At 43.8% G+C, this 144,179-nt stretch overlaps 1 protein-coding gene and 2 long non-coding RNA genes across 3 annotated transcripts; 1 reads left to right on the top strand and 2 right to left on the bottom strand.

Annotated features, from left to right (window-relative positions):
* Positions 1–36,756: 36,756 nt before the first annotated feature.
* Positions 36,757–62,022, bottom strand: LOC125316850. Its single transcript, XR_007199875.1, has 3 exons — positions 61,480–62,022; positions 58,557–58,593; positions 36,757–39,357 (listed from the first exon to the last, which is right to left on the bottom strand). It is a non-coding gene; the product is annotated as an uncharacterized LOC125316850 (long non-coding RNA).
* LOC125316851 lies at positions 46,880–52,003 on the bottom strand. The gene is made up of 2 exons (XR_007199876.1): positions 51,598–52,003; positions 46,880–49,345 (listed from the first exon to the last, which is right to left on the bottom strand). It is a non-coding gene; the product is annotated as an uncharacterized LOC125316851 (long non-coding RNA).
* ST3GAL1 (ST3 beta-galactoside alpha-2,3-sialyltransferase 1) lies at positions 61,294–139,767 on the top strand. The gene is made up of 7 exons (XM_048286176.1): positions 61,294–61,420; positions 113,245–114,041; positions 124,244–124,440; positions 127,637–127,816; positions 132,464–132,509; positions 134,736–134,855; positions 136,312–139,767. Exons 2-7 carry the CDS (start codon positions 113,673–113,675, stop codon positions 136,483–136,485), a joined length of 1,086 nt encoding a protein of 361 aa, XP_048142133.1. The 5' UTR covers positions 61,294–61,420; positions 113,245–113,672; the 3' UTR covers positions 136,486–139,767.
* Positions 139,768–144,179: the final 4,412 nt, after the last annotated feature.

Below are 144,179 nucleotides of genomic sequence, written 5' to 3'. Positions count from 1 at the left end.
AAATACCTGAAACAGCAGGTTCTGCTTTCTGATAATTGGGCAATTTTACCAGAGGTGTTACTTGCTTTCTGGGAAATTTGGAAAACTTGTATCCCAGGGGACACAGTCCAGTAAAAAAAGAGAAAGCAGTGAGTATTTGACTGAAGAGACAATGTAAAAACTCCCATGAGGGGAGGAATTTTTCTTTGTTTTATTTGGTCAGAAGAAGAAAAAAGCAGATGAACTTTGTATTCAGTGCAAATATAATGTCAGTAGCAGTAGCCTATAGATTGGAATCCCTCCATGTGCTGTGTGAATAGTAGTTACTTTCTTTGTGTTACTTGATGTAATCCAGTTTTTGCTAAACAAAAACCACCTGGACAAGCTGGTTCCTGTTCACTTTCTGTAGGCATTTCATGATTTATAGATATTGCCTACATCCCTCTTATGGCCTGTCATAGGATGGGTGTCAGAAAGAGCTACATACATGTGTAGTTTTCTACATAGCCAAGCAAATTTTCTGTTGAAACATTAACAAGGCTAGCTGTGTGCTGCAAGAGAAGCTGACCAGGTGCTATTTTAATGCTTGAAAAATTAATGGTTGGCAAATGAAGCAGTTTTCTGCACACGGTTTGTGTCATATTGTTTAATGAAACAAAGAGAAAAAAACTGGCTCACTTAACAACTCAAAATCCTGAGGAACTCATGCAGAACTAGATAGCAATCTGGATACTATGGACTGGAAAACATAGCCTCTGTAGCTTCAAGAGAAGCAATGACAATCTAGTGTTGGCCTAATTATCTTCACTAATAACTGAATCATTCTCAGCCTATGGCTACAAACATGCTATAAGAGGTTTCTGGTGTGATTTCAAAGTTGGTGTTAACACCATTCAATTAGCAGATTGTTACCTCACCCCATACAGGCCCATATTTCAGTACAAAAGTGTAGCTCTGCAGTGTTCCCCTGGGTTCTCTCCCAGCTTCACCTCTAGAGTTTAAGCCCAAGGTGTATCTACAGACAGGCATATTCAATTAGATATGGTGTTTAGGGGGCTTTTTGGAGTGCCAGCTGCACTGCAGGTCCCTCTCATGTTGGTCCTGTCAGCTCACACAAACCCAGCCAGCAGCATCCTGTTTCAGAGGAAATCCAGTGTGTTTCCTGGGCATAAGTGTCTGAACTAAAAGAGAGAGACTGTGGAGAAGCTAAATGAGCAAGGAACCCCAAGAAAGTGGTGCAGGGGTGACTCTGCAGCTGCCATTCAAGGAGTCCTCGTGGTGAATTCAGTGCCAATGTTGCCATTAACCTCAGCTGTATGTTTGTGGTTGTGCTGCCTGCCTTCTTTCATGCTGACTGTAATGATAGGCTGCTGAGCTGCTCCTGCCTGTCAAAGCACTCCAATCCAGAGCTCAGAAAGCTTTTAGTCCATTACGGAAGCAATGCCCATGCCCAAGCTTCCTTGCCACCACTGTGGTCACTCCTGGGAGCAGGGGTGTCCTTTTACCAGGCTGCAGAGGGTGGAAGGAGAAGTGGCAAGTGGCCACGCTAGCCTAGATGGCATGGCAGCAGGGCTTGGCAGCAAGGAAGGGAAAACTGAAACAGGCAGGAAGCAAAGTCTAGCAGTTTAAAATCCAGTTAAAACATCAGCCTGGAATGATTTCTTACCTCACAAATATTTGAAATGCTTCCCATGAGGGCAGATATGAGATATCTTGTGTTGTTTCTGATGAGAGAGGAACTCTGTTCCTTGTTGAATAAACTGTTTGCTGAGAGAGAAAAGAGACTTTTAAATCCAAAGCTGTAATTAAATGTGCAGCAATTCTGAGAGTATTTATACTGGTAAATGTTATTGACATTTCCTTTCTGCTTCTTCCAGAGGAAACAAATTATTAATACCCTATTATTGCAATAATGAGCTTTGATAGACACAGAATTTATTTTTTCTTGTATTGCTTTAGCCCTGAATCAATTCTCACAAGTAACAGAGATCACTGTATTCTAACATCACTACAGCAATTACAGGCTTGCTTCCTCCTTTGCTTTATGGTTAGTTGCCTTTTTTTTTTTCAATTTTCTACATACAGATACTTTAAACATTTACTGCAGGACTCTAGAAATCTGGATAACTACTAAATATACTGCTCAGCCAGTCTCCAGTTTACCGCTGATTAAATGTCCTTAGGATGCACTGGGACAATTAAAATAATTGATGGGTTTTTAAAAAGAGCTGAGTCAAAAATACTTTTGTGCTGGAACATGCCTCATCATGGAGCTAGAAAATGAAAGGAAATAATGTGATGATATTTTGTCATGCAAGAATATAGAAAATAAAAATGTCTCAGATAAAAGATACAAATTTCAGAAATTGGATCTAAGCAGCACAAATCATACCAGTACTGAAATCGCTTTTTTTTTTGATTCAAAAATTATTTCTTTTTATGGACAAGCATGACTTGTAGAGAGAGGTAATGTCTTTTATTACATGGGATGATGCAGGTGGAAAAAAAATAGTCTCATAGCCATGCAGTCCTTCCTTTTCTCACAAAAATTCTAACATAGTGAATGAAATGTTATGTCAAAATCCAAAGAGATTGATTCAAATTTTTTGGAAACAAGACACTCAAAATCAGCTGAATTCTCCTTTAGCCCCATTACCTTCATTGCTTCTTTGGAATGGAAATATGTTTTACCTGGAAAAAAAGGGTTTTCAATTCAGCCATCCCAGCACATTAGGGATGAAAAAATTCCAGACATCAGATTTGGATCAAAATGGAACCCTCTGCCTGGCCACCAACCTGTCTGCCAGCAGAGCAGCCTCCTCGTGCTTCTATCCATTCATTAGGATGTTGGCAACCATGGTCAAATGACCCAGCTGAAGTACAGCCCAAGAGTGCTATTAGTGCTGTGCCCTCCTGGGGGCTGGTGGACAGTGTGATAAACGTGCCTTGGCACAACACACACCCTGACACCTTCCCAGGTCGGTCACATCACTGCCTCCTTCATCCTGCCCTGGAGCAGGGCTCTCCTCAGCTGCTTGGCAGTGTTTACACTTCCCTGTGAACACAGTCCCTCAATATTTATCTACACAGTCAGAAATAAAGGCAAGCAAATAAAAAAGAGGCTGGGACTGTTTCCATCTGCTCTGCCCCAGAGCACTGAGCATCCTGTATGCAGCACAGCTGAGACCTGCTGCTCCTGCTCCTCTCTGCTGGGAACAGCCTGCCTTGCAAGGGCTTCAAGCTGTTTTAGGAGCTGGTACCCACACCACTCAGAAATACAAAGTCCTTTGTGCCTAATTTACAGCCGTCCCTGGCCTTGAAGAAAAGAGGGATGTGGAGATTTTTGCACAAGGCAATGCACTACTTTCTTTTATTGTTTCTGTATTGTGAGGCTTGTCTGGAACACAGGAATCCCAAGAAGGAACTTATTGCTCATTTGCACTATCTCTAATTAACAACCTCCTTAGAGGGAAAAAAAAAAAAAAACCAGAAAAGAAGCTGGGGAACTTTATTTCTCTGTGCACTGGAGGTTTGTTGGACACATGTAGACATCACTGCTTGGCTACTTCGAAGCTGCATTTGTTGCATTGACTCTTATTTCCTCTCTAGCCCAGGTTCCCTTAGGGCACCTTGGGAAGAGCTGGGGCTCTAGAAGACCAATCAGAGCTTCTTGCAAAGGGACTTGCTGGCCATGCTGCCCTGCATGAACACTCCCCAGACTGATCTTCCTGTCTTTCCAGGTCTTTGTCCCTTGCTCTTCTGATGCCGTGGGAAGCAAGAAATGACAGCACAAATTTGCCCTGCCTTGAAACCCTTTGGGTTGAAGGTAAATTTAAACCATCTTTGTTACATGTCTTGGCTCCTTTGGATGGGCAATCTCTTATTTACTGTTTCTTTCCATGTTCTTTGAAGGTTTTCCCAAGGTATGCCAGAATATATCAGAAATAACCACTACTTTTAAAGTGATGTATATTTTGGATACAAGCAATGCAATGTTCAAACCATATCCCACAGTTCTCCCCCAGAAGCAGATAACAAAATATTGAGTGCAAAATGCAGCATTAAAGCACTGCCAGGATCCTGTTCCCATGGGTCTGGTGGATGTACTAATCAGCAAGGAAAATTGCTGAGAATGAGATTTTGGTAGCTAAGCCTGTCTTAGTGCTGGTGGAGCTATCTGTAGACACAACTGTGTAGAGTACTCTGACATGCAGAGGTGCTATTATATTTGCATGCAGTCTGCAGGTTATTTACATCTAAAAACTCAGCTGCAAGTTATTTCAGGCTGCCCGCTCCGCTTCAGGGGAACACATGGATGCCCTTCCTTACCCAGGATATTTAACCATAGTCAAGGAGTGGGCAGCTACAAATGTGTTTGGCTCTCATTTTGAGGGTTACATGGTCCATGGCACGTTAAGATGAGATCCTCAGCCATAGGGAATGCAGCAGATATTGTTTGACCAACCTAGGGGCTTAGAAAGGGAAGGAAGTAGCACTGATGGGAAGAAGGGAGGAGGAGAGACGCGGGAAACATAGACTATTTCTGTGTAGAAGAGATGGGGACTGTGCTTGAAGAAAAAAACAGGTACATAAAGGAAAGGAAATTACAGCACAATTTTGATGAATTGAAGATAAAATGGTTCATTCAGGGAGGTACAGTTGAGACCCTCCTCTTAATCTGCCATATATGGTGATAATATGAAGGAAGACAGATGTTACAAATTTGGGTGCTAATATTTCTATTGCTGTGTGGAAATATGCAGCTTCTTGTTCTCTGAGACAACTGGTGAGGATAGCAGGCAGCAGGCTTTCCTGGAGCAGACCCACCACACTCATGGGCAGAGCCAGAAAATTTTTCAATTCCCAGTCCAAGCTTCAAATCAGGAGACACTAGAGAGAACACAGGTGCATGATATCCTCTCATCCTTAACACATCAGAAATTTTAATGAGTAATCTAAGGTGCCTGCAATGTGATAGAGAGAAAAACAGTGTAGATTATGCTTTACTGTAAAAAAACCCACACTTTTAATATGTTGGTTCTGTTTACTTAAGAAGAATAAAACCTGAGGGATAATGGGGACTACCTGCCTGTACAGAGTATTTTGTGCCTAATTAATTTTATGTATGGACATGAGCTGCTTTATCTGCTAGATTAAGTATCAGTTCTAATGTAACATTTCTTGCTTGTAGTTTGGGGCACAGGGCACCATTTTATTAGCCTTTTCAGATTGCTTATTTCATTTTTTTATACTTCAATAAAACTTCTGGCATAGCTGCTTTTTCCCTTCTCTCATAGTTGAACAGACAGCAATGTAAAGTTTTCAAACAAAAACCCTGGAGGTTTTACTGAGCTCCCAAATATGAACAAAAGTGATGAGCACAGTCAGACCTGTGAGCAGAAGTTGTTTTGTTTCAATGATCACTCCCCCAGATAGAATTCTTGCTGCATGACAAACTCAAAAGCAGCGTCTCCCAGAGACTGACTCTGACTCTTCTAAGAAGTACCCTAGAAGAGGTGGAACAAGATGAATGGTTTGTACCTTGCCCCTAAAGAGAGACTGATCATTTCCTGGACGGGACCACAGAAGGCACTATCAGCCAAAAAACCATCCTTCCTGCAGCCATCCTATAATCTCTGTGCCAATACCCTTGTGAAGACAGGCAAAACCCTGTCACTCACTGAAAGAACTGAATAGCTCAATAACAGCTTCTACTTAAACTCCAATACATGGAAAAACATGTGCATAAGGAAAACCTGATGTCCAGCATCACACAGAGCAGGAGCAGAAAAGTTCAAAAAGGCTGAAACCAATGGGAGGCCAGGGGAGGCATTCCTTTCATCCAAGCCCAGCAAATCCTCCCAGAGACACACTCAAAACACTCTACAAACTGATCAAGGAATGAGCTTTGACATCAGTAGAGCTTAAGGGCTTGGGCAGAAACTGAGCTTCAAATGCTCATCTCTGAATTGAGGAAAATGGGGTAGTTTAGGAAGCAGTATGAGCTCGAATATGATACACAATATGATATAGACTTAACCTAAGAAAACCAGAAGAGCAGCAGAACTCCCACTGTATACAAATTACTGGCTCTATATATGCCAAAGTATGACCTCCAGCTAGGATATAATAACCAGTTTTCATGAACAGCACTCATTATATTGTGTCCATTATAAAAGTGCAGCTACATGACAGTGCCATAGGCTTTAATGTTCTCACTTAGAAGAATTTCAATTTTCTTCCAAGAGACAATGTCTCCCTTTTGCAGACTTATTTTGCGCATCCTGTTCTCATTTCTATTTTATAGGGTGGGATGTGGGGTATATTTTTGAGGTTTTTTCTCCTAAAGCAAGAAAGGAACTGCACACAAAAAAAATCTGTCTTGATTTGGGAAACACAGCAAAGCAAGGATTCAGCCAATGTAAATCAGCATGATGAACACCAGCTGAGGACTTTTGCCAGACAACTATAAATATGCTGGATCAAAGTGTTTGTCAATGACCAAAAATATCTCACAGAAATGGCCTGGCTGGCCCTCTGTTGACACAACAGAAGATATTGCTAGATCAGCAAGAAAACTTGGATTTGTTGTGTGATGACTTAAAAGAGGTTTTCTCAGTTATTTGCTCAGCTCTTCTTCCTGAGTACTAAGTGTGAAGTAAGTCAAGGAGCACAAGGATCTGGCAAAGGACTGCGAGAAACACCTGTGGGATGGTGGATAAAATACTGAACGGCATAGGCAGACCCAGGCAGTCTGGCAGAATTTATCAGCTGTGAGTTACTGCATTTCATCTGCTCCAACATGGCCAGGAAGCCACAAAGATACCTCCACATGCTGCTAGGCCTGTCTTAAGAGAACCTAAAGATCTCTACCATATAGAAAAGTCCTCCTCAGCATCCTTTACTCAATGGTCTGGAGTCAGAGATAAGGGGGAGCAGGATGCCACTCATCTAATCCTGCAATACTTAAAAACCACTGGGAAGAACAGCATCTCCCCAGCACCTAGTTACATCTTTTTTATCCATAAAGGACATGAAAAGCAACAAATCTCAATAGTTTTGGTGTTTCGACAAAGACCTGAGACCTGACAGTCACTTTCCCTAAAGAGACTCCAGTCTGGGTGAGTTCAGGCCTACTTTTTCACAGAGGTGTGGGGAAATGCATGGGAAAATCACACAGGAATCTGCTCCCAGAGAGACACGAAAAGCAGGTTTCCACTCCAGGTGCAGTAGCTGTTATCTTTCAGCCCATGCACATAAAAATATTCTGTGATATGTCACACACTGAAGGCGAAGAGCACTCCTGAAGACTCTCTATAGGATACTAAAGTTTTCCACACAGCCAGGAAATATTGTCCAAGGCAGCCTTGAGGGCACATTCCTGAGAAAACCAAGGCAGAGTTCACACCAGTCCCTGTCTTTAATGTCACAGTAGGGAACCAGTACTTCTCAAAGCCTTGACAGGGATGGTCACTGGGTTAAATCTGAGGAACAGACTGATTTCCCCAGACCAGCTCAGTGTGGAGGCACCTGCAGCCCCTGCTCAAGCTGGCTTCTCTGTGGGGCTGTACTGGGTCTGTCTGGGCTGGAGTTAACTCTCCCCATAATAGCCCTGCTAGTGCTGTGCTCTGTGTTTGTAGCTGGCACAGAGCTGTTAACACACCAGTGTTTTGGCTGTTGCTGAGCAGTGTTCCCAGAGTATCAAATCTTTCTTTTAATTCCTCCCTCAAAGACTGACAGGCTGGGTGTGAACAAGACCCTGGGAGGGACACAGCAAGGATAGCTGACCAAGATGACCAAAGGGCTGTCCCATACCATAGGATGTCATGTTCAAAAATAAAATCTGATAGAAAGGGGCAGGGCAGGGCATATGTTATTAAGGTATTTGTGTTCCAAAGCAACCATTACACATATTAAGATCTACGTCCCAGAAAGTAGCTGAACATCACCTGCTGATGGGAAACAGTGATTAGTTTTATTTTTTTCTAATGTCTTTTGCTTCCATACATGGCCTTTGTTTTCTTTCATTACACTATCTTTATCTTGACCAATGAGTTTTTTGGCTTGTTTTCTCACCCTGTCCTGCTGAAGAGAGGGACTGAGAGAGGAATTGGGTGGGCACCTGACAGACAGTCAAGAGCAACCCACCACACAGAACATGGTGTCATTCAATGGTGCCAAATCTACAGATGAAAAAAAGGCTGTAAAAAGTGAGATGGTGATAAATGAACCCAGCAAAGAATTTAAAAAATCACTACTTAGGAAGAAGGAAAGACTAGGGAGGGCAGAATCACCTCTAACTCATCAGTAGTAAAGCCATAAATGGAGAGTTTGTGGTTTCCTGGGTCATTGCTGATTGGGGTGTTGCAAACAGCCACATTAATAGAGATATCACAGTGCTGTCTTCTTCTCATCAGGATGAGAGCTCTTCTCTGCCTGCTTGGTGGTCCCACTGGCCTCCCTCTGCCTGGCTAGTAGGACACAGTCCCAGATCAGATTTCTCTGTTCTGTCCCATGTTAGTAGCCCTTGCCAAAGTATCCCAGCAATAGCCATACAAACTTTGGGGAGTGATGGGAAGACCAGAGAAATTATCTCACACTCCCTGAGTAATGCCAGTCCTCCCTTTCAGTCCCAATTTCCATCTAAACACTTTTTTGCTGGTCTCTATCTTTATTTAAAGCCCACTGTCACCAATGCTTTTTTTTTTTCTGATTAGGCTCTCAGTGTGTCTATGTGACTTGTACTAACAAACTCTGAACCTGCTGGCCAAAAATATTGATAGATGTCGGAGCTGTAGAGTTCTAATACTTTATGAAAACCCTATCAATCCTTCCAGTGAGAAAATCTGGCATGAGTCTAGCCTTAATGTGTAAATGCTTCAAAAAGCTTTGCTAGGACACTGCTGGGTTTTTATTTCACTCAAGTCATCTCCTTCTTTGTAGCATGTTTGGGTAGGATTATTTTTTTTTTCCCCACTGAGCTAAGAACTTGCTTGTGCAAGTAACCCTGTGAAAATATTAGGAAACTTTCATGATGGCAACTTTGTGGAGGAAGGATACTCCAAAGATACCCCAAAGACATCCCATGCTCTCTACATGTGATGCCAGAGAGGTAGAGGATTATATTATCATTTTTGGCTGGCCTAACCACTCTCCTTCACGCAGGAGCATTTTATTTACAGAGTAGGTGAGATAGCAGACCTTTATCACATGCCATTAGGACTCATGGCTGATTCATGACACAAGACAAAATTAAAAACCGCTGCCAGAGTTCCTGAGCTCTACCTCCCCTACATTTCCCACGACGGTTGTCACAGCAGTGCCTGCCCTAGTAAAAGAGCAGCAGTAGGGGATTCACTAATAAGTTCAAGTGCCCAGGAAGAGCGTGGGAGGACGTGCTTGTTGCAGGTATCTCCTGTCTCCAGGGAGAAACATACCAAATGTATTTTAGAAAATGTCTTTTCATGCATTAATTAGAGCAACACTGAGTCATCCACCTCATTACACTGCTGATAGTGATCAGCAAATACTTCCTGTACAAGATTTTGACATTTTCCAGGGGCTGCGGGTAACAGTACAAAGACACATATATACAGCCCCTCTTTCTGAGAGCTCATGTGAACTGTTTTCTGATGGATCTAGATTCTTGCCAGCAGCTTCTACAGGATTAAACAGGGAAGCTGGATCCTCTTCCTTGTATCCAGAACAGATGCTTGGCAGTTGTAAGCTTGATACCCTCCCCATCTGGCCTGATGGCACAGGGATCTGAGTGTGGTGGGATGTCCAACTGGTAATGCCCAATTGCTGCAGATTGTTTCAAGCCAGTGGCAGGAGAAAAAAAAAAGGAGAAAAAAAGGCCAGCAACAACAAACCCTCAGCACTCTTTAAGTGATAGTGTTTCTCCACTTTTAAATTCTAGGAGAGGTGAAATGGCAGTTCATTGAGTCTCAGAACTTACTGATTAAATGAACCCCCCAAAACCCTCCAGACCAGGCAGAGGGTGAAAATGCTGCTTCCTCACACCTCCTCTTGCTGCTGGAAGGGGACAAAGGAAGGAGATTCACTGCCCCTTCTTTAATCCTAGTCTGTCTGCACTCCCCTTAGCTGAAATGTTCATGACAGATTTTATGTCCTCTTTGACTGCTGGGAGACTGTAAAACAGTTTTTCCTGGTGAAACATCAAACTGTCTTGAAAAAACTCATGTTTTTCAATGGAAAAAAATTCATTTGACCATGTCCGATAGAAGTTTTTTAAACAACACTACCAAAAAAGAAGCTGGAGTTGGTGATTCATTGCTTATACTTTTCAAAATGAAAAGTCTAGCATCTTAACTTATAGAATGTGTGATATGCTATGCTATATAGGACATACAGGACTATATAGGACCATGTCATGGCTCATTTAAGATTTGGTTTAGTATTTTAGGAATCATGAAGTTGAGTAAAAAAAGAGTATTTTCATAATGAGCACTAATGTGCACTTGATTCTCACAAGGCAGCACTCGTGTGTGTGTCCCCCACCCTTTTTTCCTTATAAGTCAAAACACAAGCTAGACAGCCTAACTTACATTTCAGAGAATCACAAAACTCCCTTTGGCAGACAACTTATTCACACTGGAGAAAAAGCACTTTGCCAGGCTCAAAAGTTAATTAAAAATGCCTACTGTCACTCAAGAAATCACACACTGAACCCCTGTGATACATTTTTTAATGAAAAAATATTCCTGAAATTGATTAAATGTTATGGATTTATACCTTCCAAATAATTCAAAGCAACATCTCCAGAACTACCAATGATCTAATCTCCCAAACTGAAAATGATGTGAAATAAGGCATTTGACATTCAGTAAATACTCCCAGATATTGTTAAAAAATAAAGGGAATAAAAAATACTGGTAATTAGGAAGACTGAAGGGGAATATGCCATTTGATATAAATCAGAAATGACAGTTCACAAATAATTCAGTGCTTCCATTATTACACTTTAAGGGTTTTGTAGGGCGTACAGTGTTGCTTGCTACCAAATAGCTCCACCCCAAATATAGTTATTTGGGATAGCAGGTGTGGAGTTTCTGTAATGATTTGGTACAGGATGACAGCAGCTATTTAGAAGCAATAAAAGATCTGTGAAGTGACTTGTGCTCCAAATTGACTGTATTTTTTGATGGGTGTCTTGAGACACCTTGGAGGGACCTGGGTTTTAAGGATTCACCATGCTCAGTGCTCCCTCAAGTGTGTCTGACACAAGAAGTTGTGTACCCAGAATTACTAATGAAGCTTTGAAGATTTGGAATAAAAATGTGCAGATTAATCCTTAAAAGTGCTCCATTTTTAAGTCTACCATTGCTGCCTCCTTCTAGAAAAACATCCATTTCTCACCCTGAAAATCATGTCATCCTTTTTCATCATTCATGTTCTTTGAAAAAGTAAATTAAGCACTTAGATCCCAGTGTCATTGAGGGGTTAGAAGTGTGTTTTAAGGCATCCTTTAAAAATTTGGATCCTGATTTAGTGTGGGCAAGCAGGGAAGCAACGAACATCTACAGAAATGAATAGCCCCACTGAACTCCAGGGGGATTCCTTCATTGAAACCCTGCTGCCCAGCACATGGAAAGGATGCATAAATGAGACTTTACCACAGGAGATGGCAAATATTTGTGAAATGTGGCCAAGATGCCAATATTTGGGAGCTACATGCTGGCTGTGGATGACTTACTGCCATCACACTCAGTATAGTAATGGTCTCTGGTTAAACAGGGTTTTGCAGCATCTGTCAAGAGTTGCACCTACACATTTCTGGGCAAAGCAGGGCAATAAGAAGGGGCTTGAACATATTGTTTCCTTAGACAGATATAGTGCAACAAACTGCCCTATTTTTGCTGCCCATGCACTTTTATCCATCAGTCTTACACTCCAGTTAAAAACTGACATCTAGTAAAAAACCCAGAATTCTCGGGAATATTTTTCTAATGTGTGGTTTTCCTTTTCCTTTCATGTATATTCTTCTTCTCTTTAAAACATTAATAATATCCAATTGTAGCCATATCTTAAAGATAACTTCATGCTTGTCATTGCTATTGCTAAGGAAGTCCACGGTTTGAAGCGATTTTAAGTTCTCCTGTATAACAGATGACCTTTTTTAGATTAAATTTGGCATTTAATCTGAAATCAAAAATTTTATGAGCCATTATAATTCAGGAGAGTAAGAAAGAGGGAAACAGATACATATACATGCTGGCTTGTAGCATGTGACATAGGTTGTAGTCAGGCTGGTGGAACACCCTGACCTCACTGATGTAAGCATGGCCACAGAATTTAACCCAAAACCGCTAAGCTGAAAATAAAGAAGAAAAGAGAAGAGGAAAAAATAAAAAAGAAAGAAAAAAGAAGAAAATGGAAGAAAAAAAAAAAGGAGAAAGCACTTCCCTTCTCAGAAGTGGGGGGACAGGAAACTGCTGGGTAAAATTTCACCTTCCACTGTAGCAGATGCAGCCTTGCTGAAGATAGTGAAGATAGAGAAACTGTGCACAGTGTGCATGAAGAGCAACATGTGCCACTTAGTTGGTGCAGTGTAAATCAAGGCGTAAGGGAGAGGTAAGTGAAGGGGAGAGAAGAAAATAGAAATACCATTCCCATATCTCTTGATTTTTAAAATTTCTTTTGAATAACAGCATAAAAAAAACCCCACCCTAAATCTTCCAAATTGAGGCAAAAGAGCAAGACTCAGCTGTTTCTGCAAGGAGACTAAAGAACTACCTCCAAGAAGGCAGAGCTGTTGGTTTTGGCCTCCCACAGAGTGTGAAGCAACTTCTCAGCATTGGCAGGGCACAATTGAAGCCCAACCCGCCTGGTCTAAGAATCTGTCCCTGCTCTCACTGAGGATCTGGCCAATCTTCCCTCCAACCTTACAGTAAATCCCAAGCAGAGCTGAGCTTCCCCCATGGCAAGCAGTGGCTGTATTAACTCCAAAGGTCTCAGCTGGCTCTGCTGTGTGTTTATGCCAGCTGGAGATCATTTCTCCATAGCTTCCTAATCCAGTAATATTCAAATTTGTATCTTCTTGAAATCCCCCTCCTCCAGTTGAAATATGGCATTTTAAAAACCATTTCCTTTATCCGGAGACCTCTGTGGGTTTTGAAAACATGCCATGGGTTTAAAATACTTCTTTTAATGGTTCTTAATTTTTTACAGAAACAAAAGTCAGTTTTCACAAAACCACAAATGTCTGTGGTCACTCAGGCTTACTAATACTTTCCACAAATATCTCAGACAGTAGTTAAAAGAAAGGAATTTGTTTTAAATCCTGGCACCTGAAAACAGCTGCTGGGATTTTTTCTATCTTTTTCATGAATCCCTTTGGAAAAAGAAGTTGGATGCATTCTTTTGGAGTATTTCTTAAAGGTTCCATCAGCCTACCAAGTGATAATGGATTAATAATTGTGGAAAATTCAGTGCAAATTGACACTTAGACAAAATTTAATTAGCTCAGAAGGTCACCTCCTAGTGTCAGGTATCAGCCAAATACATTGTTTATGCTACCTGAACAGGACAATGAATGAATGCTTGTTGCTTTGCTGATAAATGTCATTTCTGTGATGAAAAAGCAAAAATCTCCATGTGGAATGGGGTGGGCTGTGCAAAAGAGGATGCTGGCACAGCCTAGCTCCGCTGAGCAGGTGGGAGGACAGCAAGCATCAGTCCAAGCACTGAGGGTGGTGTGGTGGTGGCAGAGGACACTCACACCGAGGTTTCACCTGAGAGCCTATGCTGAAGCCTGCATGGCTTCTCCTTCACCCCAGCTGCCTCAGGGAGCAGGGAAATGCATTTCCCAAGAAAAGCAGGAAGACTCGATGCAAGTGATTGACTCTGGGCTGTAACTCCTGGGAACCCTGCACTGCTCTGCTGCTTCAGCTGGAGCATTAACCTAGAAATTCAAGTGATTTATGGCAGTTTCCTCCACAAGGCAGGGACTGGGGTCTGAGAAGTCCCTCTTGAAGGAAGCTGGGCTGAATGCAAATCTGCTGGACGGGCTGACTTGTCCAGAGCAGATGTTCATATGCTCTCTCACAGCATTACCAATCCACAAGCTTTTCTTCACGCATCATGTGGTCTTCATGACATTTTTAATTTGTGTTATCCCTTCCTGGAAAACTGAGCTCTAAAACCCTCTTTTGTTGTAACCAGCTGCCCTGGGTTACTGCAGAGAGAACCCCTTGAGAAAGAACAGCACATGATCTCCACTCTGGGCGGATGTGAAGGTCCCAAATCTGTGCCTGTTGCCACCACAGCTGTGCTGCATCTGCTGCCACCAGCACCCAGCACCGCTGTTTCCGGCACTCCAAAAGGGACATATCAGGTAGGATAGAGTGAGGCTTGATTTGCCCTTGCAGCAACATCTTGGACAGGCTGCAAGGGTGCTTTGCTTCAGAAATTTGTGATTCCTGTTGAAGGAACTTGCTATTGCCTTCACTACATGTGCAATCAATTTTCGTGCTTCTATTTCCAGCAGGCAGCTCCCCACTGTCAGCCCAGCGTTGCTGAGCAGAGCCAGCTGCTCCACAGAACTGGTGCTGCAAAGTCTGTGACTCACCAGAGGAGCCAAGGCCTGACTGGACATGAAAATTGAATTGCTCCATCATGCCTGAAACCTAGAGGGGTTCCTTGAAGGCAAGGTGTGGAGAAAAAGGTCTCTGCTTCTGGGAATCTCTGGCTGCTACCTATTCATAAATAATCTTTTTTTTATTTTTGCTTTTTTTCTTTAGTAAAAGTACAGAGCAGCATATGCATTTCTACAGCCTAAATCACAGAAACACAGAAGGGCTGAAGTTGCAGGAGGTCATCCAGCCCAAACCCCTTGCTCAAGCAGAGCCATCTAGGGCCAGTTCCTCAGGACCATGTCCAGATGACTTTTGAATATCTCCAGTGAGGGAAAATGCCCAATCTGCCTGGGTAATCTGTGTCAGCATTCAGTCAGTACTCCTTGCAGTAAGGAAATGTTTCCTGGTGTTCAGAGGGAACCTCCTCTGTTCCTCTGTTTCAGTCTTTGCCTATTGTCTCTGGTCCTAGCACTGGGCATCATGGAAAAGAATCTGGCTCCGTCTAATTTGCACCCTCCCTTCAGGTATTTATCTGCATTGATAAGATCCTTTTGAGCCTTCTCTTCTCCAGGCTAAACAGCTCCAGTTCTTTCAGCCTTTCAGCATATCTAAAAGCTGCATTGCCTTAATCATCTTCACTGCTCTTTGTTGGACTCTCTCTCCAATATGCCCATGTCTCTCTTGCATTTGGCAGCCCAGCACTGGATACAACATTGCAGATGTGTCTCAACCAGTGCTGACCAGAAAAGAAGGATCACCTCCCTCATCCTGCTGGCAGCGCTCTGCCTGATGAGGCTCAGGACACCATTTTCCTCTCTGCTGCAAGCACATGTTGCTGGCTCATGTTCAACTTCTTGCCCACCAGGACCCCCGTTGTGCACAACTGATTTCCATCGTGGTTTCCATGGTGTTCTCCAAAATGCATTGGTGCATGAGGTTGTTTCTTCTCAGGTACAGGAATTTTTCCTTCTTTTTGTAGAACTGACCCCATCTTTTAGAAATAAACCCTTTAAGTGATCTTAAAATAAAGAAGAAATTCAACAAGAGGCAGAATTAAAAATGCCAAAATATGGGAATAAATGGAGCATCACCAAGAGCATCCCTGTTGGGGAGCTGCATAATGGGAGAGTGAGGAGCTCAGAGGAAGAGGGGCTATTCCCCTTTTGCTGCCCTGCCTGGGTCCTGTCCAGTGTGCTGGGTTAAGGCTGCAGATGGACCACACACTCACAAGAAATGACATGAGGCTTGCTCCAGGACAAAAGACTTGAACATAGTGAAAGTTGTTGAGCAGCCTCTCACTACTTGCTGGGATTTGCAGGGGGAGAGCTGCCACCAGGCATGGGCAGATGCAAAAATTCAGGGAGAGCCATAAATCCTGTCATGGCTGTTTCTGCTTAGGAAAGTCCTCCTTGGAGCTGGTTCTGGAGGAGTTGTAAGAGTACAACCTCCCTGGCAGAAAAGGCATTGCTTTTCCAATAAAATATTTCACAAGTGGTCATCAGTTTAACATATTACCAATTTTGAAGGCATTTTTAACGTGAGAAAAATTGAAACAAGTTTCAACTTTCCAGTACTTATTCATCCTGTGTTGACAGATTAGATGAGTTTATATCATATTTTATTGTGCTGTGTATGTGTTAGAGCAATATTGGAGTAGTCTGGGCTACCAACCCTTTGCTTTATCTTGTTTAAAGTCCTGCATCTTTGGGGGTAGAGCTGTCATTTTAGTCCAGTCCGAAACATTTCCCATTAGTCTCAGTATATCCTCTGGGAATGTTAAATGGAGTCAAGGGAGAGAGAGGGAAAAGAGCACAGACCCAGTTATAAATAGAGTACATTCTTTTTTCTTTAGCTGCGAATTTTTACACAATAAATTATGTCTTCTGAGTCTGGTGTGGTTTATATTGGGCACATATATTGTCAGTAAGAGGAACTCAGGAGTTTTCTGCAGGGAATTCCTCTACTTTTATTAAGACTAAAAGGAATTCACTTATAACTATGCTTAATTGCCTGCTGTCTTGACACAACCTTTGAGAAGAGCAAGGATTCCTCTTGCTTTCCAATAGCAGAGTGTCCCCAGTGACCCTACTACACGTTTTCTTTCATCTGCAGAGGTGCACTGAAAATTGAGGATAAGAGCTTTCAGGGTCAATCTATGCTATGAAGGAGTTGAAAGCTGAAGACTAATGAGGCTTAGGGAGAACATCCTGTGCCTTGGTCCACAGATCTGAAGGGCTAAAAAGATCTAAATCTCTTTACTAAGGGGGCAAATTGTGCCTGACCAGTCCAGTGACATTGTATGATGGAGTGACTGCAACAGGCAACAAAGGAAAACTGACTGATGTAATTTGCCTGGAGTTCTGTAAGGCCTTTGACACAGCATGACATGCTTATCTCCAAATGGAGAGACATGGATTCAACGTGGATAAGGAATTGTCTGGAGGGAGGCAGCCAGAGGGTTGTGGTGAATGGCTCCTATGTCCAGGTGGAGGCTGGTGATGAGCCGTGTCCCTCAGGCTGTGTCTTGGGACCAGTGCTCTTCAATAACTTCATCAGTGACAGGGAGATGGAGTGCACCTTCAGCAGATTTTCAGATGACACGAAGCTGTGCAGGGCAGTTGACACAACAGAAGGATGGGATGCCATCCAGAGGGACCTGGACAAACGTGAGATGTGGGCCCACAAGAGCCTTATGAAGTCCAGTGAGTCCAAGTTCAAAGTGCTGCACCTTTGTTGGGGCAGTCCCAGACATGAGTACAGACTGGGAGAAGAACTCATTGAGAGCAGTCCTATAGAGAGGTTTTGGGGTTCCTTTTGGATGAAAAGATGGACATGACCTGGCAACGTGTACTGGCAGTCCAGAAAGCCAACCACATCCTGGGCTGCATCCACAGCACTGTGGACAGCAGGCCAAGGGAGGGGATTCTGTCCCTGTGCTCTGCTCCTGTGAGACCTGCCCCTGGACCTGCTCTTACAGGTCCTCAGCACCAGATATAAACCTGCTAGAGCATGTCCAGAGGAGGGCTGCAGCACTTCTCCTGTGAAGATAGGCTGAGAGAGTTGGGGTTATTCAGCCTGGATAAGAAAAGGATCAAGGAAGATTTTTTTGTAGAATTCCAGTACCTAAAGGAACTTATAAAAGAGATTAAGAGAAACCCTTTACATGGGCAGATAGAGATATGACAAGGGAAAACAGTTTTAAAAAGGGGAGATTTAGATTAGATGTTAGGAACAAATTTTTTACTGTGAGTCTGGTGAGACACTGGATCATGTTGCCCAGAGAAGTGGGCATCCCTGAAAGCATTTAAGGCAAGATTGGATGGGGCTCTGAACAACCTGATGTAGTGGACTGTGTCCCTGCCCCTGGCAAAGAGGTTGGAAGGAGCTGATCTTTAAGGTTCCTTCCAACCCAAGCCATTCCATGATTGTAGCTGAGTAGGCAGATGAGGCTCACCTGGAGAGGCAGAGGGACAAGGGATGCCTGGGAGACATGAAGCAGTTGTAATTTCTTCAGTTTTCCTCCAATCTAATAAATGCATTGCCTCAGTGGCTTTCTGTAAATGTTGTTCCACTTGGTCTCCTGCAGAGACTTTTCCCCAGAGCTCCCTGCCTGTGCATGCCCTTCAGATAAGGCCACACTGTGAAAATATCTGTTTTCCAGGACACCTGCTGCTCAGGAAGGCCCTTTTCCATTCCCAGGTCTTCTTCTGCAGTATGCCTCTTTCAGGTGAGTGTCTTCACTGAGAACTAGGCAGACTAAAACTCCCTTTAGATGTCTCCTTTTACACCCTATGATCCAGGTGTAGAAGGAAGTAGGTTGCTCCCACCCACAACTCACAGGGGAAGAGAGAACAGGCTAAAAAATCTGAAGCTATAGATCAGACAAGGAGAACTGCAGTAGTTAAATGGATACCTCTGGTGGCAGCTTAAGTGACCCAGCGAGACAAGTCTCTAGAGGAAATTGAAGTGTCTGCTGTCACAAGTCTTCTAAGTCTTAAGATGTCTCTTGCATCAAACTCAATCTCTGGTTCCTGTGTGGAGAGGTCAGCTGCGTTTCAAGCCACCAGAGAAGCTGCAGCAGCAGACAGTGATCTGCACCAGGGGAGGCTGGGAACAATGAACAAGGAAAGAAGCAGTGATGGGGATTGTGAAGAGGCAAAGTTGATAAAGAGTGATGGAAAATCAAAGTGAGAGGACACAGGGAGGAGGACAGCAAACCAGGGCAAGAGACAAAAGGGAAGATTGAGAGGAGACTGAAAGAAGATAGTAACTGGAGCAGGAGAGAAGTAGGGAAATTAATTGGAAAGAGTATGAAAGAATGCTGTGTAAAAAGGAGATGGAGAAAGGAGCAGAGCACAGTGGATCAGAGAGGAAAACAAAGACTTTCAGAACAGCAAATGTTTCCATAGAAATAAGATGTAATTGGAGAGGGGTATGGACCCTTACATCTCCCCAGATTGAATTAATATAAAGATATGTCCTCCCCAGCAGCAGTCCATCAGCAGTAAACAGATATTTTGTGGACCAAATCATCATATATGCTTCTCTTGTTCTACAGGAGAGGCACTTCCTCTCCTGGGAACAAAGCAGTCTCTGCTTGAGAACACACGTTTCAGCCTCATATTTCTAAGGATCTGGGAAGGAAGGAAAGAATGAAATTAAAGACCCCTTTGCCCTCAGCAGGAACTTACAGACAGTTTTTCCTCTAGGGGCTTAGTTTCCTTCTAGCTCTTACACCCAGCTGGCATCACAGTGGCAGCAGGATGAATACAGTTGATTGAACCCATTGCTATTCTGTGTCAGAGATGGTTTAAGGACTTGCAATCATTTTACTCAGCACAGTTAGGAGGTGAATTACTCCAGGGTGGGATTCCTTGATAGCTTCAGTAGTTTGAGTTTTACTAAGACCCTCTCTTCCCTATGACTGATGTTATTTCTGTTCTTTCTTCTTATGAGCACACCCTTGTCATCTTCTTACCCCTCCCCTTTCTTTGTAGTCCTGGTCAGAAAGTTGAAGTAAAGACCTCCCTCTCTGGCTCTGGTAGCATTTCTCCAATCCTTCCATGCTCCTGTCAAAAGATTTGTCATCCCATAGCTTGTTTCTTCTCTCTGTCTAACAAATCTCACATATTACTCAAGCATGTCAACCTCCCACCTTCATTTCCTATTGGCTTTATGCCCTTTTCCTACTCTTGCCTTGGAACTTTGCTGCCAGGTACAGGAACCATGTCATGACTGGTACCCTACAGTTTGGAGACCAAAGCTTTTCAGGTGTCTCTATCCTCTTCCCTGTGCTGCCCAGCTCTGTGGCTTGGGGCAGAGCACATCACTACAGCAGAAGTGAAGAAACATCCTCCACTGTCAATTATCTGGTTGGTACTACCCAGTACCAAAAAGTAGAGCTGCTTACTGCTTAGTTCAGAGTCTCCCATACCAATTCTTTTTCAGGTGATCTAAAAACCTGGTGTTTTCCATTTTCTGAGTTCACTCCCTTCACCCAAGACTGCAGTAGCAGCTTGAGACACACATGAGCTAAGCACAGAACCAGTGCCACATCATTTCCTCAAAGTAAAAGTAATTCCTCAGCTCTATTATGCTCTTTCACACTGCATCATTGTAGTCCAGAAGTCCACCATGATGACTTTCTCTCCTTAGATATCACCCAACAGAGTAGATCCTATAGAAAAAAGTCAGCTTGTCATTTCAGTCTAGTTGAGGAATCAGTTAAAATTTGGATGACAGCTGCAAGTAGCAAAGAGCACTGCTCAAAACTCCACCTGCAAACAAGGCTGAGCTAGAGTATGACCGGAGTTGTAGGGTTTATCTCAGGCCTGGACTGCAGATGTAGGATGCATAAACATATTGCAGAGCAATATATCCTTTGGGCTCAAATGCTACTATCAAGAAAGATGGCAACATAGTGAAGCCACAAAGAAGGAGGTAATTTCAGGAAGAAGAATGGGACTACAATGAGCTGCTGCTTTCACTGCCCCAAGTCAGTTAAAACAGCCAAGCAGAAATGCCTACCTGCATAAACACCCTGGCAACTAAGTTTAGCTCTTCAACCTTCCTCTCTTGTTTGCTGAATCTACTTGCAGACACTGACAATTTCTCAGCCATTTTTTTCACTCACCATCTGTATAATAATGCAGGCTACCAGGTGCATGTGGTATAGATATATCTAGTTTTGTAATCATTATAATAATTATACATATTCTCTTCAGTATTCCTATCTATTTTTTTTCTGCAAAGGGACTGACATATAGAACTTTTTGAAATTTAAATTTACAATCAGTTTAGATTCAGGTGCTTTAAGATGAAAAGTCCTAAGTACATTGCAGATTCTGTCCTGCCATCTCTCTACAGCTACAGTTATGAGGAGTGTTTACTCATGGAGAGGAGTCTGCATGCATCCTGGAACATGCAATGACAATAGAAATTAAATTAGATACATCTCAAAATAGGTCATTCAGGAAGTGGCACTGTTTTATTTTAAAATATGAAACAGACAGACAAACACCTCTCTGCCCCACCAAAAGCAAATCAACAACAGCCACAGCAAAACTCAAAACAAAATTAATAAAAACCCCCAAACTACTAAAAAGTGTACCAATCCTAAATAGAATTCTTTGTTTTGCTGCCAGTTCAGCACAGTTGGGTGGCAATAACCAGTGCATCCAGCTTGCTGTAGCCCACACCACTAGACCCATTTTCTAGATGAGGACACTGAAGAATACATCAGATTTATAGTGCTTTGAAAGCACACACAGGAGAATTTCATTACCCAGGCCCCAGAGGAGTTATAATTGGTTTCATAATTTATGTGCAATAAATTCTTCTGCTTGGTTATTTGTTAATAAGTTCTGCTGACAAAACTTTGCAGTGCCTTCAGTGCCTCCTCTGTGTGTTGTGTCAATGGAAGCACAGTTTGTGTGTCCAAGCACACCCGTCCCCTCCCAAAGACGTGCTGAACCCCAGGAGAACAAACAGTGATGTTCACCTGTCACTGGGCTCCCCAGGTGGGGTGAAGAGCACACAAGTCATTCTCTGGCTGCTCACTCTGTAAGGGTTAGAGAGAGCCGCTATCACAGAACAAAACCGTAGCAATCACAGGTAATTTCCAGGTGAAGGATGTTATGGCTCACCATCATCATTACACCAGCAGGGAATCCTCCTGGGGATCAGACATGAGCAGAACACAATCAGATGACAAGGAAATCCTTTACCCAAACAAGCATTTAGTTTAGGGTTGGTTAAAAAAAAAAAAAAAGTTCAATGAGGTGTAAGGTTACATTCAAATAATGTTTGCCTGAAAGCTGATTCCACAGAGTTTTTGATTATCATCTGTTGCCAAATCACTTCTTATTTGTAACCTTCTTTTATGTCTAAAGCATGCACTTGCCAAATTTAGACTAGAAAATCACTTATATTTTATAAGAATATATGACAGGGCAGGCAAAAACTGGATCTTTATGGTGAGTTACAGCCTTAAAAGCCATTGGGAAATAAATGCATGATATAATCCCCCAACTGCCCATCAATCACTGTGACCCAGCCTAGGAAAAGGATTTCACTGCCTTGACATCATTCCCTGCAGCCCTCTTTCCCCCAAAAGCCCCATGTGCAACAGGAGCCACACCCACTGATAAAACAGCAAGAATTTGACTTCCCAGAAATCTAATTTATGGCTGCCAGTGGTGCTCTTTCACTAGTGAATCTTTTGTTTCACTTATGTTGGAAAGGGAAAAATAATCATCGGCTTCCTGTGCTGCTGGGTACGTCTGTGAAAGAGGGAAGGGAAGGGAAGGGAAGGGAAGGGAAGGGAAGGGAAGGGAAGGGAAGGGAAGGGAAGGGAAGGGAAGGGAAGGGAAGGGAAGGGAAGGGAAGGGAAGGGAAGGGAAGGGAAGGGAAGGGAAGGGAAGGGAAGGGAAGGGAAGGGAAGGGAAGGGAAGGGAAGGGAAGGGAATCAGCAGAAATTTCATCTTTGCAGAAGGTATATTAAGGAAGTAGTCTCTCCAAATAAGACCTGTGAGACCTTATTGACTTATTAGGAAGGACGTGTCCTCTCTCATTGCTCAGCTGTGTGGGGTCCCTTAGTCTCCTTTGCTGCCCATTCATTTTTAGAAGAGACATATGGCAGCAGTCACATATTCTCCTTTAGTATCAAATGCTACTTTTCCTTTGGTCCTTCACGTATTTTGAATTTCCTTCCCATATATAACTGAAATGACTGAAATGTCATCTGCTGCTTCAGCATGAAGTGGGCTGGAAAGGCAACCTTCAATCACAGCAGTGCCAATGGGAAGGGAAGGAGGAAGTGTACAAGGCTCCCATACAAGACTCTCCTGCCATTCCTCGTAGTGCAGCTTTGCAGTACATTTGGAAGTGAGCTGGAGATGAGACAGAAAGGTCCTGACAGGATCCACCTCCAGCCCAGAAAGGAGACCTCTGAGGAAGATCTCAGAAACCTGTTCCTGAGATGGTAACAAGAGAGCCTTGCTGTCATGAATGAGTGTGAGCACCAGCAATGATAAAGGCTCTCAAGGGCCCAAGCCAGATCCAGTGGTCACATTGTTCAGCTGTATCAACTGTCTTCTTCAAACAAAACCTAAACCACCTCCAATATCTGGTGGAAAGAGGTGACCAGAAGAAGATAAAATGGATCTTGTTTAGGTAAACCCAAATGTTAAAAAAACAAATCCTGAGGGTTTACTCAAGCCCAAAGGAGAGGGGTTTTCTCTGGACAGTTGTCAGATCCTGATCCTCGTTCACATCTACAGCAGCAAAGGAATTTCCAGGTGCTATGACCTGCACCCTGAACCACATCAGTGAGCATTGCTTGCAGCGTGTGCCTCCAGCACCTGGACCAAGCAGATCTGCAGGAAGGTAAAGCTAAAGCCTCTGTCTAATGAGCTGAAACAACAGAGTGCTCCATTTCCTTCAGCCATAATCCAATTTCCACATACAGAATAATCCACTTTGCCTTCAGACAGGGACTTTATCCATCAAGGGTGAGAGAATGAAGCAGATTATCACTTTATTGAATGAAACAACCTATTGCTCCCTAAATAAGCTGTTGTCCACATGTGGCTCTAGCTGTTGGCTGCTGACAGAGAATGACTCTTTGTCACTGTTCCTGTCCTTTAATGCATGTCTGTATTCCTGCTCCACTGTGATGTCACTGTCACCTATTTCCCAGACACCATTTTAATCTTATTATCAAGAAAGAAGCTTGATCACAACCCCTTAAAGTAGATTCTGGCTCCTCACTCAACAGAGCTCAGGATGTTGCTTTATCTAATTTTGCTCAAGACAACTGGCAGAAGTTTGTTTAGGTATTGGCTAAGAAGCTCAGAAATGCCCCTCCCGGATGTCTGAGGTTAATGATGGAGTAAAATAACAAGATTATTTTATCTACCTGCCATTCTCAAGGTGCAGACAATGAGAAGACCAGATTGCTATGTGTCCTAGAGTTTATCTACTGCTGTTGTATTGAATTTGTACTGCGCATCAGAGATTACTTAGAATAAAAGAGAGGCACTCCTACCCTCCTTTTGCAGAACAGGATATGCCACTAGGGTGTGGGGAGCAATCCAGGACCTTCCCTTTCACAGAATGACAGAGGTTTGCAGCTTCAAAGAACTGTCTCCAAGAGGCTTTGCTACAATTGCTATAGCAATTAAGACAAGGGGCTGCACCACAATTTTCTTCTTCAAAATAGATGTGGTCACATGTGAGGGATGTGCTTTAACGTGCTTGGGGAGAACTACATCTAGGCTAGTTCAGGCTTTGTTTCTAGTGATCTGGATGTATACCATGGTTTTAAAATCCATCACAGTATGTCTCTTTGTATATAGCAATACAAGTGCAAGAAACAGATCACTGAACTTTGATTAAAAGAGAGCATAAAACACATTAAACTTGGTTTGGGGAGTTTTGGCATGAAGGTCTGTCAAACAGCTGTTCAGGTTCTTGCACCAAGACTCAGCTGCTGATCAGAAATTCACTGTGTTATTTTAAAACTGTTAATCTATATCCTTTGAAGGAAGACAATGACTCATAAACTTGGTCTGGGCTCTGTTGCTACCTAGCATGAAATCTTTTAATATTGAAACAAGCCATAATTTCTACACATGATGGCTGGAGATAGACTGAATCATGAGGAGATATACAGAGATAGGAGCTGCACTATGTACACGTACTGGTATTTTTCTTCCATAATGCTCATTACTTTAGTATCAAAGCATGCATTTGCTTAGCAGCAATTCAGAGACCTCAAAGGTCTTTGAAGGAAACAGGGAAGAGGAGTGGAGATTTAAGCAACTCCATTGCTGGCAGACATGGAGAGAGTTGGCAACAGTCACCTGCTTCCCATAGGAAGGAGCATGAGGAGCACCATCTTAATCATGAATCCAATATAATTTGCATTTTATATTAGAAAAATTACACTGCCATCAGAGTAACTTAGCCCTGTCCTGATCCAGTGTTGGTATGTATGAACAGTGTGGCACACCAGCTTAAATAATAAGTGAGAAACACCCTCCTCACTCCATGTGCCTTTTCCTTTTCACATAGGAACCTGGTCCACACAGAGTCAGCTGGTCCCAAAGCAGCAGTGGAGGAAACCCTGGCAGAGTTGCAAGCAGAAGATTAGATTTAATTGAACGACATTTTGCTTTGTAAAGATCACACAGATGGAAAAGCCTGACTTAAAGGAAAGCTAAAGGTCATGCACTGCTTAGGCAGGAGCGGAATTTGTCCATCCTGCTAACTCTAAAAATAAACTTTTAAGGATGTAATGAAATTGGATTTAGGACTAGAGGCATTTTGTATATTTTGAAATGCTTATACATGAGCTCTGTGGGACACATGCACCTAATGAAGGAACCAGGGAATTTGCATAGTGATTAAAAACATGGGTGTGAACACTGTAAGTCTGCAAGATGGAAATCACATTGCTATCCCAAGTTCATAAACTAAGAAAATTATTTCACTGCCCCTGATTTGAGACCTCTCAGAACCAGATCAGCAGCAATGCCTGTAACCTTTGAACAGTGGGTGCATATGATCCAATCACTGAGACTGGTAAGGGTTATCATTGACTCATCCATTGACTTCAGAGGGGTTAGGAAAAACCCTTTTCAGCTTCTGTATGATTTTTTTTTTCTAATTAAATTCCATGATAGATAAGATTTGGGATAATGAAGAACTCAGTCTTCCACCCCCAGAGGAAGATACACAACCCCATATGTCCATCAGTTTCAATTAGTCTTACCAGGGAAGGCAAGCCCTTCTGAAAAACTGACTCAGGAGCACTGATTTTTCTATAATGGGTAATGACCATGAAAGAACTCAGAGCTCACAAAATTAAAGCAGCTCTTTTTTCTGAGAGAAATATTTACAAAATTCCTGCAGCTTTTAAGCCATGCATGCATTGAGCAATGGCATGGATATCTCTATTTCCCGTGCCTACTACTGCTTTCCTCCTTCTGAGCCCCAAGGTTATTACCAAAGGCACTGATGACACGAGATTTGGTGGGAGAGTTGCCTGAGCCACCAGTGCAGGTGATATATAAGTGCCACCTACCTCCTTGCATGTCCTATAGGAGATGGAAAAGTAGGAGATAGTAAAACAATTCTCACTGTTGTGATAAAATACGAAGCAGTACAATGCTTCCTTGAAGGTTATCAATCCAATGTGATATTTTGAGAAGTCCAGCTGCTACAGAGAAATATTAGGTATATTATATCATCACAACAGACTTCCACCCTAAGGGAGGCATATTGTTACCAGTTGTTTGAGGAAAGAATAACTTAATGCAAAAATAAATACTCTAAGGCCTTTTCATATACAAGCATGAAATGAGGCTTCATCCCACAATACTCCAAGTAAAGGCCAAACCATTTTCATTCCCTGCACACTCCAGTGAGAGCTGAGGGCCTCAATTGCCTTGAGAAGCTTAGTGTGCATACAGAAGAATCCATCCTTGCCAGTGTGAGGATAGACATGTGCTCATAACTGAATTTTGTTTCTCAGAAGCAGAAGACCTTTTCCTACACAATCATGATTTGAAACCCAGAAAGCAAATGCCAGAGAGATAAACTGAGAAGTGCTGTCTTTCAATGGGACTTGCACACATCACTGTAGGAAGAAGGGTGATATTTTGAGTGGTATAAAACTGCCTACAGACTTCAAATATACTTCTTTTTCATTGCATTATAATTTGTCTGGAACTGTTCAATTCAAGGAGTCACTTCACCATGCATGAGAACAGAGTGGTATAAATCAGGCTGCTCCAAGAGCAGGTCTAATGTGAAACTATGCTTGAGATCTGGGCAACAGAAAAGATGGCTTCTTAAAACAATTGTGAATACTTAGAAACTACCCAGAGAAGGGAATTTACACTGGTGTGCGCGGCTTTGCTGCATAACAACAACCTTATTGCAAGACTTTCTGTGCAGAGCCCAGGCATCTAGTGAAATGCAGATGTACATGAAAACATCTGGCATCTGAGAAGAAACCTGCAGTAATCCAAGGCAAGGTCTCAGCCCAGTGGGTCTTCTCTATGTCCCTGTGACCCTGAACAAACAAAGCTCCCTTTCACTGCATCTGATCTTTGCTGTGAACCTCACAAAGACATCGGTCTGTTGGAAAGCAAGAGATTGGAAGCCTTCCAGGTTCAGAAATCATGGTTTTAGTCCTGGCAGGAGCCAAACACTAAAAGCAAGGCCAAAGAAATTATGGCCAACAGGAAATTCTGATCATCATTTGGCTATACCTCTCAGTTCCTCAGGGTCATAACCTCGAGCCTTGTGTGTATGTAACAACTCTAGTTGTCATCTTCCAAATAATTAGCACAGACCAGATTTATGTGTTTTGCTGGTTTATGGGGACTTGTATTTCATAATAAGCATTTTGTAAGCTCTTAAACTAGCAAATTCAGAACTGAATTTAAGTTTATTCAATATGAATATGATCAAATTGTTTTAGGTTCTGTATCTGTCTGATTTTAATACAAATTATTCCCTTTGGATTTTGCTCTCAATGAGACTTTTAGTGACAGAATCACAATAGAGTCTAAGGAATTCAGAGGGTGAACTCCTCATTCTGTTTTTCTGTTAGCAGTGCCCCTACAAACACACAAAAGGAATGTAGAATGGAAAAGTAAGATGCATTCCTGTCTACACCACTCATTAATGCTGCTTTGTGGTGAGAATAGCACCTCACTTGTGCTGTGCTAGAACAAGGTGTGAAGCAATTACCAAAAGAAAGATCTTCTTGTAAAATAGGGCCATCCCATCTTCTTGCTAACAGCTCCCCAAAAATCTCTTCCCCTGGTCTCATTGATCAGGAGAATGTCCTGCATACCATCACACCGACTGGCAACTTACTTACTTGGGACTGGCCACTCCATCCCCTTTTCCCTACATTTTCCCACCCTCATTCCTCTCTAAACCAATTATATTCTTCCCTTTCCCTGACTTTGGTTTCTCCCCCAGCCTATCCCATATCAGGTCTTGCAGAATCCCCAGCTGCTCTTTCTCCACATCATGTGTCCCATACCCAGGCAGTGATTCTTCTCCCACCTGCGGGCAGCTGCTCCTGTTTCCCCTGGGAAGGGTGTGCCCTCCCACCCATGAAGCTGAGGCTCTTCTGGAACAGCCCCAGCCCAATTCAGGGTCTTGTGTCTCTGACTGACAAATTGTGGTTCCACGGCTTATCCTTCTGCCTCTGTGTGTGTATAGATGAGCCTGTAATCACACAACCTAATACAGTTCTTCCGAAATATTTCACATCAGATGAAAGAAGATCGTGAGGACAACCCTCTGGCTCTGCATCTCTGTGTTGCAGCTTTTCCTTACAGCTTTGAATAAGACACTTTCTTGGTCTGTACTGTGGAACATAACACACTGGGCGGAGGAGGGTGATGATGTTGGGCAGTTTTTTAATGGTTGTGAGATATTGCCAAAGACTTGGTTGAGAAAAGGCTTAAAGAAGGGAACACAGAGGGCTGTGCTTCACCCAGAGTATCTTAGAAACAAAAAGGGAAGAGAGGAACATGACTGTTTTCAGAGAAGGATGCTTCCTGGGCACTTGGGGCATCTGGACTCTTTTAAAGAGCACTTGAAAATCTTGGTTGTACGGAAATTATCTGCGGTCTCTGCATCATGGAATAAGCCTCCATGGGGACGTGGGACAGCAGGAAACCAGAACTCTGGACCTGTGCTACCTTGTTCTACCACACTGCACAACTTCCAATACCAGCCTTGCTCCCCTGGAGGGCTATAGTCTGTCCATCTTCCTCATTTTGGGCATTAAATGCAGGTATTGATGCTCATTTCATCTTCTCCCTTGAGGCCAAGGTAAAACACTACTACACTTGCTGAATTCATCACTTTGTGCAAACTACATTTATATGACAGCAAATCTATATAGCTTCCCTGTGTCCATTTACTCTGTTGTTCAGCCGTCAAGAAAAGGCAGCCCATCAGGTTCTTTGTCAAAGGGCACAGTAGTTGCCTCTTTCTCCTGGCTCAGAAGGATCCTTTGCCCTACATGAAGCCAGACACCAGAGCAGAAGCCTCCCTGGGATTTTTCCTCAAAGAAGCAAAAAACCCAAAAAAAGTCACAGCTGTATTCTAATAAGTGGTTGGTGTTTTTTCCTCTCAGTATTTAACTTTTGACAATCAGCCCGGTTTCCCTTTTTATTTCCTGCTTTCCATAAACTATAAACATGTATAAACCAGGCAAATCAAAGGAATGGAAGAGGAAGATAAAGCCCAAGAACAGGTACCAATGTGAGGGAGGGAAAATTTTGGTCTATCTGTGCCTTGTCATCAGTCATGAGATGATGACAAAACACCACTGTGAAAACAGGCTTCGAGCAGTCTAATGTAGTGTTTATAGGGGGATTGAAATAAAAGTTGCCCCAGAATAGAAATCTAAGGTTGCCTGATAGGTCTAGATTTAAAAGAGGTCTGGTGGATCTCATACTAGACACTGAAGACACTTCAGTTCCTAGGCGATTCACAATACCCTTAGAACATTTTCTAATTTCCCTAGTTGTTGATCACTTTTGTCTTTCCGTACCGTAATAGAGACTTTAAAATGATGTGGCTTAGTGTTTTAAATTGAGTACAACCAGAAGACAATAAAGATGATGGCGTTCATAGGACTGAGTTTTGTTAGAAAATGCTGATTTGAAATATTCATGGGAATGTATCCATTGCAGAAATCTTCCATTAAACTCTAATCTTGCATGGTACCTTTGAGTTTGGAAGCCATAGGAGGTCCCAGGGCTCTCCACTCTAAGGTCTGTAATCAAGCATCAGTTCCCAAGTAGTCCCAAATCCTTGAAACTTCATCTTGAATTGTGGTATTCCCAGTTCTATCATGAACGTTTGGAAATCATGGGCACTCCAGACTGACACGGGATTTTCAGGCCTTTCGTGTTATCTGAGGTGGATCTGGAAACTAAGAGACAATATTCCAATGGGAACGATCAGCAGCAAAACCCAATTAGGCTGATGTTGTTTATCCTGAACATTATCCTAATATTTACATTTATTATGAGGCATAACATTGCTGAACACTTTACTGCATTGCTAAATCCATCCTATGCACAGATTGGAGTTACTTGAAAGAGTTAATTTTCATTAACATTCAGTAAGCATGTCTTCACAATTTTTCTAGTACCACTTTAAGGGAGAAGATGCTGGCAGGACAGTAGATGTTCAGTTGTGGAGTGAAAACCAACAGATGTGACCCGGCAGGCTGCTGATCCCTTTTTCCGCTCCTTGTTATCATGCCCATGTTTCACAGCTCAGCAAAGAAATCCCACATGGATGGAATGAAGCAGAATTTTACTGGTGGCCAAATCTCTTCTTATGAAGTGAAGAAGACTCAGAGACAGCTTTTTAAAGTCATTTTTTTTCAGCTCAAGTTTAATATCTAGATATCCTGAAAATTTGCCCTAAGCTAGTGTGAAAAATGAGCCTTAGTGAACCCAAGTGTTAACTTTGGCTTGCTGCAGCATACAAGGGAATAGCTGTAGGCTCTAATTTTAAATTAAACAATACAGGAGTCCCCAAATCTCAGCTCTGCTCACAGTGTCCTCTTTACTCCTGGGTTTCCTGTTCCGCCCATATTCATGATTAATTTTCTCCCCTCACCTCACAGCAGCAACACTGTCAAGTGTTAGGAGGAAGCACATTTGTGCAACACTGAAGGATGACAGCTGCTGTCATCTGAGACCAAACAGGAGTGTGGAGGCTGAATGGATTGGAGCAGTCAGACCCTTCCCTAAAGCCCTTATGATTCCTGAAAAAATTATAAAAGTGTGAGAGCATGATTTTTGTTGTGTTGTTGTTGTTGTTTTTGTTTGGTTGTTTTTTTTTTCATTTTTGGTTCTTTGTACTTCATCTTGAATTTGCCATTATGGTGACCCATCATGAGCAACGCAGAACAACCATGCTAGGACACTCTATTCTTGCCTTCTTCCATCCCCTCCTTGTTACATCACAAAAAGCTCATCTCCACACACACAGGAGGCCCATGGGAGCCTCAATACCCCAGTCAGAGGCAAGAGCACCTGCCAGGGCTGTCCAAGAGGAGTTTTGGCTCCGTAGAGTGGCACCCCCACTATGGGCAGCAGCTCTCTGGTGTCCCCATGGATCAAAGAGGGTCTCTGCATGGGGATGCATGGGAAGAACAACTTTGGATTGTGCAAGGATTGTTAAGGGGTGGTGAGGGGGATAACCAAAGGCCGGGAAAGGAAAGCATTAACAACGATTAGGGAGGAACAAGCTTTGGAAGATAGAGGGATAAGGGGATAAAGTGACTGGTCAAGTGTAAACAGGTTGCTGGACACTCTGCTTGCCTGGCCATACTCTGTGCCTCATGAGTGCTATCTGTCCTGTCTTCTCAATAAACACCATTTTAAACCTCATTTAAACCCCCTTTCCCTGTGTGAGAGATTCTCTGCTTGTATATGGGGACAGCTCCGAGTGCAGCAACTGGAATGGGACCAGGAGCCATGGGATCCCCATTGTCGGTGGTGCAGCAACGGGAGTGAGTGCAGGTGTGAGAGTGAGACTGTGGTCACCAGTGAAGCTGGAGCTGGACCAGCCAGTGAGTAGGTGACATGGCCTGGGAGCAAGGGGTCAGTGGGCCTCTGAGGTCAAGATCAAAGGAGGCTGGAGAGGCCAGGGGGAGTCTCAGACAGCTTTCTGTGAGTGAGTTGGTCTGTAATAGCAACCGAACTGGGGCTGTGATCTCAGGGACTCGCCCCTCCAAGTGCCAGCCCTGGTGCTTACTGGGTTCATGTGTGCTCTCTGTGTGTCTGTAACCTGTGAGTCCAGGATTTATGTACATATGTAAATATGTGGTGTGTAGGTGTGCCCTTATGTGTGTGTGTGCCTGCAGGGAATGTGTGCTCAGCCAGGATGCCATAGGAACCTGGGGCATGGAGCTGCGCCAGACTCACCTCTCCCTGACTGCTGGGCCCATCTCCCCCAACAGCAACCATTGCCACTGGCATGACACCTCTTGGTACAGGTGGGAAATGGTTTCCATCTCTGTCAGCCTGACATCACTGGCTCAGCAGAAAAGGCCAAGGAAAGAAGGAAAGGGAAAGCAAAACTGTAAACCCCAGGTTGTAGTAACAGCTCCATCCATCAGTCATGAGTCTGTCTGATCTGTGGATCCCATAGTCCCTCTTCCCTTCCTATCTCCTCCATTTGCATCCCACCAATCTCATTTCTTCTGAAGGGAGAATGTGTAGTTACCCCTCAACTCTAGTCAATGCTTGATGCCTCCCCGCTTCCTGCCTTCTCGAACCTGATCTTTGACCAGATCCACCCACCAAAGTCAAATGTCTTTCCAGGGATGAGCTTTCACACAATCTTGGGAGCAGGTTTCTAGTTTTGTGGTTGGTGAGAATGAAAAATTAATGTGTTTTTTTCCATGTAGAAACATCAGTCACACATTGTGTGTACACTAAATTCACAGGGTCACAGAAATTAGAGACTGAAGAGCCCAGGGGAGAGAACTGCTCCAGCTAAGGAGCTGTGCAAAATTGTTCTCTGCATGCATTAAGGTGAGGAAGGTCTTTGAGCATTCCTGAACTGTCATGTCATCCTTGTTTTCTTGTCACCTTCTTCCTGAAACACAGGTATCGGCATCATCTTTCCCAGAGAAAGTAGCTTATTAATTTTAATGAGCAAGGAAGATGTGTGCTGTTGAGGAACAAGCTCAAATTAAAATATTATTATTATGTAATCAACTATGGGCCTTTCACAGTAACATTTAAAGAGCCATGTCCTTATTTTTAGTTAAAACCTGCACTGAGCTGGCTTATGATCTATCAGCATCCCTGTCTGAGGATCTGACCCAGATAAAATTTATTTGGTTCTATTCTCAGGCTATTATATACCCTCCCATTATGGATCGAGTCTTAATGCCAATCAAATGGCATTGGAAAACCTCCAAATGGTTTCAGCTGAGTGGGAATGGCCCTGTTCAGACCATGTGCTTAAGGTCAGTGTCTGCTCTCAGGTATAAATCCAGCAGAATGTCACTGAAATCAATTGAGATATAGCTGATTTATAGAGATGACATTGGCAGCAGCAATCGACTGCCTCCAAGAACCTGTCTGTGGCCTCAGCTCAGCCCTGAGGTCCCGGGATCCTCACACAGGAGCTGAAGTCAATGCATGACAGGACCTGCTGCCTAGATATCTTCTGACTCTCATTTGCGCTCTTTTGGTTTAATTTTCTGACGAAACAGACATTGGGGGCACTGATTCTGAGGTGGAACATGGTGATGTGATTGAAAAATGTCAGGTTTGCTGTACAATCATTGTCATATGTTTGCCTATCCCTGTATAAGTGGGAGCAACTGGAAGAAAGTGTCCTCCTTCCCTCTGCCACCCCAGCTGATGGTCAGCTGAAACACTCCTGTATTTCTGTGTGGAAACCAGGACTTGCCCTGTGCTGCTCCCACCATCCCACATCCTCATTCGGGCCCTGCAGAGATCCTGGAGATGCCCTCAGAAATTCCCTCTTTTGCATGATGCCTCCTCCAGACTTCCCAGCGTGGGGTGTGACTTTGCTGCCCACCTTGCTCATGTCCTGAATTCACACCCCATTTTGTGGGTTTAAAAGTTCAGCAAAAGGGCAGCCTATGCAAAGATTTACAGGGTTCCTAAGATACTGCTGCAACAAATCTTTTACTCCCACTCCAAGCAGTGGAGATCTGGACATGAGAAGAAATGCACAAGGAGGAAGAAAAAACCATTTTCATTAGCAGTGACTTGCTGACAATGTGGTTTCTCTGTCAAAACCTGTGACCTGAATTATCACTGCCTGTGCTGCTGGAGGGTTTATTGGAAAATGGACAGCTTTGCAGGGAAAAGAAATCAAGCTGGTGGACAGAACATTTTTTAAAATAAAAGAAAACAAACTGTACTAGTTTGAAAACAAACTAGTGGGAGACACCAAGTCAGAATAACAATTTAATAGGGAAATAAAAGGAGGGGGGGGAAAAAAAATAAAGGCAGATAACACTGGGTTAAACTGACAGAGTCAAGATACAACCTGGCACCCTGTTAGTCAGGGTGGTGGTAGCAGTCTGGTAGAATGGTGGCTGCAGTCCTCCTGAAGCAGTGATCGTGTAGAAAAAGGGCCTGCTCTTCCTCAGGTCCAGTGGTGGTTATGTAGCTCCTGTCCTCTGGAAATCCAGTGGGAAACGTTGTCTCTGGTGTTCAGAATCTCAGATTATATCCACGATGGGATGCTTGGTTCCTCCCTGTGGGTGGAGCATCTCACAATGGGGTAATGAGTCATGAGGCCAAGTGTTGATGAGGCTCATTAACAGAAGATAGTCCGGAGGGAATTATCTCTGAGTCATGGGGCAGGACAATGATGGGCCATTAACAGAAAGATAGTATGGGGGGGAGGAGGCAGGGAAACACTGCCCCACCTGATTTCAACAGCTCATGAGGATGGTAATAGAATACACTGCAACCCAGGACACAAACACGCTCCCTTATATTGCACATAAGCAAAGAGGACATGATCATTACACCCTTGACGCTGAATCAGGCAGCAGAGTTCATCTGCTCCATGTGAATCACAGGTCAGGGATTTTCCAAACTACCTTTGCGCCGTATGCAACTTGAAGAAGGGACAGTCAATAACTAACTCATGTAAGCACAAGTTAACTATTGGGGGACAGCAAATGTTAGTTCAGACAGAAGATGTTAATTACAAAGCCTGAGAAGCCAAATTCACCCTAATTTTGTCAAGATAGAGGGGACAAGGATCATCTCAGAGACTGCTGAATCATTCCTCAAAGGACTACGCATGCCCAGGGAGAAAGGTGAAAAGTTCACTGGGAGGATGACTACTGGTCTTCACCAGAAAAGACCCCCGAGGAAGAGGAGAGGTCTTCCTCAGCGCAACCACCAGGACACACAGCGCATGTGTGGCCCATATGCTAATGACTTCCAAGAAATAATTTGTATAACCACACCTGTCCCAAGGAATGTGATGAATATTCATAATTTAACCCTTAATACTGTGTTGTAGAGAGCACCAGGTGTGTGTGTGTTTGGAGGAACGATCCCCACACACCCGGTGCGCCGAATGAAGCAAATACCCACTTCTCTGACTCTGTCTCTGAAGTGTCTCCTGGCCCGGTTGTGGCGTGATTCAAACTAAGCCCCCCCAAAATGCATTCTCCAACCTGTAGTTGTTTGGTTGCTGCTCAAATTTCCAGTAAGCTGAAAAAAACTTCCAACCAACACTCAAAGGAATGTCTTGGTTGAGGGCTGTCCTCATACCATCTCCCATTTTTTATGAACATCATCCCAGTGGAGTTCTGCAGTCAGCAGAGACTTAAGGCTGCTGCCAGCCTGGAACCCACACTCAGATGATGTTCCCAAGTCACTACCAAAATATCAGGGTTGGAGGAACTTCTTGAGCAGCTGTGAGCATGATAGCTGTATCCTGCCCCACTTCTGGATGGATGCATTTCCAGGAGGACAGTGAACAGGATCAGACACACAATCCCTTTGGTGGTCTGGAAGAGAGACTTGGGTGTGTTCCTGGACAAACTGAAACACAAAAGGTAAGACAACACAGGGTGGCCAACAAGGTAAAATATGAGGTCCTGCACATGAGTCAGGACAATCCCAAGCACAAACACAGGCTGGGAGAAGCATGGTTTGAGAGCAGCCATGAGGAGAAGGGCTTGGGAGTGTTGATTGTTGCAAAGCTTGATATGACCTAGCAATGTACTCTGGCAGCCCAGGAATCCAACTGCGCCCTGGTCTGCATCCGAAGGAGTGTGGGCAACAGGACAAGGGAGAGGATTTTGCTCCCTCTACTCTGCTCTGGTGAGACCCCACCTGCAGTGCTGCATCCAGCTCTGGGGTCCCCAGCATATGAAGGACATGGACTTCTTGGAGCGAGCCCTGAGCAGGGTGAAGATCAGGGGCTGGTGCGCCTCTGTTATGGATACAGGCTGAGATAGTTGGGGCTGTTCAGCCTGGGTATGAGAAGGCTCTCAGGGGACCTTAAAACACCTACCAGTAACTAAAGGAAGCCTACAAGCGATCTGGAGAGGGACTTTGTCAATGGGTAGATAGAGGTAGGACAAGTAGCAATATCTTTAAACTAAAGGAGAGTAGGTTAAATTAGATACTATGAATAAATTCTTCCCTGTGAGGCTGGTAAGGCACTGAAACAGGTTGCCCAGAGAAGTTGTGGATGTCCCATCCCTGGAACCTCTGCAATCTGCAGAATATTTATTACTGATGCCAATACTTCCATTCATCTTCATTCTTTCTTATGTTGTGGTGGGCTGACCTTGGCTGAACACCAGGTGCCCATCAAGACACTATCACTCTCCTTTCTCAGCTGAGGGAAAATAAGATGGAAAATAACTTATAGCTTGAGATAAGGCAATTTACTACAGCAAAAGCAAAAGTTTACATGCACTGAAGCAAAGAGAAATAAATAATTGTATTCTCCCCACCAGCAAATGATGTTCAGTCACTTCCCAGGAAACCAGACTTCAGCACGTGCAGTAGTTTTTCCAGACAGCAAATATTGTAAATAATGAATGCACCCTGTTTGTCCTCCTTTTCTTAACTTTTATATCATAGCTGATGTCATATGGTGTGGAATATCCCTTTGGTTAATTTCGGTCAGCTGGCCTGGTTGTGTCCCTTCCCGGGATCTTGCCCGCTCCCAGCCCCTTGATGGAGGGATGTTGGGGAGACAGTGCTGGTGCTGTGCCAGCCCTGCTCAGCAGGAGTCAAACACTGCTGTGTTACCAACACCTTTCCAGCTGCCAATGCCCAGCAGAGCACTGTGAGGGCTGCCAGAGGAAAACGAACTCAATCTCAGACAGGCCCAATAAAAATGCTTTTCTTCCTTCTGACTCCAGAGTTCCTGGATTAGTCAGATTCTCCTTTTTAATAACACTTCTGCAAACTTGTGACTAAAGGGGAAGTCAACACCCTGCAGACACAGACGAGTTTAGGCAGTCGGAGTGGCCAGCAAGCTGTAATGCTTGACCACTCCCCTCCCAGCCAGGCTGCCTTTAAGCCAGCTTGGGTGAACCAGAACTTTGTACCCGTGTTTGACCCTGGTGAGTATGTTTTATTTCATTTTGTAAAGAATAGTGGGTGGGCTTTTGGCAACAAAATGAGGATCCCAGCCTGCCTTAAGTAAGTTCTTGTTTTCCTCATAAAGAACAAATCATCCCATCATTATCAGTATGTAAAAGCTCCTAAACAAACATCACCAGTCAGAAGGGGAATACTCAAACCTGCTAAATTTTTCTACAACAACCTCAGTTTTTGAAAATGTGCACATTACTCTAGAAGCTTTTTCACACTTCTGGTTGGTCCTACATGGCTCAGTGTTATGCTGTGTAGGTACACCTAAGCCATGTCTGAAAACATCACATCAAACACTGAAGGCAGGCTAATCATATTAATGGAATCTTCCAATCAGACTATCAGTCATCCTGAAAAGCAGGGTAAAGAAGCCAGGAAAGACTGGCTGCCTCATTCAGGACTGTTGCAGTTTCTTTGTGTACTCTTGCACTGCTCTGTGTAAATACCCCTTGACTTACAAGCTTCATTTATTTGCTGAAATTAATGCAACAGCATGCAGTTACTATGGTGATGTGGGCTCCCTGACTATCTTAGGCTAAATCCATACCCACGTGTGAGCTGTTTCTTGCAGTGCAGTTTGCTGGCTCTGGAGTGCAACCAGACTGGAAGCCAATGTGTAGGAATGGCTGGATGATTGGGGAATGTGGATATCACACAGAGACATTGGCTCTGCAGTAGCTGTGGAGCTTGGTTTTGGGTGTCTCTGTGTCTCTACATGCTCTATGTGTGGAGGGGACAAGCACAGATGACCTTTAATCTTTATGAAGAAAGCAGTGAGACAATTCATGTCTCCGAGGGTTGTTGCTCATGCACTTGGCATGCTGCTTTCCTTTTACTGGGCTCATGCATTTAGAGACAGGAAATAAGGATAGTTCTGTGTTATTCTCTTGACTGCAAAAGGCAAGACTTCAAAAGTAGGTGGAATTCATGCAGTGACAAGGTCCTCAAAGTCTCTGAAATACCTTGAATGCTGTGACATCCTCTGTTTCCAGGGCTTCAGGGCATTTCACAGATGCACAGCTCTTTCATCCATCTTCTGCATAAAGGGCCCAATTTGTAATTACTAGAAGCAACTAGGGAACTTCCAAGAGCTTTAACAGTTTCTCTGTGGCTGGGAAAAGGGTGCACTTAATCAAAGCTGTGTTTCGCTGTGAATTACCCGCTCAGCTGTTGATGGTGAGTGGATTTACCCTGCAGCTTGTTCGTGTTCCCTGAAGCCTCGGATTACCTCTACATTGCCACGATGATTTTATCTTGTTCAACCTTTTCTTCAGGAACAAATCTGTGTGTCCAGTGGTGTCTCAGTCAGCAGGTGTGTCTGCCTGGTGCAGCTCCCCGTGGCACACAAAGTTGTTCTGTAGCATATTCTGGAAAAGAACAAAGTTGCTCATATGTGCTACAACAAGGATGGTTTCCCTGCTAGGGTGGCACAGAAATGTTTGCTCTGTTAAGAGACTAAAGAACATCTGCAGAGTTCTCTGCTGACAGGAATGTGTCATTTCACAGCTGGTTGTTTGCAGAAGCACCCTGTCATTACCCAAGAACCCTGCCTGCAGTTGTGTGGTGCCCAGGGAAAGAGAAGTGGGGCTGATTGCACAGTCTTCCTGGCAGGTGACTTACCTGCTGCTTGGAGCACTAATCAGTGTTAGAACAATATGGGCTACCAGGCTGGAAACATATTTATAGGTAGATTTTGAAAAGTGTCTGTAGATGCAGAAATTTTGGCAAAATTAAGAAAAAAGAAAAAAGAAAAGGCAAAAAAGGGAAGACTTGAGGATAAAGGGAATTTATTTGCCTAAGAAGTTTTGGATCTTAAATCTCCCACTTTCTTAAGTAACTTTAAAAACCACAACTGAGATTTATGGATGTATTTCTGTTCTTCATCTATGGAGGGTTATATCTTTGGATGTTCTTCGAATTCCTACTGAGTCAGCAGCTCTTCAGGTGGTCTCCAACACCTGATGCAGAGAGAGGAGGGGGCTGTGAGCTGCAGAGATAGTTCTTCAAGGAGACCTGTGAGGCTGACAAAATGCTCATCCATGGGTATTGTGAAGAAGAAGAATGAGTGTCTCAAGCTGTTTCAAAGGTCTTTCCTGGAGATGGAAGAGGGATGAGAAAGCTTAAAGACTGCAAAAAGAGGAGGCTTCAACATAGCAAGTTCTCCAGCAACATCAAGGCAACTGCTTTAGAATAAATTTGCAGATTGTTTTAACCAGTCTAAAGCAGAACAGCTATCATGCAACAACAAGCCCACTGGGACAGGCGCTGATGTGTCTGAGCTTTCATTTGAAAGAGAACTGTCTCCCACGAAGCTTCCCTTTGCAGAGGACAGCACAGACCCAGCTGGTTAACATGCTGTGCTCCCTTGCACAGGCTTTCCTCTTATTCTTCCTTGTTGGGGTCCCTCCCCTGCCGTGTAGCCCTGGGAGAGGGGCCCTGAGGGCACAGACACGGGGTTCCCTGTCCCTGCTCAGCCTCGTTCCCATTGGTTGGTTTGTGTTCCCTGCGCGGGAGAAGGACCCTTGGTCCCGTGACTGGGACAGTTCCTGGGCAGAGCCCCGGCCATGCGGCTGGAGAAATAAACATCTCTGAAACAGCTATCAAGAATCTGTCTGTCCGTATATATATATTTCCTTTCCACGGGACTCCTGGTTTGATATATGCGTGTTGCAGGATCCCCACTGCAACAAATGGTGGAGATTTGTGAGCAGAACGATCCCCGATCCCTAAGCGACTGATTTGTGTGAGTAAACCCTGGAAACTTTGGATTCCTCTTCTTGGTTTTGCTTTGCTATTCCATATCTAAACTATGGAGGAACCGTGGGAAGACTCTTGGCTCTCAGAGCCGCATATGGACATTTATCTTAAACTTAAAATGATTCTTGAACAACGATTTGTGAATTTTAGCTTGATTCAAGCTCAAAAAGAACTGAAACACTTCCTGGCATGGTTGTTTAAGAACTTTTTCTATGTTTCTTGGGATTTAATTCTTACCAAGGGCTTTTGGAAAACCGTTTGGACACAGTTAATACTGGAGTCAAAATATATGCCGATGGAAGAATATTTTCGTGAATATTATTTAGTTACCGAGACTGTTGAGCAATGTCAGCTGTGTCCTGGCGAAGGGAAGCGTGGCGCAGGGACCGTGCGGCCCAGGCCACGTGCACCGAGCGCTCTGAGAGCAGCAGCGAGGCAGTTCCCGCGCGCGGGCGGAGCCACGCGAGCCGCAGTGTCGGTGGCGGAGCGGGGAGCGGCGGGAGCAGCAGGACCGGGCGGGACCCGCACGGCGCAGCACAGCGCGTGGTGGAGCGAGCCCCGGGAACGCCCGGCCGAGAGGGGTGGCGCGCGGGCAGCGGCTGGCGGCGATGGCGGTGGAACGGAGCCGCGCCCAGCCGAGACGCGCGCTGGAGCAGGGCGCGGGGGAGTCATCGCTCGGGGGCCCGGCCGAGACGTGGGTGCAGCGCCCGGCAGCGGCAGCGAAGCTGTGACCAGAGGAGGCGACGCACGGAGAACTGAGCGGCGTGGCCCGGCCCGGCCCGCGCAGCCCCGAACGCGACCCCGGGAAGAGCGCGCAGGCACCAGCAGCCCCGACAATTCCAACACGGGAGCGACCGAAAGAGAGAGCAAAGACGCAGCGAGACAGAAAACAGCAGCCACTCGGAAAAAGGAAAAGATCATAGCAACTAAGACCTTAGGGATAGTAAAATGGTATAATGTTAAGCAAAATTATGGTTTTATAACAAGGTGTGACAACCAGCAAGACATATTCGTGCATAGAACTGCTATTAAAAAGAATAACCCTGAAAAATGCATCCCAAGCTTGGGAGATGGAGAGGTGGTGGAATTTAATATTGTACTAGGGAGAAAAGGGTTACAAGCATCGCAGGTCACTGGGCCTGATGGTGTTCCTGTAAAAGGCAGTATATATGCAAAAAATCGTAGTCATGTTAGACAGTATCTCTATTGTAAGCCCCCCCTACAGTTTCCCTTTCCTAATCCCACCTTTCCCTTTTACCCTATGTCCTATTACCCCCAGTGTATTCCCAATCCGTTTTTTCATCCATGGTTTCCCTCACAAAACCATGCTTTTGCCAATTGTTTCCCCAAAAATCCCTTTCCAATGCCGAGTGGGGGATGAAAAGGGGGAGGGAAGAAGTTAAACCCTCTCCTGCCTCAGTTTCCCCACAAAGCATGCTCAGAGTTCTGTCTCCCTTCTGTCAGCCCTAAGATGTTCCAGAGAATCTGTTTGGACATTTAAAGACTCAGGAGGGTGGCTTGTTTTGTTTTGAAACTGTTCTTGTTATGTTTATCCAGTTGTTTTCATTCTCCTTTTATTAAAATAAAACGGGTGAGGTGTTGGGGTCCCTCCCCTGCCGTGTAGCCCTGGGAGAGGGGCCCTGAGGGCACAGACACGGGGTTCCCTGTCCCTGCTCAGCCTCGTTCCCATTGGTTGGTTTGTGTTCCCTGCGCGGGAGAAGGACCCTTGGTCCTGTGACTGGAACAGTTCCTTGGCAGAGCTCCGGCCATGCGGCTGGAGAAATAAACATCTCTGAAACAGCTATCAAGAATCTGTCTGTCCGTATATATATATTTCCTTTCCACGAGACTCCTGGTTTGATATATGCGTGTTGCAGGATCCCCACTGCAACACTTCCTTGTTCTGTTTTTCTTGCAATGAAAGAATTTATTTTAATGCCATTTAAGCTGAAGGAATCTGGCAGAGGTTACTGTGCACTGTAATTCTACTGCCCTTCTGGCACAGCACAGCCCTTCTCTCTCCATGGCAGCTAAAGGAAAAGGAGAGGGGAACGAGATCTGGGCTACACTGAGGTGATTATTTTAAAAAGCTCATTGAGCAGACCAGTTGGCAGTGCAGATGTCACCTGCCATTAAAATGGAAAAGGAATTTGCTCTTTTCTCTAGCACACAGAAGTGGGTTTTGTCTCACTGAAATGTAATCCAGGTAACTGCCCCATTCAGCATATACTTCCAACCCTGCAGTTTGGGAGTTACAGCTCTGTTTGACTCTTTAGGTAAACAAGGAGAATAAAGTGTTTCCCAAAATAAACAGGAACCAGAAGACTGGACCTCAAAGCTGAAAAACATCCTGTGCAACCACACGATACCTCTCCCTTTATCTCTGTATGTCCCCATTGTCTACGTGTGACATGCACAGTCGTCAGCCCCCATCACCAACACAGTGAATTGGGTAGCTGTGGTTTTTTGTGTGCACTGGCCAGTTCAACGCACTCACGTCAGAGAAGAAACAAAGAGAGGATTTGGTTATTCAAAACACTTCATAGCCATGACATCCTGAAATCAAATGGACATGCTCTTTTTTAAAGGTGTAGGAACTAGACTGCAGCTAGCAAGCAAAGTAGTTAAACCCAGATCCAGGCAGTTATAAGGCTTTTTAAAGTCCATGATGCTTGAGAAACTAAGGTCAGAGGAATCCTGAGTCAGTGAAGGCTTTGTTGCTAGAAGGCTTTATGTAGGGCAAAAAGAGGTTAAATAATGGCTGTAAGGCCAGCAGGAGCCTTCGTGGTAATCTCTGCTGAACATCTCCTGCATAATGTACAGCAGTGCTTCACCAGTGCTTCCCACGTCCAGCACGTGGCTCCAGGCTGAGCATGCATCCCTTTAGAAGGGCACAGAGCCAGCCTAAACTCTCAGTCTTGGGTAAAGATATCAAGTGATGGATAACACCCCACTGCCCTCAAGAAGGAGCTGTTAGAGGAGGGGCTTGGATTTGTCCTGGAAAACCTCTCATCCCACTGCTCTCATGTCCTAGCTAGGAATAACACCCTCTTGGCATAAAAATTGGCCTGGTTTCTGCCTCAGAGGGCAGATGTTAGACCTTGAGCTTGTTCAGCAGTTAAGCTGTTTGCTGATGTCTCTCAGGCAAGAGAAAAGCCTTCACATGTGTAACCTAAGGAGTTATTCCTCTTGGAGGAACATGGTCCAGAGGTGGTCTCTATCCCTCACTGCTGCTGAGAGGCAGCAGCCAATGGCCCCCTCTCACAGCTGCAAGGAGCTGAGTGCTCATGTGGGTCATTGTGAGTATCAAAGTTGGAATAAAACCTTCTTGGCATGTACTTCAACCTTCTGGTGAACCTCTGTTGTCCTTTTTCTGAAGAGTATCCAGGTTTCACCAGGGTGAGACGGAGTGCTAAAACCAATGTTCAAAGATGCTTAAGCACTGAGTGAAATATGAATCAGAATCCATCTTCTGTCCCAAAGGCAGGTCTACCTGGCAGCACACCTCCTTTGTTTATGCTGTTTATTCATTAGCCTTGTTTTGATGAACTTTCACCTTATGAATATATTTAGATTCACTTTTCAGACACTGTCTCTCATTGGATACAGTGAAGTTGGAGTTGTACCTAGGAACTATAAGGCAAGTTGTGACTCCAAAATACTCCCATACCTGCATAAGCAGTCATGCAAAAAAGTTGGTTAAAGGTGAGTTCAAGAGCTCCAAGGCACAATCTGTTTGGGCTGCAGGATGTGTGAAGTACTTGGAACCCCGTGCTTTGTCTGGTTTCTGTTTCTTGACTTCTAACTGAGCATCTGAAGCCTCTCCTTAGACCTTCCAGATGCTGCGATCTGCAAGCACAGAACCCTGCCAGCTCCGTGGGAGCTCCCTGCAGGGCTACCAGTCAGCCCACATGGCTCCCAAATGCACTCAAGAGATCCTCATCGATTTCCACAAAGATGGAAAATTCAAAACAGGTGAACTAGATCATCCCCAAATCTCAAAATCAATGTTAAAATAGCATTCAATATTGTAATAAATTTTGGAAAGTTTTGGGTTGCATTCTGCTTTCTGAACCTTCAGGGTACATTCAGCACATGTTCCTAGCAAAATTAGAAATAGTATATATAAATTAAAATACAACTAATATAAATTTACATTATATTTAAGTAGTACTAGATAAACATTGTATTAATATAATTCATAAAAGCTAGAAATATTATTTAGAGATATTATTTTTCTAAATCATTAGATATTCCCATGTATTTTTTTTTTCCTGTGATAGTGTTAATTTTCTTTATAGCAGCTCATATGGGGCTCCTGGGTTTTGGATTTGTGCTGAAAGCCAATGTTTTCATTACTGCTGAGCGGAGCTTAAACAGAGTTGAGGACTTTTCTGCTCCTCACCCCACCCCACCTGTGAGGAGGCTGGGGAGGAACAAGGAGTTGGGAGGGGACACAGCTGAGACAGCTGAGCCCAAGTGACCCAAGGGATATTCCAGACCATTTGGGGTCACACTCAGTGTATAAATCTGGGGGAGAAGACGGAATAAGGTACATTCAGAGTGTTGGTGTTTGTCTTCCCAGGTAGGAAGATGGATCCCTGCTTTCCTGGAGATGGCTGAACACCACCTGCCCATGGGAAGTGGGGAATGAATTCCTTTGCTTGGGCATACAGTTTTTGCTTTACCTGCTAAACTGTTTTTAACTCAACCCACGAATCTTCTCACTTTTACCCTTTCACTTCTCTCCCCTATCCCACACGAGGGGATGAGCTGACTTATCAGGGTTAAACCACAACACCCCCAAAAACGCTATTTCCAGAAATGGGGGATTTCAGTGCAACAGCAACACTTTTATGTGCTGTTTGCTCAAATAGTGGCAGTGTTTTTTCTCCCCTTCAGATTTTGTTAGGGATGAAGCCTTAGCACAGATCAGTTCTAGAATTGCCACACAAATAATGCTTGTTACATCTGTAATTTGAATGCTGTGTATTCAGAAATGACAATTCAGCTGTCTAAAGCCAAGCACTAAAAAGTAAAAGCCATTTCCAAAAGTCCCTTAATAACTTGCTTATGGAATGACATCCACAAATCCAGTGTCAGAGTTAAACTTTGAATTCCACAGACTTTAATTTGCAGAAACACACTCAGTCTCTGCATGTGCTACCTTGAGAGATGAAGATCCACCTGAAAAAGTCTATAAATTTGAAAAATAACTCTCATAAAAACTAATATGATTTATGTAAGCACATTAACGGGGAAATAACCTGAACAGTTGGTTTAAGTGCTTAGACTTCTTTAACTTAATATTTCCATATGGTTACATTGTAATTTTAGATTTTTTTGTTGCTTCATACCCTTCTTTGTTAAATTTGAGAAACAAGGTACAGGCACAAAGAAATTAAGCAACAAAGATGCCGGCAATGAGTGCTTGATTGTTCCCTCATGAAGCAATGATTCTTACCACAAATTCCCCTTATCCTCAAGGAAACATTATTCCAGTTGTCACAGGGTTGTTTGTGTGATGTTGTGAACAGATGATCATAAAAAATTTCTGATATAAAAAGCAGAAAAATAAGTGAAGAAATGAACAAACTACTTTTTTTTTTTAAAGCAGGATTACATTAGCTAAGTAAAGATTAGTTTCAAAATGCCAGACATGGTTTGAATTCTTACTGAATTGTTTCATGTTTTTAACACTTTTATCCCACAAGATTTTCACTTGTGCCTAGACTTTACTACTCCTGCAATGATCCACCACTAAAAATACTCAATTTCTCAAAATGGCTTATGTGCTGGTTTTTAACTACAGCTTCCAAGGATTTTGAAAATGATTATTTAAACCAGCACAACACATTGGGTGAACCTTCTCAAATCAATGCAAGCCCACATTATATTGATTTAACTGAAGTTGATTCTTACCAACTAAAACTAAATGGATACAAATCTCTTCCAGAGCAATGTGGAGCTGCAGGCGAGTGGTGTGATCTCACCTGCCTATCTCAGCTCACTGACTGCAGTAGTGTCAACCAGAAAAATCAAATTTTTGGAGAAATTTCTTCTCTGCTGCAATTCATTCTTCCTGTCCCAAAAGAACATGGTAAGAGCAAGTGAGAAGACAAAGTAATAAATGCCATAATGAATTTGCTTTCATTATCTGCATTGGACCAGTTTATGGGTAAAGAGGAGGTTGATGTCAGATGAATCAGCAAGTGTAGGCTGAAACTTGGTTCTCTGGCATGGCCTGAACATCTGTGGGGGCATAGACAGAGCTAAGTAAAAATGGGAATGCTTGTCCAAAAGTGCTGTTCATTTTCCTGAAAGTATCTGCAATCAGAGCTAGTAAATGAGATGGTGGGAAGGAGACAGGAATGGAGAAAGAATGGGTAAAACAAAGGGGAGAGAGGGACAGATGGGGATAGGACTCCCTTGAGCTGCTCCTGCAGATTGTGGTAGAAGACCCCCCACATGGAACAGCAGGATTCCCTTGGGAAAACTCCTTCTTTCTCCCAGACAGAAAGACTGGATGTTCCTCCTCAACCCTACCTGCCACTAAGCAAGTAGATAATATATAAATATATCAATCATATTTATCACATGAGAACATTCCAACCAGCCATTCTTAACACAGGGATAAGATGCTGGGCAGGAGAAGGGATTTTCATTAAACTTCTTTCCTTCAGACCTAATAAGCCACAATGGATTGGTGGTCAACACCCCAACACTTAGCACACTTAGTATGAATAAAGGGAACATACTGAGATACACAAATCTTTTGGCATTTGTTGCAGAGAGTATGTAATTCTTAGCATGTCTTCTTCAAGTGACAGAGAAAAAAAAAAAGCCATCGAAAATGGATTCATTTGTCTCTGCTTTATAACTTGACAGATGTAAGAATTTATTTAACAATAAAATACCTGGCAGCTGTCTGGCAGGGCTAGTGGCTGAGCCTGGTACAAGTAGATACAGCTGAATGGCTAATGTTGGAAACCAAGCTGGATGGAAGGAGCTGAAACTTGTGATGCAGAAAAATGGAAAAGAGTTATGGAACAAAAGTATTAAGATCAATAGTTACATAATCTGTTCTTTTTCCAGGGGACTATAATTATTAAGGTATTTTCTCATCTGTGCCACATGCAACTTATTAAAAAGGTACAATCAATAGCAAGCACAAACTGTGGACAGCATAAATACTGAAATCCAGCTCTATCTCCCTAACCAGATTTTCAGTGAACTGCCCCTGTGTGCACCCCCAGCACTTGAGAGTGAGTCTCATACATAGGCAATAACACCATGCATCTGCTGGAGATCTGAAAAGCCTCATCAGTGTGATGTGCAGAGGAGGAAGCCAAGGAAATGATTCAAAGCTGGGAAAATGCCTTAGTCCAAAAGTCAGATTCATCTTGCCTAAATGCAGAAGTCTATAATGCAGGCAGTGACATGAGAAGCAGCGAGAAGCAGCCAGCACAGAGTTCCTTGATTATTGCTAGAGAGACATAGGAAAGCTGTGAGAGACATTTATCCATTCTGGTTTAAAGATTCACTTTGGGATGAGATGAACTTCACCGTGAAAGAGCTCATTTGTCTGAGCTGACTCCAGAGGGATGGTGACTAGTGCTGTACAGCCATCTGTTGGGTAGAAGTGCACATCTGGCCAGATATATCCATGTGAGAGAGTGAAAAAGTTCAATCTACTTAATTTGTCAGAAGCAGATCACAGTGCTAACATATCAAGGAGGACCTTCATGTGAAGACAGTTTTGTTTCCAATGGGCATTGTTAACAGCAGAGAGAAAAAAGAATTAACAGGTGTAGGCTGAAGCCAGATACATGCAAAGAAAACACAAAGTGAAGGGTTTTGTACAATGAATGAAAAAAGCCACTGCTCAACAGTAGAAGAGGTGGCTTCTTGATCTCTGGGAGCCTCCAATATCTTTATGAAACATCAATGCTCCAGTTCCACTTAATGTGGATTAAACGAATAAACCTATTAACCTGAATAAAACTGTGCTGCTCCATAAATCAGACCAGATTACTTGTCTGGAACTTCTGGCTGGTCCTGTCTTAAATTTGTTTTAAAACCTGCATATTTTCTATACCTAAAAGCCTTCTCCTCTGTTCTGCAGGGGAAATAAATAAATACATAGAAATACAATAGGTTCTTTTGTCTGTAAAAAAGAGATAATCCTTTTTTAAAATAACTGCATTCTGCACAGTCATGGCAGTGAGCACAGGGATTTCATCTGCACAGACAGGAACAATTTTGCAAGCCAAATAGAACAAGTCATCTGAGCTGCTGCCCCCAGATTCAAACGTTCCTCAGTCTTGTACTTACTTCAAGTGACAAATGGGCGTTACAGGGGTTGAGTTTGTTCAGCCCCTTCCAGGTCATACTGGTGTCCATAACCACCTAGTTTCTGAGATAACGAGAAATATTTCCCCTGAACTCTGCATTGCTGGCTCAGTTTAGATCTTAGAGGATTCAGTCGAACATGTTCTACAGTCTCATGTGAGCTGCTGCCTATTCCTCTGACTCCTTTGTGAAGCAGAATTAGAGCATCACAGGGGCAGCTGGGAGGTGATGCATGCACTTTGCTATGTCCTCGTGTCTTTATATGCATTGTTTCTTGCTTTTCACATTTTCCTTGATGTAAAACAAGAAATAGTTTTATGGAAACATGAAGCTACCTTTCTTTATATAAGGAAGTGTACGTCTAATGTATTAAGGCAGGTTATTTTCTCAAACAGGAAACCATATAATATATTTGTCAGAAATGCATCAAGCCCCGTATGTAAACTTCAGAGAATTTGTTCTTCCTGGAGGCTTTCTTGCATCTTTTTAAATTTTGACATGATGGTTACCAACATTATTATAATTTACAGCTTGAATACATTCACCTGCTCATGATACTCACTTCTTCTTCATCTGCTGTACATTCCCCCTTCCCTGACATTTACTTTCCTATCAATCGACAGCAACAGAATCCCACCTCAGCTTTCATTTTACAAGACTCAGCAAATCTCATTTGTCCATTTCATGTCTTCATCCTGCCAGCAGCCTGAAGTCATCATGAACATCACAACCTTCCCCCTCATACACTTGAAGCAAGTAAAGAGCTCTTATCCCAAGGCAGATTGTTTTATAAATTTCTAAGGGTGAGGTTCACTTCAGTTACCATGCCCTAAAGGACATCTTGACAGCTCCTTCAAATGTGCTGGCTGCTTTCCAGAAGTTAATCTCTCAGTCCAGGTAAGCCCTCCTACGTGCATCTGGAGATAGTTTCCAATCTTAATGATTCCATTATTCTGTGCTTTATTTGGATACCTGTTGCAGTGGGGATACTGCAACACGCATATATCAAACCAGGAGTCCCGTGGAAAGGAAATATATATGGACAGACAGATTCTTGATAGCTGTTTCAGAGATGTTTATTTCTCCAGCCGCATGGCTGGAGCTCTGCCGAGGAACTGTTCCAGTCACGGGACCAAGGGTCCTTCTGCCCGCGCAGGGAACACAAACCAACCAATGGGAACGAGGCTGAGCAGGGGCAGGGAAGCCCCGTGTCTGTGCCCTCAGGGCCCCTCTGCCAGGGCTACACGGCAGGGGAGGGACCCCAACACCTCACCCGTTTTATTTTAATAAAAGGAGAATGAAAACAACTGGATAAACATAACAAGAACAGTTTCAAAACAAAACAAGCCACCCTCCTGAGTCTTTAAATGTCCAAACAGATTCTCTGGAACATCTTAGGGCTGACAGAAGGGAGACAGAACTCTGAGCATGCTTTGTGGGGAAACTGAGGCAGGAGAGGGTTTAACTTCTTCCCTCCCCCTTTTCATCCCCCACTCGGCATTGGAAAGGGATTTTTGGGGAAACAATTGGCAAAAGCATGGTTTTGTGAGGGAAACCATGGATGAAAAAACGGATTGGGAATACACTGGAGGTAATAGGACATAGGGTAAAAGGGAAAGGTGGGATTAGGAAAGGGAAACTGTAGGGGGGGCTTACAATGGAGATACTGTCTAACATGACTACGATTTTTTGCATATATACTGCCTTTTACAGGAACACCATCAGGCCCAGTGACCTGCGATGCTTGTAACCCTTTTCTCCCTAGTACAATATTAAATTCCACCACCTCTCCATCTCCCAAGCTTGGGATGCATTTTTCAGGGTTATTCTTTTTAATAGCAGTTCTATGCACAAATATGTCTTGCTGGTTGTCACACCTTGTTATAAAACCATAATTTTGCTTAACATTATACCATTTTACTATCCCTAAGGTCTTAGTTGCTATGATCTTTTCCTTTTTCCGAGTGGCTGCTGTTTTCTGTCTCGCTGCGTCTTTGCTCTCTCTTTCGGTCGCTCCCGTGTTGGAATTGTCGGGGCTGCTGGTGCCTGCGCGCTCTTCCCGGGGTCGCGTTCGGGGCTGCGCGGGCCGGGCCGGGCCGCGCCGCTCAGTTCTCCGTGCGTCGCCTCCTCTGGTCGCAGCTTCGCTGCCACTGCCGGGCGCTGCACCCACGTCTCGGCCGGGCCCCCGAGCGACGACCCCCCCGCGCCCTGCTCCAGCGCGCGTCTCGGCCGGGCGCGGCTCCGTTCCACCGCCATCGCCGCCAGCCGCTGCCCGCGCGCCGCCCCTCTCGGTCGGGCGTTCCCGGGGCTCGCTCCACCACGCGCTGTGCGGGGCCATTCGGGCACCGCCGGGTCCCGCCGCTCCTCGCTCCGCCACCGACACTGCGGCTCGCGTGGCTCCGCCCGCGCGCGGGAACTGCCTCGCTGCTGCTCTCAGAGCGCTCGGTGCACGTGGCCTGGGCCGCACGGTCCCTGCGCCAGGCTTCCCTTCGCCAGGACACAGCTGACATTGCTCAACAGTCTCGGTAACTAAATAATATTCACGAAAATATTCTTCCATCGGCATATATTTTGACTCCAGTATTAACTGTGTCCAAACGGTTTTCCAAAAGCCCTTGGTAAGAATTAAATCCCAAGAAACATAGAAAAAGTTCTTAAACAACCATGCCAGGAAGTGTTTCAGTTCTTTTTGAGCTTGAATCAAGCTAAAATTTACAAATCGTTGTTCAAGAATCATTTTAAGTTTAAGATAAATGTCCATATGCGGCTCTGAGAGCCAAGAGTCTTCCCACGGTTCCTCCATAGTTTAGATACAGAATAGCAAAGCAAAACCAAGAAGAGGAATCCAAAGTTTCCAGGGTTTACTCACACAAATCAGTCGCTTAGGGATCGGGGATCGTTCTGCTCTCAAATCTCCACCATTTGTTGCAGTGGGGATACTGCAACACGCATATATCAAACCAGGAGTCCCGTGGAAAGGAAATATATATGGACAGACAGATTCTTGATAGCTGTTTCAGAGAGATGTTTATTTCTCCAGCCGCATGGCCGGAGCTCTGCCCAGGAACTGTTCCAGTCACGGGACCAAGGGTCCTTCTGCCCGCGCAGGGAACACAAACCAACCAATGGGAACGAGGCTGAGCAGGGGCAGGGAAGCCCCGTGTCTGTGCCCTCAGGGCCCCTCTGCCAGGGCTACACGGCAGGGGAGGGACCCCAACAGATACCTTCTCTTCCTGAGTGGTGGGCTTACATTTTATCTTGGGTGGCATCACACCCTGCCTCATGGAGGTGTGCTATGCAGCACTTTGAACTACACTGGACATGCTCCTTGCCCCAGGGCCTGTTTCTGCACCCTGGTTGCAGGCACAGCCTTGTTGGTCAGTTGGGCCGCTGCAGTGGTCAAGGTGAGCACCTCAACACCGGGAAAAAACAGTACATCCAGTGAGATCATAGGAGATTGGGAAATGTTCCCATGTATTCTTAGGAAGCTATTTTGAATCCACTTGTGCATAAAGCACAAGAGGCTCTGTCTGTGCCTTTCCTGAGCCACAGTTTGGTTTGAGCTGGTAGGGACCACAAAGATCATCTAATTCCAGCCCACCTGCCATGAGCAGGGACACCTTTCACTAGATCATGTTGCTCAGATCCCCATCCAACCTGGGCGTTGAAGAATGGTTAGAGGATCAGGGACATGGATCATTGATAAAGCTGAAGGGTACAGATCAATAAAAGAGCTGTACAAGCAAAGGCCTGCATGAGAAAGTGCCTGCATGAGAAAATGCCTGCATGAGAAACAAGCCTGAGAACCAAAAAAGGAGTTTTAAGGAGGTACAGTGCTGTGCTGATAAGATGTACTGACCATGAGAAGGGAGGGAGAACTTTGATTTCTCAAGTTAAAACATAAATAGTAGAAGCTTGCCAAATGTAGTCTTTTATCTAACCCAATTATGTAGAAACAAGAATGCGCTTTCATAAGTTTAAACCAATCAAGAACTGATAACCATGTACACTCATACTATATAAGTGCCTCTGTATTGCCAATAAACAAAGCTTGCTTTATCAATCACATTGATTGTCTGCATGTCTTCCCCCGCCGAAGTCAGCAAGTCCTGGGCTTGAACACTTCCAGGAATGGTGTATCCACAACTTCCCTGGACAACCTATTCCAGCACCTCACCACCGTCACAGGAAACAATTCCTTTATAAGACACAATCTAGATCTACCTTGTCTCATTTCAAAGCTGTTGCCCCTTGTCCTATCACTACATGCCTTTGGAAAATGTCCCTCTCCACCTATCTTGTAGCTCCTTTAGGTCCCCAAAGGTGCTATAAGTTCTTCTTGGTGACTTTTCTTATCCGGGCTGAACAACCCCAACTCTCTCAGCCTGTATTCATAGGAGAGGTGCTCCAATCCTCTGATCATCTTCAAGACCTCATTTGGAATTCCAACACGTCCACATCCTTTTCATGCTGGGGACTCCCGGGCTGGATGCAGCACTGCAGGTGGGGTCTCACCAGAGCAGAGAAGAGGGGAAGAATCCCCTCCCTCACCTGCTGCCCACAGGGCTTTGGATGCAGCCCAGGACACGTTTGGTTTCTGGGCTGCCAAAGCACATTGCTGGGTCATGTTCAGCTTCCCATCCACGGGCACTGCCAAGTTCTTCTCCTCAGGGCTTCTCTCGACTTGCTCATCCCCCAGTCTGTGTTTGTGTTTGGGATTGCCTCAACTCAGGTGCAGATTAGACCATGCTTAGCACGCATGGACCCTGCAGTACCAGTCTGGTTCTACCCTTGGCACCCAAGACAACAGTTAATTCTATGAGTAGCTTTTATCTGCTTAACCAAAGTCCAGGTAAACACAATATTAATATTTTCCTGAGAATAATTTCTTGTCTCAACAAACTGACAAGGTAAACACAATATATTATATTATATTATATTATATTATATTATATTAGTCTTTTCCTGAGAATCATTTCTTGTCTCACTAAAATTACAAGGTAATCTTGTTTATTGTCTCTCGGATGAGCACAGATTTGCATTTTATCCCACTTTGTATTTATTTCCAGATGTTAAATAGTTTTTTTTCTTTCTAGATTTACTCTAAGAAATCACACTGGATTAAGCTTAGATTAATCATTCTCTGGTTTTCTAAATCACTTTTTTTTTTCCAATTTCTTAGATGTAGGTTATGCTCTGAATGCAGCACCTGTCTGGTTTACAGTAAGACCATTTTCAAGTCTTTGAAATCTTTTGTCCAAATCTCATTTCTAATCATTAAAGCAATTCTTTAGTTTACACAACTTTGCTCTTCTGCCATCAGGGAAGTGTACTCCAAAGCAATCTTTGCGGACAAGATCTTCTCTAAATGCTGATTTGTTAATATCAGATCTAAAAGAGCATTTCAGCTGACTTAGTGCTGCTTTAGAAGAATTCTGCTAGCTTTTGCACACAGATGTGACATAAGTATTTTCTAGGCAACAATGGGGGAATTGATTTCTAAACTTATTTAGTTTTTTTCTTTAGCAGCATCTCAGCTGGTCTGTCCTGCACTGAAACTCCAAGCTGTGGGTTAACAGCAGATCTTCAGAATTATCCCTGCACAGGCACTCACCATCCCTCCCTACAGGGATTCTGCTCATGCCATTTATCCCTTGCCAGCCTATCTCATAGCTGGAAGGGACTGGAATATAATTTCAACCTATATATCTGGCAAGAAAGCAAAACCACTCAAACTTTTCTATCCTACCTGGGTTATTATATTGCTTTTCTACCATTCAGGATAAATGCCTGTCCATACTAAATTAAGCTGTGTGAGTAACATCTGCCAGGTGTGCTTCAATGCTATATTCACAATTTTCTCAGGGGATGACTTCCACCTGCAATTACCATTTTGTGTTATTCTTGTACTTAAGTTAATACAGAATGTACAGCCCCTGGTATGTGTGTGATGTCCTTTGAGGAAAAGAATTTATCTTGAGAACTGCGTGGTGGCACAGCTCGCGTGCTTCTGTGACATTCAGGAGAGATGAAACTGTTAGCTGGTGCTGATCAGACAAGCACATAAGCCTGACTTTTAAAAAGGTTCTGCTGCGTTACTATATTTATTTTGTTGGAGCCACAGAAAAATGCATTCTTGTCAAAATGTGTTTTTAACAGGCTTTGCTTGCCATTCTTCTTGTGGGCTGGAAACTCAAATAGAAGCCTAATAGACATTTCAACCTAATCAACAACATTTATTTTCTAGGTCTAAGTCTAATTTCACCTTCTGGTTTATTCCTGACTGTCCTGGGGGACAAGTGAAATGAAATAAAATTACATGATGCTAATAACTTCACAGTCACTCTTAATGCACATATTTTCAAGTCTGTGCTCGGGAATAGATGGTACTCAAGGCATTGTGAAGTCCAGATGGCCAAAGGTAAATCAGGTTAATTTTACTTTTGTGATGTTCTGTAGGTGATGTCTGAACTTCCAAGAAGGGTTATTTATGTTGGAGAGATTGAACATGCTACACATGTGAAACACATAGAAAGTACACGACTGTCTCTCTTTGCCAGGTAGTTACTTACCTTTTATCCTCATTTTAGGTGCTTATGCCATTTCTTTCTTCTGCAGTAAAATACTTAAGGCCAACTGTTTTTATATAATTTTAATCTTCTTGTATCCTGACAGAGGTAGAATCATAGAATCCTTAAGGTTGGAAAAGACCCCCAAGATCAAGTCCAACCTTTGACCCTGCCCACTAAGCCATATCACTAAGTGCCATGTTCACTTGTTTCTTGAACACTTTCAGGGATGGTGATTCCACCCCTACCTGTGTTACAGGGTTTTTTTCTATTTTCATATCCCAGCAGTGCTTTTTTTTTTTTCATTAGTGCTTATTATTCCTCTCAGGCTTTATACTGTCATTATAGCAAAACTTGAATTTATCTAAGAGTACAAAAGTGAAGAAGTATTTCATAGCACAGAGGGGTTTTTATGTGAGTTTGCAGGAGCTCCAGATTTGCTGCATATTTCTGTAAATCCAGCTTTTGGTGTTTACTGTGTGTTTTTATGTGTTGCAATACTGAAAGGTTTCTCTGACTTTCACAGACATTTATTGAGAGCAGATTGTACCGTATCACAACCTTCACCCACAGCCAACACTCCCCTATACAGCACTTATGAGTCCTAGCAGGTAAAAACATGTCTCTGTGTAATAGTTTGGCCTCACAAGAAATCCTACTCTGATGTCACAGCTGCATCTGATGTGGTCCTGCAGCCAGGTCCTGCAAAGCAGATGCTGAGAACACTAACTGTGTATCAGTACCACTGAGCTCCTGAAAATCCTCACCATTTGAATTCCAAGAGCAAGCAGGGAAGGGTGTTGTTGCTTTTGTTGTTTCTCTTCTCTTTGCTCTTAGTGCACCTTGGCGCCAGAGCCTGGCTGTGTGAAGTGTGGAGGCTGAGGATGAGATCTAAAAGCCTGCTTTAAACCTGCACTCTTACTACTTGCTTTTAGAAGACTTTGGGTCAGGAAAGGCTATCACAGTCCTGTGACATCTGTCAGAAGTGTGGGTGTTGTTTGCAAAAAAAACCAGAGAGAAGACCAAGCCATATTTGATAAAACAGTATGTCAGTTATGTCAAAGTCCACAGCCCCCAAATGGCCTTATCAAGTGTATTAGCCCCGTGTATAATGTGCTGCCGTTCCAAGTTACACAAAATAAGGGCAGTGGCCCTTACACGTTTGAATACAGAACACAATGTGAAGTGGAAGTCAGGTAGGTATACATATATTGTCTGTCATACGTGCAGATATACATGCACCATCTGTCTCTTCTGCCAGTCAGAATAAATAAATTGTGTAGTGTCCATCTGTGGTCAAACTTCTTAGCTTCATAACTATAAAGTTTGGAAATATTTAATCTCTTTCACATCTAGTCATACCGACCAATAGGTGTGTTCTCTATGGTATAAAATAAACGTGAATTATTAGCTAATACTATAGATTACCAGTAAATAATTTTTAAATTGAACCACTTGTGTGGAGCTTGGTCCTGACCTGAGGACATAACCAGCAAGGTCAGTAATCACTCCATCTCTGTTCATTGAGACAGGAAGTATCCAATGGCATTTTGGCATGTTGAAAGAACACTCCCATTCAACAGAGAAAGCTGGGGATGGAGCACAAGTTGGCCACACTCCTGGATCCTCTTCTCTTTCCTCCCACTGGGAGCACAGTGCAGTGGTAGCACTTAGCACATATTTTAGAGCAAGCCAACCATTTTTGAACAACAATTTATTTACATAGGCGAGGAGAAATAGCTTCTTGGCAACTGCATACATGCCAAATGCTGATTTTCTATTTTAACTTCTAGACACAATGGCAATTGGCTTGTTTGAAAGATGATGGATTATGAACTGAAGGGAGAGCTAATGAGGGGGGCGGCAAACACAAGCCCAAATCTGCACTTTCCCAGTGCACTGCTTCACTTTGTGGCTTGGTGAAACACTTGAAAATGGGTTTGGGTCCAAAGAGCTTTAGAAATAACCAAACCAATTTATTTTTAGCTGCAAATATGGAGTAACTTTAAAACAGAAATGAAAAGCTGGACAATCCAGGAAAAAAAGGAAGAGTGTGGGAACCAGTCAATAAGGTTGAAACCCAGGCTGCCTTTGAGCATCTGCAGGGCTCCCTTTCTTCTTGCAAGGAGTTAGGAAGGGACAAGAAATGAAATCCATAAAAGGTGAATCACTGTTATTCACCAGCAATTAGCTTTGCCTATTAAAATTGTCAAGAATTACTCAGATGGTGTTCCTAGCACCACATGATTTAGGGAGTTAACAGGAGGTTGGCAAAAGAATACTCCAGCCATCCGTAAAAAAATAACCAAAAGACAACATGTTTCATGCCTTCTTCTCCAACACCACCTGGGTCCATCTCTTTTGCAGCCTTGGAGTAAATAAATCACAGCTCCTCTATCTCTGCCTTGGGATGAGGCTTCTTAAAATGGGAGAGCCATAGGTCTGCCCACATCTGGTTAGACAGTGTGTGTAAGAGGAAATAGTGGTGCAATTGCTTCACTTCTCCTCTTTTCTGCTCAGTGCTGGTGAAAATGGTTTCCTTGTTATGGCTTGTAGACTCCAGTATGCTGCTGTGTTGAAGCACAGGAGGGCTCAAATCTGACTCTTAAATAAAAAAGGTTTTGGTTCCAGCACAGCATGTTTGTAAAATATCTACTGACAGGTCAAAAACTGTTCCACATGGCCTGTAAAACATATGTTAAAAATTATGCATCATAGACCAGCTTTAAATTATTCATTTTTAATTCCTTCAGCCTTGAAGGGCCTTTAAACATTGACTACTGAGAAACAATCCTGCCACTGAGGGAACAGCTATAAAATAAAAATCTGGCTGCTTAAAAATATAGAGAAAAATGCTTTACCTAGGCACAGTTTCTGAATTTTAAAACATTAATACAGGGCTGGATCCCCACTTGGTGAAAGCTGATACAGCTCCTTTGAAGTCTGCATAACTATCCCCCATCAGCAGCTGAAAGCCCTGGCCCAGAGTTTAGAATAGATATAGTTTCTCTACATAAGACGACAAGCAAGATTTGCATGGTTAGTTCAAACTATTCCATATTCACTGAGCTGTTGAGGAAATACTGTCTGTGAAACAAATCCTGGATTCTTTCCCAAAACCGTCTAAATGACACTTGTTAGTGAAATGCTCTAGCATAAGGGGGATTGGCTCCAACACGCTGGGTCGGACCCTGCTGTAATTCCAATGGCATTATCAGAGAGCACTTGTTACCTCCACACTCACTGGGGTGCATCAGGGAAGCTGAGAGCATCTGAAGGAATTAAATGAGTGTAACACTGATATAACAAGGAGAAATAGGCTCCATGCTTGCTGCTTCAGGAGGATTTGGTCTAGTTCTCTGCTCTTGGCTCAGCCAGGTGCTGGCAGAGACCTGCAGATCTTCTCCATGCTCTGCGCTTCTCCATGCTACACCCATATCACTGCGTCACACCTCCCTGAGGCATCTCTGAGGCAAACACATTCCTCTTCTGCCTTGCTTTACAGAAAGAAGCCTTTCTGGGCAAACCCAGCCACTGCAGATCTCACCTCCATACCTCATCCTTGCAACTTGTAAGCAAGGTTGGTGTGGCTGGAGGGATGCATCATATCTTACCTCTTGTGTGCTCCAGAGAAATGGTGCAGAGACAGGACTGCAAGCACATGAAAAAAAAAAAAAGCGATTATCTCTCACTCCCTTTCTTCAGTCATAGAATCACAGAATATTTTGGGTTGAAAGGGATTGTGAAGATCATCTCATCTCAACCCTCTGCCATGGGCAGGGACACCTTCCACTAGACCAGTTTGCTCAAGGCCCCATCCAGCCTGGCCTTGAACACTTCCAGGGGTAGGGCATCCACAGCTTCTCTGAGCAACCTGTTCCACTGTCAACTTGATTAAGTATCATTAATTAGGACATTCTTGACTGCTGCGTTGAGCTTTCCTTGATACAACCTAGAGAAACTTTATGTGTTGTATGATGATAAACCAGCCATTTTACTAGACACATTCTTTTTCTCTGTTGAACTCATGGACAGACCAGGTGTGGAACAACAGGTGGTGAAATGCAGAGCTCTCAGACTCTTCTTTCTCATCACTCTCCCACTCCCTCCCTCACCCCAGAAATGCTTGGGAGAAATCTCCAAACCTGATGCACAGCCCTATTACTGGTGAGCTGTTCTCCAGAGATTGTTTTTTGTAAACAGACCCACTTCACTATTACTGTGAAGCAAATGAAGCACCAAATTCAACCAATTTGCCTTAAAGTATGAGAGCATCAAGGCAAAAGGGTGACAGAGACACTAACAGATGATCAAATTGGAGCTTTCCATCCCACCTCCAGCAAGTGTCAAGCAGCTCCTGGGAAAAAGCAGTGAACAACTATTTAACAGACTGTTTCCACCACACAGTAATTCCTTGTACTGATACATTCCTCGTAAAAGAAGACTAATGTGCTTTTTCTTTTTTTTTTTTTTTATGCTCATTACTGTAGATTAAATCCCTTCCGAACCTTGTTTATGAAAGGTATAACACTATGCTGCTCTTCAGTATCCAGAGGGAGGATTTAGCGATGGGGTGAGTCCCTTGAAGGGCTTGTATGGGCTTGTGCTCCCCAAGCAGAAAGCTCAGGCTGTCCCAGGTGCTCTCACCACATGCAAATGCCTGCACAGCGTGGTACACGATGTGACACCAGTCCAAATTCACACTCAAGCTTTTACTAATAGAACTCTATGGAAACAAGCTCAGTGGTGATTGATGAATTACAGCTCCTACATAGCACATTACAGTCTCCAGTGGAAGTACCTCGTGCTGGATTTAATAAACCAACAACGTGGGCAGTTTTGGTAACTAGATTAATCACCTGTAAACTCATCTGCCTCACGAAGGGAGTTATGCACCGGCTGTCCAGTGTTAAGGAACATGTTTTTCAGCCCTCAGGAATGCATTCTCCCCTCTGACATGTGCTGTGCATGTTCACTGTGCATGTTTGCCTGCTTATGGAAGGGTGGAGGAGAGAAGATCAGAGATCATTTGCTTCTTTGGAGGTGCTGTAGCCCCCCCACTTCCAGTCATGGCCCCAGTCTTTACACATCTCATGGCTCCAGTCTTTACACACTGACACTAAAAAAGCCAGCATTATGTTGTCAAATAGTTTTAGCAGACACTTTATCACTTGAATGTATCTGTCTGGGGGATTCTTTAATGATGCTGCATTCTTTTTAATTCTACAGCTTTTTATAGTCACTTTAAAAATGTCTGATGCTGGACAGAAAGAAGAGGGCTGAAGTATCTCTTCTGTAAAAACAGACTGATCGGGGATTGTTCAGCCCAGAGAAGTCACTGGGGAGACCTTATAGCACCTTCCAGTACCTACAGGGGCTGCAAGAAAGCTGGAAACGATTTTGTTTTGGTTTTTTTTTCTGAGGGTATGTAGTGATAGAACAAGGGGGAATGGCTTTAAAACAAAAAAGGGTAGGTTAAATTAGGTATTTGGAAGACATCCTTTCCTGGGCCGGGGGTGAGACACTGGAACAAGCTGCCCAGAGAAGTTGTGGATACACCATTCCTGGAAGTGTTCAAGTCCAGGTTGGATGGGACTCTGAGCAACCTAGTCTAGAGGAAAGTGTCCCTGTCCATGGAGGGGAGTTGGAACTACGTGATATTTAAAGTCCCTTCCAACCTAAACAGATCTGACTCTGTGAACATCGACTATGCGCTATTTTTATTAGCGATGCCACTTTCTGCCCTGAGAAGCGCAGAATTTCTTTCCACTTTCCCTGCTGCGATCACCTTTGGGATCCACGCAGCCCAATTTCAGACACGGCAGCTTGGGGCTTGTGGGGAACACAGACATTCCTGGGAGGTGACCCTCTAGGGAGGACCCGACGAGAGCTGGATTTCACCCCGGCGGCGCTCAGGGGTGAGTCCGGGTTCGCATCGCAGCTCTCCGCTGCGCAGCCCCGCTCGGTGGCCTGGGGAGGCTGATGGGAGGGGAATGGGGGGAGTGATGGGGGGAGTGATGGGGGGAGTGATGGGGGGAGTGATGGGGGGAGTGATGGGGGGAGTGATGGGGGGAGTGATTGAGGAGTTGATGCGGGGGTGAGATGGGGGGAGTGATGGGGGGAGTGATTGAGGAGTTGATGGGAGGGTGAGATGGGGGGAGTGATGGGGGAGTGATGGAGGGGGCTGATGGGGGGTGACAGAAGGAGGGGATGGAGAGGTTGGTGGGGGTCCGCCCCTCCCGGCCCGGCCCCCAGGAGGAGCCGGCGGGGCCCCGCGCCGTCCACGTGGCCGAGGGCGCGCTATATGAGCGGGCAGGAAGCGCCGGGGAGGGAGTGAGGGGAGGGACGGGGCGCCCGGAGCGGCTTGGTGGGCAGCGCCGGCAGACAGACGGACACACAGACAGCGCGGCGGCAGCCACAGCAGCGACCATCCGTCCGTCCGTCGCCCCGGCCATGGGGCTGGGCCGCCCCCGGTGCCGTGAGTACCACGGGACCCCCCTCGCTCTCTCCCTGCCGCCCTCCTTCCTCCCCGCTTACCTGCGAATCCTCCGCTCCCCGCCGCCGCAGAAGGCGCGGTGGGAGCCTCCCAGCCTCCTGACTCCTCGTTCGGCTGTTGAGTTGTTGGGGTTTTTAAAAAATTATTTCTGTTATTTAGAAGCAGGGGTGGCCCCGGCGCTGGTGGAGCTCGCAGCATCCTCCGGTTCGGCGCCCCGGCACTCCGGAGCGGGGAGGCTGCGCCCTATCCAGCCGGGATTTCCCCGCTGGAGGGAGGCAGAGGGGAGACAGCGGGTGCCGGGGTGGGCTCCGGAGCAAGGGGTACCTTCGGGCGATGCTCGGGGGGCGACAGCGCCGGGAACCCCCCTCCGGCTGCCCCACGGAGGACCGGTCCTGCCCAGCGCCGCCGCCGGGTGGGAGCAGCGGGAGGGACCAGCCCGGCGGAGACCCGCCGATTGTTTTATTTTATTTCTTTCTCCCCTGGGTAGGCTCTGTGGCGAAAGAGTAAAGCCAGTGTTACTCCGTTAGAGGGCAAAAAGCAGACTAGCTATTCTCGGTGTCCGCTCGCACATTCCTCCTTGCAGAATTAATTTCTAATGAATCATAACTAACCTTCGAGGTCAGCAGTTTGTTTTGTTGTACTTGGTATATTTATGTCAGTAGCAAACGTACATCCCGGGTCCTTCGTGTGATTGTGTGTAGTCCTGGCACAAACGAAAACAAGACAGCAAAAAATATGCCTTGATGTGTATATTTACTCATTTGAAGCACACAAGATTTTTCAGCTCTTTACAACGGTTGGGCTTGTATGTATCCAGTACATGGAAATAACTCGTTCACGTAATTGTAAGTCTGAATTATATATTTGTCTGCTGGGCACATATGTTGAAGGAAAAACCTCCCTAATTATGGATCTTTCAGAGAGATTGGAAGGGTGACAAAGCCCTTGTAATCTTTTGGGTCAATTTTCATAAGCTCCAAAGGCTCTCTTTGAAAAGGAAATTAAATTTCAGTGTACAAAAGGGACAGGAGATTCAAGGATATAAAAAAAAAAGTCTCTTATTCTACTTTGATCTTGTCCTCAGGAGTTCATTTACTTTGGTTCTCTTCAGTGACACAAGTTGAAATGAAGAGTTGCCTTTAACTGGAGTCTTCCTGCCTCTTGGCATTTCGGAAGGTACTCAATTAGCAGCACAACTCTCCTGTATAGTATTTACACAGCTTCAGCTGGAGAGGTGGCTCTTTGTGAAGTCTCTGCGTGGAAATACTTGGCTTGTTATAAGCACAGCATCCTGCACCGGCCAGCACCTTCCACAAGCCAGTGTGTTCACCCTTCCCCAATTCTTCCATCCCTATCCAGAGCCGGTGGTGCTCTGCCCACTGTTCACAATGCCTCCACAGAGCTGCTCTCATGTTAGAAGAAGTTGTGGCTGGCCCTGGGCTCCCTTTCCTGCTTTCAGCAGAAGCGGGATGGTTATCTGCAGGGCATGGCTGTGCTTAAGGTCCTTTCTGGGCTTAGTTGGGAACCTGATGGTTTTTAATCTGCTTGAACACATGTGCAGACAGTGGCTGGGGGTAAAGGAGGGAATGATTGGGTGTGGATAAAAGGAGTGGATGTGTTTATTAGTTAATTGTATGTGTTTTCTTGATTATCCTCAAAACAACAAACCTCCAATACAGGTCTGTGGTGCACTTGGTGCTCTGTTCCTCTGCCAGTTTCTCACTTAATTTACTCTGTTTTGGTGCTGCTGTAGGGTAACATTTCAGTGTCAGGAGGTTTAAATCCTGTACCACAACAAAGTCCCAGTCTATGGTTTTGCCAAACCAGCTTTAAAGTTACCACTAAGTTTTTAAAGTGCAGTTCTGCTAATACACATTCATTTTACCTTTCTGCTTAGTAGGGTGTAAAATCATTGTCTTTGAAAGTGCAAAAGAAGAGAGATATTGCATGAGTTATTCTTTTGGCTTGCTCACTTGGTGCACAATCTGATTCTGCAGGGGAGACATCGAGTTGCCCTCTTTGTATGAATTTGTCACACATCCCAGCCAGAAATGAACTTGAAACCTTCTTTGCAGTTTTTCTTCCAAACTTGATTATACTGCTAATGGTGATGGCCTCTCAATTGAGGGAGGTCACTTTTCAAACTAAACATAGTTTTATAAAATACTTGGTATGTACTTATCAATTTTCTTTTTTTGTTTGTGTAAAACTGGGTGCAACTTGAGAGGAAATTAAGGTCATGCAGATGGCAGTTCCATCTTCTAGGTTATAAAAACATCATTTATGTCAAGTGCATTGCAAATGCTGCCATTAAATGATAGTAGAAATAAATTTTTATTTGGAACATCTTTTACACCTATTTTCAAAAGTGTAGTGAAGCAGAAACATGCTTTTAAAAAGCAAAAGAGAGAGAGCAAACTCAGCTCCACAGCATATTTCAAGTGCTGTTAATCCCACCACCTGGTGGAGCTTTTCATGGCTCTAGCTGAGGGAACTCTGAAAAAGATGCATTTTTTGTCCTGTTTCAACACAGTCACATGCCACATGTGGAGTTTCTATAACTTTTTTCTTTTTCATACCAGACTTAATTAAATTTCTATATCTTCTGTATCCTCTGTACTTTGCAGAAGGCAGCATAGGACTATTGGTGTCTCATCTGAAGCAGCAGATAGATGAACTGATGAAGTGGGGGATAAAGGTTTTGCCTACAAGTACTTCTTAAGTGGAAGAATTAATTTTAATAACCATCCCCTCTTCCAAGATACTCTGGTGGAACCTTTCAGCGCAAGCCCAGTTAGCTTTGCACTAATAATTTTTATATTTTTATATAAATATTACTATAAAACATTTTTATTTACTATAAAATATTTGCTAAACAGCCTGTGTTCAATCAAGCTTGCAAGGAGAAGAGAGGCAGATGCATTTTGAACTGATCTGAGATTACTGATGTAGGCCATTAAAACATGGGAGTGAATTCCAGGATTTAAAGTGAAGTATGACAGACATACTTTTCCCCTCTCTGCCACAGTCTTGCCTGACTGCATCAAAGCCTGTCTGTTATGTTCATGGTATGCTGCCTAAACTGATAAACCCAAAATCCAACTCAGAGGTATGTAAGCTGAAAGTAAACTCTGGACTTACCTGTCAACTCACAATTCAGAGGAATTGCTTACAACAGAGAAAGCTCTTTGACCCATATAGACATTTCCTGTGCAAGAGGTGGAGCCTTGCAGGCAACATGCTGTTGTAAATATATTGCTCTTTTTGCCATAGTGCCTGTGGCAGCAGCCAACAGACCAGTGGAGGCCATGGCTGGCCTAGGAATGTGACAGCTCCTATCCACTTGCCAGTCCTGGCAGGAATGGTGTGCCTGGTGCCACGGGTGGGATGGACAAATGCCTTTGCAGCCCACCCAGAGCATGTCTGCAACCCTCTCTGGGTTAGCTTGGTGTTTGAGGACTGATTCATCACCTAACAAGTATCTGCTCCAGGAGCTGGGAATCTCCTACCAGGCTTCAGGGAACTTGGCTTCTCAACCACAATCTTTTAGTGTTGTTTGAACTGTCCTGGACAATCTGTCTTTGCCTTCTGGAGCCAGTACAGAAAGATATGACTGTCTGACACCAACAACCTGGTGTTGTATTTGAGTCTTCAGGAGGGTGGGTTTGATGTCCAGGGTATCTTCAATGGCACCTAAAATGTGTTTGGCAACTGGATGGACCCTATGTGAGCTGTGTGTGTTGTCTGGGTACAAACATCTATCTTATGAAATAGATAACCTTATCAACATAAGTGGTCTCTATTTAGGGTGTATGTCTGTTAGTTGTTCACAGTTGTCACTTCTTGTGACCCCTCTTGCCCTGATAAGGGCTCTGGGCTGACCTGGCACTAATTAACAGCAGCCACAGAGGAACTGCTGTCACCCTTTTGTTCACCTTTCCCACTCACCCCAGCTTCCTTTTCCCACTGGTGCCAAGTGTCCCATGCTCTGGTCTGCAAGTAGCAAGCTCAAGTCACTTTGTGTAAAATGTCCTGTAAGACTTTCAAAAGCTCTTTTAAGGCAAGGCTGCACAATCCCTTCAAGCTGTGAAATAGCTGTGGAATGTGGAAAATGGGGGTCTTGACAGACAGGGAGCTCTTTTTGTAGAAGAAACTCCCCATAGTATTGGTGGAAGCTTGCTCTGAAGCATGACTTAAGATTAGGAATGTCATCAATTGTAAAGACTGTAGTAATTGTTAAAATGCAATTCTGGGAGAGAGGAGGGCGGAAAGCAATTCTTTCCTGGCTTTGCTGCACTTGGAACTGCCTGTGATTAAGTTGTTTCATCTGGACTGATGTGCACACCCTTCCTTGGGGGGAGGAAGTTTTGTGCCCTCTGTACAACATGACAAAACCTTTGAGCAGGGAGGAGTTGTACTATTTCAGGAAACCTGTTAACGTCATCAAGCCGCATCTGCTTTTCTAGGCCAATCCCACAGCTATTTCTGCCAGGCAATTGCAAGGTATCCTGGAGTGCAAAAGAGACACAACTTAAGTGGTTGAAACCTGCACCTGGTGACTAACGTTTGAAGTGTAGCTTTCTTGCTCTGAGGACATCATCTCAACAGATTTTTTTGTTTGTTTGTTTTTTGTAGTGACTTTTCCATCTCTTTGGAAGTCCTTTGTCCCAGCACATTTTCAGTGCAGGCTGAAGCACCCTGCAGTGCAGGCTACAGCACAGTGTAGCTTTCCATCCCAAAGGATTTGAGTGGAGGACAAGGAGGAATGGGTGACTGGTTAGAGCCCACAGGGTCCAAGCACAACATTTCCCACCTTGCTGGTGCCTGACACAGGGCTGCTGCTAGCATGGAGGTGACCACACATACTCTTGGTGTCCCCAAAACTCCTACAGGGGATCACTCCTTCTCCACCCCTTTGGAGGACTGTTCTGCAGAGTAAAAACTGGCACAGTGACACTGAGATATTAAGTCTCATGCAATTTTAAAATGTCTCTGGACTAAATAATTGCTACTGACATTTTCCCAGGATCAGTGGAGTTTTAGATTTTTTTATTTTTGTTTTTAGAGCTTTGGTAAACCAGTGCAAAACAAAGGTTGTTCCTTTTAAAGGACACTATATTATTTCTAGAGGCTGGATCTTCCATCAGTGACTTAATCTTACTTATCTAAAATACTTTGTGTGCTGACACATCACAGTGCTGTACCAGCTTGAAAAAGAAATCTAATTCTATCAAATCTGCCAGCTCAGTTAATATGACCCTGCCAGGGAAGCATAAGGCATCACCTCTATTTTTTTTAGGGAGGAATCAGATTCCCACTCCCAGCTCAAATTCAAAGTACAGTACATGTGGCCCGATTTGCATTCTTTTTAAAAAAAATTTAAGATATCTTCTTGCATCCTAGCATGCAAAACCGCAGATCAGATTGGAAGATGTCACCTGAATATTTGGGTTGAAACATAGTAGTTTGATCCTACAGACAGTGTTTTGGGATTAGTCTTGAAGCAGAGACCTGTGTTACTTCACCCTGAGACTTCTACAAACTCATGTGTAAAGAACATTGTGTAGGGCTACCTGCAACTTGATTCAGAGCTGACCTGACAGTTTTTGTCTCTTTTCTGATGCTCTAGAGTGCATCCAAAGCTGCCAGGGTGTGATAACGACACCCATGACTGTACCTTAAATTCTTTTAGCCTGATGAGATATGGTGATGCCTTTTACAGAACTTGCAGCCTGCATTAGTGCAAGACTTCAGCTGTAAATGCTATTGCTTTTTGCATCTAATGCTTTCTCTTACTAGAACTTGACTTAAATCAGTTTGTGCAGATGATCTGACTTTGATTTTTTTTTTTTTTTTTTTTTTTTTTTTTTTTGTGACAATACTGAGAAAAATACACACTTACATTGAATCAAAGCAATCTTTAGTTGAGCAATGGCAGGTCAAAATAATTACAGCTTTGATAAAGTGAGGCATTGTTGCTTTTAGATTTACTTTATTCTATGTCCATTTCAAACTCTCAGGTAGTCAAAATTACTCATTTTGAAAGAATCAAGTTTGCCTTCAGAGATGTCAGAATGATTCCTCTGAATTTGATGTGACCTGCATTGTTGCCGTTTGTCAGCCGATGGCAATCCCAATATTATACCTGAATTTGGGGTTTTGTTTCTGTTCTCTTTGAAACTGTTTTTGTAGTAAAGTTATTATTCTTTGGAAGATTTACCCTGTTTTTCTCTTCAAGTAAAAAAAAGGGATCTCTCCTGCTCCTCGGTCTAGTGCTTATTAGAAGAATTAGAACTCTTCCTTCTTGATCTCTTTTCAGCTCCCATATCCTCTGCTTTTCCCCTTCAGTTAAAATCTGCCTTTATTGAGAAGCAATGACTTTATGATCAGATCTCCTGTGGCTTCACTCTGACTGTTGCAAACAGACCTGCTGCTCTTCTCAAGCAGCTGGCTTAATTGTAGCTTAAAAATTCAACCTTATGAAGTGAAAATGAACTACTGCTTGCCCTCTATCCCGTTAACAAATGTTCAGCTTCAAACTTCACACTCTAATACTGAGGTCTACCTAATATCTCCAGGGACCAAGCAGTGGCACTGGTGGGATCACAAGCACGTAGATACTAAATTTGCGGGCGGGACAGAGAGGCATGTACAGCAGCTGAGAATGCCACAGCCATTGGAACTGTGCAAGTTATCATGGAGTAATAGAATATCCTTTGTTGGAAGGGATGCACAAGGATCATTGGACTGGTCTTGTGCAGGACATCCCAAGAATCCCACCCTGTGCCTGAGAGCATTGTCCCAGTGCTTCTTGAACTCTGTCAGGCTTGGTGCTGTGACCATTTCCCTGAGGAGCCTGTTCCAGTGCCCAGCCACCCCCTGGCTGAAGAACCTTTTCCTGATATCCAACCTAAACCTCCTCTGCCTCAACTTCAGGCCATTCCCTCAGGTCCTGTCATGGTCACCAGAGAGAATAGATCAGTGCCTGCCCCTCCTCTTCTCCTCATGAGGAAGCTGTAACTGCAGTGAGGTCTCCCCTCAGTCTCCTCCAGGCTGAACAGAGCAAGTGACCTCAGCTGCTCCTCATACGCCTTCCCTCAAGGCCCTTCACTGTCTTCATAGCTCTCCTTTGGACACTGTTATATTTCTCTATCTTTCTTGTATTGTGTTGCTGTTGTGATGTTATGGTGAGGTTATCTCTTGTGCTCTGGAGGTTGTGCTGTGATGGCAACACAGAAATGAAAGGGAAAACTGCATTCTCTTTGTAAAATATTAGGTGTTAAACAGACCCTTGCAAACACTTCTCTTGCTTAGGAAGGCAATATTGAAATGTAAACTGGCTCTTACAAAATACAGAAACCAAAGTTGTCTTTTCTGGTGCTAAGAGGAGGAAAACAATTTGGGCGGGTAGTGTGGGGATGCTTTATAAATTTGGTAAAGGGCGGCTCCTTTCCCTTGGGCTACCAAAAATGCCTATGGTTTGGCTTACTGATGTAAGTGGAGACTCTGCAGTGGATTCATGGAGAAAATCTGGGCAGGGGACACAGCTGTGGGGTCAGAGGATATGGCTTTGCTTTAAGATCTCTTCTACAGGCAAAAGGCGTCAGCTTCACCAAGGTAATTCTGATGTCTGCAGTGTGGTGATGTGAGGTGCCCATGGAAATACAAAGTGTGTGTGAGATACTGAGAACTTCTTCAGAGCTTCAGGAGTTTTTTCTAGTTTCATCTCAATTTCTCTCCTTCCTGAGTTGACACTGAAATGTCCTTCAGTCCTGCTCTTCAGGTTTTTTCCCTGTTGTGGTTTAAACCTCCCAGACAGCAACTAAGCCCCACACAGCCACTCTCTCACGTTCCCTACTGTGGGAGAGAACTGGAAGTGTAAAAGTAAAAAAACCTCATGGGTTGAGACATTTAATATATAAAGCACAAGCTGTACATGCCAGCAAAACAAATTAAGGAATTCATTCCTCACTTCCCATGGGCAGACAGGTGTTCAGCCATCCCCAGGAAAGCAGGGCTCCATCCCACATAATGGTAACTTGGGAAGATAAATTCCATCACTCTGAATGTGCTTCCCTTTCTTCTTCTGCTCCCACCATTGTATGCTGATCATGATGCTGTGTGATATGACCTTGGGTCAGTTGGGGTCAGCTGTCCTGGCTGTGTCCTCTTTCAGTTCCTTGTGTACCCCCAGCCTCCTTGCTGGTGGGGTGGGGTGAGGAGCAGAAAAGGCCTTGGCTCTGTGTAAGCTCTGCTCAGCAATAATGAAAACATCCCTATGTTATCAACACTTCCCAGCACAAATCTAAAACACAGCCTCATACCAGCTACTGTGAAGAAAATAAACTATCCCAGCCAAAACCAGCACAGTCCCTCTTTTGCATGTTCTTCTCATCAGTCCTTTTTCCTCAAATTCTCCTTGCTTGAAGAGAATGGCCTCTTCCTGCAGCTCCCACCAACCCCCTTCCTTTCCCATGCTTTGTTCTCTGTGTGCCAGGATGAGTGAACCAAGAGAGCAGGAGAGCTGGGGACACTTAACTTAAACCTTGCATCTGAGGACAGGTGTGTGGTGTTGGGAGGACACATTTGTGGCTGAGAACTTGGAGTGAGCTTGGAGAGACAAGGCCTGCCCCTTCTCATCTCTCTGCTCCAGACTTTCCAGCTGCGAAGAACAGTATTTCAGTTTTCTGGAGGTTTAGTTCAGCCTGTAAAGGGGTTGGAGACTCCAGTAAAGATGTAAATGTTGCCCTTCTGACCAACAGCTTGATTTTTGAACTACGAAAGTAAAAGGAAATCTACCTTATGGAGAAAAGAGCTTTAGAGAAGGGATTCACTCTCTGCCACTCCATTGAGTGGTGCAGTCATCAGAGATGTGTAAAAACACAGCTGATGCAATATAAATCATCTATATTTGTTTTGTTTACTACAATGAGGTCATCATCATAGTGCTACAAGGATTGTGCAATTTGGTGCTTTATCCATGTGGCTGTTCATGCACTGCTTTTGCTTGCCTGGATCCTAAGACCTTACAGAGGAAAATAAAGTGTCATTGACTCACTGTGGCTGTCACAGCAGATTTTCTGTTAAAAAGTATGCAAAAATAGATATGCAAAAGTAAAAACTGGTTCAGACCTGGAGCTGTAGAGAAAAAGCCTGTGCTGTGGTGTCAGGATGTGTGAAATAGCAGCATCTTCACAACTTTGTGATAGAACTATGGGGATGCTGGAGCACAGCTGTCCTTCATCCCGCTGTTAAATCCATGTCTCTCCGGTTCAAAGACAAGGATGTTGTGTGGGACAGTGTGTCAGATGCTGTGAGCAAGTTCAGGTAGGTGATGCCAAGGGCTCTTCCCTCATCCAGTAGTGTTGTAAGACCCTTGTATAAGCCCATTTTAGAAGGCCACCAGATTTGTCAGGAACAATTTGATGTAGCACTCACAATTCAGACAGTTAATTACACTGACAAAAGTTGGGTGTTAATGCCCAGGTAAGACCCTGATTTTTGTTTCTCCAAAAGCTCTGTAACTCGGCTGTGTAAAACACCCAATTCTTCAAGCAGAAATTACCTCAAGCAACTGGTTGTGAGGCCAAAGAGCAAAGGAGCAGGAGATGGATACTGGCTGTTGAAAAATACAAGGTTATTGAAAAATAAAAGGTGATGCAGTAATTGCAGAAGTGGCTAAAACATTTTGCTAGCAGCAATGAAACAAAGGAGTTTAGGATAAGCTGCTTCTCCACAAGGCAAAAGTCTCCTGCTGCTGCTGAGTTAAGTATTGGCAGAGGATGTTGCTACGTAATTGAAATTCATTTTGGAATGTTTTTAATAGAGGAAAAAGATGGAGGTCTGTATGGAAAAGAATCAATATGTCAGAATTACTAATCCAGCTCCTTTGGAGGGGGATGTCTGTTTCACAGAGCACCAGAAGAGGCTGCTTGTTTCTTCCTCTGTTGCCACCTGACCTGCAGCTGCTTTAGGAGAGGGGCTCATTTGCTGAGCTCTGCTTCTGCTGTCTTAGAAGGAGGACACACACTCTTCCTTTGCCTGTAAAAGCTCTGGGTGAAGATTCTATCATAGAATCATTAAAGTTGGAAAAGATCTCTCTGATCATCACGTCCAACCATCAACCTACCACCAGGTTTACCATTAAACCATGTCCTCAAATGCCACATCCACACACTTTTTGAACAATTGCAGGGATGGTGACTCCACTGCTCCCCTGTGCAGCCAGTTCCAATGCTTTACAACCCATTTAATGAAAAATAAGTCCTAATATTCAATCTAAACTTCCCCTGATGCAACCATTTCCTCTCATCCTGTCACTTGTTACTTGAGAGAAGAGACCAACTTCCACCTGGCTACAACCTCCTTTCAGGTAGTTGTAGAGAGAGAAGGTCTCCCCTTAGCCTCCTTTTCTCCAGGTTAAATGCCCCCATCTCCCTCAACTGCTCCTCACAAGACTTGTATTCCAGCCCCTTCACTAGCTATATAAAGCTAAAATTCCACCAGATTAAGGCAGAAGTGCTCAGTGTAGCCACTGTCTCTGCTGTTCCTTGGAGAAAAGCTTCCCACACTCCAGGGATAGTAGCCATTTGTCCCTTTGGCTTAAAATACCCAAGTCATGTCTGTGGTGACTGTTGTCACGCTAACTGAGAAACAATCCTAAGAAATTTGCCCCTTTTTCAAGTTATTACTTTGGGAAAAGGACAGTTGTCTTGTGGGGACAAGACAGACCAAGAGTTATAACTTAGTGCAGCAGGAAGCAGTCCTTTGATCTTCCTCAGGCAAGCTGTCAGACACTCACACACCCAACTTTTCTTATTTTGTGTGTGTGAATTTTTGAAGAAGTGTTGCTCAAAATGTCTTTCCCCTGATTTATCTTACCCCATGCAAACTTAGAGGTTCTCTATAATTTATGAAATGAATCCACCAGGCACAGCTCCATTTTGGAAAATGGCTTTTCATCAATGTGTAACTCTCCCCAGAGGCTGTTCTTAGAGCCGCTAGCCACACTTTTGGCATGTCTCTGAATTTGTAAAATAATAAGTCTGGGTGTTGTCTGCCAGTACAATTTTTACACCTTTACTGCCTTGCTTGGGACTTCAGTGGGTCTGATATGCAGAAGATATCAGGGTGTATCTTCAGTGAGGACCTTCTCGTGGAACAAATGAGCTGGAACAAGACCCCAAGACAACTTGATGCACTTCCTTTAGGAGTTCCAGGCTTGCTTGGCCGAGGGGCACACCCTGAGGGTGGGATTAGCAGGGTGGCATGTAACCCTTCCCACTCTGGGAAGAGACCAGCTGGCTTTACAAGGCAGGTCTTCTGCAGGGAGAAACTTGGTGCCATTGGGACTGGTGCATCCTGCTGCGCTGCTGGCACCCTCCTCTCCTCACTTAAACAGTGAGATGTGGCACACTGCCACTGGTGCCCAAGGTTAAGTTAAGGGCAAAACTGGGAGAGATTCACTTGTTTTGAAAAGTATCTCTTTCAATCTCATCTCTACCAAGGCAACCCATCCAAATTTGCCTTTGTTATTTTTGTATCTGATCAGGCTTCATTTGGCAGCTGTAGTTCTTGGAGCTGGAAATTCTGTTATTAGGGCACTGACACTTTTCTGAATATTAAAAACCTCTTGCATTTATAGCTGTCAGAATCAATCTTTCAGATCTCCCCATCCAGCTGCCATACTCCTTTGTGAGCTGATGGCTACTCCTGGGCAGGTAAGTGGCCACATTGTTTTACCTGGCACCAACAATATTGACTTCCAAGGAAATGAGGGTGTTTCTGCATCTCAGATCAAGTCCTATGTTTTGTTTAGGATACTCTCTTCTGTCAGAAACAGATGCTGCGTAACAGTTTGCCCTTTCTTCAAGAGAGAATAGGGTCATGCACAGTAACCTTGAGTACAGACTTGTCATGTCTAGTGAGCTCATTAGGGCTTGATCTGCTCATTACCTGGAGACTATTGAAGGCAAGACCAAAATATTTCAGAAGTCAGTGAGGGCAGCATGCATCCCTCTGAGTGAGCATGGGAATATTGCTCACCACATGTATTTGAACTGATGGCTGAAGCTGACATCTGCTTACTGAGGTTTACAAAGCTTGCGGCTTCTCATAATCTGTAAAACACATGGCATTTGTATGAACAGGCTTGTCAGTTGTAGTTCCCGTACCCAAAGCCAGCAGGACTCTTCCATCTGTATAGCAGAGCCCTTTCCTTAGAGCCATCAGTCATCACTCTCTAAGAGTCCAGCTAACATGAATAAAAATAAAATTTTCTTTCTTATACTTCCCTTCCCCAAGGAAATTCTTTTTTATGTGGTGGCCATTGCCAGTCCACTTATAGCTCCTATTGAATTTCAACTTCCTGTTCAAAATTATTGGGAAGTGAGATGTTAACAAGATATTCTTCCTCAAAGGCCACAGAACAAAGGATCCTTGTCAGCAGTACATGGTGAAAGATTTCAAACCTGATGAGTGATCTTTAAGGCATGCAGTAGGCCTGCAGAGATTGTCTTGGGTGAGTTAAAATTGGTTTGGATTTTTTTTCAGGAGGTGCTGAACAAAGCCACAGCACTGGCATGTTGCATTAAAGGTGTCCTTCAGCGTGCCCAGTCTGCTATTTTAGGAGGTGTAAGTGACGTAAACATCATGGCAGAGGGACTAAACCACTTGTTGTGGTTTAACCCCAGCCAGCAACCAAGCACCACTTGCTCACTCCCCCACCAGCTGGATCATGGGGAGAATCAGAAGGGTAAAAACTGGAAAACTCATGGGTTGAGATAAAGACAGTTTAATAGGGAAAGCAAAAGCCACGCACACAAACAAAATGAGGAAATAATTTCCTGCTTCCCATGGGCAGGCAGGTGTTCAGCCACCTCCAGGAGCGCAGGGCTCCATCGCACATAACAGTGACTTGAGAAGACAAATGCCATCACCCCAAATGTCCCCCATTCCTCCTTCTTCCCCTCACTTTATGTATTGAGCATGATGTCACCTGGTCTGGAATATCCCTTGGGTCAGTTGGGGTCAGCTGTCCTGGCTGTGTCTCCTCCCAGCTTCTCTTGGACTCTCAGCCTCCTCTCCACCATGCCAGTATGAAAACCACCCAAAACAGCCCCGTACTGCCCCAAATCAGACACCACTGCACACCAAACGGAATGGTGTTTATGCAGGCTCATGCTATCCTTCTCAGTGGGTAACTTCATAGTTCCCCATCACTTGTGGGATTTGTATCTTGATCTAAATAGGATGGAGATTTGTCACTTGGCCTCTTTCACCGGGATTTTCTAGGTGCACATTCAAACCAGTGTGTTAGCAGGAATGCACCCACAGGTATTCTGATGACAAAAGTTAAATCCTTTTGGTTTAGTTGAACAGAGATGCACCTTTCATTAAGGTGGTGACTTGGTTTCTGAGTTTACCTAAAAATAAACCAGGTGCTGACTGGCATGCTTATATTTCCATTGCTTGACCTATCAAAGGACACAGTGGCAGGGAAAGGACACAAGTAACTTTCAGATGACATTTCATTAATTTGTAACAATGATGCAATTTCCGTTGAGATGCTTCCTGAGGATGTTGCAGGCATCTGTCGAAGGCTCTGCTTTTTCTTTCCTTTGATATATGCCCGGAACCAGAGACAGATGCTGTAAAATGGAGTGACTAAATGTGTTGCTTTCTTGTAAAAAATGGTTACTGTAGTTCATTTCATAGTTTGGGGGTAAGGGGGATCTTTAAACATGTATTTGCTCTGCTTGTGTAATTTGAGGGTGGCCTGTTTTCTCTTTTTTTTGGTGTTGGTTTGTGGAGGGTTTTTTGGGTTGGGTTTTTTCTTTCTAAAGCACAAGACTTATTCAAGAACTTTGTAGGCAAAAGTATTTTGCAATGCCAAACATCTTCTGTTGGGTGTTCAGAGTAGCAGTTTCCTTCTCTTTCAGCTCAGGGTACTTTAGACAGAATGGGAGAAGGATATGAAGGAGAATTGCTTTGTACTTAGCAGAATTAGGATAAACCCACAAGCACATGGTTTGTACTTTTTAATTCCAAGAGCCTGAATCTGATCTCACTCCTACTAATCTCTAAAGGGATTATTCCTGTTTACACCATACTGAATGAAATCAGAATCTGGCTCTGAAAGCCTGTTTGTACTTCAGACATTGTCTCAAGGCAGCTGACCTGCAAATATGAAAAGGAGACCTGAGTTCCTGTGGGTTAACTGTTTAAATTTGTCAAGCTGAGTTGACTACAGCTTGCTTTGCAGGGAAGTGATACTGCAAAACCTCAGGCTAGAACCCATTTACCTCTGTTGGACTTATAGGAGGTAATCAGAGGACCCTCTTTGGTACAACACAGTGCTCAGTATTTGCATAGCACCTTTCATCTGAGGATATTAAATAACTACTTCATTGCAATTCTGGAAGCTGTTCAGCCAGACAAATCTCTTTAATGACCTGCAGTGACTCTGGCTGCTAGCAGTGAAGCAAAAATAAGTTAGTACATTGAGTCTCTGGTCATGAGTGGCATCTGTAAGAAGAGGTCTGCAACCTAGAACAGTGTGAAACTGTTAGCTGAAAGTACTGGGCTTTCTGGAGTAAAGGCTATGGCATTAGCTGCTGAGAAGAAAATTGATTTTTATTAGCACAGTTCAGTTGGTGTTCACTGAGACAGCTACCAAAAGCAAATGTACGGTTTCCAGGTGGGAAAGAAGAGGTTGCCTCTAAATCATCATGCCTACTCCTTTACAGCCCCAAATTAATATTCTTTGTTCATATTTTAGTTGTCTATGTGCTCATTTCTAAGGCTGTGTTTATATGAGGATTTAAAGGAAAGTTGAAAACACCTTTTCATGGGGCTGCTCTAAAGGAAACTGGTGTACTATTATATACCTGTGCATATTCTCAAATGAACACATCACACTTGTCATTGCTGCAAAGCACAGTTTTGGTGTAGTGACACATTTGCACAGTGTTTGAACACACTAAATGCAGCCATACAATGGGAGCCAGATGGACAGCCTCATGCAGCGGCCCACCTATTCCCTTTTAGAATTTTGTACTTGAATTCTGTTATCAGCTCTGATTTCCCAATAACAGTCTCTTTGCCATGTCAATTTGAGATGCTTCAAGCTTTAAACTACAGTAATTAGATGACTGTGGAGGGTCCTGTCTTTATGGACTGTAGGATACCCACATCCCATAATTCACCCAGCACAAGGAAAAGACACTGAACTCTGGGACACTTGTCAGAAAGGCTCAGTATAGGAAGATTTTGCTCACACTGGTTCAGTTATGCAAACATCTGCTCCTGCTGTGGAGCTGAGCCACTTTTTCCTTTCCAACCTGAAGGCATGGTTATGACATTAAATATATTGAACCAAATTTGACATGCACAGTCATTGTCTGGAAAATACTCTTAATTTTCCTTACAATGAGTAAGAAAGTCTGCTACTTCCTCAAAGGTGTATTTAGTTTTATTGCTAGTCACCCCAAGTTGTTAGCCATGGCTGATGTAAGCTCTGCCTGTCTATGGGCAGAGACTGGAGGAGCTAATGACTGTATTCCTGGAGATGAGGCTTCATTGGTTCAATCTGATACAGCTGGAGAGCTATGCTCTGAGGAGTTTGCATTGGAATAAAATCCCAGCTGGTTTTTTGTCTAAAGTTTGTATGAGTAACCCAGAAAACTCGGTAGTAGGATTTATGCGTTTTTCTGTTTTTCACAAAATAATCGTCATCATCATCTCATGTCCACATCTCTCTACTTTTTTAAATTCACCTAGTATGTGCCATGTAAGCAAATGTGGGATTTACTGGGAGAATGAGTTCTCCTGGTTAATCCCACACTGCTCAGCAAAGCTTTCCCCTCCTTCGATCTGGCCTCTGCATCAACTTGGGTCCTCTTAATTGAAAAAAAGTGATACTGGGCCTCTCTTTGGAGCTTGTGCCATTTGATTGAATCAAATTGCTCTAAAAATTCTCTCCATCTGTGTCCCCACACAGAGATATTTTTCCCTGTTTGTCTCTGCTCTGAGCTGGTCCCACTGAGTCTGTTGCCACAGCAGATGTAAAGATGGAGAAACTTTTGAATACACCACATACCAGATATAAAATCAACTGCCTTGCTGAACTGGTTAATGTTGCTTAGATGACATTTCTGCAGTGGAGGAAAAGCTGCATATTCCTGGCCAAGCATTTGTAATTTTCTGTTATTTCTAAAATGGATGCCAGCACTTGGAAATATTGAGTAATTTTTAATTGAAGGGATATGATCAGTAGGTGATTAGTTTTTGGAGTGCCCTGGATGTATGCTATGTTGTAGAGACAAGCCATCTGGAGCAGGGCTGTGGTTTAGCTTCTGTAATGAGTACCCATGGACTGCAGTGCCAAAATAACTGGGTTTATTACATCGATGAAGATCCTGAGTAATTCAATTCATTTTCACAAATCTAAATGAACTAAAATGAGAACATAATTTGGCCTGAAGTTTTAGTTTGATGCTCTTAATTATTAAACCAGGATCATCAATGCATTTTCCACTATGCTTAAAATAACCAGCCACAGCAAATCAGGCTATTGAGTTCCTTCCTCTGCCTGCAGCTTTTACCAGATTTGCCATGGCCAGGATTTCACTGCATTTTGCGTGGATGGGCAGTGTGACTTCACTAGGTGTTTCTTGTATTTGCTGCTCCTCTGACCTACAAGTATCACACTCTGCCTCTGACCTTGTGGATAGGCTGGCAGGGAAAAAGAATCATAGAACCACCAAATGATTTGTATTGGAAAGGACCTTTAGAAGTCATCTAGTCCCACCCCCCTGCAACGTGCAGGGACATCTCCCACTAGATCAGGTTGCTTAGAACCCTGTCTATGCTGACCTTGAATATTTCCAGGTGTGGAGCATCCACCACTGCTCTGGGCAGCCAGTTGCAGTAATACTCTCACTAGTGGGGATTACTGGGCAGAAGAGTCCCACCACAAATCTGTGTTAGTTACAAAGCTTGTAGCTTGCATTGCTGTAGGGTACCTGCAGCAGCCCTGTTTGTGTTGCCAGGCTTGTAGCTGCTGGACTTAATTACTCTAAAATGAAGACTAATTTGTGGTATCACACCAAAATTAATCCTCTCTCTTCCTGAAATTTTCATTACACAGTCTTTTTGCTGAAGTCCAATCAGTCATGGTGATGTACAGCCCCGAAACTTGTATCTGAAGTGCTGCCCTGTATCCAATGTATCAGGGGGTGTTTGGAGCAGTGAGGGTTACCGGAGGAAGTCACTGGAACTGGCTGAAAGAAAAAAGCAAAACAACAAAAAAAAAAAGCACCAAAAAACTTGGAAAATACTTTGATCTGAAATCAAATATCTGTGCACCAAGGAGGCAGTGTATTTTTAGGAGGACGGCACAGGCTGCATGTAAGTAGATGCATTCCATTTGATGTGCCAAGATCAAGATGTCGGAGTCTTTAACTGCTCATCTGGCCAGCTTATCTTGTGTTTTCCCTCTTAATTTTTCCCTTGTGTTTTAGAATCTTTTTTCCCACTTGTTCTGTGAAGCATTCTTATGCAAAGCCAAGTCTTCTGCAACTCAAACAAGCTGTTTGTAGCACAACAAGAGCAAAGAGGTGTCAGAGTTTTGGTTTTGCGTAAAAACATATCACTTCCTTTTTTTTTTCTCCCCAAGCTTGTTATAAAATGAGCAGTACTTTAATGAAGCATTTAATGGAGAAAACAAAACAAAACAACTTCTATATTCTCTAGATTATTCCTAATCCCTGAATGAAAAATTATTTAGAGATTAAAGCCCTTACTGTTTCCTGTGTTGTTGCAGAGCAATAATGAGCAGAACTTGAAAAGCTCTGCTCTCTCCTGGTTTGGAGTACCAGCCTCTATCACAGCATCAAACAGCCATGCCAGCACTTTTTCGTGGTACCAGATGACTAAGTTTCATAGCAGATTCTCCTCCAATTTAGTGCTGCTAATGAGTGTGTGAATGAGACTGACAATGACTGACAAGCACAAGTTTGAAATCTCAGTTTCAGTATTGGAGCTTAAACAATCTGTACAGGAAGAGGCTGTTGAGAATGTAAGCATCAGTTTAAAATTGTCAAGTTTTCCAGTTTTTATTGCAATTTCCCCAAAGCTGTGCAATCCACAGCAGAGCCAGGAATAAATTGCAGGAGTCAGGCTCTTGCTGTAAGCAGGGACAAGTGGTGTGCCCTGCACACTGGCACGTGATGACCAAGACAGTGGTGTCTCTCTCAGCAAGAGGTGAGACACTTGGGTAATTCCTATTTTAAGCAGCAGAACTGGATTCGTGCTTCAAACAGCCTCAGACAGCCAAAGAGGAATAAACTTCAGGTTAAACCCCTTGTGTTTTGCGTCATTACCTTCGTCTCCTTCCTTTTTACCCCTGCAGTGACATGTGTCAGAGGGTAACAATGGGAAGGGGAACTTTGCTGCATGTGGGAATAATAAAAATCAACAAGGTCTACACTGTGATGTCCCAGTCTGCAGCAAGAGAAATGGAGCACTTGTCCTGCCTTCTACTGTACAGGAAAGAAAAACAGAGGCAGGTTTAGATGGAATTTTAACTAAATGGTTTAGGTTTTGCAAGCTGCAACCTTCTAGCCTTTATTATACTGGATGAGAAGAATGAGTGGCTCATTTACTGTGAGGGTGGTGAGACACTGGAACAGGATGCCCAGAGAAGCTGTGCATGTCACATCCCTGGAAGAGTTCAAGGCCAGGTTGGATGGGGTTCTGAGTAACCGGGGCTAGTGGAAGGTGTCCCTGCCCATGGCAGCAAGTTGGAACAAGAAGATCTCTAAGGTCCCTTCCACCCCAAGCCATTCTGTGATTAATAGCTCTTGGTAGGTAGCAGACATGGTTACAAATGAAAGTATGTGACTGGCAAGGTGTTGAGAGTAGATGTCCCTCAGCAGGATTTGCCATCAGCGCAGCAAAGATGTGGGACATTGTTGGAGAGGGTATCCAAGCTGGATGCTGCTGCCTGCGTGCCATGAAAGCAGAGGTGAGATCCAGCCACAATGACCCTTGAGCACAGAAGGGTGCATTGGTGCAGGAGTGAATCGGCCCAGGTGCACAGCAGTGCCCCATGGGATGGGAGTTTGGAGAGCTGCCAGGCCCAAAGTGGCTGCAAAGGTGTCAACCTTCTAACCAGAAAACCTTGGTGGCAGGAGGAATTTCTGCTGCCCAGGCAGCTCCATAACCTGAGGTACCGTACAGACTGCGGTGACTCTGGTGACAACTCAGAGATGTTATTCACCTACTGCACATGATATGCAGTGATGGAGAGTGGAGGGAGCCACCACAGAACTCCTCTTTCCTTCTCTGGCAGGATGAAGCCTGTCACTTTTACGCTGTCTCCTCCGGTCCCAGTACAGGGAAGGGTTGGATTGTGGCAATTGCACCCATGCCAGGGCAGGTGGTTTTAGGTTTCCAGGGCTTCCTGAACATTGCAGCTTCAGTACATTTTGTCCTCAGACATGTCTTTATTCTTCATTTCTGTGGCGTTTCAGGCAAGGCAGCTCAGAGCACTGTCCTCCTGGGTGTCCTGGGTCGGCAGTGAGGACAGAAAGGGACAAGAGAAAGCTGTCAACTGGAGCCAGTGGTCAGAGGAGCCAAGAAAACAAACAGCTAGGAAAAACACCTGGCTTCTGGGACTTATTTCCTTAGGAAGCACAGTGGAGAGCAAAAACATGTGAGATGACTAAGACGTGAAGGAAAACCATGCTCATGTTTGGTGACAAGCCCTGCCTTCCGTCGCTGAGGGTAGGGCTTGGTTTCTCCATCTCATTCTAGGGCTAGCACCTGTGTGGCTCTCATGGACAAGACTGCCACTCCATCTGCCCCCTCTCCTTGCTGCTGGCTGACAGAGCCACTGGCAGAATCAATAATGTAAAAACCTTGCAGAAAGGAGTCTCTGAGGGATCTTCATTTTCTTTTAAGAATACTCCAGTTTCTCTCTATCAGGAGAAAACTCCTTTCCTTATGAAATGAAAGGCAGTGAGTGCATGGAGGACAGGCATGGTACAAGGTGAAAGCAGTAGTTCATGTTCCTTCTGGAACAAGGAGAGTTTTCCTGTGCTAAAACTTCCTTAGAGTGCAGGAGATCATTGTGGGGTGCATTTGTCAGAGTGCAAGCATCTGCAAAGCATGTGCTGCTGTCAGAGCTGGTAATCTGTCCTTTCAAGGGTCACAGTGAGAAATAGATACTTTAATATATAATTTGTTTCATTTAGAGGAGGCATTAAAAAAATAGGCTCTGGAGGTGGGACTTCTCCCTGCTGACATTTAAAGATGACTTGATGACTTGCTCAGGCATTGAGGTGTGACGTGAGATCGGATGGGTCCTGCCCCAGCACGACTGTGAGTGAGATCCTATTAATCTCTTAGCTGGGGATGCAAGAGCCAGAGGGCAGAGGCTGGGCTGTCTAACCCAGGGAGCTAATGCTGGGTCTGGTTATCTTCTTCTGTGGAGAACTGAAGCACCAAAGTAGTGTCCATCAAGTAACCTGATGGGGGACTTTCAGAGACCAAGCGGCACTGAGTTGTCTGCACCTTAATGAAAGTCAGTGAGAACTGTGCTGCCTTGTTTCTTTTATGTCATTAAAAACAAACCCAGACCAACGAAATATGTATATATGTATATATGTATGTATATGTATGTTTGTGTATGTTATCTTTATAAAAATATCCAGCACACTGGTGTTGTCCCTTTTAGACGAATGTGGAAGAGATGGAGAAGCTTCCTTATGGCCCAAAATGAACAGGGTTTGCTTCTCTTTCTGTAGGAAGGAAAAAAAAAAATCACTGGCCTGACTGAGGTGTGTCCTGAAGAACCCAGGACCCAGGCTCTTTTCCATAAAACCTTAATACGTAAAACAGAGTCAAAACCCAAATAATCAATCATGCTAAGATCCATAGCTCAGCTGAAAACTGGTTGGTGCCTTCTTGCTGCCTACACCCCCTGCACATTGTCATGGATGAGAGGTCCAGACTGACCTGATCCCAAGTGCCCACAGTGCAGTGAGTGAGCCCTTTTGCAAAATGTTTTCCACATGAGGAAACATCTTCCTCAAGTATTTAATACTTTGCCTTGTTCCCTGATTGAAAGGATGTTGTGAGCCCTCTGCACAGGGAAAATGTTAGGGGTTTTTTTCTCAAAGAATAGCAGCATTCAAGTTCCAGTGGAGCAGTGATGCTTTGTCAAAGTCTAGTTGACCCGGAAACTTTCCACGGCGCTACAGTTTTGAGTAAACCAGGAGAGCAAGGTTTCTGATATGCCAGATGCTGCCTCTTGTGCTTAGGGCTGTATTGGTGCCTCCATGGGCTTTTCCTACCCTAAAGAGCCTTTCATAACTTTCTGGTGGTCTTTTGGAGCACTAACTGCTGGTGATACCTGAGGATGGAATTTCTCCTGTACAACCATCTGAACAGTTGCAATTTCGGTGGCAATTTCCCTTCGTTCACACTGCTCAGATACACTTTTCTGATGATTTGTAGCAGAGGATTCATTAGCTCTTTTTGCAGCAGGATAGCTCTGCTGTGCATGCAAGTCAGTGTTGATATTATAACACATTTGTCTTTAATTTGATAGCCCATTGCTCTTACATGTTCACTATCATTGCAAAAATGTGCTTTTGTTGGCTTTTCTCAAGAAGGGATGAGGGGATGCAGAAGTGAAATTTGTTTAATAGAGAAGTGTCATTTCTGTTCTCTGTTAACAGCTGAATATGTAAAAGGATAAAGCCAAAAATGTTGGTCATTCATAGAGAAATACAAGGAGCACTGCTTTGCAAATGCAGCTGAGAGATGTGAAAACATGATTCATTTTCAGAAGATTTTGTATTGTAATTCTGCATCACACCTCTGGCTCTCAACACTCTGCTCTCTGTTTCTCTGTGTGCTCAGCTCATAATATTCTGATTATTTGTGACTAGCTGGGCAGCTATAGCCTTAGTTATGATGAGATCTAAAATCCCCTGAGACATCAAAATACTTGAAGACAAGGAAAGATGTTGCTAAATAGCACATGATATAGCTGGAAAATCTGACCACAGAAATCCCAGATGTCTGCTAGAGGCACTATTTTTTTAATTACCTAATTTTGGATACTTGAGGAACTGTGTTAAAAAGAAACAAAACTAAGTCGTGGGTAGTTCTTTAGAGGTCTAACATGACTTTTATGGATGTTCCTCAGACTTTCAGATGCTTCCAGAAAATAAAACAAGCAAAGAAACCTCTACTGTATGCCATTTTAGCAGGTTGATTATTTTGATCTATTTATCTATCTACTTGTTTATTTATTTTTAGCTCTAGAAGTTTTTAAATCCAAAGTTGTATTTCAGGTTGGGGAATGCTAAGTCTGCTTTGCAGTGGTGCTTTCCTTATTTGCAAGGTTTCTGCTGAACCATTTATGAAAATTTGACTTTGCATAAACCCCCAAATTGCCATCTGCCCACGCACAGCTTTGCTCCAGGGTGAGTCTCCAGTGCTCTGACTGCCCTTTCTCTGTGCCAGACCTCAGGGAGTCACAACTTCCCAGCACAAAGCACTTACCCTGTAGTTCTGCTTTTGCTTTGTTGTATTCCAATATTTTTGACCTTTTTTCACCCTCTGATGCTGCTGATGACCTTGCTGAACCTCTGTCCTGGTCTGTATCTTATGCTACCCTGAAATATCATGCACAGGAAGCATCTGGCTGTTCCCCTGCTGTATGGGGCATTCTTTCAGAGGATTAACTTTGTTTTATTCTGCTTCATTCTGGCACAAAGCCTGCAAAAGTCATTTGACTAACCTAAGCTCTGCAGATCCAGATCATCCATCCCTCACCACTCCTAAGACACAAGTGATTCCTGCAGTGTCCACCTGCTTGGAGCTGCCTGCCCTGGGGACGTGGGCATTTGTCAGGTTTGCTTTTTTCCCCTTCTCATTGCTTTGTCAGTCATACCCCCTAGAAAAAGAACTGCAGGTTGCTAGGGGAAGTGCTCAACTTAGGGAAATGAAGTGTGTGATGGAGAGGGGATTTTTAAACATCCACTGACAGTATTCATGGTAGCAAGGAGGGCATGTGTTTCTCGCAAGCTTCTGGCTTCTGCTTCTTGCAGTTTTCCCATTAGAAATGAGGCAAGTTAGCTTTGGTCTTACAGATGCAAGAGAAAACAAGTGTCTGTGGCTTCCTTCTGATTTTTCAGTAGCTTTTCCTTTTTTAAATAAATTTGACTCAGCTGCTTTGCACAGCCCTGGCAGGTACCCAGCCCCCTGCATGTTTCTTTGTTGAGTCAACAATAAATCCAGCCAGAGGAGAATGGCTTAATGGTCTGTAGTAATCACCCATCCAAAATCCTGGTTAAAATCTTCATCTCTCCAACCTGTGTAGCTCCTGCATTTACCTCTTTTCCTCCCAAAGGGGAACCATTTGTGTGTGTGGTGGGCTGCCAGAGGGGCCTTTTTGTGCCTTGGTGTGTGTTCCGGTCCAGGCTGGATGAGGCTTAGAACAGCCTGGTCTAGTGGAAAGTGTCCCTGCTCACAGCAGGGGGGCTGGAACTGGGTGATCTTTAAGGTTCCTTCCACCCCAAACCACTCTGTGATTGTTTGTCATGAGTAGTGCAGGGGATGTTGGTGCAGCACAAAGTGGCTGGGGCCCCTGGGGTCCCCTCACCCCTGCTGAAGTATGTGCCTAACATGTCCCCTTTTGGAAAATCAGGAGAACCTTCAATTGGGATGTAATATCTTTTTCCAGGCAAAAATATAATCTGCTCAGTTCCAGATAAATGGGTTTCACTTTGATGCTGCAGGTCTTAGTCTTGTGTGTTATTGCTGTGTTGATAAGACTAATGATGTTGTCATGGTCATCTCAATGGTGTTTCACCAAAACGCCTCCTTTTCAGGTTGGGTAGCAAAGTGGGAATCTCTCCCTTCATGTTTTAGGTTTTTTTTCTAACTTTGCTATTACCAGGATAAGCACTGAGGTGTGATTCCCAGTGCCAAGACCAGAAGGCCTATTCATAGAATTCAAAGCCTCATGGTTCCTGAGGGCTGACTGAAGGGTATTTAATATTTGAGGCTGCACCAAACCCCTCAGAATATGGCTGTAAGGAACAAAAGCCTCTGAGAGATGTACTTATTCATTACTGTGTACAGTCATACATTATAAAGCTTAATGTTTGCTTGCAGACTGGGTGATAGGGACTCCATTTGCTCTGTGTTTGCCTCTTAATCATTATGGTAATTTCTTATACATCATCTCTAAAAGGCAGATTAAGTCCAAGCATGACAAAACTTCCCATGGTATTGGTGCTGAGATCTGGCCGATAAAAGCAATGCTGGGTTTATTTTCATTTTATTTTTTTGAGGCAAAGATCTTATTTACCTATTATGAAACCATGCAATTACTTAAAGACATTATTTTTCTGCTCAGTGATGAAATAAGCGCCAAAGTCATGCCAGTGAGGTCACCCAGATACCTGCAAATGAGGTCCCTGAACTTAGCAGCGGTTTTCTAATTGCAGCTGGTGCAGTGCCGTGGCAGCAGCATTCGTTAGTGAGATGCTGTTTGGCTGTGGCAGTTTCCAGCCAGGATGCACTGGCACACTGATGGCTGTGCTGCTCTCAGCATCACGGAAATCCTGAAGTGATAACTCTGCGGTCAGCACGCGAGCAGAAGCAGGGCAGACATCCTGACTGACAGACCCAGGCAGTGCTGCTTGGTTCACAGCACCGTCCTTGTGAACTGCAAGAATTCATTTTCCCTTTTGGGGCCCCTGAGCTCGAGTTTCAAAATGAGAACCATATTTTGAGCTCTTTGTTCCGGCAGAAAATCAGCTCCTCTATCCTGCTGAAGCTCTCTCAGTGCTGCAAAGGTGTAAAAATAAGCCAGGTTCTGGCTCATGCCTTAAATTTAGTGGTTTGTGTTTGCCTGTTTGGCTCTTTTTGTGGGCCCTGTGCAGGCTGTGGCTGAGCAAGGGAGGTCCCATGGTCCTGTCATGCTCTGCTTAGTGTGGCTGCTCTTGCTGCCTACAACTCTTTCAGCTCATTTCGTGTGAGATGTCTCTCTTCCAAGTGAGTAAACCACAGATGCAACTTTCTGCACAATTACCAACTTTAACGGAACACTTATGGCTCTCTGTGAGGTCTCCTCCTCCACTGCCACTGTGCTGCTTCTTTTCTGAAGGCAAATTAAACAGATCTATTCCAATCTGACTGAAGCCATTGAGTTACTTAAACAGATTGACCTGACTTGGGCTTATCAATTTCTTTAATGAGGTGTCCTCTGCAACTTCTGCTTGGCTTTTCGCCATCCTTCTCATTAAAAAATTTATTTTGGAATCTCTTTGTTCCAGGTGGAGTCATTGCCAGATAGTTGGCTGGGTATATGCCTGACCCTTACCCCCTAATAATGCTTTTATTTTCATTTTTAAATCTAGCAGAGGCACTGAGAAATTACCTTGCTTATAGATGTATGATTTGGAAAGTGTTTTAACTCTAGGTGAGGAGCAGCAGTGAAGAAGGTGATTCTTCCCTCTGGCTCCATAGAAATAACCCTGCATAACAGAAAGAGTTTCAAGATTAAAATGCTGTTTTTTGCAGCCTGGGTGAGATATCATTTTATGACGACCTTTTAAAACAACAGATTCCACCCAGGCTGGAGGGATAACAGCTTCCCACTGCAACTCCTTTATAAAGTTGAACCCTCAGGATCAAGCAGTGGATATCTAAAAGTTACCAAAGTGTAGGAAGAAAAATCATCATTGATGTATAGAAAAACTGGTGTGCTTCTTTGGGATGAGTGTGCATCAAAAATGTTTGGAGTAATCCAGATTTACTCTGATGAAACTCTGCCCTGCAGCGTCTCTCCATGGGCATGTCTTCCTTTCTTGATGCTGATGGTCCTTCCCCTAAAACTGTTGAATTGGCTGATGTTAGGAGGTTGTTTTGGTCTTTTTCCTTGAGCCATTAAGAGTCATTTATGTATTGTACATCGGTCAAGGCCAGATCTTCCTCCTGTGCATGAAGTCACACCTGTTTGAAGGCCTTAGGCTACAGGGAGAATGCCTTTTTTGTACTCCAGATCCTTCAATTCGAACCTTCACCCTAAGTACCTCCCAAGCTCTTCCTTTTCCCCAAAGAAACAACAAGCAGTGCTGGCTGTCTTCTTTCTGGGCACAGATTATTAATCCTTCAGGTGTAAGCCTGAGCAGAGCCCTCAGTGGTGGGAAGGGAGGATGTACTTCAGTCTTCCTTTCGACAAAACTGATGCTTGTGGCTGACTTTTCTGCCCAAGCCCATCTTGTCCATGTGTGTTGGGCACAACACATACAGTGTGGGAACTCCAAGGAAGCACAGGCAGAGAAATGAGTGATTTTTGGGTGCCTGTTTTGTGCAGCCATGAGGTGTAGGGCAAATACTCTGTAATGATGCAGCGTTCAGGGACATCACACCAGGTACCTCTGGGAACATTACTACTACTTTGTTTTCTTTTTAAGACAAAGTCTCTGCTGAGTTTAGGTGCCAGGGTGGGAAGAGGGCTACTGACAAGAAGGGGTTTGATGCAGGAGTTTGCATTCAGGTATCCTCTTGTTGTTGCCTCTCTGACTCTTCCCCAGAGCAGAGTCCATCTGAGCTGACCAGGTTTAGCATGTTCTGTCTATACTTAGTGGGGGCAGGTTCTCAACTCCACTGAAGTGTAGTTTTGTTCTTTCATCCTGGTAGAAATAAATCCAATTTCATGCAAAGTTCCTGCAGAAGAAAAGCCTTCTGCTCTGGCAAATAAACCACCTCTGCTCCTGTTCCTCCTGCTTCAGACATCCAGCCTTGCTGCTGACAGTATTTTCATCTCAAATGCACAGTTAGAAGAGCAGGGCAGGGAAACCCAAGATACATCTTGCAAAATAGATACCTTCTATATAGAAATACATCTCATTCCCAGAGAGAGGAGGAGCGTGCATGGCTGTGGGCCCTGGGGAACAGAGTGGGATGCAGGGAAGTGGAGACATTCCCATGGCTTGAGTGAGGACACCGTGTTTCAGAACCCAGCAATGTGCTCCAGCCTCCTGGATCACAGTCACAGTATTTATCACTGACTGCTATTGGATTTTTATAAAAGTGATTTAGCAGAGCATTTGCATCTGCACTATTTAAGCAAGTGGAAAACGACTGTGTCATTACAAAGTTAGATGTGTGCTTAAGTGTCTTGCTGAGCTGGTATTAATTTAGAGAAAATAAATAGCTGCTTCCTGGCTTGAGTAGGAAGCAGTCTGGGGCCAGTGAGTGCAACCTGATTAGATTTAGGATGTTTCAATTCTGAGTGCCTAACTTAAGATACCTCAGCACACAAGTTAATAAAAAAATATGAGCACCCATGAGAAAAGCAGTGTGTTAAAGGCATTGAACCATGTACAACACTCATTTACAGTGGGTTTTCCAAGGTGTGCGGTCCAAACACTTGGATAATGAATGTAAAGTTGTCCAGAGGACCATGTATATTGGATTTGCAGACATTATTATTGAGCTGTGGTCAGACTGACCACAGATAGACCCATTTTGACTTAAATAACCAGGCAGCAGTCTGCATGGAATCCACAAGAGTTTGGAGAAGGTGTTTTCTGTGTCCTGTGTGTGCCCAGTGGGCCTGATCCTGCATTCCTGTGCTGGTTTTGAGAAACTGACCATTAAAATCAAAGAAGTTTTTGACTGAATAAGGAGTTCAGACTGTATTGCTGTGGATTTTAGTTCCTTCATTCATTTTCCTTTGATTATCAGTAAAATGCTGTATTTTTGCAGAGTGTAATATTTTATTAAAGGCGCATTTATAGCTAATAACATTTGTGAAGAGACAGCTTTGACTGAAACTGCATCTGAATTTCACTTGAATAATGAATGGGAATGCCATATATCCACTAAAATTTGAACAATGATAACTGTATGTCTGTTAGAGTCCCCTTTTTGATGGATATGGCCAGCAGCCATTAAAATACAGTGAGAATTCTTGTTCAGAGTCCCACAATGGCTGATAATAACACTCTTGATAAGAATTTGCAACTCAAGACACCAATTTTACAAAAAGGATTTATTGCAGCTAACAGCGGCTCTGAAGACTAAAATGTAACCATCATTCAGTTCTACTTTTTCTTTATTTTCTTTAAAGTCTCACGTATGTAAAGAAAGGATTTTACTTCCCCATCACTCTCTGGAGTTGGCTTCCTGCTGGCCCTTGTGAGAAGTTACTCACTCTTTGAATTTAAAATGTTAGCCAATATCCCCACTGGCTTAAAAGGAAAAAAAGAAATACACTTTTCATCCTATTTTTAACCCAAAGGGTTTGTAGAATTTAGAAATAAAAGTGGCCTACTGGGTCATCTAGTCAATTTTCTACACCCCTCTATTATTTCTTGCAAGCCTTCATGTTTCTGGGCTTTTTAATGTTTACAGATGCATTGCTGCTGCTGCTGTTCCTCCTGCTCAGTGACGTGTGCACGTCACTAGGCTCTAACAAGGAGGCTCACGTGGCACTTTGAAGTTGGAGGAAAATAGGAAAAAATCTTCTTAATAGAATCTATCCCAGAAAGTGACTTTGCTTAGCTTACAGTAAATATGAGGTGCTTCAAAAAATGTATTAACTGTAGAGTCTTGTAACTGTTTTCTTGGACCTACAAAGCTGATGCAAGAGGCAGTGTAGTACAGTGCCTGCGATGACTGACAGATTTATATTCTTCTTTTTGACCTTCAAAAAGTCACTTAATTGAGCTTTTCCTTTCCCCCCTCATCCCTTCTGCAGAGCAGGGTTTATCTGAGCAGAAAGTGCTTACTAAGCATCAGTTGAATACCTACTGTGCCAGGACCCTGAGCTTTATCTCTCAAGCCTGGTCAAATCCAAAATAATAGGTCAGTCTTCTGAAGAAATAGATTGTTGAAAGAATTGTGTAGGCTCGGGTTTTCGACTGGCACAAAAAACTGGATTTCTTAAGGATTTGGCAAGCTGAGTTTAGCTTTTCTTCTATCATTATGGATATAGTTTGTTGACTTTGCTGATTCTTTACCTCCATTCCTGTGTTCAGTTCCGATCTGGCAGCAGGAGCTGGAAGGCTCACATCCTCGTGCATTAAACAGGATGCAGTGCCTAATTATTATCTTGATTAAATTTGGTGATTGAGTGGTCTGTAATTGTGTGTGAGCTCAGACATCCCAAGATATTACTCAAAGCCATGGTGACTGATCATCTGGTCAGGGTTGGGGTGGCACTGCGTTGATTAAATCTTACTTTAAGGGGAAGTTGGTTCACATCTCTGCGTGCACTTAAAGCTCTATGGAATTTTGCTACATTTCTCTTTGATGAGCAATATGTAAAAGTACATCAAGTGCAAGGCTAGATAAGGAATAAATGTGAAGAAAGTATCTATAGAAGGATGTATTTGTGAAATATATTAGTGGCTCCTTGTTTTATTTAAGAAGACAGAAAAATACCACATTCCTGATAAATTTCCAAAGTAAGTAAAAAAAAAAAAAGAGAAAATAAATATATACCAGCATCATAACTTCCTCTTGATGACTAAAGCTATGGCATTTTTAAAGCTAGGGATGAAGCAATTTTAGGGATGATTAAATTGAAATCTCTGTCTTCTCAGAATAAAACACCCATGCATTTTAAATTTTGCTCCTTTCATATGCTATGGGATATTGATAAAAAATGATAATAATAAAAAAGCAAGGCCCTTTATACGAAAGAAAAGGCAGTCTGGTAGTCAAATGTTTTTCAATCTTGGTGCAACGTGGACTGAAAGACTGGAATATAACCCAGTAATAAGGCTGTGGAGATGAAATCCACTTGGATAAAAAGTACAGAGCTATGCAACTTGACAGGCTGAGTCCTAAAGGGCAGCAGTCTTGGATCCAATAGTCTCTCTCATTTTGAATAATTGCTGTGCAACACAGAATCAAACACTTATTGCTGAGTACAGGTGCATTTGCTCTCCCTGGTGACCCTCTATAAGCAAATGTGCAAGGTGATTTTATTACCAGGAATGCAATTCACACAAACTGTTTGCTTTAGAGAATTAAATAAACCCAGACAAAGGACAGTCAATACTGTTGTTTTACCTTCTTACATTTAAATGCTGTCTCCTGGATGGTTCAATAGCAAGCTGGAAGACAGAAGGGTTCTATGTAATGATTCATGTGGAGAAATTTACCTTTGAGGAAAAGCCACAAGAGCAACAAAATCAAGGGGTTACTTTGCTGTAGACAAATTCAGGGTACCACCTTCATCTGAGCAGGCTGCTGTGATTGATGGCTAGTGGGAATTCCATTGACTGAAGAAATTTTGGCTAAAAAAATTTGTTTCCAAACTGGAATGGCTGAGCAGTGGCAAAGCTTTGATTTTGCTGCCAGTGGAGCATTTGAAGAGTGAAACCATATTTGTGGCTGTGCTTGAAAGAGCTTCTGGGAGACATTTGAACCCATGCCATGAATTTTTGAACTAGAACCATTTTTCAGTACAAGGGAAAATGACACCTTGGAGCAACACTTGCCTGGGAAGGGGGCTGTTCTTAGTCTTGCCTTTGGGCAAGGCCTTCCCTGAGACCAGTATCTCTTCAGTGCAATTAAAAATAAAGGGATCTGGTGCCTGGCTTGCCGTGATGACAGCACAGTTACACTGCTGTGGAGGGACATTAGGAGCCATTTAAAGTGCCAACTAGTGCCTTATTTGTTTTGCTAATGTATTCGTGCAGTGTTGACTTTCCCTTGGTAGGACAGAATTAGACTAAGCAGAGTCAGAAAGGTTAATGCCTTTGGTCTTCTCCTTCCTATCAGCTTTATGAGCACAAGAGGGCTAAGGCATACCAAAGCTTTGTCGTCTTCATAAACCCCTGAGAACTCCATTCAGAGACACAGATACAGATCCAACACAACACCCAGGACTCTCAAACCTGGTAATTGCCTGTATTCAGATACAGGCTGGTGTTCTCTCCCCCAGCATTGTGTTTCCTGCAATGATGAGGTTGAGGAAAAGAGAAGCACTATAAAATATATATTGGATGTGATTGATAGCACCGCATGGAAGCAAGAGTAAATTCTGAAATGCTGATTTATCTTTCTAAGACCAACAGTTGGGCTTTTTATGAGACTTGAATTGAGGAATATAAACACTGGGTGACGGCCACAGTAGGACTGACTATTCAGGCTATACCTCCAGCCTATCCAGTTGTTGAGAGCCAGCACAGAGCAGTGCAGAGAAGCCATCAGAACATTAGCTGTTGCAGATCTGTTTGTGGGGCAGGGATGAGATCTCCTAGGGCTCAACACCAGCCAGGGTATTCTGGAGTGTTCATCCTCTGCAGGATTCAGGATCAGTCCTTCAGCTCCATGGAGCACAAACATCAGGGGCATGGGATGAAAGCCATCATGGACCATTTTCTGAGTGTCTAACCCCAGGTTTGGAGCAACAGGTTTTGTCCTGAGCAAATATAGGTGTGAGGAGATGTGTCTTCTCAGCACTCTTGAGAGTGTGTGATCTGGCAAAGGAGTCTTGTCTACCAGCATTTTCCTTGTAATCATTTGTGGCATCACACATGGCCAAATGAAATGGAAGCTATGGCAAAGCTGGTCAAGGGGACTATAGCAAGGGGACTGCTGACTATCCTTTAAGTCAAGGGAACTTTCTCCTTCAAAAAGTCATGTAATGGGTGGCCCAGTCTTTCAGGATAAAATATTTGGCAAGTGAGTTCAAACTGAAGAAATTCTTTTATTCACTCAAAAGCTTGTGCTTCTTGCCAGCTCAGTAATGTGCTGCTGGGACAGGTAGAAAGGGCTGCTTTCCAAAAATAAGCAGATATTATGCAATAAGCTTAGTTACATTAATAAGTGAAAGACAGATGTACTATTCATTATCTGCTTTCAAATCCAAATAGACAGTCATACTCATGATTACTGATTATTTTTTTATTCTTACAAAGGGAAATGTTTGAGGAAAGGCAGAACTCTGTCTTTAGCATTCTTTTGATTCTACATTGCAGCTTGGTAACTGATAAAAGATGTTCCATTTGTTGAACATGTTACTTGAAGCTTTTCTGTTGGCTTTATGATCTGAACTAGGTCTGACAAGCCACATCCAGAGTCCTTCACGGGACACTCCCTCTAGCAAGAGTAATATCCTTCTTGCAGGACCTGCTTCTGGAGTTCTCATTGAAGTGAATGTGGATAGAAAACATTTGTCTCTATTCTGTTATTTTGGGGCTTTTTTGTCCTGATTCCATTGAATATAGGAGCTGTCCTGCATGTAATGTCCACTGTTATAAATAGAAGCAATACTATAATTCATCCTTAATTGTTTTTAAAAAGGGACTTTGGATAAAACAGCTGGTGGAAATCATTTGAAAGACTCAGCTGGCTTTGCTGGAGTTGGAGCAGGCTCAAAATACACTGACAAGTCCAGCAGTGAAAAAAATCTCTGTCATCAGCTGACGTATCTCCTTCCCCTGTGCTCTGGCTCATTCGCACTCTCTCCTTAGGCGCTGAATTTCAGTGTCTAAACTGGGAGCCCAGTAAAGGAGAGTGCAAGTCTGTTGGGTTTGCATGGCTGGCTTTTGGCAGCGAGGGGACTACAGGGCTGGCTTCTGTGAGAAGCTTCTGGAAGCTTCCCCCCAACCAGCATGAACCAATGCCAACTGGCTCCAAGATCCAACTGGACCAAGTCCATCTGCAGCGCTGGTAGTGCCTCTGGGATAATGTGTTTAACAAGGGGAAAAAGTTGCTTCTCAGCAGCAGCCAGGGGAAAGAGAAGGGAGTGTATGAGAGCAACATCTCTGCACACACTGAGGTCACTGGGTCCTGGAGGATTGCACCTTGTGGAAGGGACCCACTCTGGGGCAGTTCACGCGCTGCAGCCCATGGGAAGGACTCATGTTGGAGAAGTCTGTGGAGAACTGGCTCCCTGAGGAGGAAGGAGCAGCAGAGGCAAAGTGTGATGAACTGACCACAGCCCACATTCCCCATCTCCCTGCACTGCTGAGGGGGTAGTAGGGGAAGAAATCAGGAGTGAAGTTGAGCCTCAGAAGAAGGGAGGAGTGAGGGGAATGGTTTTAAGATTTGGTTTAATTTCTCATTGTCCTACTCTGATTCCCAAGGTGAGCCTGTTTTGCCTGTGATGGTAACTGGTGAGTGATCTCTCATTGTTCTTATCTCAACCCACAAGTTTTTCTTGTAGTTTTTCTTATAGTTTTTTCTTCCCTGTCCAGCTTAGGAGGGGAGTGGCAGAGTGGCTTTGGTGGGCACCTGGGATCCAACCAGGGTCAACCCAGCACAGTGAGGCTCCCCACATTCCCAGTGGCGGGAGTGAGTCCCTGCTCTTTGCTCACTCAGGGGAAGAACTTAACTCCAAAATTATAAGTGTGAGTTGAAGGGTGAGACCGAGGCATGTGTCTCAGAGATGGCCTGGAACTGCACATCCTGGCTCTTATCCTGGTTGCTTGTGGGGGAGTGACCCAAGAGCTTAAACACCTTCATTCACCTGCTCCATCATCACAAAGATACTTACATTACCCTCTGCAGGAGTACTTCTCTCTGCAACCTGCTGCTAATATCACACTAAGCACCAGATTCATGTCTTTGCAACCTCAGTGACCTGAAAGGGGTTGTGCAAATGTGAATAGCTGCATGTGGCTTCTCTGACCCAGAGAAAGGCAGTATGTGAAATTTGGGCATGTATGCCTACAGGGACATACAAAGCTAGAAAAAAACTAACTAAGGAGTTGATAATATGTACCTGTGGCACACTCAAAAATGCTCTTGAATAGGGTGGGTGACACAGCATGGTGTCTTCTAGATGCAGGTGGAGGCAGCAGATAACTGTGGTGACTGGTGCCAGGCAAACCAGCTCCTCCTTCCAGGCCCAGCATGGAGCCCTGCAGCTCCTTTGCAGGCATCGCCACAGGTCATGGAATCACAGCCAGGGAGCCAGCTGGTAGCTCTCTGTCTACAGCTTGCTTTATCCCATAAAGTGTTTCAAATGCTTCCCCCTGCTCCTTGGTTTTTAACAGATGACATTGAAGGACTTCTGCTTTTTTTCCCCCAGTTTTTTTTTAAGGCTCTTCCTGCCTCTCATCATGTCATGGGTATGCCCCTAACACCTGACCACTGACTTCTGCACCAGCAAGATTTTCATGGAATCGCAGAGGCATTATGGTTGGAAAAGACTTCTAAGATTATCAAGGCCAGATGTCTTTTTTCTTGTCCAGAAACCAGTCTGTGGCAGGGCTGCCTCAAACCCCCTCCTTCCACCGTAGGCACTAAGCCCTCACCCCTCCCTAAGTGTCTGCTCTGCTCTTCTGCCGCAGGCATCAGGGATGGGGCACATCCAGGCCCTGGGAACAGCCACGCTGCCTCCCTGCTCAGCTGCCTGTGCCAAGCAGCGCTGCAATCTGGGCTCAATTCCTGAAGCAAAACGCAGCTGAAGCAGCTCAGTGTTACCCTCTCCAGAGACCAGCTGCTCTCACCTGGCACCTCGCAGCTAATCACAGTGACAGGAGCCATTGTTTATTTTCCTCCATCCTTGTCTTCCTTGTTTTATGGAAAATTAGAGCAGGCAGGCAAGCCATCCATCAGCCTATAAATGCTGCAGAGTCTTTTGGCTTTGTGCTAAATAATTGTGCATTTTATTGCTATTTACACATTTATTTTCCAAGGCAATAAAATACAAACTGCAGTCCTCAAGACTTTATATTTTGCATCTGTATCATGGCAGCTGCACAGGCTTCAGCAGCAGCATGCAGCCTGCTGCCATAAATTCACTTTCTTATTTTAGTAGTTCTAACTTTTATTTATAATTAATGTCAGAGACCTTACACAGGAATGCCAATTATTGATTTTTTAATTTTTTTAAGAGAAAGAAATTACTTTTTTCTCATTACTGCCATAGCAGCACAATCAAATTGCAGAGGCTAATCTTGTCCACAACAGTGGAAGAAAAAGCTCTTGAAAACTGATTTGGTGGTAAAGTTATAAAAAGCGTCCTGCGACCCCTTAACTCTGGAGTTTGTATAGATGGAGATTATTGTGGGGGGGGCAGGGGACAGTAATTCAAATTAGCAGCTCTGCTGGTGTCAGTGGAGGCATGTGGGAATGGGAAAGATCTACAGCAGGAGCCATTGCAACCACTGCAAAATAAGAGCCTTTGGAAGTGGCAAGAGGGCTCAGTGTCCCAGTGCAGCTGGGGCTGGGGGCACTCAGGGTCTTGGGTGGATCCCCAAAGTCCCACTGCTGTGATTGAAGAGTGACTGCTGTGCCTGCAGGTTTGCACTGCCAGCAGTGCCCACTTCTCACACGATGATCGTACATGAAACTCCGCTCCAGCTGCCACAGTCACGTGCACAAGGCTGTGAACTGGACCAAAGAAGCCTTGAAACATATTTTTATGGCTTGAATCTCCCATTACCTGCTTAGTGCTAATATAGCTATCCATGCATTTGCAAACTCAATGGTCCTTACCAGTAGCCCTTGCACAGCTTGTGCTTCTCCTTCAGTCCAACTATGCCAGGAAATCTGCTGAGGGAGGCATCAGACTTGGCAAAGAGTGATGGGAACACCAGCCAACTCCATCTTAGACTAATTTTTACCCCTGCCAGGGATGGTTGCCTAACAAGTGTTTGGAGGCTGCAACATAGCCCTGAAAAAGCTGCAGGTTGGAGGTGTGAAGGGGTGTGAAGAGGGCAAAGTAATGTGTCTGCTACTGCACCAGCTTCCCGTTCCTGATGATTTACTGTCAAAATGCTGAGCAGCTGCGGGAAAGGGAAGAGGTGGAGTCAGGAGCAGAGTTGGGAGCCAGGGATGGCTCTCTAATGGTGAGAATGAAATGGTTGCATGAAGGCTCACTCACCCCTTGCACATCTGTGAAGCAGTGCTGGCAATAGCATGTCTTGTGCATGGTGGTATTTGGACAAGTGTCATGTACACTTGTCATGGGAGGGTGAATAACCCACTTATTTTGTGCCACCTTCCCCTCCAAGGGGCTCTCCTTCCACAGCAAACAAGCCTCAGTGGGTCAGGAAATGCAAACAGAGGCGATCAGTCCATTTCTGTGACACCTTCCCAAAGAGCTTCAAAAACAGTAACAAAGTCCTGTGTCAGCTGGGAGGGGTGTGGTGTGTGTGCATGGATGTGGCGAGAGATGCTGTCAGAGCAAAGCTGTATGTTGCTGAAAACAAGGGTGAACTGTGTGATTCAGTTTGAGGAACAGCAAACCAATCCTGAAGGATTCTGCTCTGCCTTCCTGGGAGCACTGAGTGGCAAAAGTTGTGGAAAACAGTGAGGGGTGGATGCTCAGCCTCTCTGGAAACTCATACCTCAAACATCTCATGTGCAGTACCACAAATGGAAGCAGTAAGTGCTTTGGCTGTTACTTGTTTGTCATTGCACAGCCACAAATGACACCTGGATTTTGTCACTTAAAGTCTGGCTTCTTTTTTTTCCTTTTTTTTTTTTGTCTAGGACTATTAGGGATTTTCTTTCTTTGCTTGCTCATCAGGAAGACAGCTCTATTTTAATTTCTCAATTAGCTTTGTATTTCTACACTCATTCAAAGATGTCTGGCCAACTTGAATTAACGTGCAACACCTGGCAAGCCAAAGGCTTTACACATCAGGACTAGATAGCCTGGAGACAAGAGAACGTGTGCTCTCACAGAGCTGTATTGTCTGGGCTTGGGGCAGATATCACCCACAGGAACCTCACCTGCACGGGAGGGATGTTGCTGACAGGCATCTGGGCATAAAGGTGCTTTATTCCTGCCCAGTAGCACTGGTAGGGCTGCAAAAACTTCATTTGCTCTCTCTGCTACGACAGTGCTGGGGAGCCTGGCCACCAAATGTGCAGCTCACCTCCATGGGTTTTGTAAAGTTGTTTCTGAAAGCAAATCCTGTTTCTATTCTGCCTGTGCTGAACAAGTTGAGCTGTAAATCATGTTTCACCCCATGGATGCTATTGCAGACCCTGCCCTACTTTTTTGAGTTGGAGATGGCACCAAAAACACCCAAAGACCTGTAGGAATGGGACAAGGGGTAATGGTTTTAAATTAATAGTGTTTAGATTCAGACTAGACATAAGGAAGAAATTTTTATGAGGAGGGTGGTGAAACACTGGCACAGGTTGTCAAGAGAGGTTGTAGGTGCCCCATCCCTGGAAACTTTCAAGGTCAGGTTGGATGGGGCTCTGAGGAAGGTGATCTTGTTGAAGATGTCCCTGCTCATTGCAGGGGGGTAGGACTAGATGACCTTTAAAGGTCCTTTTGAACCCAAACCATTCCGTGATTCTAATAAAAGCTATGGGGAGGAAGAGGGGCACTGTCTCTCTTATTTTTTGTCCTTTGCTCTAGAAGAGGTGTTTTATCTCAGTGGCAGCTTGGTTTGGTTCAGACCAGCAGAAGTTTGGACATCCCTGTGTGCCTCCCACCCTCCTTGCACGCAGCAGCATGACCCATATAAGGGTTAATTCCAACAGTAAGCCCTGTCAGCAGGTCAGTAAACCTGCTCCCAGGCCCTTCCTGCTCCTTGCTAATCCAGGCAAATCCTCTTTCCTTGTACCTTCTCCTGTTTCTTCCATTACCTTGGAGTAAAAAGGTGAGGCTGAAGGAACGGAAGGGAAGCTATGGAAACACACTTTAACCATTTTGGTAGGTGCTTGAGAGGAAAATCAGTGTCCTTGACGTGCAGTGTGGCCCCTGCTGTCCCTGTGGGCTCTGTGCAGATGTCTTTGTGCAGTCTGCCCACTCTACCTGCTTCTCCCCCTGTGACTGCCTGGACAATGGCATCCCAGGACTTTCCCTATCTTTCCCAGCATAAAGTCATGTCCTGTAAATAACAGATGGGATCACAGGCTGGGCCTACTTCCCAGGCTGCCTGTATCTAAAATCAGGGGGACTTTTCCTTTTGGGTTCATTTAGTGTGGAGAAAAGGAGGCTGAGGGGAGACTTTCTCTACAACTCCCTGAAAGGAGGTGGTAACCTGGTGGGGGTCAGTCTCTTTGCCCAAGTAATATGGGATAGAATGAGAAGGAGCAGCCTCAAATTGTGCCAGGGCATGTTTAGAGACATGTTTGGACTGGATATTAAGAAAAATTTCTTCACCACAAAGGCGGTCAAGCATTGCAACAGGCTGCCCAGAGAAGTAATGAAATCACCATCCCTGAAAGGGTTCAAACATGTGGATGTGGCACTTGGGGACATGATTTAGTGACAGCTTGGAAGTGCTGGGTTAACAGTTGGGCTTGGTGATTTCAGAGGTGTTTTCCAACGTGAGTGATTCTGTGATTCTTGCCCCTGCACTGCTGTGCAAGCCAGGGTGCAGCTTCAGCTCGTAGGCTTTGCAGGGGAATGCTCTGAGGTGACCCCAAAGAGTTTGGTGTTTATTCAGGACTGAGGGGATTGCAGCACAGTGTTTCGTCTGAAGGCTGGGCTTGTTTCAGTTTCTTCCTTCAGTCCTTTAAGACTCTTAATCAAATAGGAGTTTGGGGAAGCACATTTTTTGCTGCTGTTTTATGATCTTGTACTGATAACAAATTGCTCAAGAGAGGCAAGAAAACTTCCTTGACTGGTTGTTTGCAGAGGAGTTAAAAAGTCATCTATTAGTTATGTGGGACTGGTTGGTACTGCCTCTGCATGGGAGGAAACTTCTCAGCACCTCACCCAGCTGAGCCTCCCACGAGTCTATGAACAAATGTGCAGGATTGAAGCCAAACTGTCTCAGTTTTGGGTGTCAGTCAGGAACTGCACCTCGCTGAGTGGCTCTGAGGGGTGAGCAGTCTCCTCCTTGGCCACTTTCCGACTGGTAGCTCCATGAACAGAAATGACTCCAGATATTTGTAAAACTCAGGAAAGATCACATTACCTCTGTCTGCTGTGTGCTGTCACTCTGAGCCTCATTGCTGTGCACCTCTCACACTTTCCTCACTGAGGAAATGAGAGATGCACCAAATCTGCCATGCACATAAACCAGAGCAGGGGCAATGAAATTCAGAAGCAAGAAATACAGGAGGCTGCAAAATGAGAACAATTTCCATCAGCTGCAAGTTTGGAAACATCTTGGCAGCAGTGATTCTGGGAACTGGAAACTTGGAAACTTCATCTTTCAAACAAAGATCTAGCAATCCACTGAGGGACAGGAACCTCTGGTATCCATTCTCTTTTCTTAAGGATGGAAACTCCCCAGCAGCAGCAATTACCAAGTACTGGATCATCCCCCTGTAGCTGAGTGTGACACTTCTGGGGCTGGAAACTCACATCTCATTTTAGAGGAAATTAAAAACAGTGGTGCCCTTCAGCCAATGTATCTCCTCCATAAGAAGTCATAGGTCAGTTCTCCTCTGGGAATGTCTGAGTTCTGTTTATAATGACTTCCCTTTGGATGCAGTCATTATTTTTCAGTATTCACTTTTTATTTTTGAGCAAGAGACGCATAGTATAAAAAGATTAAAAACTCATATTATCCTGTTTAAAACCAAGCCAAGCAGAACAGCCCATTTCCCAGGCTCTTGGTATACATTTCCCTGCAAATCTTTGAGAGATTTTAATTAAAGGTTTCTTTTTTCTTTCCTTAATAAAGGCAAAACACAAATAAAAATCTTGTAGCTGCCACTTTTAATGCAAACTTTTGGACACAAATTGGTGGCTCATTTAAGAGAAAGCACAAAACCCCGGGGCTCTGCTGTCTGTGGTCTCTGGGGACTGTTAGTTTTTAACAGTGTGCCCATTACAGCTTGCCAGGAGCTTTATTTCTAGAGCAAGTGGTGACATTTTCATAAACTCCATTTTAAAAGTTACCATGAAATTTTTCATGGGAGTGAGAGCAGGATCCCACATTCATTGCAATAGTCATATGCACAAAACCTTGTAATCCCAAAGGAAAGCTTCCCTGTCCCACTGAAAATGGAGGGATGTCTTAGGTGGGAAAAGGATATTGCAGTGAGTCTGGGATCCTGTTCTCAGTGCTTGAATGGGAGGTGCTATCTTGAACCCAGGGACAGAATTCAGCTTTAGATGTTGCCCTGCTGTGGGTTTTGTGCTGACAAAGTGCTCTTACACTTACAGTTATGGTCACTTCAGGACAGTAACACCAAGGCTGAAGCTGAGGATTCTGACCAGCACCAAATCAGCCTGTGTAGGACTGGTGTTTATCTATTGTTGATGTGCAAGAAAAAGTTCTTGATTTTCTAAAGTGTCACTAGCTGGGAAAACGCTGGGAATTTTTATTGGGGAAAAGTAAGCAGCTGGGGCTTCCCCATTCTAATTCAATAATCAGGAGCCCAAAGGACAGAGATCTCCCTCTGCCACTCGTCATAGGCAAAAGGGTAAATTCAGGCTGATGTTTCTGGCGTCTGGCCTGCTACAGCTTGATTTCTAGGTAGGATGCTGGCAGCACTGCAGAGGTCGAGACCAAAACAGTATTGAATTGATCACCACTTTCTTGTGCTAAAATTTCTGCTTTTACAACATCAATGATACCATTTTAAAATTGAAAATTTAAGTACTAAATTAATTGAATCTTCCTCTGCTAATTACTTCTGTATGGCTAAGTGATACTTTGAATTTCTCTTTGAATCAGGAAGTCCTTAAACATTCAGGGATTGCTGGCTACCTTAGCAGCCTCCCTGTTCAGGTTTTAGCCATCTAAGTAAGACAAGTGGAGAAGATGCCATAGTTGTATGCATGTCTGTGTGTGTTTCTCCAGCATTCTATTATCAGCATCCACAAAACTCAATATTACCATTTTTAATGCATTTCAGGATGCCCAGCTGAGTGCTTTATGTGCAGCTCTGATGTATGCAAATCCATTTTGCATGCAGCTTTTGACATATTTTCATATTCAGGATTATGGGAAGATTTTTGTGTGCCACTTTGATGTATGCAAATCTTTGTTTCTCTAAAAACACTTCTAAAGTCCAGACAAGTAGACAGCATTTCTTCATCACTGAAACCCTGTGTTTTTTCTGTACCCAGGCTCCCATGTAGTCCAGAGCAAAGCTTCCACCAGTGGTGCACTGAAGGGCTGTATTCATGTGCCCCGCTCTGGGCAGCTGCTTGTATCCATCAGGTATCAGAGACAACCTGAGAGCTATCAGTCCTCTGGATAAAAGGAAGCCCGAATCACTCATTTCCTTCTTGACTGTCACCTCTGTTGTCAATGTAGGACAAAAGCTGGAATGGGAATGTCACCATCCACACAGAAGCTGGGTGGTGCCTAGGCTGATAGCAAGAGCACACAGTGCAGTTGGATCCAAATAGGCCAAGTACACCTATTAGGGACATAAATGATCAATCAATTAAAGTGGTTGCCTAATGGCTTTTTAATTCTGACTTGCAACACAGTATATTAATTTTTCAAATGTGTTACTTATATCTCTAATATATTTTATTGTATTATTTATAGACTTCTTGTAAACTTTCTATGGCTGCCAAACAGAGTAGTGTGCACAGTAGATGGAAAACTTGGAAGTACTGTTTTGTACTTGCAAGGTTTGCAGTGGCTACCAGGTCCAGACTATGCACAGATGCTAAAACACCTCTGAATTTAACTGTGGGTAGTTTTACACCTTTGTAGCACCATAAAGACTAAATGTAAATCCCAAGTTAATGAATGAGAAAATCCCTGTGGTGTCATTAAATCTTCCTCAGAGTGAATTCAGTCTGCCTGATGAATAAATGTTTAATGCAGTGCTGTGTCAGGTGGTGCCATCGATTGTGAGAGAAACGCTGTTGGTTTAATGAGGATCCCATCAGCTGAGCTCCGTTAACAGCCTCACAGTGCCAGAAACTGCTTGGTATTGCTTCAGGGCAGGAACCCCAGCAAAGAGAGTCAGAGATGCTCACATGGGCATGGAAACATTTTTCCTAGGTTTTCCTAGAGTTTCAGGATTATGGACAATACCATCAATATTATCATCACTGCCATATAATCTTCCTTGGCATTAAGAATTGTAATGCCATGAGATCCCCTGCAGTGCATTAATCACTTTCTTAATATCAGAAATTAATGTTCCTCACAACACATTCTTTGAAATCATGAACAACTGCATTTATGGCCACATATAAATACAAGTTCCAGCTTTAACCAAGGAATAGGTGAATATTGTTGAGCTGGATATTCACAGAGAGTACAGCAAAACACGTGTGGTTGGGTTCCACCTTGTTCTGGGTTTGTGTGGCCAGGTTTTGGTAGTGGGGACAGGGTTGGGGTGACAGGATTGGCTTTTGTGAGAAGCTGCCAGAAGCTGCCCCCATGCCCAGCATGAGCATCTGGTATCCAGCCAAGGTCAACCCACTACACACCTTTAGTTCAGAGTATTCTACAGTCTGAAATAATCCTGTATCCTCACCTGTTATCCTATAAAATTAAAACAAATGCAGGTACAGGAATTTGCTTTTCAGTAGTTTTAATTTGCATCTGTTTCTACTACTGCTGCTGCCATCGTTAATTTGTCACTGTGTATTTGAATTACATGAAAGTAGCTTTCTTACTGTCTCTGGTGAATTAGCAAGACTTTAAAAACAATCCATAGTCGTCCCAACATGAAGCTAAAACCAAAAAGAAGAGGTGATAGTATTTTTCCTTTCTCTTACAGGGATGCTTTTTATTTTAGGGGAAGCGGGAGGTGTTGGGTTTTTTTTTATTTTGAATTTCTACATGTTTTGCTTTTCTTTAATTACCAAAAGTTACACCTCTTCTAGAAAAAGCTTTTTCAAAATGAAACTAGATTTCTTCATTCAAAATGTCAAAGATACTTTTTGAAAATGTCTTAATACAAAAAATCAAGATGAAAAATTGATTCATTTTTGACAAACTGATCTGAAACAAGACAGAAATAAAAATAAATTGTGCTTGAGTTACCAGCTCCAATTCTACACTTGTCCTATCATGAACCACTTAAAAATTCTTCTAGGTGCAAACGCATATAGGTGTCCTGGAAATCCCTTTGATAACTCTTCTTTTCCAAGCAAAGAGTAGCAGAGCTTTGATCACAGCTTACAAATCTCATAATGTCATGGGAAGGATGTGAAAGTACAGGGGCAGTCTGTCCACCAAGTACATTGCCATCAAAGTTTGTCAACAGGAACCAAACAGCAATTTTTATGTGTCCAGTTGTCTGCTTTGATAGTTTTAAAGAACTCTTTGAAGTAGAGCAATTCACAGAGACAGAGTGAAGAAATTTTAGTGAGTGAGTGAATTTTAGTTTAGGATTTTCACCACAAAAAATCCTAAATTATTATTTTCATTGTCCCAGCTTTGGACTCTGGGCGTGCAGCCCAAAAAAGTCCCATCCCAACCCATGGTGGATATTGGCCCATGACAGAAAAGCTCTCATCCAACAGGTTAAACCTATGTGTCTGTATAGCATTGCAAACTACAGGATAAGGAAGGAAAAGAGTATTTTTTAAGAACTTGTAACAATATATCTGCTATTTAAAACATCAATGTATATGTGGGAAAGGGGATTTGGAATATATAAAAGAAAATGAAGCACCACCAGGGAGGCAGAGGTGCCATTGTCTGCTTAATGGAGTGTGTGCAAAGAGGTAGGATTCCTCCAAAATCACTTTCTAGCAAGACAGGGGCTGTGGAAGACATTCTGACCAGGAGCTTATTTTTCCACTGTTGTTTTTCAGCACACCCCTGGTTGACCTGCCAGACTCCAGCCTCTTGGCCATAAATGCTACTGTTCACGACTTGGCTGGACAGTTCTGCCATTCCAGTGCTCCTATTTTGTCCTGAAAATATTTGAGCTGAGGGTTGAGCCAAAGGAATGGACCATAAACAGGTCAGCAGTGGAGCTGCTCGTTGAGTTTGAATTCATCACCCTTTTCTCTGGCCTCTCCCAGTTTATCTCATGGTTGTTTCCTGGTATAAAGATGATGCTGAGTGCTCCCTTGGCACCATAATGGCCTGGAAAACTTAAGACCAAGCTCTCACTGGCAAGCTGAGGAGCATTACCAGTGTGGTTTTTTTCACTGAGCCTGGCATGATACCAAGCCTGGCTGCAGTAACAAAGGGCCATTATATAAACAGTGACTTACTCACATTATAGTTCCCAGTGGAAATAAATTGATCATGAGTTTATCTCCCCAGTCCCAGACACTCATGTGTTTCCGAATGAAACGTGATACCCAGGTGAATGTCATCCTTGCACAGCTGGTGCCACCAGTGGAGAGAGCTGGGCTCCCCCCACCCTTTCTATTCACCCCAAACGCAGTTTCACGCCTCTCTCAAGGCTGGAAGTCAGGTGCTGTGTAAAGAGATGGTGGTAGGGAACACGACATTTATCAAATAAGAAATTTTATTGGGACAATAGAATGGATCATCAGCATTTTTTATTCTTAGAATGATAGAATCACAGAATTACAGAATCATAGAATCATAGAATTGGAGTTTGGGTTGGAAAGGACCCTTATGGGGTCCCTCTGCCATAGGCAGGAACATCTTCAGCTAGATCATTTTGCTTAGAGTCCCATCCAACCTGGCCTCCAACACTTTCAGGGGTAGGCATCTACCACCTCTCTGGGGAACCTGTCCTAGCGTTCCACCACTCTCGCTGTAAAAAATTTCTACCTTGTATCTGGTATAAATCTACCATCTTTTGGTTTAAAACCATTTTGCCTTGTCTTGTCACTACAGGCTCTGCTAAAGAATCTCACCCTACCTTTCTTAAAAGCCCCCTTTAAGCACTGGGAAACTGCTCTGAGGTCTCCCCACAACCTTCTCTTTTCCAGGCTGAACAAACCCAGCTCTCTCAGACTGTTCTTCATAGGACAGGTCCTTCTCCTCAGACCTGTTCTTCATCCTCTTGCCTGTATTGATACCTGGGGTTGCCCTTGTTGAAGCTCATGAAGGAGATTTTGGAGCCAATCTTTCATGGCATTTGCAGTCCCATTCAAATTTCCCACTTGGCCCGAAGACACAAGTACAGACTGTAGCCCATGGAGGGCAGCACAATTAATCCTGGGTATTAACACTGCGATTCCTCCAGCCTTTGCAGGAGTGAACACTTGGTATGCAAGGGAGGAGGATGTGGTGGAGGAAAAAATGTCTTCACCATGGTGGGAGGTGGCAGGGATGGCAGTTCTCAGCACCCAAAGATAAGGGCAGACTCGTGACCTTTTCCAAGCCAGATCCTCCAGCCTTTTCTTCAAACATCGCAAGGGAATTTTCATTTCCAGACTGCTCAGCAACAAGCCTGATAAAGTCTGCCAAGATAAATTTTTATTCTGAAGCAACAGAATGAAAATTCCCCACCCAAATTTCTATTGATCTCATACACATCTTGCACAAAAAGGTGCTTCCTTATCCTGACCATGCAGCCCTGTTACGCATGTTGGCAGGGCAGGCTGTGTCGGAGTACTAGGGAGATTCCCTATCGACCTGGCCAGCCCCAGCCTGCTGCCAAACTGCTCACTGATAAAGGCACAAGTGGGTAAAGACTTTTTTTCAGATTGCTGGCACCTAAAATGCTGTGCAGGTTACGCTCCATAAACCATCTCCAGTTTTTCTTCTGTTCACTGTGATGGATGAAACACTGCCCAATAGCTGACTTCACATTCAAGAAACACAGAGGAGCTGCTACATTCAAATGTTTTTTGAAGCTACTTTTTCTCATGGCTTAAATGTTCCTCAAATGTTCCTGCTTTTGTTTTCCAGGCAGTGTTGATATGATTAGTTTGAGTTGCTTGGAGTGAACATTTTAATAAATCTGAGAGCACGATACCAACTACCTTGCCTGATTTCAATGCTGTGACCCCAGTTGACAGTGGCAATCAAACAGACTTCTGCCTCTCAGCATGGTCAGGGATGGGGCAGAAGAGTTACAGATCATTTTCTCCCTGATTAAATGGCAGGTGAGACTTGGGTCTGCCTTTCTGTGGCTGTGTGCATGCAGGACCCATGCCATCTCTGTGAGGATGTAACAACGGACAGGAGAGAGGAGCCAGTGAGCTCTGAGAGACAAAACACAATCTGATTTTAATTAATCAGAGAATTGTTTGGGTTGAGAGGGACCTTAGATATCCTCTAGTTTCAACACCTCTCTTCTGTGGGCAGGGACACCTTCCACTAGACCAGGCTGCTCAGGACCCCAGTCAAACTGGACTGGAACACTTCCAGGGATGAGGAATTATATGGAATCCATAATGTAATTAAGGGATGAATGGCTGGATGGATGGGAAAATGGAAAGGGACGTGGCAGCTTGTGCTTTTCCAAAATTGTGTCCTGTGGTGATTTTTGGTGCCCAAGAAGGGCAGGGCTCACCTTTACCTGCCAGAGCATTGAACAGGCTGAAGTGGCAGAGGCTGTGCTGGGGCACAGACAACACCCCCTCGTGTCTCCATGCGGCCTTCAGTGCTTGGTGAGACTGATCTGCTGGAGCTGAAGGCCACGGACCAGAGGTCTCGCAGGGGGTCCCAGCATCATCTGGTTAAGATTCATGCTCATGCCCTGTGCTCAGCTCTGGCTGCCTGCCAGGCTGTCCTGTAATTCACACTGTCTCACGTAGCAAAAGCTCAGAGGTCTCTGGTGAGGTGTCAGAACAATGAATTATTTCTTTCTAAATGTCAGCCAGCTCCAGTCAGTGGGAGGCAGCCGGTGATGAGCCAGGGTAGGGCAGACAAGCCTGTGGTTTGGAGTGAAACAATTCCCTCCATTGTTCCTCTCCAGGCCTAGCACAGACCTGGGGCATGAATTTATGTGTGTTTTTCCAGGGACATGCTTTTTGTTGCCTTAGAACGACGTCTTTCAAGACTGCTCTGGGCTCTTGTGGGTACAGTAAGGCAAGATTTAACCTCCTGCCTTGTCCCAGGCCAGGGCTTTGAGACCAAGGGTTGCTTGAGTAGTTACTCACAAGAAGTGTGGACAGGAAAAAAGTCCTCAAATGGCAGAAATGATGCTTAGGGACATACTGTTGGTGCTGCCAAATTTATAACAATGTAGCTGTCAGTGGCTAAGCTGAGAAACTACTTCATCTCTGTAGGTTTTGCAGGGCAGGAATCTGAGCTGTGCTTCTGAAAATGGGCACTTGCAGTTCTGCTGATGAGGCCTTTCTAGCACAGCACAGTCTCTTGAATTCAAAATTGCAGCAAATCTTGAACTTAACTCCTTGAAGTGTAGAGTTTCCAGCTGTAAAACACCGTGGGATATCGAAGGGTTGTATGATGGCCACCATCAGTCATGAGAGAGCTGCAGCAGATCACACTGTCCTTTTCCACATTTCGACAGGGGAGGTTGATATGTGAGTTTTGAGTCTAAAGTATTTTGGGACCTTTGAGCTGTTCAAGCCCTGAGTGGAACTCTGGCAGTGTCTCAGTACTGGGATGCTGCTGTTCCCTGTTGCTTTTGTGCTCTTCTGCCTGACATTCTGTGTCTGGAAAATGCTGGCAACTTCAAACTAGAGAGTGCATTTCACACCAGGGTTTTAATGTGAGTTACAGACCAGGAAAGCTGGATCCTGAACCATCAGCATCTAACGCGAGCTAACAAAGATCTCCTCAACGTGGTGCTGGTACAAAGCACTTCTTTGCTAGGAAAGTAGGCATCAAAAAGGGGCCAAACACCAATGTACTGGGACATTTACAATGTGGAGGAATGAAGAGTGGTATGGTGATTTTTTTCTCAGTATTTTTTCGTTATTATTTTCTTCATGCATTTTGTCTAAGGCATCTATTAAAAGAAATCAAAAAATTACCATTCTGCCAATATTGTGTGGCTGACCACACAGATCTTGTGTAATGCCCAAATGCCCTTCCCCTGCACCCCATAAGCTGTCCCATGCCCTCAGACAGCAAGACATCTCAGTCCCAAAGGCAGAGTTGACTCACCTGGGTGAATTTCATGCCTGAGGGTGATGCTGTGCAGGGCCAGTCCTGGGAGGGATGCAGGCAGGGTGTCGCTTCTTCTGAGTCCTTGTTTCAGGTTCCCACCTGCCTTTGTGCCCCGGGCTCTTTTGGTGAAGACTTTGATGGGTTGATGGCTCCTGGGATGGGCCTGGGAGTAGCTGGAGCAGAGCATTATTTAGGTTCTGCTATTCTTTCTGTGCTCCTTTGTGGGTGTGCAGATGAGCTTTTGTCACAGAACCTGACAAGTGCAGTGAGAATACATTGTATTTGTAAGTGGATTTGTAAAAAAAATATTTCCTGAAGGTGTTAAGAATTGCTTTATATTAGTCCATTGAACCGATGTGTTTTTATCTTTGTTAATCACCACATTGGCAAGGGACCAGGGACATACTTCAGATTGTGAGTTTACAATGCACATAAAATCTACCTCAGAGGAGAAAAAAAAAGAAAAAAAAAAGCTCTTTTTATTCCTTTTTTCTAAAACGTGAGAAGAAAATGAAGGCAAACAACCACAATTGATTGATCCTGGTATCTTTTACAATGTAAAATGTAGGCAGAAGATTAAACTCGACTCTCATTTATGACCATTTAATCACACTGGACCCACTTCTATTCTCAGGACAGGGTTTGGAGGAACCTGTTCTTTCTTCTGAACCTGCCTTCTCTGGTCTTCCTGGGACATGACCTTTTGGATCTTCCCTGCACTGCACATCACTGGGTATTATCAGCATAAATAAGCTGTCCCAGGGTGTACAAAGGTGCCTTACATGGGGACAATGACATCCATTGACAGAGGGGGAGTGGGAAGGTAGCAGGCAAAATCCAGACCAAAAATAAGACCTTAAGCACCCAATCACTTAAGGTAGCTTAACCTGCTGCTTGCATGGGCTGAGCTGGGATCTCTGCCCACAGGCATGCAGTATTAAGCTCTGCTTATCTCTCTGTAGCTGGGGAGAGGGCTGGGCACTAAATCTCCCTACCTTAAGTCCCCAAAAATTGTTTCTGCGTCTGAGGCCAAAATAGCCTGTTCATGGATGTGCTAATGCCAAGGTCATGCCGAGAGATGGTGATAAGGACCGTGGCTGGTATCATGCTGCTTACTTGTAATGGCTTAATTTAACTATCACTAGTAGGATCCAGAAGTGGAACATTCCCAACAGCTGGGGTTGGCATCCCTGCATGGTTTCCCACATCACTGACCTTCCACTACCCAGCACCTTGGTGAATCCTATAGAAACACTTTTGCAAAGAATTATGAATCTCGTGCGATCAGAGGGAGGCACAGGAACAGTCTGAGATGTGGTGCAAGATGCTGTGAAGAGTAAAAGTAGTGATATCTGGGTTGTGTCTTCCACATGGTTTAAGAAAGGAAAAAAAAAGGGTCCTGGTCCAAGTCACACTTGAACTTGAAGAAAGATTTTACATTCATTTCAGTCTTCCTTTTCCTCGGGCCCTAAATCAAATATATAGTCCCTGGAGCATTTCTGTCAGCTATATATTTGTATATATATTTCCATCATAATTATTCATAGGAAGCATGAACATTCATAGGAAACTGTAAGTAGTAAGAATAAAAATAGAGCATACAGTGTTTATATCCACATGGGAAAAGGGCTTTGGGAGCTCCGGTTTCTCACCTTCCCATCACGTGCTGAAAAAGACAGGATGATTAGGAATTTGAAGACATTGTAGCCCACTGTGGAAACACTGGTTCAGGTTTGGGTTTTTTCATCCCTGAGTTATAAATATAAATTTAGCCTCATCTGAGTTACAATAAATAAATACATCTGGTGAAATGTGTGCTTGTTTTGGAAGCCAGAACTGTTTTATCAACAATACTCCATTCTATAGGCTTTTCCAAGAAAGGCTGGATAATCCCCCTCCCTCCTCCTCTTAAAAGTATAACAGAAGAGCAGGAGCTGTGTTTACAAATACTGACTTGGCCCAGTACTGACAGCAGTGGGGGGTTGACCTGCCAGCATCACAGCTCTTGAATTATACACTCCATAAATGGAAAATCAATTTGCTTCTGGGATTCAGCATGTTTTTGGGGTTGTTAGAGGCTGTGTTTTTGTTTAGACTCACAACTACATCCAGGCTAGAAAAGTAAATGTGTTTGGGGCCGTTCTGCGTCTCAGAGAGCAGCTGGCATGGATGGGGCTGTGCATAGGGGCTGTTCTCCTGAGCTCCCATTCTAACTCTCCAAGACACAGTGTCAGCATCCCCATCACCTCTCCAAGGCTGGGATTCCTGAATTTTACCCGGGGATACTTTGGAAGATTTCTGGTTAATGTAAAAACTTCCCTCTGTAACATTAAAGTGAATGCAGGATGGTTCCCTGATTTACCGGTGCAAGGAGCCCAAGCAGATGGGATTAATAAAGCCCTTTGTTATCCAGCCTGACCCACTTGTCAGCCCTTGAGCTCCTATAAATGCATGTGGAGGGGCCAGACTTAAAATAAATCTCGAGGCATTTGGCAAACAGCAGCTAATTGAAGGGCACATGCTGCCTGTCACGTGCTGAGGAGGAGAAAGCTGGGGCAAAGGCTTAAAACCGAGGTCTGAGGCTCCTGTCTTTGGATTTGGCTTTATGGGACTCTGCAAATATTTGCACACCACCTCTAAAATCCAAGTTGTTTCCAAGGTGCCATGTCAAACCCCTTGGAAAAGCGGTTTGGCCTGGTGCAGCTCCTTGCAGATCCCCAGGAGAAGAGCCAGCAGCAAAGCTGGGGGTGCTGCAGCTGCACTCCCCTCCTGTCTGGATAAACGTCACATTTGAGTGATGCAATGAGGAGGATCCCGCATCAATGTCATGCACAGAATGGGTTAAAATGATGGGATTTAATGCAACAGTTGCAATTTTGCTGGTTTTTTGCTGGCCTGAAGCCTGCAGCTGAGCAGTAAATGACACTTCTCTCCCCGGACTTTCACTTGTTCATAAATTGCACGTATTCTGACACAGTCACTTCTCTGAATTTTTTCCCTACCTTTAAAAAAAAAAACCAAAACAAAACAGAGTGTTATTTAAGCAATGGCACTTTTGGGGCTTTTGGTAAACATCTGAAGTTTTATAAACAACGTGTTTTTCTTCCCACAAAACAATGGCTGTCCCACAATGGCTTTCCCACAAAACACTGTGGGATGAAGGGATTCATTTTATGACTTTTAAAAACTTGTTTAAATCACTGCTGCCAGGCAGGGGACACCAGGAGGGGAAGGGAGAGCAGCTCTGGGTCTCTCTGTACCTCCAAAGCAGCTCCCTGTCTCTCTGCCTAGGCTGGGATAAAGCTGCTATCACCTACCTTTCCTTGACAGAAAAAAGAGCAATTTTCCATGTGAAACAAAGGCCTTTGTTTCAAATACTTTGATTTCCCCTGTTTGTCCCAGGATATATGAGCTCTTTTTGCTTGGCTTTCTCTAATCACAAATCTAATCCCAATCCTTAAGAAATTAAGCTGGCTGGGGGAAGAAAGAGAAAAGAACTGATTCATCTTCCTCCCTATCCTGCTCCTCCCTCCTTTGCCTGCTGCTTTTTGTTCAGCTGCTCTGAGTTATGAATACTTTGCTTCCTATCTTGTGGCTATCAAGGTCAGGCTGAAGGAGGGAGGTGAGTCATTGTCATTCAAATAGCTACAGACTGTAATTCAAATAAGGCCAGAGCAGAGTGAGGAGGCTGATTCAATACAAAGAAACTCAATGTCCACAGGTCGATGCTCTGCCCTTTCTGAAACTTCACCCTCAAACTCCTCAGTACGAAAATACTGCAGCAGAGCTTGAAGCCAGAGCTGCTGTGTTGAGGGCTCTGAGCTGATCAGAAGTTCTGGGATGGGGAGAGAAAAGCAGAGAAATTAGGTTGGGAGGAATACAAAAGAAAAAACCCTAAAGTTAATAAAAATTTTTCTTTCTTTTTTTTTGTCTGTGTGTCTCTAGGTTGCAAACTTCTCTCCATGACTTAAATGGGCATCAGAGCACGTCTCTCTGATGGAATGTACACACCCAGATGATCCAGTCCTTCAAGAACTAAATTCCAAGGAAAATAATACAATTCTTTCTACAATTTGCTTGTTTTATTGTATGGCTTGCTCTCACACACAAAACCTGAATTTTAATTTCTGTATGCAGAAAGACAAGGGTCTGTCTTCAGTAAATCCTCATCAGGAGAGGTTAGCAACAGGAAACAGAGAGGTGGAAGGAAATTTGAAACACTGTGAGAAGGTGAAAGGAAATGTCCTTTTTTAAGCCCATTTGGGGAAGATGCAGCTTCTCCCTTACGGCTGGAGGTAGTGGAGTCAATCTGTACAGCCTAAGCCCGGGGTGGTAACTGGCAGACACCTGCTGCAGCCTTTCCTTTTTGCCTTATGTTGGACTCTACATTGTTCTTGGCCAGCGGTGGTGGCAGAACCCGAGGGGGAAAGATGGTTGTGGTAAGGAGGAGGAATGTGAAAATGTTCACCTTCGCCTTTTTGCTCATCACGGTGACGTCGTTTGTGCTGAACTACACACACCAGGTGACCACGAGCACCTGGGACCCCAGACATCTCGCCGTGCAGTTTTCAGAGCACGTCCAAAAACTCTTCAAGTACCCCAGGAGACCTTGCAGCTGTCGCACGTGTATTTCAGAGCTGGGACATTCCCTCTGGTTTGATCAGAGATTTAACTCAACTATGCAACCTTTCCTGACCTCACAAAATGCCTTGATCCCAGAAGACAGCTACAGGTGGTGGCTGGTGAGTGGGGGGTGTGGATACATCCCAGAGTTTGGGTGACGGTGGCGGTGTCAGGCTTTGAGTGATGCTGAGCACATGGAAAGAGGTGTCTTCTGTCTGTCTCAGATGACAAGGCAGAGGTGGAAGGAAGTGGGTGTTAGTGCTGCTGTTTAGCTCAGAGGGGCGTGGAGTGCACTTTCACTTGCTCCAAGCTAGAGAAATCCCTGACAGAGTTAGGTGGTAGCTTTGGAATTTGCAAATGTCAATACTGTCATTTTCTCCCATCTCTTACAAAGACCAGGCTTCATAACCCATCTGTTTCTGCTTCAGATGGGCTTTTTGCATCCATTGAGGTAGAAAATCAAACTAATTGTGATGTCTGTAATTCTCCTGGGGCTCTCCCTACTGTAAGAAATGTAAATAATTAGCAGGATTAAATGGAAAATTATTAATTCCATGTGTATGAGAACATTCTCTGTTGTGGCTGATGTTGTAAAACAGATCTGGAAAGCACAGAGGTGGCTGTGGGCCACTGGGAAGGAGCAACCCCAAGTGTATCCTTGAGCAGGGTGGTCCAGCTGCCCCTTGACTCCTGATCCAAGCATCACGAAAGTGAGCAGAAGCCTTGTTTATACAGCACAGAAGGGAAAAAGATGCATCTTTTTGTTTAGCCTAACAAAAGCCCCTTTAATGTTCTCTTGAAACAAGTCATCAGTTGTTTGATTTACTCATGGCTGTGTAGCCAAGGTGCTAAAGTGCAGATTCCACTGCAGAGATCACAGTGAAATCACAGTTTCATTGCACTTGTTTTGCCCCTCTTCTGGAAAAATAGTCCCTTGTGCCTTTCTTTGAACACACCAGCAGTCTGCAACTTGGTGTCTTGCAGAGAGCAAACCTTTGTTGTTGAATTCTGGGCTTTCAGGCCTTCTCTGGCACCCTGAGGGGGCCTCTCCAACAGGCACTCACTATTGTAGTGGAGACGTTTGGGTTTTGGAGGGGTTGTCAGGTACTGTGGGAATGAGGCTGTATAGGATTCATCAATTCTCACTCCACTGTTGCATTTAGTGGTGAAAAATAAAAGCCACTTAACTCTGACATCTGTAACTGTTGTGTAAATGATATAATTGTTTTATGATGAGACTCTCCTTTTTGTAATGAGTCATATGTACTCCAGGTGCTGTATCCTTTCACCTGCCCTTTGGCCATGACTTTGATTTCTCATTGCTTGTGGTTTTTCTTGCAGCTTCCCAACACTTTTCCTACTGGTACCCGTGCTTCTTAGCTGGGCTTTGCTGGAGCCTTGAGAAGGGAAGATGGCAAGCTCAGGTCCTTGCCCTTGCCCTGGCTTGAGGTTTCGCCAGGGAGCTGGGCTGATCTAACAACTGGCAGTTTTCAGAGGAGGGGACAGACTGAGCTCAGTAATGAGAGGATGAGGTTACTCATGGACAGCATGAGCAAAGCCACACTTCATTCTGCACTCAGAACTCACTGATTTAAGCATGAGGTTGGAATGCATTCTCTCTTAGGGAAAAAAACCCCAAACTAATAAGAAGAAAAAGCTTGGGACTCAGTACAGAAGTCTGAATATGTGATGCTCCTTCTTGTAGTGAAACAGAAAAAAAAGAAGCAGTGTTTCCTCAATTTACAAAATCGATTCGGCTAGAAAAGACCTCTGAGATCATTGAGTGCAACCTATGATTGAACACTGCTTTGTCAACCAGACCATGGCACCGAGTGCCACATTCAGTCTTTCCTTAAACACCTCTAGGGATGGTCACTCCACCACCTCCCTGGGCAGCCCAGTCCAAAGTCTAATCACCCTTTCTGTGAAGAAATTCCTTCTAATGTCCAGCTTAAACCTCCCCAACTATAGTTTTAGACTGTGTCTTCTTGTCCTGTTGCCAGCTGCCTGGGAAAAGAGGCTGACTCCCACTTGGCCACAGCCTCCTTTCAGGTGGTTGTAGAGAGTGACAAGGTCACTCCTGAGCCTCTTTTTCTCCAAGCTAAACATCCCCAGCTCCCTCAGCCTCAGTCTCCTCACAGGACTTGTGCTCCAGACCTTTCACCAGCTTTGTTGCCTTCTGTGGACTTGCTACAGCTCCTCAGTGTCCTTCTTGAAGTGAGGGGCCCAGAACTGGACACAGCACCCAAGGTGTGGCCTCACCAGTGCATTAAAAATTCAGGTCAACCTGAAACGGATTCTTTTGGAGGATGTTTGTTTCTTTTTCAGCAAAATGAAAAAAAATAGACTTTCAGAACAGTCAAAAGTCTCCCCTCCCCATCCCAAACAAAAGCTGTTCATTAATTTTCAGGGCTGTCTAACCATGTTTTAGTGTTTTCATTCTTTTTTTTTAATTTTATTCAGATCAAGTTCAAAGGGAATACACCATTTCAGAATACAAAATCAAAGCAATTTTTTTTCAGATGGTAAAAATAAATCTTCTAAGATTCCTAGACTTTTTCAATATTCAACCAGGATATGTGAAATATTTTGATGTCCCCCATAACTGCATTGTGTATAGGAAGTTTTACTTACTGAAAGTCTTTGCCCTAATGCATAGTAGATAGCGAAAGTGCCCTGAAAGAGGAGTTTTGGGTGAACCCCGGGCATGACATGGCCTCACCTCCTCATTGCAACTAATTGCTTATGTACATGTTGCTTTGGGTAAGCTTTTCCAAGACAGTATCATTTCTTCAGTAAATAATTCCCAGTTGCATCCTGAGGACAACTCCCTTTTCACTGTTCACTTTTAGGCTCATCTTCAAAGCAATTCTGAGATTTTAGCCAGTCTTTAAGAAAACATTGCTCATGGCCATGTTTCACTCTTGCATGCCTTGCCAACTCAGTAATTTGTGACATTTTGTTATATTTGTACATAAAAATGAGGCATGAGGAAACCGGAGATTGCTCGAACTTCTTTTCAGGGGAGGAATGACTGTGTGTTCACTCTCAGGAGCTGATTTCCAGCAGTGTGGTGGTTTCATTGAGCTGTAACTGAAACTCTGAGATGCACTGGAGCTCTTTTATTGCACAGCTGTGACTTACCTGTCATGGGGAGACCCGTGTGATGTGCTTGCGCTAAACACAGGCAGAGCCCTTGCCTGTCTGCCAAACTCAGTCTGCCCTCCCTCCCCCTTAACCCTGTCGCTGTAGATGTGAATAAGAGCTATTCATCCAAACAGTCCTGCAGCATTAGTGTCTCTCCAGTACTAGGACAGTGAGGACTGATTTCAGAGACTAATGACCAATTGTCATTAGTCAATTTCAGAGACTAATTGGAGACAAAGTGACATTTGGGACGGAAGAATGGGGTGGTTTCACTTGCCTACAGCTCTTCATATGGCTGCCAGGCTGCTTTATGGTTTATTTGGAGAATATACAGTTTGAACATTTTCAGTGTGGTAGGATGTGACCTTTTGGAGGGAAATATTCCTGCCTGCTCTGAATAAAACTGTTTGTGTATACTGGATTTAGTGCTACCACCTGTGCAGGTGGGATGGAGCAGGGGAGAGAAGGTCAGTGTCACCATCCCTGCAGTGGCTCATCTTGCTGCATGGGGCAGGGCTGCTCCAGAGAAGGCATCTGAAAATGTACCTGGCTGTTTCTTTGCTCATGGAAACAATGGGGATGTCGTCAGGACAGCTCCTTGCCGTTCATTTGCTTAAATATACACAGCTGATAAACTCTCCCTTCATTATTTTAGTTGGGTAGCAAAGAATGGCCCAAATTCTTCTCCTGTGTACACTCCTGCAGCTGCTCTGTGCTTTTTGTGACTTAAAGTTGAATTGGAATCCTCTACTCTCAGGGAGGATCTGGGCATTAATAACACTTCAGGCCGTGAACATTTTGTTAGAAATTCCTCCCTCCCTCCCTTTTCTCCCTCTCACCCTTCCTGTCTCTCACCTCCTCCCTCTCTCTTTCTCCTCTGCCTTCCCTCATCTTATGCTCAGGGACTGTGAGAGTGTTTTTGCAAGGTGGCACCTGGTGTTACATGATACATTCCTTTCTGTTTATATTTTCTTTCCCACCTCCCTGAGCTGGTTCACCTGCAAGTTTTCCATTGTTTTACCATGACACAACTGCTGCGGATGTTTTCACTAAATTTAGTAACCCATATATAAGGAAACTTGGCAAGAATTACATGCCGTAACAAAGCACAGCATTTATTTGTACTTCTCAGGGGTGGATGCATTGTTCTTGGTGGTCAGAAAGTATTAAAAATACGAGATCAGAACCTGCTGTTCTAAATCCAAACGTTGAGGTTGATAGATTGAAGTTGTGATAAGTAAATTTAGACCCAGAGTTTCCTGGCAATCTTCTCTGTAGATCATTTTTCATAAACTATCATGTTATAAGAATTTTTATCTCTAGTCTTATGATGTTTGAGAGTTTTGCCTTTTCTTTGGAAGAAAGCTCAGATCTTGGGGCCATGTTACTAGCATATCTAAAGGAAAATACTAGTTTAAACTCATTATATTTGTAGGAAAAATGTAATAAAAATTAAAAATTTGCTATCCAGTCAGTGAATAAAAGGGCATCCCCACCCAACACGTGTGCTGGGGAAGTTGGGGCAGCTGCACTGATCTTTAAGGCAGCAGCAGAGCTGCTTGGCACCTGAGTCATGCATTTTGAATGCTCTCTGAGGAAAATGTGTCCAAATACTTTGATCACCAGAAGTTTCCTTCAAAACTGGGACACTGACGGGGACACTTTGAAAGCAACAGAGAGGCCTCAGTACTTTGAAGGCAGCATGTAGCTACCAGATCACTGCAGAAGGTGGTACCAAACCCAGGCCAGGTCCCAGGCTCTGGTCCCAGTGCCTGCCACATGCCCAGTCCCACCTGCAGTTGAGCTGCTTGGTTGCAAGTGTGACATTTAGGCCAGATTTGGACATACTGGAAGAACCTGACGCTGGGCTACCTCTTACCCTCACTGGCAACCCCCACATAAGTCCAGCTGGGCTGGAGCTGCTCCTGCTATGGTGAGGACAGATGGATGAGAAGGTGGTCCAAGCTCACGTGTCTCTCTCAGCACTAGGATCAGTAGTAGTAGTGGTGCAGTGCAGTGTAGAGGTGACCCATACCAGCCATGGAAGTCAGAAATTGTACAACTCAGCATATTATTGTGTGTTATTTACAATATATATGCACATATAAAACTAATATTTATATTTGAGAATGTAAATTTTTCAATGACATAAATCAGTAAACAAAGCCCAAACTCTTGAAAGCCCCTGTATTTTTCCCCTTCAACTCTTAGATGCATAGTAATTAAAAGACATTAAATGTAACTAGAATAAAGCCATATTTTCCAGACCAAAGAGGCATTTTTAAAGTTGATGGTTTCCTTTTCAGTTCTCCTTGAGTCTGTATAATGGAGATTACCTGGATTTGCCCCACCAAACTGTTGCTAGGATTAATCTTGTAGCTGGAAGGTGTTGCATGAGTGTTAATGCTTCCAAACTGCTGCAGTTGGGCAATTAGTAGCTGTGCAAAAGAGATTCTCATGGGGCTGTATTTCCTCTTTATCTTTTGAAAACAGGTAAAAAATTAATTAGAAAAGCCACAAACACCAGTGTTGCTACCCCAACTTCCCCCAGGCTGCCTGGCTGTGTGTTGGCAGGGTTGCCTTGTTGGTGCTGGCTGCTGCCAGACCCACAGCTGTACCTGTCTGTCCACCACAAGGGTTCTGCCTCGTCTCATGTTCTGTCTGCAACTCCATCATGCCAGTGATTGAAGGCTAATCTATTCTACCTGCTAATAATTTGGGATTTTGCAATTGTGTTTAATATGCTGCCGAACTTGGCTGTGAGTGCAAGATGCACAGGCAGCAGGAGGGCTTTCCTTTGAGGTTCTCCTGACTTCTTTGAGACCCCAAGATAAGAAGGATGTGGGTCTCTTGGAACAAATCCAGAGGAGCCCAGGAAGATAGAGAGCTGGAACACCTTTCTTGTAAAGACAAAGTGAGAGAATTGGGGTTGTTGAACTAGAAGAAAAGAAGGCTCTGGGTAGATTTTATTCCAGCTTTTCAATATCTAAAGGGGCTACAAGAGAGCTGGAGAGGGACTTTTCACAAGGCCAGGTACTGATAGGACAAGGGGGAATGGCTTTAACCTGGAAGTTGGTACATTGGAGATTAGGTATTATTAGTTATAAATTCTTTCCTTTGAGGGAAAGGTTGCCCGGAGAAGTGGATGCCCCATCCCTGGTAGTTTTCAAGGCCAGGTTGGATGGGGTTTGGAGCAACCTGGTCTAGTGGAAGGTGTCAGTGCCCATGGCACGGGATCAGAACTGGATGATCTTTAAGGTCCCTTCCAACCCAAACCATTCTGTGATTCCATAACTGTTGCTGTGTCTTCACAGCTCCAAGCCATTAGCTCTGAGCAGCCTTGGCTGAATTCACCCTCTTCCTTTGCAACCCCTTAGCCAGGTTTTGGGTATTGCTGCTTGGTAATGCTGTCAATGTGACGGCACTGGAGAGCCCAGTGAAGCCTTCTGAGAAGTTTATAAAAGCAGCAAATCCCATGTCATCCTTAGAGGGGGTGTGCACAGTGATGAGAGAGGGAACAACGGGCTCTTCCTTGGAGAGCCATTCATGGGTAAAGAAAGAGAGTGCATAAACTTTGAGGGTTCTTTTTTTTTTTGCTTGCTTTTTTAAAATAAGAAGATGCAAAACCAGCTAGTTAACTTCTGTATGTGAAATGGGGAGCTTCTAAGGCTGGGAGATGATTCAGGAAACTTCTCAATCTGAACTCCCAAGTACAGTTTTTAACAACCTAAGGTGAAGAGTTGACTCTCAAGTGACGCACAAATATTTTATGGAGGGAAGCTGGACTGTTTAGTAATCCAGTGATATTTTATATAAATGATATAAGATTATAACCCACACAAGGTGTGTTAAGATGCTTTATGGTCCTAGGCAAAGAGTTAAACTGCTTCTTTAGACGCATATATTACTTGCACAGACTTCTGAGAAAAGCAGCCGCTTCACTCAGGACACAGGGGTCAAGTATTTCAGTGTATTTAAGGCCACTTCTAGCAGCTGTATCCATACACATATCCGTGTCACACATCTACAGCACTGTTGATTTTCTCTTGTTTTCGTTTCTTTTCTTCTTTGCCTCTGTTTCTTGAGTTCTTTTACTCAGAGTTCGAATTAAAAAGCAGAGGATGCTAGGTTGTTGTTTGGACTTAGATATTTAATATTTTCTTATCTATAGCACAGCTGCACGGGATGTGCCTCAGTTAACAAGGTGGAAAATGGACATGAGTTCTAACTTCCAAGGCCTTTTAAGGTCCAATTTACCCAATTATGGAATGCCAAGTAATTTATTTTTACTTATAATCCAATAACTAACTATTCATGAGATGCACTGCAGGTTTTTTGACCCAATACCAGAACACCCAGATTTGTGATGAAGGAAGGGGAAAAGAAGAACAAATCCACACCCAAAATCCTCCATGTTGTTACATATATCCCATAAACCTAATTTTTCTACATCTCTGCATATTCCACAACTTTAATTACACAGCAACAACCTCAGTGTTATCACACAATTTAGGAGCCTTTCCCAAAGCTTCAGGTCAAATGCAGTGTGCTTCTGGCGATCACTGTCAGCACAGAAAGGCTGAAATTCTCAGAACTCAGGGTTCCAACACAGCACTTGGAGGGAGGATGCTCTTCTAGGAGAGCCACATGGCACTGCTATGGCTCTGCCTTGCGCAGCATGGACAGACTTTCACTCAGTACTTCTGTTGATTTAGGGGAAAGGCCAGACGGGTGGGAGCTTGGTAAGGAGAAAAAAAGAAAAAGACAACAATACTCAAAAAAATAGGACAAAAATTTGGTGTGGGAAAGTGAACTATAATCGGCTTGTAATTGTAATGCTATTAAAATGGTCTTTTGTCAAGCCAAGCAAACATTGTGCAATACAGAACTGGCTGCATGTTAAGTCTGAACTTTTACAAGCTGAATATGCCTTGGAGTTAACCAGCTTTGTTGCCTCTTCTTCTCTGTTTTGCTGAAACATCAAAGACCAACCAGTGTTGATAGAAGATTAGGCCTGAAAAGTATAGTTCAATCAGATAATCACTGGGAAATTAGAACAGAGCACTTAAAATGAGTTAAGAACAGATGTCTCATTGTATGGTTGTTCATCACACAGTGCAATAAGATCATCACCCTATTTGAGATCACTGAGAGAATTTCTAACATTAGTAATGGTCTTTCCCATGGAAGTTGTGTGCAACAGAGGGATTGTAGGACAATGGTGTCCAACTTCCAGGTTGGTGCCCATGTTTCAATTTGGTTGCAGTAGAATTACTCTAGACAGAAACATAACAGGATGGAGGAGCCTATCCAGGATGTTTCTTACCATTTTAATGCAGCAAAAATGCATCAATACTCCAGGTCCTTTTCTGATGCTATCATTCTGGATGAAAAGAAAATTTAACCTAAAAAGGGCACCCAGGTACTTAAAATTTTCTGAAAATTTCCTTCCTCTTCTGAATTTTCTCAGGCAAAATCAGTTCAAGAATAAGATTTTGGTGGCTTTCCTTTTCATTTCTTAAGGACAGTTAAGAGTCAGCTCATCTTTACAGAGAGTAAGTGTACCTGGGTGTATGTAAATATGTGTTCAAATAACTCAAAATAAGTTCCTTTTTCAAAAAGTTGTATTTTACAACATTATACACCTGTACTACACTGTAACATCTATGAAGTCTCTAATTATTTTGAGGGCTGCAGGTGTTCTAACATTGTTTTTCTCATATTCAGAGTAAGAACAGGTTAAATTGGATTCATAAAGAACACACAAGAGTTTAGATATGTGGTTATGTGTTTGTTGCATCACACACAAATTTAGAAATTACCTTTTTTATTTATATAATTGAGCCTTGCACTGAATAGTGAGACACATGGTCATAATTACAGTGCTTGTCTGTTCATCCTAATTACCTTGCATCTTAATCACCTTGTGCAGTCCAGTAGTAAGATTAAGCCTGTGTATGCAACGTTGCTTTGTCTTCTTTGTTTCAAGTTCTTGGCCTCAATGTCATCCTGTAGCTCTGAGCTCCAGAGATCTGTTGCTCACTTCAGTGCAAATAAGGTCCTGTGAAAAGGCAACACAGAATTTATACAAAAATTACAGTGCTGCACCTGTTTGTGTTTGTGTGAGAGAGGGAGATAGCAGGACAACAGTTCCTGGTGCAGTCAAGGGAAACTCATGAGAAACTAAAGCCAAATTACCCAAGGCCATTCCTGAGAGTCGTGGGAAAAGGTGTTTCTCTTCTCTCCCTCCCTGTCTTTCCATGCCCTGGGCTGGCAGAGCAAGCCAGAGCCTTTTTGGTCCATTTCATGCTGGAGCCGTTCTCCCTCTGTGAGCTTGGAAGCAAGTGGCACCAGGAGGGTGGGCAATGCTGTTTGTGAGCCTGCCAGCACTCCCAGCCTCTTCAGGAAACCTCAGAGAGCTGATCCCCAGAAAGGGAGTGTCTGACCATCACCTGCCCTGCACCTTGCCTGTACCTTCCCAATCCAGCCATTGTTTCCACCATGCACCACAGAGCTGCTACAGAACAGTTTCCCTCCATGGCAACAGGCACAATGATCAAGGTCCGGGTGGATTTCTTCATCCTGGAGATTTTTTTTAGATGATTTTGTGTCTCCAGCCCTCAGCGCTAATTCTACTAGAGTTTCTTATTGCATGAGCAGCTGGTTTCTCCACAGTTCACTTCCCAGTTCCCTCTCCCACTCCTGGCATATGCCAAAATTTGTGGAAGGGATATCAGTCACTTCTGTCTTTCATCAACTTCCTTGAGACTTTTCTGTCCTTTTTTGGAGAGTTAAAAGAAATTTTACGCATGACCTAGCAGAAGATACCTGACCCAGAGTGGGTTTAAGCTTATAGACACCAGAGAAACATTTATTCTGCTAAGGCCAGCCTTGGGGAAAATGCTTGATCTGTTCTATCATGGCTAGATAGAGACTGAGGAAGTGTGTGAATCTGAGGAGAAGGAGGAGAAAAAGGAAGCCAAGTTTAAAAAGGTAAGGGGTTTTCCACCTGATTTTTTTCACGCTTTGTCTCCCAACTCAAAGCCTGTTACTGCAGAAGGCAGTATCTGTAGGTAGATTCAGGAATGTGCTTTGATGAGACATTTGAAGCCACCTCTAGCTCAGAGAAAAGCTGCCTGTGTTGGTAACCTGGAGTGATTTCTTGCCCTAACAGAAACTGCAAGGAGAGAAAACTCCAAAGAGTTTGAACGCCACTCTCACAGAGCTGTTTGGGGTCATCCCTGGGGACGGGGACCCGCTGCAGGAGCGGGGATCCTACACCTGCAGGCGCTGCGCTGTCGTGGGCAACTCTGGGAACCTCCGGCAGTCTCAGTACGGCCAGGATATTGACTCCCATGACTTTGTGCTCAGGTGAGTAAAAACCACCTCAGCTCCAGATGCCTTTGTGCCTAAAATTCACTGGTGTTTGCAGGGGACAAGTGAGTAAACAAGTTTAATGGTTTATCTGGTGAAATCTGGTACTTAAATCAAGTCTAAGTTCCAGGGACATAAACTGTGTGTATTGGAGATAGGACCTCATGTTTTAGCTTGAAAAAAAAACATTAATAGGTATTGATACTGTAGCTTGTTCTGCACAATCTATAATTGCCTGTGTTAAAAAATATAGGATAAAAAAGATTTGCACTTATGACTAAAAGTTATTTCTGCAGCCAGTGCTCACAAGCGATCTTTTAGACATTTAATTGACTGTATTAGATTTGATTTTCTTGCACTGGTTCATTCTTAAGCAGTGGTGAGGTGGGGAAGCCAAAGCCACTTTTCAGTGGACAGGAATCCCCTGTTTGGCTGCTGGTAATTTGTAAGGGTTCTCATTGCTTCTCCCTTTTGAGGCAACAAGATTGGCTACTTTGTCCCACTGAAAGGCAAGCAGGAACTAGGTAAGCAGAGCTCATCACTCAGAGAGCAGCCAAAATATCTGGACTAAGTTAGTCTCCAGCATGTCATCTGCCTTTCACACCACAGCTGCCAGCGCAGTACAATTTGGGGAGCAATAAAGGGCGGGAAGGGAGGGCTTGCTATGGAAAATGCCACATGTGGGATTATGCTCTCAGAAGCAACAAAACCTTTAGTGGGAAGCGTGCACTGAAGTCAAGAATAAATCAGCAGAAGATCAACACTGAACCGTTAAGCCACCTTGGCTTCTGATGTGGCTTGAACATGGCATAGAGTCTTCAGGTGACATCTAAATCTTCACAAATCATATCAGGAGTTGCTGCCTGCAGTTCCATGTCTTGCTTCCTGCCAAAAGTCTCTCCCCAAAGGCAGAGGCAGCCAGCCTGGCCTTCAGATTCATGAAGGGGAGAGCCCTCAACATTATTCCTACAGGTTGTAAATGTAGGGCAGCTGCAAATGTGGAAAGCTGTGATGCATTTATGCTTAACTCTGTGTCCTTCCCTGGGGAGACAGCCCCATTCCTGTGTGGACTTCCTTATATTGCCTGGGCTACATTTCCGGACTCATGCAGTGAGACTCAAAAGCTGGTAGTAGTAACTAAAGAGTAACTCATTCAGGTTCATGTTTCTGCTCTGTGGCCTTGCCCATCCCATAGCCATCCATCCCTGACAAGGGCAGAACTCTTGGTGGCTTGGTGAATCTTCCAGTCTCTGATTTATATTTCAGCAATCTTAAGCCAGATCTGAAAGGATTGCACAAGGTTTTAGAATTCACTGTGGGAATTTGTGCAGAGAAGGTGACCCCTCTGTGCATTAAACACAAAATCTCTGGTGACTTGAAACTCACTTCCACATGTTCTGTCAGTACAGCCAAGTGCAGGGGAGAGCCAGGGAGCCTGAGGGCTCACCTTTCCTTCCAAACAACATGTCCCAGCCCATTTTTATTTGTGTAACTATCTACTTTCATGACAGAAGGAAGTTCCTGCTCTATCCTTCCTGCTGAGACTGGGTGTGAATGCTGCCTTCTGCCATATGGCAACAGCAGCCCCACCTTGGGTGGTAGGAAAGGTGCATAGACCTGAGGGTAGGTTGTAAGATAACCAAGATGTCACCCTTGTCTTTGTCTTGATGGAAAGAAACCCCCGTGTTTTATATCTTTGACTGACTAATCTCAAGATAAAACACAGAGAGTCCCGTGCTTTTCCAGTATTTCTGCACAGTATGGTGTGGGTCGCTGGCAGGGAAGCCAATAACCGGGAACTCAATAACAAATCCACACAGGCTGGCAGGATATTCTGACTATGCTAATAACTCCCTTGACGGGACTTAGAAGAAACTTAAGTAGTTCACCTGGGGAAGAACTGCAATAACACAGCCTGGCATAGACTCGAGAAACAGATTTTGCCTTTCCTGTTATCAGCAACCAGGGTAGCATGTTGTCTGGCAATGTGTGATGCTCCTCATTACCTTGTCAGCTACATCCTTCCTTGTCCTCCCTGCGCTTCTGCCAGGAGCTGAGCTAATATCATTGCAGAAAAAAACATTTTGCTCAGAGACAACTGGGAGGTTTCTCCATGGTATTGCACAGCACCATGGATTCATGCAAGTTGCTTTGGGGGTCTCTAATGTGCACTGTGCTGTACCACAGAAATATGTAATCTCTGCCATTGAGGAGCTAAAGTGTCAGGGAGAGAATTGCTGATGAGCTCCCAGATTGGCTTTCAGAAGTGAGCACAGGCATAGAGGCATTTCCGCAGACCTGAGTTCAGAAACCCCCTCTCTGCTCCCTGTATGGGCTGTTCATTTAAGAGCTGGGCTCTGTAATCTTTGTGTGTCCCTTCCAGCTCTGAATATTCTGTGATTCTGTGACTCTGTGATACATCCAGCATAAGGTAGGGTAGACCTGTTTGGCCAACATGTCTTGACTGAGCCCTGGTGGCCCTGGGCAGATTTTCGTGCGCTGACTCCAGGGTTACCTAAAGCCCCCCTTGTGTTTGCAGAGAGACCCTGAGTATCTACAGACTTTGGAGGACATACTACAAAGTAAAAGTAAGGTTTGAGTAAATGAAGGGTCAGCAGCAGGTCCTGTATTTGTCGCTGTGGCTGTGATGTCTTTTCATGGGAGAACCATAAGGAAGATTTGCCACTTCTCGTCACACATAACGTGGTTTATTACCTTGACCCTAGACATTCAAATACACCTGTATAGATAGAGGGAAATGGAACTGCAAGAAGTCTAGCTGATGTACCTCAGGGCAATGTTTTTCTCATCAGCTGGGGGATGCAGCTTTAGGATGAAGTGAGATGTGTCCTCATGGACTCACCACTCTTTTGGTCAGCTGTCTGCTGGCTGTAAAGGGAATGCAGGGATGTGCTCAGAGATACATCTGCTTGGTGGACACTCCTATTCAGTCCAAGGAGCTCCACACTGAAGCTGAGCTTTCATTTACTGTTTAACTGAATGGGTTATGATCATTCCAGCTTGCCTGAGGACCCCTATACCCTGTCAGGTCTGTCTGAAGACCCTGCATAGAGCACTCCCTTAGGTATGGGAGCATGTTCCTGTACCTCAAGCAAATGACTTAGTGATGGTTCCCATGTGTTTGTATTTACCTAATTCCTCTCCTGTCTCAATTCTTGCTTTTGGGCTGCAGAATGAACCGTGCCCCCACTACTGGCTACGAATCAGATGTTGGGAGCAAGACCACTCACCACTTTGTTTATCCTGAGAGCTACAAAGAGCTGGCAGCAAATGTGAGCATGATCCTGATCCCCTTCAAAACCCTGGACCTGCGCTGGGTTGTCACCGCTCTCACCACAGGCACCATCAATTTGTGAGTAAGGGCAGGGACAAGGGGTGGGAGTTCCATACTTCATGTTGCTGTAGGACATAATGGCCTGTGTGGAGTAAATCCCTGCTTCTGATAAGGCCTAGGCATGCTTTACAGACCCTCTCAAGTCAGAGTTCAGCCCTGACACTTGATTTCTAGGAAAAACTTAATGTTATGATGTGGTTGTTGAGGGAAAGATCAAGATCCAGTCCCTTACCTCCCCATTTCTGAGAGAAATGAGAAGGCGAGTTTTTGTTGGTGGAGTTGACCAGTTTGATCTAAAGTCTCCTGAACTTTGGGGTTCAGTGCCTCATTTTGGGCTTCTGCTCATCTGTTCTCCTCTCTGGTTCATTGTGAGTCAGTACACTTGCAGAAGAGGACAAGGAGGCAGAGAGGGGTGTGCAGGTTGCTCACCTGAGGCAGAGAGAGCAGATGCAGACCACAGCACTTAGTGCCCCATCCACAGGACGGGCACCCCTGGACAGGTTCGTCAGGAGTTTTGTCTGTCTTTCCCGGTGGAACGTGATTGAGAACTGTGCAGAGGAAACAATGTTTTGTGTGTCACCTGCATGTCTTAGCCTTAAATTCAAGAGTTCTACTTGGCAATAATGTGACACACTGGAATTTATTCTCCAGTTCTTTTTTGAGTGCTGTCAGAAGTAAAGGTTGTCTCCTGGTTGATTTATGGCAGCACCAGAATTAGAAATGTGATCAAAATGCATGTTTCTTCTGGAAGCCTGCAAGCAGATTCTCTTCCTTCCTGTAAGCTGGCTTTTCCTAATCCAGAGAATGAAATATGTGACATTTGTACTGTGTGTGAGGTTGTCTGCTGGGTGTAAAACCACAGCCTTGTGGGATTGCCTGGTGACACTCTGCTACACATAGACAGCAAGAGCAGATCAGATTGCTTTATTCCAGGGAGAAATATTTCAAGACATTTGAACTTTTTTCCCAGTTTCAAGGTCTCAGAAGATTTAAACTTGGAAAAGCGTGTCTTGAGTGTGTTGACTGGGCATAAGACCTACTTTGCGATTTTAACTGGAACTCTTTGATGGAAAAGCAAATAAAGTTTTATTTTCTCTTCATTTTCTTTTCTCTCTTTGTAGATGCATTTTAGATTCTTTCAATTTCTTATTAAGATTCCCTTAACTTGTAACAAATCTGTTAGCTTCCTTTTACCTTTTTCATCACCAGCATTTAATACACACAGTCATAAATTGTCTTAAAAAAAACCATCTTCAAGACACACTCATAACTGGGAAAAATCAGCACACTCAGAAAACTGTACCAATCACTACAGGAAAGTCACTGAGGTGCAGGAGCATGTCCAGATAAAAGCTGTGGATCTGTGGAAGGGTCTGGAGCACATGTCTGATGAGGAGCAGCTGAGGATGTTCAGCCTGGAGAAAAGGAGGCTCAGGGGGGACCTTATTGATCTCTACAACTCCCAGAAGGGAGGCTGTAGCCAGGTGGAGGTTGGTCTCTTCTCTCAAGTAACAAGCAACAGGAAAAGAGGAAATGGCCTCAAGTTTCACCAGGGGGGGTTTAGACTGAACGTTAAAGACATTTTTTTCACCAAAAGAGTTGTCAAGCACTGGAACAGGCTGTCCATGGGAGTGGTGGAAGTCACCATTCCTGAAGGGAATTAAAAGATGTGTAGGTGTGGCACTCAGGGACATGGTTTAGTGATGACTTGGCAGTGCGGGGTTAACTGTTGAACTCAATGATTTTGTAGGTCTTTCCAAACTAAATGATTCTAGTGTTCTATAGTTTACATGGACGCACCTTTTGCAGGCAGGTCCACTGCCTGTTCCTGCCCCAGGAGAAAGCTCTTGGTACTTACTGAACTCTGAGGTCTGCTCTGATTTCAGGTGATCTCTTAGCCTGTTAGGAAGGCTGGTTGACCACAATGCAGTCACAGCACATGAAAGGAAAAACATCTTTGCTTAATAAATTACAGAATATATTATATATTTATAATTAGATTGTATACATGGGCTTGGTAAGCATCTGGTATAAATTAGCGTGTGAGTATTTAACCACATGAAAGAAATACCACTATTTTAAGATTTTTGCCAGACTCAAAGCAGGGAAATTGCATAATTAATAAGCTGGAATAATAAAAGCAGAAAATCATAAGCATATAAATCATAGCAATGTATGTAGCATAATTTTAGCCTTGTAGAATTAACCTATGAGCATGCATTAAACACACAGTGTCAGATAATGGGTATAAGGAAATTGTTGAGTGCACAATTTTAAAGAGAAAAAGGCATGAAATAAAAATAAAACACATTTGAAAGTCAGTATTTTAGAAAGAAGAAGTACTTATCTCCTTACCCCAGTCTGCTTGGTCATTGTTCTGTGTGCACAGGCTGCATAGTGTCAGCTGAGTTTAGGCTAACAAGAACCCGAGTGTACTCATAGCTAAAAAAGATAAGCATCCTGCATTGGTTAGACCTTTACACAGTGTTTAATTTTCTGTATTTCATCCAAATGAAAGAATTTCCTAAAACACAAAACCTGTGAGTTAAACATATTCTCCTCTTAGTATTATCATAATTCTTGCAATTTTTACATTTCAAAACAAAAGCCAAACTGCAGATTGCCTTAATATTCGCTTCAATTGATAGCTGATTGATTCTCTCAGACATTCTCAGTCCCATTTAACTGATGTATTTCCATCTGAAAATGTCTCTCTAAAACTAAGCATTGTTCCAGAAAAGAATAAGAAATGCCTTTTCTAGGATAGGAAACTTTCAGGCCCTCATCAGCCGTATATTTACCCTGGTTGCCTTCACTTGCAAGTCTTTTAGGAATCTGCATGCTGAAAAAAACTCCACTTAGTTTGGCAAAGATAATTACTGTATTCCTTAAAATGTTTCACGTTCTAGGTCGAGGTTTCAGTAAATGTCTTGTACAAGGTGGCCAATGACAGAGTTCAGTAGAGTGCTGCACAGTGGCTCATGGAAGATGTTTCCCAGGCAATGTGTTACCTTCATCACAGATATCACTCTGTCCCACTCCTGTGTGGTACTTCCAACTTCCAGGGTCTCTCACTCCCTGGCTGCCCTGCAGCCCAGGTTTTACATGATCATAAGAGCAGAGGTCTTAATCAGTGCGCCAATATCTTCTGTGTGATTTTATGAAATTCTGCAGCCATGTGACAGCAGGGCTTGGGTATTTCTTCTGAAAGAATGAAATAGCCCTTGGTTAAAATTACTAATATGTCATCTGACAAGAGCTACAGCAGTCTCCTGGTTAGACCAGAGATGTCCACCAGTATTGTCTCGAACACTGCATGCCCATCTCTTTGGTCTTCTACTGTATCTATCCATGAAATACAGCCCTCTTGTTTCCTCCACATCACCTTGTGGGAAAAGATTGACTGTTTATTTATTATATTGAGGAGATTCTACCAGCAAAGAAGCCCTTTTTGTCTTCATAAGCATGAAAAGGATATGGGATCACCAAGACTGTTTACTGATTTGCTGGTCAAGGTCAGGCATGGGCTACAGCTGCAAGGGCATATTTGCTGAGATCAGATTGAGAAGTCTGCATGAGTGGCCCTTTCCCCAATAGCATCACCTCTTAGGAGGGTTGGAACTTCCCATCACCTCTCTCACTGCCTCCATCCCAGAGCCGGGATTGCAGGTCAGGAGAACATTGCCAGGTGGCCACTAGTTTGGGAAGATTTAGACTAAGTTTTAAAAGTGATGATGTTCCAAGGTTCAAAGAAAATAAAACCTTAATGACAGGAACCTTGTCATTACCAAAACCCAAGTGAAAACACTGAGACTGAACTAATGGAAGGCTTTGGTGATTTATCACAACCCATCTAAGAAGTATGCAGGATGTATTTTGGGATATACTCCAATTACAAGGCCAGCTCACCAGAATTTTTTCATGTGAAACAAATTCAGGAAGATTTTCTTCTTACAGCACTCGTGATAAGCTGTGCAATGCCAGCACACCCTGTGCATGAGATATGGGGAATAAAAGTTTTTTTCATTTGCAAGACAAGACTCGTGATTTCAACCCAGTCATAAGGTGTAACTTGGAAAATTTATGCTGGAAACTGCAGGAAGCCTTCAGCATCGCCCTGGGGAGGAGGGAAATAGCTTTCTGATGAGGGGCTGTGTACTTGGGAATGCCTGACTTTCATATAACCGCAGAACTGGTGAACTCTGCTGCCACCAACTCTGAAAATCATGAGGTAACGCCGAGTATTAGGAGAGGAAAAGTCTCCCCCTGGTGGGAGAAGGTTTTTTCTGCCAAGAAATTAAATGGAAAATCTTTCCCATCATCAAAGAGCAAAGACTGCAACTGTAATGATCCAAGAATTACAAGTCTCGAGCTCCACATAGTATTGACTCTACAGTGTGTTCTCAACTAAATCTTTGGTGTCCTACTGCCAATAATTAACTTGAATATTTAAGAATGTAGTGGTTTCCTGTAAAATTGCTTCAGTGACAGCTCAGTTCTTTTCCTGCTGTGTTACTTAATTGCAGCCTCATTTTACAACAATTTCTTGAATTTACTACTTTCAAATAATTTGAATTTATTACTGTTCGTGAAGAATATTCTTTCTTTGGAATTACATTTGGAGTTTTATTTATCATGGTGCTGTCTTTCTTTTTTCTTTAACAGCACATATGTTCCAGTTCCACGGAAAATCAAAGTCAAAAAAGAAAAGGTGAGAAATGCTGGTTTGTGGATTTGTTCTGCTTATTTATTTGTAGGCTTTTTGCTTCTCTGGGAGACAGCAAGAATCCAAGCAAGCCTTTGACATTCATAAAAATATATTCATAAAAAAAACAAAATACAGACGCTTTACAAGGCTCAGCTAAGCTAAAAATTTGGCTCCTGTGTGCCGTTTAGGCCATAGATCAACTACTAAATAATTGTGGTTGGAAAGAAATTGCTCTTTTGGCTATGCCATTGCATGAACACTGTTCTGAAGGTTGTATCACTTCCTCTGGTGCTGCTCAGGGACATTAAAAGTGCAGCATTGTCCTCCACAGCAATTACTCTCTTCCCACCTGTTGCAGTCATTTGTATGTAATGACACTGAGGAGAGACTTTGGAGGTTTTTAAAAATAATTTTAATATTTGAGCACCAAGGATATTTCTCACTCCCCAGTCAGTTCCTTGTAATAAGGAGCTAAGTGAACTCTGAACAAATAAAGCTGTTTCCAAGTCAGTGGAGAATTCCTCGTGGTAGGCTCTTGACCCACAGCTGCAATAATTACCTGTACCCAATTAAACAAGCTTGGAGGCTGAGCTCAGGCCAAGTCCAGGAAGGTTTTGCTCTAGGTATGTTACAGGTCTCACAGGCAATGTTCAAGCACAGTTTGCATGAGAGCACAGACCAGGGAACACTCCCTGCTTTGCACAGGGACAGGCTGGAGGCAGGATTTCCCACAGGGAAAGATGTTAATTCGAATGTTGGAACTTTAGCCACTGTGCAAAGACTTCTGTTGTTGTAGCTGCATGGTTTGAGGATATAACTGAGGCAGGCTGTGTGGGAGAGGAAGAACCTCTTCCATGGAACTTCCAGAAAAATAAAGGTCTCATTCTCTCAGTCTTTGGAAAGACGGATTTAAAAAGTACAGGCATCTGGTGTATCAAGGGCTGTTAAAGTATGACATTAGCTCCAGAACATTAAAATTACAAATTAAAGCACACATCTTTCATTCAAGAGGCCAGGTTTTGCCAAAGGCTTCAGGTGAGACCCTGAACTAGTATCACTTTATTTTTCTTTGCTTCAAGCCATGGACCTCTAGGGTGCCTTAAATAATCCCTAAGCTCATTCTTACCTGTTGTGAGGTACATGACAACCTCTGCAAAACCCCTGTGAGAAGCACCAGGGCAGGTGGTTAAACTCGCATCACAGCTGAGTGGCAGCAGCCCAGGATGTGGTGATTTGTAGCAGCTTCCTGAGCACGAGAGGAGAAGCCTGTATTTCTTCCCACACTGTGCAATGGAAAACACCCTGCAAGAAGAGATTACACACAGATGCAATATCAGCAATTAACCTCTGACTTTGTAAAAGGAAAAGCCTTGCAGCTAACCAGATAGCACTGAAATGCTATCACTCTAATTACAAACACAGTATGGAGGGAAAAGCCTCTGCCTCTTTCAGGGGAGGGGGTTGAAAGCAAGGGCCTCCACCAGTCCTTGGATTTACTGTACTCTCAGTTCTTAAGTGCTCTGTCTCTGTGAGATGACCTCTGTGAGATAAAAAAATGCATTTTATGTCTTGTAAGAAAAAAGTATACAGCATAGAAAAATAGCATGTTTAGGAAACAGGATAAAAGAAGCTTACATGACCTGATAGGCTTCCTGATAGTTTACATTTGGCCCTTGGTTTCCTTAGATCTGTACTTACAGAGATACCAAGACATGGCTGGTGTATTGTGTGGAAGAGGGAATTGCTCCTATGTTCCCACTCAAATTACAGTTGGACTGATGATCTTAGGGGTCTTTTCCAACCTAAATTAATCTATGGTTCTATGGAACGTGTCATGGCATCTCATGCTTGCCTTTTTCAGGAGTCCAACTCCCCAGAGCTCACCTGCAGGGTGCTGAAGAGAGAGTTGAATGGCTAATACCTGATTTCCATCTCACTTGTGCTGTTTCATACCCATTGGTTTCAGTAGGAATCTCCAGGATTCACATTACTGTAAGCAGGAGGAATATCAAGACCAAGGAAGGGCTATTCATGTGTAACTGCACATGGGGAATATTCCTGAATGCACTTAATATGAGACTTATTTTTCCCTTTCACTTGCCCTCAAGGAATAACTATTATTCCTTTCTTACCCACTCCCCTACCCCAGTGTCCTTTAGGAATTATGCGCTACCATTGTTTTTTCCCAGGGTATTTTACTAATGAGTTTTTCTCTCCAATTTTGCCTAGATCCTGGTTTATAATCCATCTTTTATGAAATACATCTATGAAAACTGGCTCGAGCATCATGGCAGATACCCCTCCACAGGCCTTCTGTCTTTGATGTTTGCTCTCCATGTGTGCGATGAGGTAAAGTCTGTCTGTGTTTGGATATATGGATAAAAAATCAGGGCATTTCACACTGAAGAGCCAGGAACAACCCCTGGCCACTCACTCAGCCTATTTCCCCCTCTCCACCTTCTCTGCCATTTGCCTCTTCAAACATTTGCAGACTCTTCAGAAACATGCAGACACACTCAACTGGCAGTGACGGATTTTTTTAATGTCATCAAGTCGTAGGGTTTACGAGGCACTCTGGGAGAATATAATTAAACATAAACAGAGATTCCAACTGGTATCAAAACACATCTAAACATGAATGGCATCTTTGCCCAACTTGTTAGTGAAAGTTTCAATTAGGTTTTGCCTCGCTGTATTTTCAAACTCAGGCTTCTGGGTTTTTACAGTAGGTTATAGTAAATGCCTTTGTTCCAGCAGTTACTTGGGGAAATTCCCCAATTTGAGTGATGTGAGGTGCTCCAAGGTGACTGGAGACTCATCTAGTTAGAGGTTAGCTCTAAGGCCAGGTTAATTCTACAAAGTCCTGCAAACCTGAGCTTGTCAGCATGGGGGATAAATCTCACTTTGCTGGCAAAATCCCTGTCCTGGACACACATCTGCTGATGAAAGAGTTTTGGTCACCCAGGCCTGTGTTGCTTGGAGAGGTGATGCAAATACTCCTAAAGATACTGGAAGAAACTCTTATCGTAGTCACAGCAGATTGGGTGGAGCCTGTTTTATGGTAAGCAGGCAAAAACCAGGGCTCTGACATTACCAAAACCAACTTAAAAACAGCTCATATTTGAGTGGGCCTGGGTGTGAGTGGTTTAGGGAGCTTTTTTTAGCTATGACCCATTCAAATACAGCCAGACATATCACCACTCACAGTTTAAATAAATCAGCTGTGATGTTTGGACTTTCACCATTAGAGGACACAGACACAGCCATCAACAAACGAGCCTTTGGGAGAGGAGAGGCTGTAGGTGTTTACATGTGCAAAGAACATAAAATCCATCTGTCTCTGAAGTGACTGCAAATATCATATAATCAAGGATGTAAGTGTGGTAAACATGGGACATTATTTGGAAGACCAGGACCAAACCAAATTTTTTTCACTCTTTGTGGCCTACATCAGCTAAAGAGGCAATTCCCATCCCAAGCCACTGATCTGTTGAGGTCAATCATGCTTAAGGGATAGGAATGCATTTTCATATTGCAAATAAAACAGAATTAATGGATAGAAATCTCCTTTTCCGTCTGAGTTCAGGTCTGGTGGTGTCTTGGCATAGCTTAGGATGTCACGTTCTTTGGACAGGCCTTGGGCTGTTTCTCTGTGGTCATGTCATACACCAGAAGAGCTTGGGACACCACTGAGGACCTCAGGTGCTGCTGCCTGTAAATACACTGAGAGTAAAGTTTCTTCAGCACTTCAGATGAAGAGTAATTGCTTTCCAGCCAATAACAGTAGTTCTCCCTTGCATCCTAGGTGGATGTGTACGGCTTTGGAGCAGACAGCAAAGGACACTGGCACCATTACTGGGAAAACAACACTTCAGGTGGGGCTTTCCGCAAGACAGGAGTCCATGATGGGGATTTTGAGTTCAATATAACTTTGACTCTTGCCTCCATTGAAAAAATAAAGTTTTTCAAGGGCAGATGACCCTGGCCACGGGAACAAGTGGGGGCTGCAATTTCCAGCATGCAGCAGAACAAAGCTCAGTGAAGATGATCTAGGCACCAGCCAGGTTTAAATGCGTGGATCTGCAGTGGATTTGGAGCATCTCACACTGCAGGGAATGAGGCCAACGACCGGCTTCCAACTGCACATGATTTCCTGTCTATGGATAGCTGGGAGCTATCAATCAGTTGTGGGAATGAACTAATCTCTACTTAAGCTCTACACCTTGATTCTTGAATTACTGATGAAAGATCTGCCTGTTGCAATTAGGGGAAACTTGGGCACAGGAACCGCTGTCTCTGTGTCCGTTCTCTCCGTGAGCAAGGCAGGAAATCCTTGAAGAAGAGTGAAAAAGACTTTTGGGACTTAAGACCCACTAAGGCAGCTGTGAACATCATACTAAGGATTACCTCAAAGAAATGAATTCACTTCTGCTGTTGATCTTCTTTTTGAACCATCTCTTCTCTATTCTCTATTACTTCTGTTTTCATGCTGTATTAAGGAAAAACATGATGAAGTTGCCTGGAGTAGTAACTGTTTCAACCATTGCCTCATTTTGCATTGCTAGTGTCTAGAAAATATGAAATCGTCTCATGTATTATTTAATATTGCTTCCTACACAGCCATAATGATGGAGAAAATAATACTGAAAACTCCAGGGGAAAAAATGGCCTTTTTAGCCACTTGTCTGTCTCGTTTGGTTATATGTAATTTTGGTTCTCTTTTGGTGGAAAATACTCTGGATTTTTTTTTTTTATTTAATCAGTTCAAGATTGGAAAGTGGACTTTTTTCAAGTCATTTACATGTGCCTTTTATAATTGTGCAACAGATGTGATTTTTGTTTTTAAGGTGACAAACCCTAAATTAAACTTTTTTATAAAAGGGGGGAAAATTAACCAAAGTTTAGCCTCTGTCTGGTATGCTTTTGTAGTAGAAACCTATAATAACAACTCCTATATTGCATTTGAACAAATGCAAACAAGACAATTTTTAGAGGTAGCTTTTACCTTTTTTAAGGGAAAATATTCAAAAGTCCCAAGAAAATTTTCTTCTTAAGTTTTTAAACAATTAAAATGTGGTATCTCTTTACAAGGTCTCTATTTGAAATGGAAAAGAAATCATGGGTTGGGATATCAACTAGTAATACATTAACAATCTTTGTTTTGTAGCAGCACCTACAAAGACACAATCTGCACAAGCTGATCTTAGAGCATAAGACAGACTTCAAAATCATGTGCATCTCTGGAGGAATGAGTATATGGATGTCAGTACCTCTAGGCAGTGAGAGGAGGGAAGTTACACTGGAGATTTTATATCCACAGATTTTTGCTGGAATCAACACATTAAAGCCTCAAGGACAGATAAAGTACAAATCCAAGTAAGGCAGGGAACAATGGAAAACAGTGGTCTTTTTTTCCTGATATCATGAAAACAGTACTCATGGATTATTGACCCACTTTCAGCCTTGGGGAAGCCAGAGGAGTTCTTGCCACAGACTTCAAGGGAGTTTTGATCAGGCTTGGGAAAAATGGCATATTTAATTTTTAATGTATCACACTGGTTGGAGTTTATGCCAAATCATCTAAACGTCTCCTCTCTATGCACCAGTTGTGGCAGAATGGCCAAGCAGATGAGTGTTTGAGGTTGGTGAAAGCCCTTCAGTACTGATGTGCTTCATGCAGGGTTTATCCCCTTGTCTTTCTGCACCAGCTGGTGCCAGTGAGGTGCCCTCCAAGGCAGCAATACATGGCACAATGTCATGGTCAGCTGGAATTTTGGGCCACAGCACCGCTCACCAACATGAACTGCTTTACCCACGTGAGTACTACTGAACTCGTGGCACATAAAGAGCCAAGGATGCCAAATGTCTGTGTGGGGCATCAAGCTCCCTCACCTGGTGTGACCTTTCAGTTCAGCAATATGGAAAGGGCAGGATTTTCAAATCTCATCATGATTTCTCTCAAGATGAGACCTGTTCATGATCCTCATGTCAAGAAGCCATTTCCCAGCATGGTGGCCAGCAGAACTCACCTGCATGTCACAGGCACAGCAGATTTGATGGGCTTACTGTCTGCTCCATGTCCTTTGTAAAAGAATGAAGCATTACTACCTGAACCATGTTTGCTCGTTTGGTTTAAGCATTCCTGCTTGTTTAAATTGCTGTTAATCAATATGCTTCTGGTGAGGTGCTGCAGTAATACAAACAAAGCAAGTTTAAGAGGCAAAAGACTACTTGGAAGATGCCAGTGATAACTCCACAGTGTGGCTGGATTTTGGAGCTTCAAGTACTTAATTTTTTCTTTTTTCTCATGGACAAATATTAGTAATTCAGAAACATTGACTGCTCTTTCAGTCATTTTTACAAAGACTTGGAAGAAAACTCATGGTGGTTTATCCCCTTAATGATTTTTTTTTTATCACAGGGGTCAGTTTGGAATCAAAAATAGTAGAAAAAGAAGCCAGATATATTCTAGTCTGTGTTGTTCTGAAAGTTTCCTTTTGCTTTTCTAATAAAAATTCCATTTTCCCCTGAACATTCTGCCTCTGACAGCACATATAAAACCTCATGGCTCGTATATGCAGATATATTTAGTGTCTTCATCATGGAACAAGCTGCAATTCCCATTTAATTTCGTTGCCAACAGCAAGCAGTAACTGTGAACCACTGATGTCCATTTTTCAGAGTGTAAGGAGAGAAGAGAGTGGATCTCTCCAGGTGTAGGATGAGGAATAGTCTGTGCCATCACATTTCTATTCCAGGGAAACTTTTTCTAGAGTCCTTATAGGCAGCTGACTTGTGTTAGATCCTTGTCTCAGTTCCCCACAACTTTGCTGCTCTTTCAATTGCCTTCAGAATCAGGAGATACCAACAAGTGATGCTGAGGGAAGAATTAATTCCCACTGCCATTATTGAAAACTGTTTTCCTGCTAGAAACTTTTTGGGTTTATTTGGTTTAAAAGAACCAAGGAAAACATTTAACAACTTATCAAGGCTTCAAACTCTTGGACTGTATTTACCACCACTGCAAAATCTCTGAAGCACTCCTTGAGTGCTTTTTATGTTTTTTACCAAAGCCAAATCTCTTGAACACTTTTTCCCTCCCATGACCAGATTTTCTTTGTATTTTTCTCTGACTACACAATCAATTATGGGTTTTTTCTCTAATGGAGGGGAGTCTGACACAATCATTCATTGACCTTTTATTTATTTAATTTTTCAGTATGATATGAATCAAAATAAAATTTTTATTGTAATCAAAGCATTTCTGTGTACACTTCTTTTTTCCACAGTACTTTCATTAGCTCCTAGAACCTCCTCTGTCACATAACAGTGTAAAGAGGCTTATTCCACTTCCTCACACCTATCCAATCAGTGATCTTAGATGTCTTTTCCAACCCTTATGATTCTGCAGTCCTATGAGTGACATTGCCATGTTTCAGGCTGCTTGTGGTCATGGGCATCACACTGCTCACATGGCACCTCTAGGCCTCTCTAGAGAAAAGAAATTGAACTTAATATGGCTGTGGTCTCCTGATGGATCTGTGCTCTGTTTAGGAGATATAAAAGGGAAATTAAGGCAGACTTATAAATCAGCGACTTGAGAAAAGATTCAACTTATCTGACCTGGCTGAGATCTGAGGATCCACCCTAGGTCCCTGTTTTAAGGGCCTGCTACGATCACACAAACACTTCAGTCATGGATGACTTAGCTGTCCATTAGAAGAACCCCATCCAGGAGATGGATCCCTTTGCTCAGGTATCACTTTAGCAGGTCACACCCACATCTGCATCACCCTGGCTTTGTATGTGGACAATCTATCTTGGCTATTTCTCATGGACCTCATCTACTGCTCAGTTTCCTTATGTGCTCTTTCCTTTCATTGTTTAAGGGACTGAGTAGGGTAGATGGTCGGGCAGTGATGCAAGCTGCCCTTTCAAATGCAACCATCCTGGTGGCTTGGTGGTAGGAGCTTAAGGAGTTGTCAGAGGTCAGCTCAGGGAGCTCCTGTTCAGATGCAGGCAGAGGTCAGATGGTCACAGTAAGAGCTGCTGTCCAGTGTGACCTTCAGAGGATCAGGTTCAGAAGATCAGTTCTCAGAAGCTACTTCACACTTTGCTTTTCAACCCAGGCTCTAGATGTGCTGCATCAGTGAGATATTAACCACCATTAATGGATACAGCCCAGCCAGAATCACACTTGTCAAAAATGAGTGGGAAATAGAGGTACACGGGTCTGAGGAGCTACATGTCTCACAGAGGACATGCAAAGCATTTGCTCCTCTTTTTTCTTCAGCAAAGCAAACTAACACCAAGGAACAGCTTTCTTGGAAATTATTTTGCTTCATGTCCACTCACAAGAGGTGCAATGCAATGCAGCTTTCAGGTCTGAAATGATTTTGTCAGGAAAGTAATTTGCATAAAATTACAATCTGGAAACCACTTGAGACTAGTAAGACATGCAGCAACAATAACAGCAACATGCAGACAGATGGACTGACCACAGGACTTGGACAAAGGACTTTGCTTATACCATCAAATGAAGAAAGGAAGTACCCACAGGGGAACTGTATGGCTTCAGTTCATGGCATGGGTTCCTTTGACGGCTCACAGTCAGAATAGCAATTAAACCCAATGAATGAAAAGGGAAAGGAGTCCCTTGCCACCCTTAAAAATCTGTTTTCCCTTGTCTTTCCTATAGAATTTGAGGGAGTCAATCTCATTACATTTATTGTCTTCAGGCAATATAAAATAAAATAGGGTTCACACAGTAAAAAGTTCTTCATGGTCAGGTACTTTTATGCAGAGGGAAAGCTCTGTGTTTTCAGTTAAATGTTCTATAGGAAATTCACCATGTTGCTCTACTCCTTAGTTTGTAGTTTCTAAGGTAACATTTGGCTGGCAGAATATAAATATATCCATGTGGGAGTTTGTCTGTCCCTGTGACATTAACACTCCTACTAAGACAGGACATTTTCCACAAGAGTTACTGTTTCCACATAGTCAGAGACTCTGGAGTTACACAGAAACTACCAGCTGGTCTCCCTGTCCACCCAGAGGCCAAATCAGTGAGGAAGCATCCTGTGCCACAAACACTGCATCCTGCAGCACCTTGGTGTTCCTCCAAGGATGCCCCAAATCAGGTGTTACATCAAGGAGCCCTCTATGGCCCTTTCTCCCCATGTGGATCTTTGTGTTCCACTCCTTGCTTTCCTGGAGCTGGCCCCAAAGAGGTGCCACCATCTGGGGGAGCTGCACATTGCTCCTCCAGCTCAAACCCTGTCTGGGGCTGGGGGTGTGAATGGACTGGCCATACCTGAGCTCTGCTTTGAAGCATGTCCAGTTTGCGGCCACTTCCGTGTTCAGCCTGTGCAGATACCAGAGTGGGTTTCAAACGGTAGAAAAGAGTGGAAAGAGTTATTTCATAGAATCAATCATGGTATCATAGAATGGTTGGGTTGGAAGGGAGATCATCCAGTTCCAACCCTGCTGTTGGCAGGGACACCTTCCAGTAGACCAGGTTGCTCAGAGCCCCATTCAGCCTGGCCTTGAATGCTTCCAGGGACGGGGCATCCACAACTTCTCTGGGCAACCTGTGCTATGGCCTCACCACCCTCACAGTAAAGAATTTCTTAATGGCATCTAATCTAAATCGCTGGTCTTTTAATTTAAAACTGTTCCCTTTGTCCCATCACTATTTTAACTCCTCTTTCTCCTTTAAATGTTGAAGGATTCAGATATCAGATGGTGGGTAAGTGTGAGCAAGCTCCCCAAGAGGCTGATGAGGCAGAGAGCTCCTGTCTGCTGTGATGGAGTCACAGGAAAGAGTCATGGGAGAGACCAATGACTGATGGTCCTTCACTGGGGTCACCAAAGAGTTGGCTGCAGGGAGAAATTCTGCCAGCTGATAGGCTCTGTCATTTCAGGGTTTGATTTGAATGGGTAAGTAAGGACACAGAAATGAACAGATTTAAAAGTGAAAACAGGATGCATAAAAATAAAGCAAATGTGTCTTCTAGAAAACCTTTTGCAGAGAAGTAGAGTTTTATCTATTTGTTTGGTCCATAGAAGTAGGTGGGCCAGGAGTGAATTAAGCTGGTGATGCTTTAGGGCACACATAGTGTGATTTTAACCTGTCCAGCAGCCAAGCACCCACACAGCCACTCATTCACTTGCCACAGCCACCAATCCAAAACACAGCACTATATGGGTGCTAGGGATAAAACCAGCTCCATTCCAGGCAGATTAGAATAAACCAGATACTTAAAGAATCCCGTGGATTCCAGGGGATCTCCTGAAGTCTGAGAGCACATATTGCCAACAATGCCAGAAATAAATCTAGGTGAAATCTACACCAAACTACCTCAGTTGCTGGATGCTTCTAATTACTCATCCATCCCACAGATATCCCACTTGAATCAGGTGAGATTAATACTCACTATTAGCAGTAACGACAGGAAACCAGCTGAAAAAAATACAAGCTGCTTCAGGAGGAATGCACCTGGGACACTGGTGGCTCTTCAGTTCTTGTTACTTGTAGGGGCTGGAATAACATTTTAGACCAACAGCCAGGAACAATGAGAAGTCACTCTTTTATGTAGCTATGGGCATGGTATTTGCTTCCTTCCTTGAAGGTTGGTGCCATTCCACCTCTCTGTGATGGCTTCCTGTGAGCCAAGGGAACATCACTGCTTGTCACCAGTTGCAGGTTTTGCAACGCGGCTTTACAGCACAGCAGAGAGATCCAGCAGATGCACACAAATGAAGCTGGAACAATGTTTTTATTTCCTATAATAAGCAAAGGAATGGAAAACATCAGCATGCACGCAGATTAATGGGCCTTTGAGCAGTGAGATGTGATTAACTCATTTCAGTCAGCACTGGGGATCTCAGCACCTCATTAGCTTTTTCATTAATGCTTACAACTAATATCTGATTAGCGCCTGTTTCGCCAGTAATGAGTTCTCCTTCTTAATGGAGATGGAGTTTTCCACTGGGTGACAGTGAAAGGGAGCGGGAAGGAGCCTGCTAATTACTGTGCTGATGGGGCACTTGGCCATCACGGTCACTGACCCAACTGTCCTCCCATGCCCCTCTAAATGGCCCTGCCACACTGGCACAGGCAAACATACCCTGTGCCAAGTGCACTCAGCAAGCCAGAGGGAGAGGGCCCAATTCTGGCTTCCGAAAAATAAATCAGCCTGAGCTGTGTGTCAGTAGGTGGGACAGCCTTGGAAGGACTGTCCCCCTGCCTGGGCCTCGGGGTACCAGGGCAACAAGTGACAAGAGTTGCAGAGTGATGGGAGAAGAAACACTGGATAGAGATAGGAAGCAACAGATGTTTTCACATGCAGTACTCAGTGATTTGTTTTCTACTAGATTTTTCTTATAGATTTTTCTAATAGACTTTAATAATTTCCCCACTAGAGCGTGCTGTTTTCCTGTTCCCATGAGTTATCCCCTGGCTTCTGGAGCACTCAGCTCTCTCACAGCAATGTGGCACATCACAAGCTCAGAGCGTGTTCCCTCCTGGCACTTCTGTCTTCACAGCTGTAAGGCTTGGGATTTATTTGCTGAATCTATCTATTTTGGCCTCTGGGTAATAACTAAATGCAAGAGCCCACAGGCCATGAGGGAGAACAAGATGGGAGAAGCTCTGCAAGGTTTCACACCCTA

This window comes from Corvus hawaiiensis, chromosome 26, assembly GCF_020740725.1.
Source record: "Corvus hawaiiensis isolate bCorHaw1 chromosome 26, bCorHaw1.pri.cur, whole genome shotgun sequence".
NCBI classification, from domain to species: domain Eukaryota; kingdom Metazoa; phylum Chordata; class Aves; order Passeriformes; family Corvidae; genus Corvus; species Corvus hawaiiensis.
The sequence above is the reverse complement of the archived record's forward strand: the minus strand, read 5'-3'. Positions and strand labels throughout refer to the sequence as shown.

Excerpts from the sequence above, each read along its gene's own strand:
- ST3GAL1 (XM_048286176.1), top strand. The coding sequence starts at position 113,673 with ATGTTGGACTCTACATTGTTCTTGGCCAGCGGTGGTGGCAGAACCCGA. Across the intron at positions 124,441-127,636 it reads TCCCATGACTTTGTGCTCAG|AATGAACCGTGCCCCCACTA; the intron begins GTGAGTAAAAAC and ends TTTGGGCTGCAG. Across the intron at positions 134,856-136,311 it reads CTCTCCATGTGTGCGATGAG|GTGGATGTGTACGGCTTTGG; the intron begins GTAAAGTCTGTC and ends CTTGCATCCTAG.